Consider the following 144,179-nt stretch of genomic DNA (forward strand, 5'->3'; position numbering starts at 1 on the left):
TACTTTTCAGATATAGGAAAGTTACTTTTTTACTAACTCCCTGATTTTTGGAGTTGTACTCCGAAATGTAACTTTTCTAAGCTCTGCTCCTCCATCATAGCGCACCATGCTGTATAACAATTGTAATTGTGATCAAACTCATTATCTGTAAATATGCATTCCCCTCCATCTATAAACTGGGATGCCTTGATATTAATTTTGATGCTATTGCCCTTATTCTTATGATTCCTTCCCAAGTGATTTAAACTGGTACATTTTTATGTTTTAGCTATGCCTGAATATGCACCTGCCTGTTTATCCTAAATCGTTGAGACGTTGCTTTTGGTTGTTGCATTAGCTGGCAGTATTTAATTCCAAGCAAAACACTGAAATGCCAAAAAGGGACTTATCTAAAAGGGGAGTATCTAAAAAAAAAAAAAAAGGTGGAACTCACAGTAAAATAACAATTAAAGACTAAGAAACAGAAGCAGGCTCTCTGGCATACTCCTGCTAAGTTTTCTAAGCCAAGAGAAAAGGCAGGAAAAGAGGAGAAGGGGAAGATACTGGCAGTAAGATTCCTGAGGTGGAGTGAAGTGAAGAAATGCTTGAGGGGTCTCTGTGGATCCACTGGTAAGATTCCTGAGGTTAAAAGTTAGAAACAGCAGGGCCGGCCCCACTCATGCGGCAGCTGACGCCGCCGCCTCGGGCGCAGGCCCGGGGGGGCGCCGTCAGGCTGGGCGGGAGGCGGGGCACCGCCCTGACGGTGCCCCGCCTCCCGCCCAGTGCGCCCTGGCCCGTCTGGCCTGCTAGAAAAGGCCAGACGGGCGAGCGGGAGTAGCGTGGGAGGCGGGGCCAGCTCTGACGCCGCTCCCCCCCCCCCGCCCAGCGTGCCTTGGCCCTGCCTCCCACGCAGCGTGGGAGGCGGGGCCAAGGCACGCTGGGCGGGGGGGGGGGGGAGCGGCGTCAGAGCTGGCCCCGCCTCCCACGCTACTCCCGCTCGCCCGTCTGGCCTTTTGTAGCAGGCCAGACTCAGCGGAGGTTTCTCCAGGCCGCGATTGCGGCCTGGAGGAACCTCCGCTGAGTCTGGCCTGCTACACAAGGCCAGACGGGCGAGCGGGGGTAACGTGGGAGGCGGGGCCAGCTCTGACGCCGCCCCCCCGCCCAGCGTGCCCTGGCCCCGCCTCCCACGTTGCGTGGGAGGCAGGGCCAAGGCACGCTGGGCGGGGGGGGGGGGGAGCGGCGTCAGAGCTGGCCCCGCCTCCCACGTTACCCCCGCTCGCCCGTCTGGCCTTTTGTAGCAGGCCAGACTCAGCGGAGGTTCCTCCAGGCCGCAATCGCGGCCTGGAGAAACCTCCGCTGAGTCTGGCCTGCTACAAAAGGCCAGACGGGCGAGCGGGGGTAGCGTGGGAGGCGGGGCCAACTCTGGCCCCGCCCCCCCGCCCAGCGTGCCCTGGCCCCGCCTCCCACGCTGCGTGGGAGGCGGGGCCAGGGCACGGGGGCGGGGCCAACTCTGGCCCCGCCCCCTCACTATTCGCCCTGGCCCCGCCTCCCACGCAGCGTGGGAGGCGGGGCCAGGGCACGCTGGGCGGGGCCAGGGCGCCGGTGGCGGGGGCGCTTTTCAGCACCCCCGCTTTACATCAAAAAATATCTCCGGCCGGCCCTGAGAAACAGCTTGGGCAAACAGGAGACCCCATAAATAGATCTGGGCAGCACTAGACAGAGTTTGACTAGAAAAGAGGGATTTTTTTTCTCAGTCACTCATGCTAAGAATTCTGAAACAAGGATGAAAACTGGAGAGGCTTTATTCTAATATCATACAGTCCGAATTGTACTCTACTATCATGCAGCCAGATTGATAGTTGTTACTATTTTGCTCCTATTATTCTAGATATATTCAGCAACATCACAAGACATATGTGGTAAAAAAAAATCAATCCAACTTCACGTTTAAACTTGGTTTCTCTTTTGCCTACTTTATGTTCTCCACAGTTTTCTTTTAATTTCGTTTTCCAGTCCCTAGTTCCCCCACAGATGTGTGCTTGCAATACAATTTCTTTTTATGCACTGACACTGGGCTTCCCTGAGTGTTGCTTCCAAGCATTCACAAACCGGAAAAGTGCTTCCATGGAAGAGGTAAGAGGAAGTCACACAACCTCTTTCAAAAACTCTCTGCCTCCAGTTGTTAAGCACAAGCTGTGTGGCACGTTTACACACAGCCTTACACAGAGTCAGTACGTTTCCAGACAGCTCATGACTCAGCGCCTCCTCATCCTTTCTGGAGCAGTTGCAACCACAAAAGTAAGATCTAGAATGTGTCATTTTCACTTTGGGAAATAGCAGTGTGTCTAGCCAAGCCACGCAACACAGCATGACAAAACTGAAGGATTCGAAGAAGAAGAAAAACCCACAACCAATTCTCCAGAATTACTCGATTTGCCATACTCATTCTTTAAAAAAAAACATTGAACCAAAAGGTAAAGAATCTATCATAAGCTCCCACTTGCAAACATAAGAAAAGTCCTACTAGGTCAGAGGGTGGTCGATGTAGTCCAGCATTATGTCCAAGCACATTATCATGGGACACCCATACAAAAGATCTGAGTGCAATGGCACTTTCTTTGATAATGTTTCCCCAAAAAATGGTACACAGATATCTGCAGTTTCCATTACTCTTACATCAAGATCAATAGCCACCAATATCACCATCCCCAAGAACCTTTCCCCTTCCCTTTAGAAGCCATCCAAGTTGGTGGCGACCTGTATATCTCCAGATTAAAAATGCCACAGTTTAACCATATGCTGGGCTATTATTTACTCCCTTTAAAATTATATTATTATTATTATTATTATTATTATTATTATTATTATTATTATTATTTAATAATAATGATAATAATAATAAATGAGGATTTAAAGATTAAACTTCAAAGACTCTGGCACAAACCAGTAAAAACGGTCCCAGTGATGATCAGCACACTGGATGCAGTGCCTAAAGACCATGGCCAGCACTTAAACTCAATCAGTGCTCACAAAATTACCGTCTGTCAGCAGCAAAAAGACACTCTACTCGGCTCTGCTCCCATTATTTGGTGATACATTGCACAGTCCTAGACACTTGGGAAGTGTCTGACGTGTGATCCAATACAACATTCAGCATAGTTATCTTGTTTGCTGTATACTAATCTTGTTGTGTATCAAATAATAATAATTTTTATTTCTTACCCACTTCTGCTCACGGGCCGAAGCAGGTTACAACATTGTCTCTGTGTAAATTTATATTATGTGACTATGTATGTTAGGGTTATCTAGTTTTATTTTTTGGTTAATTTTTATTTGGTATTAAGATTACAGTTAGGCTGTTTTATATTGTTTAATGTGTCCTATTCTGATATAATTTGTTAATATGGTTCAAGTTTCATGACATTACAAAAGCTCACATGCCAATATTAATCCCAGATTAATGAGCCTTACAGCAGTGCAAGAGTTATTCCTTGCTGCCCCATCAAATTTGTATTCTCAAAATTGGTGCTTCTCCAAAATCATGCCTCTATTGTTTTTACTAAGGTGACCCAATAAACAATGTCACTTGAGTATTAAATAGTGTTTAGTTTCCATGCTCTTTTAAGTCCAACTAAAGTCCGACTAAAGAAAAAAGCGCAAACATTACTTTTCTAAGATCCTATCTTGACATTGTCTCTTTACATGAAAGCAACACAATGCAATTCTATGAGAAAAGTGAATTATGTATTGGCCACCTTAGACAAATGTGGTGCATTCAAATGAAACCAATGGTGAAATTTCCAGCTCACTTCTGTTTGAGAAATCTACTAAAAGCTGTGAAAAAGCATGTCCAGCCATAGATCCCTGGAGCCTCAGGCTGTTGTAGGGTGGACTTCAGAGGACAGGATTAAACACATGGTCAGGGCATTTCCTAGTTATCTGCATTAGAGAGAAATATGAGTTACATATTTGTTGTTTATTCATTCAGTCTCTTCCGACTTTTTGTGACTTCACTGACCAGCCCACGCCAGAGCTCCCTCTCGGCCATCCGCCACCTCCAGCTCCTTCAAGGTCAAGCCAGTCACTTCAAGGATGCCATCCATCCATCTTGCCCTTGGTCGACCCCTCTTCCTTTTTCCTTCCATTTTCCCCAGCATCATTCTTTTCTCTAAGCTTTCCTGACTTCTCATTATGTGACCAAAGTACTTTATCTTTGCCTCTAATATCCTTCCCTCCAGTGAGCAGTCGGGCATTATTTCCTGGATGATGGACTGGCTGGATCTTCTTGCGGTCCAAGGCACTCTCAGAATTTTCCCCCAACACCACAGTACAAAAGTGTCTTTCTTCCTTCGCTCAGCCTTCCTTATGGTTCAGCTATCACATCCATAGATTACTATGGGGAATACCATTGCTTTAACTATGTGGACCTTCGTTGCCAGTGTGAGTTATATATGAGTTATATATGAGTTACATATAAGTAAGTACCCATTTTATTTCAATACAGCACCTAGAAAAGGATTTCCAACTGACCGTAACCTTGCAATTTTTATTGGTGAAAATGAGATAGTCAACAGCACTGGTGTTTGTTTTTAAACCAACAAATTTGTGGAGTATATCAGTGCACATTTTAGCACCTAGAGAAAGAAACCTCTATCCCTTGAGGCAGCATGTTTCTGTGAACCAAATACCAAGGATATAACAGCAGGGGGCAGACTACTGTATTTTCATTATGTCTTGCTTGGCATCTCCCCAGCCCTATCTGCATTGCAGAGATTGGGGCTTATGTAAAAAAGGATTCACATCATTTATAAACCAGCGCTAGGCTTGAAAATCTAATCCATTTATGTGATGTTAGCCAAGTAGGCATTAAAAAAAGAGTTTTTTATGTACTTTAACACATAACTTTACCATTATGTTAATCTCGTCATTACTAAGAGAAACCATAGGACTAACAGAGAAAATAACATATACTTTGGTTAACACCACTGCCTACAAGCAACACAAATGCCGTTTTTGGAGTCTGGCATCTACTGGATTTATTCGAGTCTAATGGACCATCAAATCTAATGCACACCTCAATTTCCAAAACCCTGAAACCCTAATTTTGGGAAGGCAAATTAGTCAAAAAAAGATGAGCATTAGAATTGAGTAAATCCAGTCAATCCAGTTACCAGTCCAAACAGGGAACAAACCCATTTCCAAATGGAAAATCAACGTTTATGTAAATTTCACTGACTCAACAAATCTACTCTAATAGAGATTCGAATTCAAGTCTAAATTGTCTTGTCAGCATACTACATTCGATAGCATATGAAGCCCACTTTTTAACTGGTAATTGGGGCTGGTGGAGTTTGTCATTCAGCACATCTGGAAAGGGGTGGGTTAGGGAAGGTTGTCTTTTATGGATGGCATCTTAATAAAGCACACATGCTCTAAAATTTCACCCTTCTTGGTTCCCAGCAGGGGAACATCTTAGGGCTCTGTTTTATCTCCCATGCTATTAAACATCTACAAGAAGCAGTTTAAAGTTGTCTGGCAGCTTAAAGCTTGATGCCACTGCTATGTTGATAACATCCAACTCTATGCCACCAAACTCCAAGGAAAATTTTACAGCTCTAAGCCAGTGTCTGCATTGGTGATGTACTGGATGGGAGTGAACAAACTGAAGTTTAATCCAGTCAAGACACAAGTTTTCTTGGTCTCTAGAGAGATAAATCAGGAGACAGTGATTTAACCTGTGCCTGATGGGATTGCATACATATCTCAAATTGCTGGACCGTAGTTTGGTAGTATTCCTGGACTCAGCCTTCAGCCTAGAGGTGCAGGTTCTACAGTAGCCAGAAATAGTTTTGTACATTTTAAACAAGTGCATCAGTTATGCCTATTTCTGAAGATATCTGATTTGACCATGATGATGCATGCCTTAGTTATATTTCAGTTGGGTCACTGTAATACACTCTATGTGGGGATGCCTTTTAAGAGTGTTCAGAAACTTTTGCTGGTATGAAGAACCGCAGCTGCAGAATATTGTTTGTGAGTCCCCCTTTCAACATAACTATTAAATTAAATTAAGTTTCAATTAATTTAGTATATTTCACCCTTTCTGCTAATGTTTCCATCCATGTTGGGTGCTCATGCAACACATTTTGTACATAGCACCAGAACGATGGTCATTCTTCTGTTTTGTGCACATGGCATCATTTTAGTTATGGTAGGGGAGAAACAGATTGTAAGTTATGCTTAAGAGAATTGTAACAGATTACATTGACAACCTTGGTCTGATCTAAATTAGGAATGAGTTATTATAATGACTCATGACTCTGGTGATCATAGGATATGGAGAGTTCAAAACAATTACTATACATTTTCTTCCATATTTGGATCTGTATGCTAAAGCTCTCAAAAAGGACCAAAGATCTATAAGCAGTCAAGCATAAGCTATGTTTCTGTTGCATAGCCCTGAAGGAAGACCAGATGACAAGTATTGTTCCTTCTTTCTCAGTAGCAACAATATGCAGGGATAGATTCAAGGTCACATATAGCCCAAAATAATACATCCACCTAGCCCAAACATGGTCAAGACAGGTTGGATTTAATGCTGTGTCAAACACAACCTATGAAAGTCCATGGGTACGTTCATTGAATGCTATATACTATGTTAAATGCATATGGTATGTGAAATGCATGGAAAGCCAGCATGGCATAGGGATTTGAGTGCTACAACCCTGGAGACCTTGGTTCAATTCTCCACTTGCACTAGACGGCCTTGGATGAGTCACACACTCTCATTTCCAGAAAACCACATGATGAGCTTGTCTTGGGGTGAATTATAGGTTGGAAGTTTTTGTTTGTGTCAGAAGCAACTTGAGAAACTGCAAGTCGCTTCTGGTGTGAGAGAATTGGCTGTCTGCAAGGACGTTCCCAAGGGACCCCCCGGATGTTTTACCATCCTGTGAGAGGCTTCTCTCATGTCCCCGCATGGGAAGCTGGAGCTGACAGACAGGAGCTCACCCCACTCCCCTGATTCAAACCGCCAACCTTTCGGTTAGCAGTCCTGCTGGCACAAGGGTTTAACCCATTGCGCTACCAGGGGCTCCAGGTTGGAAATTAACTGAAGGCACACAATAATAATAAACAACAACAGTGTCAAATGCATAGAAGTTATCAAGAGGTTTTCTTTGTTTTTTACATTCAAGTAAGTCACAGTGGATGATCAATGAAGCACATTTGGACACACACACAACTATCTTGCTAATAAAATTCATTCCCCCATCCCACATGGTGATAAGAAAAATGTAAAAGTTCCATTGGCATTAATGGAATTCCTCCAGCAAGATTTAAGCCCCTGTTCAGAAGGGGTGGCCATTGTTTTTGTTGTTCGTAATGGCTTGGTTTAAACCTAATTTTTCCTGTGGGTTTGATAAGAATTGGGCCCTTCCATTGCATGTAGTTTAACACAGGTTTTTGGGGCTAGATATTTAAACCTAACTCAGGTCCCATCTACACTACCATATGCAGCTTCATTATGCCATTTAACTGCAATGAACTGCATTATACAGCAGTATGGGCTCATATGGCAGTGCTGATGGGGCCTAAGCATAGGTCCTTGAGTAGCATAGGACAGAGCTGGAAATGTTATCACTGACTACTTACAGTTCTCCAGAATGTCTAACATGTAAGACATCTGTGATGTAATCATCCCGTGTTGTCTTGTCTTATGTTTGGCAACAGCGACAATGCAGACAGCAGGCAGTCCAAGAACTTTAATCACTCTAGATACATCCTCTTTCCATTCAAGCTGCACAAGCAAGTCATCACATAAATGTTCATAGGCTTAGTAGGGCTTTCATGACTCTGTCTGCAGACCTTTCTAGAGCACTGATTGATTTAACATGACCATCAGACCTGATGTACTCATCCACGATTTCCCCTTGTGTGGCTGAAACAAAGACTCTACTGCAACTTTTATTCACAGCTTGGAAAAGTTTCCTTTCCAGAATTATATATTCAGAGTTTGGTTTTGGATGACAGAATCCCTGTTATCTACTGAAGCGCAAACATTCACCCCCCATTAAAAACTACCCTTACCTCAGCCACCCTGATCTTCTCCGATGTCACACTTACCTCTAGAGACACATTTCCTAACTGGCTACTCATCATATATCACCTTCCTAACCACGTATGTATAACAATCCAAGGAAAGAAGGGCCCTTCTTTGCACTCTTGATTCTCTGTTCATGGCTATTGCAGCCCTGTATGTACCAGTATAGACTGTAAGGCCCTCCCAGACATTACTAAATCCCAGGAGGAACTGCAATATTATATCCCAGTTCCTCCCAGGATTTAGTCCGTACACCCACCCCAAACCCTTTGCTTTCCCTGGTGGGTTGTGTTGCACCCCATGGCAGCACAAGCACTCGAAAACCAGACAACAGCCAATATAACACACTATATATTTATTAAAGCAATTACATATCCAAAGGAAATCAGGTATAAAGTCTGAGTAAGGAATAGTTCTTTTTAGAAAGTCAATGGTAGTTCCAAATGGGTAAAGGAAAAGGTCTGGTATTATAATCCACAATGAGAACTCGATAGCTCTCCAAAGAAATCAAAGTGTCCATGAGCTGAAACAGAGAAACAAGACTGGCAGAAACAGAGTTCAATCCACTGGAATAACTTCGTAGCAATCAAGGCAACAAGGTTGTCAAGTCTGAGGCAAACTTGAATCAGGAACAAGGAATCAACTGAAGTAAAGTCAAGGTCTACTCAAGAGCCGCGGCACGGCATGGCCTGACTGGAACTGGAAAACTTGGCTTGGAAACAAACAAGAGCTGGAGATGGAGAAAACCTCTCTCAAGGAAGAGCAACGTTGACACTGCAACAAATCTACTGATCAAAACACTTTTAACAGATTCCGGACTGTTCACAATTTAGGGAGTACGAACTCCCAAAACTTTCTCATGGGAACACTACCCGTTATCCCATCTATTTGCCAGTCTCTGGCTCCGGCGAACCCCTTGTTTTGCACTTCTCTCTCTGGTCACAAAATCTCTACAATTAAAAAACACATTCTCAGCAACATCTGGCTCTATCTGCGAGGGAGGAGTAGAAGAATCTTCCCCAATTAGTAAGTCTCTAATGTCAATATCTTCGGGCACCTGCAGCTGCAAAGGCCCCTCCGTGGAGGGTGAAATGTTAGTATAATCGTCAGCATTATCTGTGTCAAAGTGCATGTCCTGAAACACTGCAGGTCCTGGTGCTATGGGTGGCTGGGATCTAACAGGTTGACTTACATCCAAAAGGCTACCTATTAATAGTGACATCTGAGCTACCCACTTCCTACTAGCAACCAAAGCATGAAACCCTCTAGGGCAGCTTGAAAACAACTTCTGAGAGTGCCAAGAGCCAGATGCATGGAGCAAAGTTCTGTTTTGCATGCATATGGGGAGCCCCTTTGGATCACAAGCATGAAAAGCAATTTCCTGCCCGCCTACCAAACAGCTACCTGCCAACATACAGCTAAGTTGGAATGGCTGGATGGATAGGTAATTATTAAGCTGTAAGTACAGGTACTGTTGGAATCCTGGAGAGACAGAATGACTATCTGGGAAAGCTACAAAAAGCCCAGTTTGTGTTATCTGTTTCTAAAACAAGTGGGAGAGGAAAGTGGCTGTCTGGAGGAGAGGAGAGGCAGACAAGAAATAAAACTATTATTATTAAAACTATTATCTTTCTTTGATTGAGTGAAATACATTGGAATTTAGGGTCAAAATATCCCCTACTTTTCAATGTGTTAGCTTTTATTTTATCTGAATATGGCTGTTCAGTATTATGATGTCATAAACCAAATTTATGACGTTGTATTTATTATGTTGTCGAAGGCTTTCATGGCTGAAATCACAGGGTTGTTTTGAGTTTTCCAGGCTGCATGGCCATGTTCCGGAAGCATTCTCTCCTGACATTTCACCCACATCTATGGCAGGCATCCTCAGAGGTTGTGAGGTATATTGGGAAAAACTAAGTAAGGAAGGCTTATATATCTGTGGAAGGGTATATAAACCTTTCCATAGATATATAAACCTTCCTTGCTTAGTTTTTTCCCAATATAACACACAATCTCTCTCCCTAAATGTAAGGAGAGAATGCTTCTGGAACCTGGCCATACAGCCCAGAAAACTCAAAACAACGCTGTTGTATTTATTATTTACTCCTTATTTGGAGGCTTTTAAGCAGAGGCTGGATGGCCATCTGTCAGGGTGCTTTGAATGTGATTTTCCTGCTTCTTGGCAGGGGGTTGGACTGGATGGCCTGTGAGGTGTCTTCCAACTCTATGATTCTATGATTTTAGTCTACTAATTTATATCCCGCCCTTCTCACCCCAAAAGAGGGACTCAGAGTGGCCTTGCTGCCGTGAACATACATACAGTAAAAATAACATATACATTAAAACCAAAAAATCAAAATAACAATATTAAAGCAATTATTAAAATCACTGTTATTAAATTTATCTTTTTGAATTCATGTTTGCAGTCATTGCATCAGTGGACTGACCACAAATTCCCTCCAAAACCCACCTTAGAAGTCAGGCAGCACCAGCAACAGGGATTTCAGAGGCACTGGGATGCAGGTAGTGAATGAAGCTGCTCTCAGAAGCCTCTCGCTGCTGAAAGAAGGGCAGGTGGCCCTGCCTGGCTCCTAAGATGGGTTTGGGAGAAGGGGGGTCATCAGGAGATGTAGCTACAACAATGGATCTCCACCGTTATATCTTAATACAAGATCTCAGCCTGTATTTCATTTTTATTCCACCTTGTATTTCCATATTCTGGGTGTTTCACAATTTTAGCATAAAGCCATTTTCTCTGCCTATCGCATATTGTTTTGATGCTGGGTATTTCTTACCTCCTGGAATAGGGGAAGCAGGCCACAATTTCCTAGTCCTACAGACAAGGAAATCATTCTCAGCCTCGGTTATCCTCCCAAATCCGCTACCTGGCCAAATGCAAAGTGGCCAGATGCCAGCATGACTTAACCATGTTTCTCTCTCAGGGCTTCAGTTACACATGTTCTACTTTATCCTTACGCCAACAGCACAGCTGCCTTCTCCCTGCAGATGTGTGCACACCACTTGGCCTGTTTTTAAACCTTGTGGCTCTTCCTTTGCTCATTGAGGTTGTGTATAGCTGATCCAACTGTTTAGATGTTGAAAATTACAGAAAAGAGGCCCAGCTTCCCCACTGGCTATTACCACTATCCAGCCTCAGGAGAAGCACTTAAAAGCATTATCTTTGGAGACTACAACTCTCAGAATCCCTTAACCCAAATGGCACGGGAGCTATTGGACTAAGAGTATCTTCTTTCGTTTAAGGCAAGAATTAGAAATTGTAATAGGGGAAAGGGGCTAATTTTCACCTATGTACACCCTGGAACTGTTATCCAGGATGCACTGGAAGTGATCCGTTGTTACTTCTGGCTGCCATCTTTATTCATTTTGACAATTTTTTCAGCATTTGGAGGGGCTGAGGAATTCTAAGCAATGAGTGAGATAAACTGCCATGTTTATGGGTTTGACGCATTATAAGCTGTTTTCATGTGAACTCCCCCTCCCCAAAATTAGTTTCAAAACTTTAAAGGGAAGGTGGAGGTTCTAAGTGTCTCCAAGAAGTTTTCTGGGGGTCGCAAAAGTGCGGCTCGGGGCTTCTTGCATACCATAGGTTCCACTTTCCCCACCCATGATCTTAGATCTCCTAATAAAGCAACCATAAATCAAGTATCACCCTACCGTAGAAAGGATACAACCTATACATCGTAAGAGAAGCAGTGTGGTGTAGTGCTTAAGATATCAGATTGGGACTTCAGGACACTAGGATTCAAATCCTCACTCAACCATAAAAACCCCACTGAGTGACCACAGGCAGATCACACTCTCTTAGAAGGCAACGACAATGCTCCTCTGAATAAATCTTGTCAAGAAAACCTAGGATAGAGTCACCATAAATCAGAGTTGATCTGGGCATGAAAGAACAAAATATATAGGGTATATAACTAGAGGTGCATCTACAATGTAAAATTAATGTAGTTTGGCACTACTTTAACTGTCATGGCTCAATACATAAAAATGGTTCTTCTTCCTTCAGCATGAAAAATATTTAAGCATTCACACTCTGTGCAGCTCTTCTCTGTTCCTAGCTACCATCTTCAAATGTGGTTTCTCTGCTGTGTTATTAGATAACAACATTAGATAACAATTTAAAAGGCAGAGTAAAGTGTTAGTGGTTAACAACCTTTGTTAGTCCTGGCTCTTATAACAGACCAGTGGTTCTCAACCTGGGGTTCCCAGATGTTTTGGCCTACAACTCCCAGAAATCCCAGCCAGTTTACCAACTGTTAGGGTTTCTGGGAGTTAAATGCCAAAAACATCTGGGGACCCCAGGTTAAGAACCATTGTACCAGGCTGCAGAAGTCTTAATAGCATCAACATAGAATTGATGTTATGGCTTTGAACTTCCTTGATTTGCCTGATGTAGTCTGAAGCCCCATCTACACTGCCATATAAAATCTGGATTATTTACTTTGAACTAGATTATATGACAGTATAGACTAGTATAAACCAGTTCAAAGCAGATAATCTGGATTTCATATGACAGTGTAGATGGGGCCTGAGAGTTTTAATATTTGTTGATAGCTGTTCCAAGCTTTGGGATTCACAAGCCATATGTCTGGACCTGACAGCACTATAGCTGAAAACCAGAGTTCACAAAAGTTACTTTTTTAGACAATAAGAATCTCCCAGATGGCATGGCCATCAAAAAGTTACTTTTGCAATATGTACTAGAAAAACCATGGCTGCACATAAAGCTGTTTCATATGGTAAGCCACCAGTATGGAAGAATTGAACATTTTTCTAGGAAATGAAAGGATCGTGGTTATTGAAGTGCCTCATCCACCAAGCCTAGCCAATAGCTATGTTTTCCAGAAAGGAATGGACATGTTTTCAGTTCACACTAGGAAATCTGCCGGGACCATAGCAACCATTTCTGTTTCAGCTTGCTTCTGACTTCACTCCTAGCCCTACAGTCGTAAGAGTCTTTGGGAAGTGACACCATCCAGCTAAGGGGAAAGGCAAAAAAATATTTGGAGCACGTCCTACAGACTGAAAATATTAGTTGTGATAAGTAAGCCCACACAGAATCCAGTTCTTCTCAAATGTCTTCAGAATAAGCCAAACTGTTTTCCCAATGGACTGGCAAGATAAGTAAGTTTGTTCTAAATCAAGGCAATCCCTGCTCCAGCTCCAGCCTGCTACCCTGAAAACTGCCTTCTTTCTTTCACTCCACCCTGACTAGCAAATCTTCCAGCTCATGTACATAATTTCTTGTTTCTTCCGTCTGTTTACTTTCTTGCTTCTTAGCTTGAAACTTATATATGAAGCTGTGTCACATCTCTAAAAGCAATGTCACTTTCTAGCTGACATTAACTGAAATCAGAACTTAGAAATGTAACTTTTCTTTTGGACAATTTGTAGAAGCCCCCCACCATTCTAACCCATGGGGAGAAAAACAGAGTATAATTAAAGTTAATAAATAAGTAAGTAAGTAAGTAAGTAAAATAGACTTGGTGTTACTGCTGAACTTCTGACAGCTTGGGGAGCTGAAGAGGCTGAAACATTATACTCGAGATTTTTTTCCCCCAGTACTATTAATAAGTAATTGTCTTAACTTCGAAAGTAACTAGCTTAGACAAGTGAGGTACACTTCCTGCTCCTACTATGAGCATTGAGAGCCTACGTATGCACAGCCACACACACACACCCATATCCCAAGCAGTGACTCCAGAGCTTCTTGATCTTCATGGAATGGAACAAGAGTCAATTAACATGCAAATATAGGCCTACATCAAAAGGGGTGTGCGAGTTGCACACCATTTTTGTGGAATGATTCAAGGCCATGGTTAATTGGTGAGGTTAAAACATTCTTTTAGTATAGTAATGCTAAAATGCACGTTTCCAATGGGAAGCCTCAGCAAACATATGTCTTCTGCTGTGTGAGAGACAGAAGTGCAACAAATCATTCAAAGTAAATACATCAGTGTTGATTCATTTAGCATAACTGATGCTGAACATAGACCTGGTGTTTTCATGGTGCACCATCAACTTTAGAAGCGGAAGGATTTGATTCTCAGACAAAAGACTTCAGATTGCTTTCTTTAATGAGGAGTAAAAGCAGAGCCTTGCACAGCAGGAGTGATATGCTTTCCCAGCAACATATGTTTTTGAGCACACAGAGAGGCCTGTTCATTTTGTGTTTGGGCTTTATTCCAGCTATAATGAATTGCAATACACAAGCCTGGAGGAGACGATTTCACAGATTACACTTGGCAGATCTATGCCTGATTGGAGGTCAAAGTATGAGGCTTGAGGACACTCATCCCCAATGCATCTTGGAAAGATTGTCACCAAATTTGTCCTTGAAGCAAGTGTCCTTTAGACTTCGAGTGACCGACTGAGCTTGACATCATCATTATACATGCACAACTTGGCAGATAGCTTTTGGGTGAGTCTTGGAGCAGCTGTGGCCTTATGCAGTGTTTATCTCCTGGACCGATTCTCTGTTCCCTTATGTCATATGAGAAAACCACATATTTACAACAATCTATTCAGCAAGGTCAAGTCTACAGATGCATCAAGTGGTGTGCAGTAAGCAGTTATATTCTGTGGCAAAGGAAGTTGCTTCTTCCAAGACTTTAGGACAACCTGTTCGAAGCCCCATGACATTTTCCATTAAACAAGTATAATGATCTAGCACAGTGGTTCTCAACCTGTGGGTCCACAGGTGTTTTGGCCTACAGCTCCCAGAAATCCCAGCCAGTTTATCAGCTGTTAGGATTTCTGGGAGTTGAAGGTCAAAGCATCTGGGAACCCATAGGTTGAGAAACACTGATCTAGCATAACAATTCTTATGTCTTAACTGCTTTGTTGAACACTGGATTTGTTTCATTTTAGGAACCTCTGAATTGTCAACTTTCTCCAGCAAGCACATGGCTTTTCTGAATTGATTTGCCAGCATAGTGACATGATAGCATGCCAATCACGCACAAGCCAGACTAGATTGTTAATTGTGTTAGCTTTCACGTTGTTTGACCCTAAACCAAACACACTAACAAAGTTTGCAGAAACAACAACTGTTAAATGACAACCAACAGTTAAATGGTAGTAGTTAGCGTGATGCGTGGACAAACACAATATAGTCTAAGCAATAAGGAGAATTATAATGACCATATAACATGTGTCAACACCAGCTGCTTTCTTTAAACTATTCAGTATCCTTTAAAAACCATCCACTGAACCTTTAGTACTACTTGCCATTAGAATTCTTATGAGCAGAGTCAATTTCTCTTGATGATATTACGCATGGTGTGAGTATATTGTCAGTTTCATGGATTTTCCTATCTATAGCAATTTGTTTTACTATTACTGGTTAATTACTTGTTGCATTATGTCTTATATATAGATGTGAGTAATTACTCATATTTGCTGACCATTTTATCACCTGAAGAAGGGGAGTTTTCTTCCTGAAACAGGATAATAGAAAACCCGGGCGCCCCTGTAGCACCGACACTGTACTTGCAACTGGACTTTTTCGATCCTTGCTTTGGATGATATTCATCTTATTTGGACTTTTCCCACCGTCAAGTCTTTCACTCCTTGTTGGAGGACTCTTCTATCAAATTTGGACTCCTAAAGCTCTCATACATTGGAACTGATACCAGACTGAGACACTTTCTGTTTAAGAGCAGTTGCTCCTTTTTCATTGTATTTTCCATAGCATTGTATTGAGCTTTGTATTGAGGATTATGGTGTTGACACATGTTATATGATCATTATAATTCTCCTTATTATTTAGACTATATTGTGTTTTTCCACATGTTTTACAAGTATTCTGGGATATTACCTAGGAGCAGTTGCCTGATTGCAGTTACAGTTGGCCCTTGGTATTTGCTGCGGTTTGGTCCCTGGACCAAAATTTATGAACATTTCTGTCCCAATGGCAAAATCGAGGTTTGCTTTGTGAAATTTAAAAAAAAATAAGCTGTGGATGGTTGACTCTGTGAATACAGAATCTATAGTTACAGAGATCTGAGTGTACTTCTACTGTGGCCTGTTTCATTCCCATACAGGGGCGGTTCAACCATTAGGTGAGTTAGGCAGTTTCCGAAGGCGCCATCCCCTAGGGGGCGCCATTGAGGCAACTCCGCCCACGCTTGGCCTGGTTGGAGGACAGGGCAGGCCGCGGAGGCAGGAAGGCCTCTTACCTGCAGGGGCCTCTGGCGACCCGTCCCGAGACAGGCGGCGGGACCAAGCCATAAACCGGCACCGAGATGTGCGGCCGCTTGCGCCATGCGGACACTTGGCCCCACCCTGTATCCTTTGAGGATACGGGGTGGGGACAAATGGCCACATGGCACATGCACAGTGGTTGGAGAGGGCACCCCGCCCATCTTGCTGTTCGGACCACCTCTGACGGATGGGTGAGATGCGTGGGACACCCTCTCCAACTACTGTGCATGCGCCATGCAGCCACTTGGCCCTGCCCCATATCCTCGAAGGATATGGGGCGGGGCCAAGCAGCCGCATGGCGCAAGCGGCCACCCATCTCGGCACCGGTTTACGGCTCGGTCCCATCATCTGCCTCAGGACGGGTCACCAGAGGCCCCGGCAGGTAAGAGGCCTTCCTGCCTCCACGGCCACGGCCTGTTCTGGCCTTCACCCTCGAGGCCATGTCTCCGTGCTGCTTGGCCATGTTCTAGAAGCCTTCCCTCCTGATGTTTCACCCACATCTATGGCAGGCATCCTCAGAGGTTCTGAGGTCTGTTGGAAGCTAGGTAAGTGGGGTTTATATATCTGTAGAAAGTCCAGGGTGGGAGAAAAAGCTCTTGTCTGTTTGAGGCTAGTGTGAATGTTGCAATTGGCCAGCTTGACTTTGCAGCTTCAAAGCCTGGCTACTTCCTCCCTGGGAACATCCTTGGTTGAGAGGTGTTAGCTGGCCCTGATTGTTTCCTGTCTGGATTTCCCCTGTTTTCAGGGTGTTGTTATTTATTTAGGCTTTTCCTTAATCCCTCCTTATTATCCAACATTTTCACTCATCCAATGCTTTTATTTTTCAGTGATTGGTTTGGGGGGGGCACCAAAAGTCTGTTCGCCTACACTTGAAAATTACCTTGGGCCCATATTTGCTGCATCCCTCAGTGAATCAGATGTTTGAAGAAGTATCATCACATTTCCCTCTTGTTTGTAATTTAATGGAAAATTAGGTACTGTGAGACTTCCTTTCATTTCCACTGCAGTTGTTGCAGAACAATGTACCAGTTGAACATATGTTAATGTTGTTATCCAATTGCCTCATCATGCACAGTAGTGAGAACTGAGAAACCTGTGGAAATCATTTTTTTAAAATATATCAAGTATGCAGAAATCTGTTTAATCGTAACATAGAGCATGTGAACTTGCAAATTACTTGCAATTCTAATAGAAAATCAGGACATATAATGATATTGTTTATCGCCAGCCTTTCTTCTGAACAAAGCACCAGTGTGGCATAGTGATTTGAGTATTATAATAGAACTCTGGAGACCACAGTTTGAATCACTATTCAGTCATGAATATCCATTAGATAACACTCAGCCTCAGAGGAACGCAGTGACAAATCCACTTTGAACAAATCTTGCCAGGAAATTGCTATGTAGATCTGCTTAGGGTCACCACAAATCGAAAACAACTTGCAGACACATAATAATAATAATAATAATAATAATAATAATAATAATAATAATAATAATAATAATTTTATTTTTATACCCCACCCCATCTCCCCGAAGGGACTCGGGGCGGCTTACATGGGGCCTTGCCCAATAAAACAATCAAATATCAAAATACAACAATAAAACAATTATCCAATAAAAACATCAATATCAATAACAACATTTCCTCTATCACTAGACATTCAACTACATGGGACACAAACTCTGAAGTGGAGAAGAAGTTGATCCAGGGCATACACATGACATCCAGGGTCTTCTAGCCCTTAATACAGGGTAAAACTGGTTAATACAATTTTTTCGCACATTAGGAAAAGACAGAGAATGCAACCGGCTTTCTGTAAAAACTCAAGGCTTTTAAAAATTGGTTAAAAACCTTAAGAAATGTGTTACACACCAATAATCACAGATATCAAGTGTCAGAGCAAAGCCTCCATGTGGTGAGTATGAGTGTTTAGTCTGTGTAAGCAACTCCCGAGAGAAAAAGGACAGATCCAATGTCACTGAATTAAATGAAGATAAACCACGTAGATAACTGAAATTAAGGCAAGTCATTAAAAATAAAACTTTGGCCAGTTCCATATATGACTTTTGCCACTTTATAGAGTTTTATGATCAACCAACCTCTTGCCATGCACCCTTATTAGAAAATGGCACCTCCTGTACTTGAGCGCCCCCTCTCTTTTCATGTCATCCTGGATATATTCAGCAAGTGAAAGTACATACATTTTGCTGAATCATAAATGTCTTGTGCAACATGATATCTTACTTTCAAAATGATTCAGAAATAAAGCTTGGAAGTAATGTTCATGGAAACTACTACATCACTTTTTGTGACATCGTACTTTCCTTTCAACGTAATGGACCAAGAATCATCTCTTGTTTATTTTAGATTTTGTAATTTCTTAATGGAAAAAAAACAGGAATAATAATTATTATAGTTCTTCTGTAGTCTGAGTAACACATCATTCTTGGCGTTTCCAACCATACATTTATTTGGTTTGGAAATTCCAGTAATAATCATTTACAGGGGAACATTTTTCCAGGTCAAGACTGCACACTGGATTCATGTTAGTGAACTTTTACAACATCTTCTGTATATTTTAACACTAATCAAGATGCAGCAAAAATATCCACATCTATGTGTCTAAGAAATTGTATATTTGCTGTGAAAGTAGGATTTTTTTAGGCAAAGCCAAAAGTGAAAGAAGGGGACATCTATATTGTATTCCCTTCACTCTACATTTCTCTCTGTCTTCCCTTTTTTGCACTACACAGTTATGACAAGTGATTTCATCAAACCACAAGAGGTGGGTTTGAGCCTGGCGCACTCCTCTACTTCCTATGGGCCAGATTCAAGACACAAACCAGGTTTGAAGGCAATGAAAAGAAGATTATTCAATCTGGCCAGATAGGACGTTAGTACAGAGTTTGCATTCAAAAAGAACTGGCACGAAACTACAGATAAGTACAGAACAATTGACCCATTTTGACAGCCATTCAAAATACCTGCACCCTGTCCTGATTGGCTGAAAGCCAGTTCAGTTTTGATCCGGGCTCCTGTAGGTTGGGGAACCCTCCTGACGTTACCGGCTGAAGGAGGTTCCCCCTGTGGCGGGAAAAAGGAATGGTTGTGGTTGGTGGGTTTAATGCTCAAGTCTATTTAGAGATCAGCCCCCATGAGGCATGTGAGCCCAGGAGTTTGTGAATGAAATAGGCATATAGCTCTATGGTTGACTTAAATGTCCAGTCCCAATAAATAGAAAGAAAGGAGCTCAGGGAACACAATGGGGTTTTATGAAACAGTTCAATGGAAGGCATACAAAGGTTGGACCTTATCCCATGTTTGGGGGGTGTCATATGTCATATTACTATGGCATTTAGTACTGTGGCATTACAAAGCACATAGTTTCGTTATTTGTTCCTTATCACATCATCTAAAGTTGTCAGTTTTACTGTTGTTATTATTATTATTATTATTATTATTATTATTATTATCCCGCTTTTCTCCCATGGGTGGGATTCAAAGCGGCAGTTTTCATCCTTATCCCACGAGCGAGTGGATTCCCCGCCCACTACCCTTTTTAAAAAAAAATGGTGTCTAAGTTCAACATCACAAAGGATCAAACAAAAGAGATTTAAAGATGGCTTTAAAGCTAACCTAAATAATATGATATAAACACAGAGTATTGGGAAGCCCTGGCACCTGAGCATTGTAACTGAAGGTCAGCTGTTACCAAGAGGAAAACAACAAAACCCTTGTTGTGATCACTTTCTATCTGGACATCTATGTCCAAGATGTCAAAGACCATGTGGATTCAGATTAGGTGTTCACAGTAACTTACTGGCTCACCATCAAGATGATGATGATGATGATGATGACGATAACAATAATAATACACTTTATTTATATTCCGCCCTTCTACCCTAAGGGACTCAGAGCAGATTACAGCATTTTACATAAATAGGCAAACATTCAATGCCTTTACAGTCATATACAATGAAGACACACAAACAAAGGCAAAGGCCTCTCCTATCATTTCTGGCTTCTGGAGGCGGTGCTCATCTCTGGCTCTGGGGAGGTGCTTTTCTCCATTTTCAAACCAAGGAGCCTGTGTTGTCAACTTCTGGTTCTGTGCCTGGCAAGACTACTTGGAGCATCTCTTTGCCTTTTCCTGCCGAAGCGTTACCTATTTATCTACTCACATTTGCATGTTTTCGAACTGCTAGGTTAGCAGGGACTGGGGCTGACAAATGGGAGCTCACCCCATCTTGTGGATTCAAACTGCCAGCCTTCAGGTCAGCAGTTCAGCAGCACAAGGGTTTATCCATTGCACCACCTCTGGAACACAATCATACTCAGCTATGAGTGATCCCCCATGATAATATGGAATCCTGGAATTTGCCGTTTAGGAGGGATATTTAGAATTGTTAACCAGAGAGCTCCAAAGTCTCACCAAACTACAAACCACAGGATTCCAAGTGATACAACCATAGCGGCTGAAGCAAAATTAGAGTGGAATGATTGTGAAAAGATTCTGGTGTCCAGGCAATACGTACACAGGGTCTTCCAAATGAAATGTTCTGAAACTGATTACATGAGTACTAGTTACTTTCCAGTAGATTAGAGTCTTCCCACAAAGCTGTGCTCTGACCATTTTGAACCTCCCAGAGAGTAAGCGTGAATGGAGACAACATAAACCACACCACAGAAATTTAGTCTTTTCATGGCACAATAATATGAGGTCAACACACAGACCACATCCTGGCATTTTGGCTTTTTAATTACTCTGGTGGAATTTCTGCCTAGGCTGCCATGTATATCTTTCTGCTTCTGATTGGAAAGACAACTATAACAGTTCTGACATCAGGTCAATGTCAGCCTATTGAAGTATGTCAATGGCTGAAAGTACAAAGTGCTGATCTGACCTGAATTGTTTTATTTCATATCTCTCCGTAAGGCCCTGCACAAATGAAATGCAATATTTTAGCATATGCATATGTTTATCCACAGGTTTCCAAAATGTGCATTCCTCTCACTTGACTGTGCAGGTATCAATGTGCAAAATTCCCCACACATTAAAGCCACTGTTGTAATGGTAAATTTTGAAATGCAGGTACTCGTGTCAATCTTTACAGATACTTTTCAGTTCTACTGCTTTTTATTTCTGCAAGTAACATGGCCCTCTTACTTTTTTCTCCTTCCTTCCTTCCTTCCTTCCTTCCTTCCTTTTATTATTTAAACAAAGGGAACTTACTTGTTAGCCAAAAAACATGTGACTCAAAATATGTTATATTACAATTGGAATAGCTTAAAATAATGTAATTTTGCTGTACAGGGGCACTCACCTAAACCATAAATCATGTTTTGTTGGCCATCCCAAATCTCTAGAACCAGGTGATCGATCAATACTCATCCTGCCCGAATCTTTAATTAGGCACAGGGTGCTGCTAAGCTCACCAACCCAAACCACAAATTTATATTGAGATAGGAAAAAATAAGGAACTCCTTTTCTAGAACCCCCATACCAAATCATGCTGTCCTATAAGCAGCAGAAGATCTATAAATTGGTATCAACAGCTATCTACCCAAAGCTCTCTGTACACACAGCTCTGTGAAGCATCTCAAGCCAAGCTACTAATGCAAAAATAAGTGGGAAAGGATACAAAACTGCTTCTCTGCATTCCCCCAAAAGCTGTGGACTACCTCAAACCATACATCTAAGGCACATTCCACACAGCTGTATAAAATCCACATTGAACTGGATTATATGGCAGTGTGGATTATATGGCAGATATTCCAGTTCAAAGCAGGTATTGTGGATTATCTGCCTTGATATTCTGGGTTATATGGCTGTGTGAAAGGGCCCTAAAGAACCGGAAGACGCTCTTCTGTAAGACAGCATTGACACCTGCCTGGCTCACAACCCTGTGTTTATACAGGATACTTGCCAAGTGTGTAGAGATTTGCACTGGTATATTTGGCAGCATCCAATATGTAGCCAGAGCTTTGGGCCAGGTAAATATCTATGACAACTCATACAGTAGCCTTTCCTGGTTCTAGGAAATCATGATTTCTTGTGATTAACAGTTTTGGGAAGGCGGGTGGATGTAGGGAAGCATTTGGGTGTTTAAGCTTCATTACAAAGTTTCACGTAAAAAATAACCTGAGAATAAGGAATGAATGTCAGGCCCGTATTGGTCATGAAAATTCCAAAGAAACTCACAGAGGGCAGGGAAACTTGATGACAACGTCATCCTTACAAATCAAAAAGTCTCCATGTTTTGTCCTTATGTCCTAGCCTTACAACATCATTGCCCTTAACTTTTGTTTTTTTAATGACTTACCATTTTCCACAAAACAGACTATAGGACGCACATTCATTTCCACTTGGCACTGAACAGGTCTCTGTGGGAGCTTCTGTGGCCTCTTATGAATTTTACCATTTTAAAATGATACAAACAAATCAAAAAAGGACAAGCAACATGATACACAAGTTAGAGTGATATAAATATATGTACATGCACACGCATGTGCATTAAAGGAACAGTGAAAGCCATACAGGAGAAAAAAGATGGCAATAAACTTGTCAAAAAAAAAACAATGTGTAAAAAAACATAGATATGGCAAGACTGGAAAAGGAGCAAAATGGTAAGTTAAATGTTTAAAATTTAACTTTTAGTCACTAGGAGATTGACAACAGAAGGAAGATGAAGGATCTCTTTTACGGAAACATTTCCAGAAGAGTTAGAATGAGCTGGGCCTTTTTCAGTGCATGATATAGATATTAAAGGTACTTTCCCAATTTGAAAAGCCAGTTATTTTACCTTTAAAAGGGCAGAATTTCTCCCTTTGCTTAACAATCCATTCATCTCATACCAGGAAAAGCCCACCCTAGTGTTTTCCCTGTTTCTCAAACAGTCATGTTTATAACTCAAATTGAAAGAAAGAAGGTGTGATCGCTTAATTTTTTATTTTTTTTGAGGCAGCCTTTGCTCCATATTGTAGGGCTTTCCGGGTGACAAAACCCTGGTCTCATAGCTATTAAACTACAGGGTCCCCAGCCCCCCTTGATTTACAGAGGCCCAAAGGAAAAGGTTAGAAAGGCAAGCTGTCTACAGGGAGCTATTTTCACTCCATCTGCCCTTCTTGGGCAACCAGCTCAAATATGCCTCTGGCAAATTGCCCTCCAGCTCTAACAAAAAATCTTCCTCTGGGGTTGCTCCTAATTGGTGGTTTCCTCCCATCTTAACTAGATTGCTTCATCTTGTTCTTTCACTGTGTTTTATAGCCTTGGTTTTTATGGGTTCTTGTGAAGGTTGGCCTTATTCTGTATCTTCCATGCACTGTGAAATAGGCGCAAGTTTTGTTAATAGAGTGCAGCCTGCCAAAACATCATAAGCCCAACTGCAGAAAAGAGATCCAGAAAGAAACCAGTGTAACTGCCATAGCTCAGTGTTATGGATTAATGGAAGCTGTAGTTTTACAAGGTCTTCAACCGTCTCTCTCAAAAAGTGCTGCTCCCTCACTAAACTACAAATCCCAGGGTTCCATAGCACTGAGCCATAGCAGTTAAATTGCATTAATTCTACAATATAAATGCATCCTCAATTATCTCAAGTCTGTCCTGCGCAAATTGGTGGAAAATACTATTGAGGACAAGCTTATTACATGAAGGGAAGAATGAACTTGCTGGACATGAATCAGCATGGTTTCAGTCTACCTCAATCAGAACTTTAAAAAGTTAGCTTCTTGAATTACAAACATTTTGCACCTCAACTCTTATAATCCATGAGTTTATAATGATCTTTGTGTTGTTGAAGACTTTCATGGCTAGAATCACAGGGTTGTTGTGTGTTTTCCGGGCTGTATGTCCATGTTCCAGAAGCATTCTCTCCTGAAGTTTCACCCACATCTATGGCAGGCATCCTCAGATTATTATTATTATTGACACAACGGCATTGTATGACACAGCAAACAAGATAGATATGCTGGATTTCATATCACAAAATCACAAGTCGAACACTTCCCAAGTGTCTAGGACTGTGATGTATTTTCGGATGATGCGTGCAGATCCCAGTAGGGTGGCCTTTTGCAGTTGGCAGATCGTAATTTTGTCAATGTCTATTGTTTCCAAATGCCAGCTAAGATCTTTTGCCACGGCACCCAATGTGCCGATCACCACCGGGACCACCTGTACTGGTTTCTGCCAGAGTCTTTGAAGTTCAATCTTGAAGTCCTGATAGCGGCTGAGTTTTTCCTGTTGTTTTTCATCAATTCAACTGTCACCTGGGATGGCAACATCAATGATCCAAACCTTTTTCTTTTCCACAACTGTGAGGTGTTGTGTTCCAGAACTTTGTCAGTCTGGATTCGGAAGTCCCACAGTATCTTTGCGTGTTCATTTTCCATTACCTTTGCAGGTTTGTGATCCCACCAATTCTTTACTGCTGGGAGGTGGTACTTGAGACATAAGTTCCAGTGAATCATTTGGGCCACATAGTTGTGCCTCTGTTTGTAGTCTGTCTGTGCAATTTTCTTACAGCAGCTGAGGATATGATCAATGGTTTCATCAGTTTCCTTGCACAGTCTGCATTTTGGGTCACTGGCTGATTTTTCGATCTTGGCCTTAATTGCATTTGTTCTGATGGCTTGCTCCTGGGCTGCAAGAATCAGGCTTCTGTCTCCTTCTTCAGTGTCTATTTGTGAGCCATAGCCAGGTCTTCTCCTTGTCAGCTTTTCCTTCAATTTTGTCAAGGAACTTTCCATGCAATGTTTTGTTGTGTCAGCTGTCAGCTCTAGTTTGTAGTGTGGTTTTCTTGTACTGGTTTTTTGTCTGCTGTGCTTTGAATTGTTGTTGTTGTTGTTGTTGTTGTTGTTGTTGTTGTTGTTGTTGTTGTTATTATTATTATTATTATTATTATTATTATTATTATTGCTGTTGTCCGAAAAGTCAGGTTCTCCCAACATGTATAATTCCAAATTGGTCCAAAGAAGCATACATGAGTTGAAGACAGGAACAGAAATTGATTTACTCAGCACTGGCCAGAGCGACACTGGAAGAGAGCAATTCCCAAATCTAGCATGTTTTTCGAGCACAAACACGGGTATTATAGAGAATCTAGAAACATTTGGAAATGTGAAAAACTGAGACAATTGGTGCAGTTTGAGGATCTGCAGTTTCACTGGGCGAGGGGGCTCATCCATTCCTGGCCATTGACAGGCTGAAAGTTTAAAAGTCCATGGACCTTGGAAATTCAATGCAATGTCATAGATTGAATTTGAAATTCTCTGTTGCCTGAGTGTGTTTGCTTTTTTTTTTTTTTTTGTGGTGGTGGGGAATCTGGGACTGAAATGAGGGCAAGATTGGGAAATAATGGGTGCTTGATAGGTTTATTTCTCAGGGCACGGTTCCCAGGTTTGGGATAATTGAGTTTCGAAATATCTTGATGCGATCAGGGATCAGTGACAATATGTGCTTGGATGCCCCAATGGGTTTCACAGAGGTTAAAAAAGGGCAAAAAAGGTAGAATTATGGGTTTTAGGTTTCTGCTTATTTGGGGTCTTTTGTAAGGCAGGCAAACCGATCCCTGCATAGTGTGATAGTGCAAGTAAGCGGAAATGTATGGTGCTTGTGCAACTTGGAGCCAGACCCCAGTGGGAAGGCAGAATCAGGCAAAACAGGTCCATTCAGCTGGTGGCACAGGATGATGATCCCATTTAAACTGCCCAAGCAGCTTCCTATTGAATTCTGAAGCATATAGAAAACTTGTGATGTGTTTCTACATGTTTTATTAAGTTATGTATGCATGTATTTATTTGTTGGCATTGAATACTTGCCTTTTATAATGTTAGCTGCTCTGAGTCCCCTATGGGGTTATGGGGCAGGATACAAATAAAGGAGAAGGAGAAGGAGAAGGAGAAGGAGGAGGAGGAGGAGGAGGAGGAGGAGGAGGAGGAGGAGGAGGAGGAGGAGGATTATTATTATTATATGAGAAGACACAAAAGCAATCTTGCTAAGAATTCCAAATATTCTCCCTAAAGTACAAATCCCAGGATTCCATAAGATGAAGCCTTGACTGTTAACGTGGAACCATAGCACTATATTTGTGTGATACAAAATGGTCCCTAGGATGCCCGTACAGTACAGGCAGCTCCTGGGTTACAAACATCCAACTTACAAATGACCCATAGTTACAAATGGGAGTGAGACAACAGGAAGTGAGAGAAACCTACCCCTAGGAAAGGAAATTCACTCCTGAAAGAGTTATCATGGGGAAAAGGTGTCTCCACTGAAGCTTAATCACCCATTCTTGTTTCTACAACATGCCAATTTTTTCAAACCCAATTATCACAGGGACAGAAAGTGTGGATAAATACTCTGAATGGGAACAGACAGCAAAACAAACATGACAGGGGTGTTGACCCTTTCCTATGCTACCCAAAGCATGCATGCATGCATGCATGCATATGTATACATACAGTTATGACTGGAGTTACACTTGAAATGTACCTGTTCCAACTTACATAAAAATTCAACTTAAGAACACATCTACAGTAGCTATCTTGTTTGTAGTTTGGGGACTGTCTATATAGGAAAAGGACAAACAGTTAAAAAAAAAGGTGATTCATTTCCAGCCCTGCTTGTTGGCCTCTCAGAATATCTGACTGACCACTATTCAGAAAGACTGCCAGACACTTGTTCTGATCCAGTGTGAGTCAATGAGTCTTATATGTTATGCTTGCTTTTTATAGCTGAAAATTAAAACATGATAGCTGGAAAAGACGTGTCATTTGATGGTCACAGGAGCCATATTAAAAATGTCAAAGATTGATATTACGTTCCCATTTCCCCTTGGTCAGTTTAACCTACTGGAGAAGGAACCATTTCAAATCCCATTTTTCTTGGCAAGCTGGTTGTGCAGGCGTTTATTGTTGTTGTTTTTTAACAATATCAAGTTCTGTAGATTTTTCCCACATCTGAATTCTGCAAATGTTGATAAATTATGTCATTTTTAAAAGAACTAAAATGAAATTTTCCCCTACTCCAGGAGCAGTTCTATTAATTTCTCATTCTTCCATATTTAGAGAGGGAGGGGGAGGACTGAAGCTTGGTTAGTGTGGATCAAAAGAGAGGTGAAATCAAATTCTCACCCAAAGTGAGGGTTCAGAGTACCTGCACAAAATTCCTTTAAATATTGCTGCTCAAGTTCTTCCACTTGGGAACAGTTGATTTATTAGGGCCAGAAAGCTGATGATATCAAAACAGATACAGCAACTGCACATTGGTAAGGAAGTTATGGAGGAGACTGGGTCTTTGTAGGTTTCTATCCATTCCAAGGCTTTTCCAGGAAGATCCTCAGTCCTCATACACTTCCAGGGGGTCTGAAACAACTAATCAGCCCCTCAGCATGAGGCAAGCATGCAGACACAATGCCGCAGAGGCTAATCCAGATTCCTGGTTAACCAGAATTTGTTAGCAGCACTGAGTGAACTCTGCGGTCTCAAGTGCAGTGGCAGTCTCTGAAATTAATTTGTGGCATAAAGCAAGAGCTGCAGCTTCACACGTACACCAATCAGGACCCTTTTTATGGTCCACCCAGCCCCTGCTTTTCTAGGAACTGCACAGCAATGCTACCATCTCCTCTTTTTTTACTCATTGTTCCACCATCCCTTTGACTAAGAGTTTAGAAAAGATACATTTTGGACTATACCTTCCAAATGTTTTTAGCTAGATCCCAAGATTTCATAAGTGACTGTGATGGCAGTTAAAGTGGAATAAGAATATAGCATTATAAGCTCTTCAGTGATAATAAAGAGGCCACAGCAAATCAATAATATTTCCTTGTTTCTGATATGCACACATACACACGTCAGTTCTTGTGCTTTGTCTAAAGGTGTGTTGACACAGAAACACACATATACATATCCCTTCTGTGTGTGTGTGCCTGTGTTTCTGTTTCTAATAAGCTCTTTGTTTAACCAGAGGAGAGGAAGAGGAAATCCGCATGTAATTAATCTGTTTATTTTATGGTGCTCCCCTGGAGAGAGACAGGGGAGCAAGAGTTAAGCAAAGCTCTGGCGGTGTTGGCGGCTGCTGGGAAGGACGTGTCTGGTTTTCATTTCTGTTGGTAAGTGGAAGTGGCCACATAAGGCAAGACCTTGTAAACTCCCTGCTGGGAAAGTAGCCCACTTGTGTGGACCTGTCAGACTTCATTTGGGCCCTGAATCCTGAGCAAGTCTGTCTTCTTGTTTGGAGTAATCTTAGCCTTGCTCACTTGTGTGATTTGGATCTCTTCCTATTCAGGGCTGCTTTTGCCTCCCATCTGTTCTAACTGAAGAGGCTGTTAACAGTCAAGCCAAGGAAGTCAGAAAGATCCTTAAGAAATAGATCAGCTGTGTGTGAGCAAAGGAAGCCAAATACAGGGGCTAAAACATAGTCTAAATACATGCCTGGCTGCATGAGTGGTAAGAGCTATATTATCCCTAACAAACTCTTTTCAGATTGCAGGAGACAGTACCTACATTGCACAGAGCAGCCACCCAGCATGTTCCAAAGACAATTCTGCCCAGAAACATGAAAAATTGAAGCACAAAGTGTGATTTAAAGCAAGCATTGGCCAAATTTGTTCAGATGTTGCTTATTACCCAGCTGCATGAAAATCCTTTTTTCTACACAAACGTTAAACATACAGAAGTTTTCTCCCATTGTCACCCTGGCAACATTATGTGAGCTATATTCTGGAAAGTGAGGGAAGGGATAGATACAGATAGATGTGTTTTCTTAATATGTTATTTTACTTTTTTATGTCTCCTTAGGGCCCCTAGTGGCACAGTGGGTTAAACAGATGACCTGCTGAACTTGTTGACCAAAAGGCTGGCAGTTCGAATCTGGGGAGTAGAGTGAGCTCTTGCTGTTAGCCCCAGCTTCTGCCAACATAGCAGTTTGAAAACATGTAAATGTGAGTAGATCAATAGGTACCGCTCTGGCAGGAAGGTAATGATGCTCCATGCAGTCATGCCAACCACATGACCTTGGAGGTCTCTACAGACAATGTCAGCTCTTCGGCTTAGAAATAAAGATGAGCACCAGTGCCCAGAGTCAGACACAAGTAGACTTAATGTCAGGGGGAAACCTTTACTTTATACACTTTTATCCAGAAGGCTTTAGCCTTTGGGCAAATCCACCACATATGATAAAAGGTTCCAGTCATTTGTTTACATTTCTAGCATAGATTCTATTTTTTATTTATCTTCAAGAGTTTTTCTGGACTTTTTTTTTTTGGAGCTGATTTGATTCTGATTTTGCTTAAGTTACATGAACACACAAAATGAATGGACAAATGTCTAAATCTTACACATTTGTCCATGCCTTCATTTAATAAGCCATGCACAAGAACAAACAAACATATATATAATGCTAATAGACTATGACTCCAGTGACGTAAATATCAGCGTCATTCTGACAGTTCCCCAAGGAGGTTGTTTCTCTAACCTGTTAGCTTTTAAGAAAACTTTCCCAAGCATGTACCTCTCTGCTATGGTCAGTGAACATGCTTCTCCAATGTACTAGGGAACCGTATCTGCTATCCCTTCTTGCCTCTGATTTGTTGTTCATGCAGGCTCTTTAAGGAATTCTGGAAGCAGATACAGCTCATCTTGTAGGCATGCACACAATGGGATCAGTGAGAGTAAAATCCTGTTGTTTTCCAGTGTAAGCACTAGTGAAATTATTACTGCAGATTTATTGCAGAAATTCAATGCTCAGGCCCCATCTACACTGTCATATAATCTGGTTTAATGCAATTGATCTGGATTCTGAAACCACATTATATGGCATTGTATATCCAGCCTAAAACTCTGTGGTTTTTCCAGTATTCCCTCAGCATCTTCCCCATGCTGAGGTTGCTTAAAATATCCAAATAAACATGGGACTGATGCCCCTTTTACTGCCATATGATCCAGATTATCAAAGCAGATAACCCATATTATCTGCTTTGAACTGGACTATATGAGTCTACACTGCCATATAATCCAATTCTAAAATGATAACCTCAATTTATATGGCAGTGTAGAAGGGGCATAAAATTGGATCTATACTGCCATCCAGATTAAGAGACAACCCACATTTGCTTTGGCCTGGATTATATGAGGCCCCTTCTACACAGCTGTATAAAATCCAGATTATCTGCCTTGAACTGAATTATATGGCAGTGTAGACTCAGATAATCCAGTTTGGATTATCTGCCTTGATATTCTGGAATATATGGCAGTGTAAAAGGGCCCTGAGTCTACACTGCCATATAATCCAGTTCAAAGCAGATAATCTGAATTTTATATAGAAGTGTAGATCCAGCCTGAGAGGAAAGGACGGTCTGGGTGAATGTTGAAATACTTGTAGAAACAAGCTTCATAGCTAGATCTACACTCTCATATAATCCAGATATCAAATCAAATAATCTAGATTATCTGCTCTGAGCTGGATTATACAGCATGTAGACTCATATAATCCAGTTCAAAGAAGATAATGTGGATTATCTGCTCTGATAGTTTGTATTATATTGTAGTGTAGATCCAGCCTGGATTATATGAGAACCCTTCTACACTTAACTAAAACCCAGGAGGAAGTGGACTTAAAAAACCCACTTCCTCCTGGGTTTCAGTCCTCACCGTTTACACAACCCTGGACTTTCCTTTGGAGGAGGTGCCATTCTTACCCCTGCCCCCCCCCCATTCCCCCAGCCCCCAAAAACGTAACCAAGAAGCCTGCCGACAGCACAGAGTCTTCCTGATGCTTCAAAATGATGTGTCAGGAGGTGGGGGAGGAAGAACTGAAGTATATTTTAAGCATAACTGGATGTGGGAATGGGAACAACCATTACAAGGCATGAAATTCATAACAGAATATTCAACATTTATCAAAACGATTGGCCTATCTGGTGAAGCCCAGACATGACCAGTATTACTTTCACTACTGTTATTCCTTTCTCCATCCCTAATTATTTATGAGTCGTGCTCATGAAGGAAGTTTAAACCATTTTTCTTTTACTCACATGCATAAACACTATGTTTTCTCTTTGCATCCCCAATATCGAAATATGAAAAGCAGAATATCTTGAGAAAAGCCAGACAGTTTTTTTGTAAATGGTCTGGGGTAATTTAGCCTTGCTCTCACATCCTCAGTTACTAAAAATATTGAGAGATCTTTTTAAGGTTGGCTGCATTTAGAAGAGAAAATTATGTTTGTTTATAATAAATATATATATGAAGACACATAAATGAAAAGTACTTATGTGTACAAGTAGTGCAGACCTCACAAAAACATCATAATTTCCTGTCTGTGGGATTAATCCCACGATCTTTCTAGTGTCTGGGATACAGATTTATTTCGCTCCTTCTGCTTATGCTAAATCCCTCAAGTGATTGATCACTTAACGGTGAGCATAAGCTGTATCATAAGTAAAAATCTAGTTTGAGGCGTTCATGGGTCCAGAGACTACTAACAGTAACTCCACGTTTGCCCCTGTCAAGGACTTTCAGACCAGGAAAATGTGTCAGGAAGTATGGTAGTACAGTGGGCCCTCAGTATCCATTGGGGTTCAATTCCAGGATCTTCCATGGATACCAACATCCATGGATGTTGAAGTCCCATTCTATGTAATGGCATTGTGAAATTATGTTGAATCCATGGATGCAGAATCTGTGAATACAGAGAGCCTACTATATTTGTTATTGTGCTTCCTGCTTTCTCTTTAGAAGATTCAAAAATGGTTGAAGGTTGCACATGCCCCATTGACTACACCTTGTCCACCTTGGTATAATGATTTAAAAATTAACTCTAGAGTTACAGTGTTAAAGTGGTAAATTATAATGGTGTTATTCCTATTTTCTCCCTGGATCAATGCCACATTAATACACGCACATTCATTGTGTGAATTAAGGCATTAGAGAATACTGCCTAAGAAGGTGTTCATATGGCATGGAAGAGGAACAAACACAACCATAGCATTTTCAAACCTGCCCAAAGTATTGATCTTTAATGAGAATTGTTGCAGGGTCTATATGTATCGATATTAATAGTTCACCAGATCAAAGCGTACTGTGAACCCAACTGATGATGGATCTAAGCTAAACTTGGCACACATACCAATCATGACCAATGTTAACTACTGGTGCAGTTTGAGGGCAATGGCAGATGATGATGGGAGTTGCAGTTTACCTTATGTATTCTCTAATGGGACCATTCATAAAAAACAAAAGAAAACAATGACTATTTCTTACAAATAGCATCACAAAACCCCTAACCCAAACATCACTGGGTGCCTAAACTAGTACAAGGGACTGCTTTAGCATGGGTTAATCACCTGCTGCAGTAAATCTTGCTTGCCAACTGAAAGACTGACAGTTAAAGGTGGGTCAAGGTGAGCTCCTGACCTTCAGCACAGCCCTCTGCCCATCTAGTGGATCGAAAACAGCAATGTGAGTAGATGAATAGGAACCGCATTAAAGCAGAGAAGTATTTTAGACATGGCATTTCAATCAGAAAAAAAGAAAGGTTTAGAACAAAAGAATGCTCTTTGGCAAGGAAATGGTTCAACAGCACCCCCCTGTGGTCGGAACCAAGCACAGCTTCCAAAGATGCCAAAGAGATGGGGAAAAGTCTATATAATACCGCTGTCTGTTGTCTGTGTTGTCATTGTATAATCAGCATTGAATGTTTGCTGTATATGTGTTCTGTGGTCCTCCCTGAGTCCCTTTCGGGGTGAAAAGGGCGGAATATAAATACTGTAAATAAATAAATACAAAAAACAAAAAATAGAAGTACAGTAGAGTCTCACTTATCCAACGTTCTGGATTATCCAACACATTTTGTAGTCAATGTTTTCAATGCATTGTGATATTTTGGTGCTAAATTCGTAAATACAGTAATTACTACATAGCATTAATGTGTAATGAATTACTTTTTCTGTCAAATTTGTTGTATAACATGATGTTTTGGTGCTTAATTTGTAAAATCATAACCTATTTTGATGTTTAATAGGCGTTTTCTTAATCTCCCCTTATTATCCAACATATTCACTTATCCAACGTTCTGCCAGCCCGTTTATGTTGGATAAGTGAGACTCTACTGTAACTTGAAATATGGGGAATATGAATAAAGGAGGAAGAGTATATAGGAGAAGGTCTTGAGTTCATGGAATAGTTGAATATTGGAGGTCATACCAAAATCTACTACTGTACAATGTCAAGACACTATTCTGAGGAAAGACCAAATACAATCCTCAGTAGTCATTTGATCTACACTAGCAAAGGCAGGCATTAACATGGACATGCTGGTGCACCGGCGTGAAATTGCACAAAGGCTTTGCTACATAACCTGATTTTTTAGGAACACAATAAGACCCAGACTACAAACCAAAGCTTGTAAGGAAAATTCTGCCCCACTAAACAATAGACGGATGTCCTCTTCCCGCACTTACTGTTCTACCCCAGTTATGTCTAGAGAAAGCTTCAATGTATTGTCTTCAACACATTCTATGTTAGACTTGAATTCTGACATTTCCCCTAATGAAGCAGAAATTCAGTGTTGGAGAAATCAGGGAAAGCAGAAATTAGGAAGAACTGGGCCAATCAACATCTCCCTAAACTTTGAAGCCAATTACAAATGTTCTGGGTGGGGCAAGGATGTAACTAAGATCCGGAGCAAAAGACGTCTGTTCCCCTCTAACTATAGCAACAGTTCCTCAGTTGTTTTTGTATAAAAACATTTTCTTGGAGAATAACTCCTTCTCACTAAAAGTGGAAAAGAACCAAGGAGTGCTGTATTTCACAGCGCTTTCCACCTCTCATAGGCCACAGGTCTCTGAGTAATAGAAATGTCTTCATTTCAGTATCAACAAACATCCATTGGAAAATGTGTAAATGGGAGCAAAGGGTACACGCATTGATTAGAAATGAAGTAAACTGATTTGGATGACATAACAGTCAACATGAACCTTCACCTCAAAATCCTAGCCCAACCAGCCTGAATCTTTGCTGAAATCTCACGTCCACCCAGTAAGATTTTATGAGATTAAAAACATCAATATTTTCCTTCCCATTTTCTCTTTACTCAGTGCTTTACCCTTCCAGAGGTCACCAAAAAGTCGCCTGCTCTTGCCAATTTAGAAGGATCCAAATAACACTGGGAATTAACCTGGATCTTTTCCAAACTGGCAAGAACAAGGAACTGCCTCTAAAAAGTTTGATCAAACAGCTTACAACTGACAAAGGGGAAACTTCGAGAAAGCATCTGCAAAAGGACCTCTAATCAGGAAAGATATCAATTAATAGGGCAACTACTGTTGTACAGTGATTTCACAAAATTTCAGAAAAGTCTGGAGACTTAATTGGCATATTTTTGTTGCAATGCCAGTATCCTTTGCTTGACTCGTGCAAGGCCCACTACTGGGCTTGCCAAATAAAAAGAGTATTTTAAAATTATTGTTGTTGTTATTATTATTATTATTATTATTATTATTATTATTATTATTATTATTATTTCTAGAAACTTGAAAGGGAGGAGGAAAATGACATGAGTCAGCAAAGGACAAAAGAAAGCACATTGGGTTTTTTTTTGGGGGGGGGGGGGATAACCCTAGCACAAAGCATAAACAATTGAAGATTAAAGCCAAAGTAAGTCGTAAGAGGACTCTGCTGAAGATAATTATAGCTGCACTCCATTATTGTTGTGAAGTTTCCCACAGTTAGGTTCTGGATCTAAATGAAGAGGAGTGTACAAATCATTCTTTCTGAAGAGTCTTGCCATTCTGATGAAACTCCAAAAGACTTAAAATCATAGCAAACTACTCAGTTATAATGCTATATTCCACTTTTAATAAATGTCCTTTCCCTGTACAAACCTTTTAAGACCAAGTTGGGGGTGTTATATGGTGTTTTTTGCATTTAAATAGGTTTTTAATGGTTTTAAATATAACTTTTATATAATGGTCTAATTCTGTTTTTGGTGTATTATTATTATTATTATTATTATTATTATTATTATTATTATTAAACTGCCATGGCAACATCCTGTGGAACCCTGGGATTTGCAGAGAATTGGCCATCTGCAAGGACGTTGCTCGGGATGCCCAGATGTTTTGATGTTTTGCTATCCTAGTGGGAGGTTTCTCTCAGTTCCCTGCATGAAGAGCTGGAGCTGACAGAAGGAGCTCATCCATGCTCTCCCCAGGTTGGATTCGAACCTTCAAGTCAGCAATCCAACCTTCACGTCAGCAGTCCTGCCAGCACAATAATAATAATAATAATAATAATAATAATAATAATAGTAATAATAATAAACTTTATTTATACCCCGCCACCATCTCCCCAATGGGGACTCGGGGCGGCTATGGGGACTCGGAGCAGCTAAGGGTTTATCCCATTGCACCACCAGGAGCTCCATATTCCATTGGATATTACTGATAACCGAAACCCCGGCTTTTAAATTAATTTAAAAACGCAGCGGAGAGTTCCGCAGATCACTCACCAAAGGAACGGAGCGGGACCGCAGCAGACTATTATTAAAAGACTTTTTTTCTTTCTTCATTTTCCCCTTCCCTGAACTATGTAACAAATCCCCCCAATAAAAGTAGCATTTATTTTAACAGTAACACTCTCTATCTGGTTATTTTGTGTCATTCTCTGACTCCTTCCTTTGCATGCAATTTCTCTCTCTCACTAACCCGCCTGATCTTTAAAAACCCTGGCGGAGGCTTCTCCGCCATAGATTAATACGGCGGACGATACAAATTGGCTCATATCTTTATCAAAATTACCCCTAGAACGCTCCTCTTTTAGTCCTAACCCTTTCTAAGGCTCCTGACTCGAAGACCACCAACGGAACCGAAATCGGTCCAGTTTTCGGCACCTCAACAGCTGACTGTCAAACGGGACCGACTGCTCTTTTCAAGACGGGCTGCCCTCTTCCAGCCTTATCCCAGACTTTCCTCTCCCCGCGACTCGCGGAATGGTTTTGAGAGATCCCTAGCCCCTTTCTGTGAACTGGGGATGGGGGATCGCTCTCCCGCTGGGGAGACATAGATCTCCAAGTACCCTCACCCTCTCTGCCGCTGCCAGGGGGTGCCCGGACGGATGCCCTCCACGTTTCATTCATACCTTCATAATTTTATGAAGGAGAAGAACACTCCTCCCCAGACCTATCCCTGGACTTATGAAATCTTATACTTCCAAAGACTACAACCCACATGTGCCCCTTCCCCATGCCATCTTTATGAATTCCTTATGAACTCTTTTTCCTCATGTATCCGTGAATTTTCATATTCTATGTACTTGGACATTCTCATGACTCACTATTGTATGAACTTCTAATCGTTGGGCTAACTTCATGAATTGTGAAATCATGCTGCTAGAACTCCACTCCTATGACTTTCCATATTGGGTTCCCCAGATGTTGTAAACCTCGTTCTTATCAAATGTTTTCAATTGTTTATATCATCCATGATTCCCCTTTATGCAATGTAACCCCCTCTATGGATTCCCCCTTTTACTTCCTTGAAATCTGTCTATCTGCCTATATGTATTTGTACTCTTTGGGATCCCCGGAAATTATGTGTTTTTCCTAGCTGGGTTTACGCTCCAACTTTATTTTATTTTTCATTTTTATCTCATATAATTGTCAAAATCATGAAATCAAATGGGAAATATTTTGACCCCAACCTGAACCCTAGCCCCTATGACCCAGGCCTCCCTTCCCAAAAACAAAAGGATAATCTGCTACAGCTTAACCCAATCTAATTCAGATTGCATGGACAATATAAGGCTGAGTCACCAAATTCGGAGTATAGTCCTAAAGGTGATTCAGCCCCCAGGGCAAACATTGTCATATCTCAGGAAATTCCAGGACGCCCCACGTTGAGCGCCCTGTGGAGCCTATCCATTTTGGCTCATCAACACCCATCACCACTTCCCGTCTGACACCCCAAGGCATATCTAAAATCTGTGAATGTGACAGGACCCTGGACATCCTTGATGGGCGCCATTAATTCCTTTAGAAATCGGCCGGGCAAGGATTAATCTGATATTTCCTGTCCTGTCACTTCATTGTTTCAATAGCTCCCGCCTCCTCCTCTCTGATTGGCCCGAGTGGGGACAAAAAGCGGCTCCCCATTGGGCCAGCAGAGCGAGGCGGGAAACGAAAGCCCGCCTCGTTCAACCTCCCAGCCTATCCGCGATCAGATGGGCGGGGGAGCGGGGCGGGAAATTCAAAGGGCTGTCAGACCGAAACATTGTATAAATATGGCTTTATTTGAAACATATGATACGCTAGTAGATTGAATGATCGCTATTAGCGTCCTTTTCAGCTGAATCGCTCAATAAAGACTCCTTGGCGGACTTTCCTTCAACTTTGGCGGACCTTCTTCATTTCGGCTTCAGGTTGTATTGCGGCTTATATTCTCCTTTTGGCTTCGCCAAGGTCCGTTCCCTCCGGACCGGGTCGGGTCTCTCCTTAAGGGCCCGATCCCCTGAAACGCGGTCGACAAGATAACCATGACAGTTAAAGTGGAACATTGCACCATAAGAATGTAGCGTGACAGGAAAGTCAATGGAATTCAAGCCTCAAATCTTCCGTGCGTTGATGCTGAACCCTTGTGAGGAACCTATATTCTGAAACTGAGCCTGAAACAGGAACTTAACAGTAGAACTATAGAGTGATGTACATTTAAAACTGGGCAGGCTGGCATGACCTGAAGCAATGGTAGAATTGCCCTCTGATCCCCCTAAGTGCTACAGATAGTCTTCCAGAAAATATATCATATCCAAACAACATGGAGTCAAGCCAGTGTTTGTAACACAGTGTAGGAATATAATGGTTTACCATAAATTAAAATACATTAGCCTGGATGCATTGTTTGTTCACAGACTAATGTACCATCTACATGGATTATCCACTAGTGTAAATGGGCCCCATATAATGCAGTTTCAAACTGCATTATATGACAATATAGATCCAGCCTGTGACTAGGGGAAGACTGTGCCCTTCCCAGAACTTCTTATAAAACCAAAATTTATTTGGAGTATTATTTTAATAGATTTTGATAAGAGGAAGGATATTAAAGAGCTACATGTTTGTTTAGAAAGGGAAAGGCCAAAGAAGATAGTTTTTGATTTAGAAAGGCTATGACTGCTGCCAAATGAAGTAAATAGGGATATTAAGGCAGTTAGCAGACAATAAAAATGAGGGTGGTGTCAGGGATTAGTGTCTCTCTGGGCCCTTGCAGACAGGCCCTTTATCCCAGGATCTGTTCCCAGGTTTTCTGTTTATCCCAGATTATCTGGAAGTTCGGACTCATATAATCCCGTTTAAAGCAGAAAACCTAGGATTGGATCCCGGGATATAGGGCCTGTCTGGAAGGGTTCTGTGTGTGTGTGTGTGTGTGTTGTCTAGCATGTGCTGTGTTGCTTCTTCAAAAAAAATGGAAAGACCTACACAATTTAAATTTGGACTGTTAGTAATGAGAAGATGTGATCTTCTGTTGTCATGGAAAAACTGACACAACAGCTCACAACTCAAGAAATGAACTCCAAAATGAGGAGTTTATTATGGATTGATTTTATTTTATTTCTTTTATTAATGAACAAGAGGCAATCTAGATCCATCTGTTTCTCATGTTGCCCTTTGGAAGGACATGTTAATTTGAAGGCTAAACAAAAAGAAATATATGTATATGTGTTTATTGCATGTTTTGTCAAGGAATGTGACTATTTGTACATTTTGTTTTGTTCTGTTGAATTTTGTTCAGTTATACATCCTTCAATAAAAACAATTAAACTTCTTACAACTGTAGGAGATTCTCTTGAATATATGTTCTATTTAGAACCAACTATCTCATATTTAACTTAAACTTAAACTAGCTAAACTTGGTTTAGCTAGAAGATGGGTTCTTTAACCCATGGAAAAGTATGTTTAACCTTACTTCTCAGGGGAATAGGTCTACAGTTCTCAGCTGTTTCTCAAATGGATCCATATTGTGTTATCAAAAACACAATATTAAGGCAAAAATTCAGAACTAAATGCCAAAAACAGAACCATTGCTGTACCATTGCTATCATATAGTGCAACAAAAACGAGTCCATGCTTCCTTGAATATATTATTATATCTATGTAAATATGTACATGTACCTAAGATATGGAACTTGCACTCTGAGAAAATAGATTGCAATCCATAGAGGCTCACATTTAAGTGAATCTATTAGTCTACAAGGTCCCATAAGACTTCTTCTCTTTTTTCATATTGAAACATAACTTATTAGATCATCACTCTAAATATTGTGAACTAAGACATTGGTTTAAAACATTAGAAACATGGCCAAAGTAAAAAATCTGGAGGTGTATTTCATGAAATAATTAATTCATAAATTAATATTTTGCAGTTAGGTAAAGGTAAAGGTTTTCCCTGACATTAAGTCTAGTCTTGTCTGACGCTGGGGGTTGGTGCTCATCTCCATTTCTGAGCCAAAGAGCCGGCGTTGTCCATAGACACCTCCAAGGTCATGTGGCTGGCATAACTGCATGGAGCACCGTTAAATTCCCCCCAGAGCAGCACCTATTGATCTACTCACATTTGCATGTTTTTGAACTGCTAGGTTGGCAGAAGCTGGGGCTAACAACAGGAGCTCATCCCCACTCCTTGGATTCGGATCACCGATCTTTCAGTCAGCAAGTTCAGCAGCTCAGTGGTTTGACCCACTGCACCACCAAGAATTTAAATAACAACTCTTTATTTATTTAACCTTTCAGAGCTTCCGGAGTATACAGTCATATTGATGTATGGAATATATCCCTTTTAATTCTCCCAACACTATGTGAAGGGAAGGATGACATGCTTGCCACTGAGGAAAGAAAGAGCTTGATTTTCAATGTCATTGTTTTAAGTGTTTGCTTTTTAAACTTTATTCTTTCAATCTACACTTGCTTTTTTCTTTCTTGACCAAAAACTTGCTGCAGAAGAATAAATCATTTTAAAATCTAGTGTCCTTACAAAATACATTTTTGATTCATTTCCCCACTGGAGTTGACTTGTTTACACTTAGCTTGAAGGAAATCTAATAAAATTCTGACCTGTGAAAACTAACCACATCCACTGGGAGAATCAAGAAACATTAGAAACATAAACATGTTGTTTTCAAGTGAGTTGTCTATTTTTCCATTAAATAGACTCTTCTTTCAGTACCGGTCCATTATCTGGGTGGACTCCAAAAGGGGGCCTAGACAGAGGACAGTCCATTTTATGGGGGGAGGGGAGTTGAAGAAGGAAAACCATTTTCCCAATTTTCGCTGGTTATTCCCCCTCCTCCCTTCTCATATCATAAACAATTGTTGTTTCCACAAGGGTGACATGGGTGGGGAGGAATAATAGGAAAACAGGGGGGAATGGTTTAACTCCTTCAACCCCCTTCGCCCCTGTAAAATGGACTCTCCTTCTCTGCCTAGCACTCCCTTGTGGCCTCCGCCGGATAATAGAACAATATCATTCTTTTCTCTAACCAATGTACCACATTTCTCTATTTTTATTTTCTCACTTTTTCTCATTGCGGTCCTAAATCAAAATGGCAACTACACAATCATTTGCCTCAACCAGACAGAAAGAATATAGGAAAATATGATACTATTTGTGTAAAAGATTTAACTCCTTGAAAAATTGTGATTCTGTCTTTATCATTTCATCCTAGCAGGTGTTATTATAATGCATGGCATTTAAACCAGTGCATTGTTTAAGAACGGTGGTGAGCAGACATAATATCCCAGCAATTTAACCACTTTTAAAAACTAGGACTATCAGCCACTTCTCCTTTTGTTTAATTGCCTATTTATTTATTTACCATATTTCCCGCTTTTCTCCCATGGGTGGGATTCACGTCTTTGGCATTCTATACAGCCTCCAGAGGGTTCCAAAGCAGAAAACTGATCACTGGGTCCACTGAAATTGCCCATCCCAGTGTATATTCATAGACTATCCCAGTGTTTTTGAGATGTGTTGTACATCCCAGCCAGTGGTTCCAGTGGCCTACTGCTGGGATGTGATGGAACGGCACCAAGTTGGGAGGCTGACCTACTGGAAAGTTTATAGATAAAATTGTAATGTTTTCCCCTGAAGGCATCTAACAGTCCCATAATAAATTCATAGCTATGATGTCAACATTTTATAATACAGTACGTTGGCAGCAAACGTACTGCTGATTTCCAAAGGTTTTTGAATTCTAGAAGAATTGCTCAATAATACTAGCAGAAAGTACTTTCCTGGGAAGGAAAAGAAAATGTTCAATAGTGCTTGCTGACCTGACCTAGGCATTACTATATGCAGGCACTGGATGACCTAATAGGTTTTTTTTCCAGCTCTGTTCTTTAACTAGGAACTATCTGAAATGCTACTAGTTTGCCAATCTCCAGCCTGATGAAGAGATCTGCAAGACATGAAGATGTCATTCACTTTCACTGGAAAACCATGAGAAAGAGTGTGTATGAGAAGCTCTGTAATTGGAAGTAAACAACCATAATATGAAACACAAGACAAGTCAGTTTAAATGTCCAAAATGATCATGGCACAACTTTCCATTTCACTGTGCCAGACTTTATTATTTTTGTTGACTGTGTTGGGATTCTCAAAATAAATCTATGTAAACATAGATAAGTAATACTTAAGCTTTTAAAAGGTGTGTTTGTGGAATATTACCTAGTTGGAACAACATAATTGTTTCCTTGATAATAACATAAAGCAGATATTTCCTCAGCTCTGTACAGTTTGCCTGGAACTATTGCCTAAGGACCCATCAAAACACAAAGGTCACAAAAATAAATTTAAATAGTGCACTTGATTATTATTTCTCTTGCTTAATCAATGTTGCATTTCTCTAATAACTGTTGCATTATCTTTTCTCCTGTGCTTGAAAGTAACAAGTTACTGTAAGTGGTTAGTTTTTGGAACAATATAACAAATGAGAGCAAAGTTGTTTTACTAGTATAATGAGTGGCAATTTCTAGTTATTTTTAAAGTTATTTTAAATGGCATTTTGATTCAACCATTTTAATCATGCTTTTAATCACTGTTATTTCATTATTTCTAACGTTTGTAAAATAATAGCTCAGTTTAATCTTCTTTTAAATTATAGTAAGCCACCTTGGATCCCATCCCAGAGGAAAGGTGGGAGTATAGATTCTACAGATGGACAAACAGAATAAGAAGCATTTTGGTTGGATGTTTTCAGTGTTTATGCCATTCTAACAATGTTTTCCCTCGGAAAGCAACAACTCATTGCTCTTTTAATAAGCACCCTTCTAAAGCACTTCAAAAGTAAGGACATTTCTTGCATGTTGAACTGGAGACCAAACTTTATATATACTTTCTCCAGAATTATGGCAACAGAGAAGTTCCTTCAGTAATGTCTTCCAAAATTCCAATATTAAAAATGTAAACACTTTTTCTTCTTCTAGATGTGTTGTATTTCCTTTTAAACAGACAAATATCCAAGTTTTGGTTTGGCTTTGTTTTTAGCTTGATTCTTTTTGAGATTTCACATAAACATGATTATAATAGCACCTTGTTCACAAATACTCAGAAATTATATGGTTAGCAATTGCAGCCATAAATGCATCCTTTTTTATTTCTTGCGATACACAAATCTTATGTAAAATAACCTTCAGTCCCTTTCATTTGGAATAAAAATGCTTGAGAAACTTTTTTTTTAAAAAAAAAGTTTATTTCCGAATTCAGAACTATTAAAAAGAAATAAAAACTATAATAAGCTCACAAAACATGTAAAAGGCTTCTGCTCAAGTTGGCATTTAGCTTGTAGCCTTAAGCCTGGATTATTTACACTTGATAGCCATGGCAGAAAATGTTCCCTGATCAGATAACAAAAGTAAAAATGAGAAATAAATGTTAATGTCAACCTCTGGTTCTAATTTGCTATGAGAACAGTAAATGTGCATTAAATTAGGTGGAATAATCCATATTTAGGAGTAAAATGTGACAAAAACCCAAAGCAGATATGCTGCAAAACTAGATTAAGAAGTAGCCACTTCTGTATGATTGCCACAAGATACCATGAAATCAAACCAGTGAGGACTATATACTGGATCAAATCATAGTTACCTACTCCAAAATAATTGGCGCAGTATATTTCACAGATAGCATACCTGATTGCTTAAGCATATGATCTCTATATATAATATACTGAAACCGATTAAGGGACAGACTCTCTGACACTCCTCATATGTGCATTGGGGCATGAGGCTTTGAGAAATAGCCCCAAATATTCTGTGGTTGTGAAGCTGCAGCTATGATAGACCCTGGAATCAGGCTGAAGCCAACCTCTGAGGTACATATAAGTATGTACATCCAGACCTTAAATGCGGGGCTTCCCATGTAATCATTCCCTCATTGAAAATCACTTTCTCCTCTGCTGGTTTCATACTAGACTAGGACTTGGAGTAATGGATTCAAATTAAAGGAAAGGAGATTCCACCTGAACACTGGGAAGCAGTTCTGTGAGAGCTTTTTAACAGTGGAACTCTCTGCCTCGAGTGTGGTTGAAGCTCCTTCTTTGGAGGCTTTTAAATAGAGACTGGGTGGCCATCTGTTGGTGTTGCTTTGATAGTGCTTTTCCTGCATGGCAGGGGGTTGGACTAGATGACCCATATGGTCTCTTCCAACTCTATAATTCTATGGTGACTCCAAGGCATGTATCAGCATGGCCAGAGCTCAAGGAATGGCATAGTCCAGTGGTTCTCAACCTGTGGGTCCCCAGGTGTTTTGGCCTACAACTCCCAAAAGATCCCAGCTAGTTTACCAGCTGTTAAAATTTCTGAGAGTTGACGGCCAAAACATCTGGGGACCCACAGGTTGAGAACTACTTGCATAGCCAGTGCACAAGCTTTAACTATGCAAATAACACCACTGAAACCTGAATTTCCATGTAAAATAACATGGGAAAGGTGAGTCAGGGGAGAAAAAGTAGAAGCTTTCAGGAGAAAGTAGATATAGGCCCCTTCTACACTGCCATATAATTCAAATTATCAAAGCAGATAATCCACATTATCTGCTTTGAACTGGAATATATGAGTCTACACTGCTATATAATCCAATTCAAAGCAGATGATTTAGATTTTATATGGCAGTGTAGAAGGGGCCATAGACACAAATGAAGTCTGGGTACAGAGATTGAAGGGGAGAGATGATGCATGGATAAGAAGGAGTTAACAGAGATGGTTTAGCTGTAGTCATTTAAGCTTTTCAGGGGTGAGAAGTGGGAGGCATAGTCTGTAGAAATGGGTCCAATCAGTTGTACTTTCCCTACCCCTGGTATAGATATTGGTCTCTGTTGCACAAAAAGACACTGGCCTCTCTTTCAGGGCTTCTTAACCCTTTTCCACTTGTAACCCCTTTCCACTCAAGAAATTTTTACATGACTCTAGGTATGTAAAATAGATATAAAAATCAAACATGTACTGATAATAAATCAGCATTCGCAGGGCTTGCTAAACAGGCTCTTCCCCCTAAAAAGTACAGCTGAAGCATCTTCTGCAGCGTTCATGGTAAAAAAAAAAACACTGCTCAGTAGATTCATGTAAATGTCTAAAACAGTCACTAGGTTGTCTTTGGAAAACTTTTCACTGCTGTCCAATTTTTCATGATGTCAGCATTGACCTCTATTCAATTCTCTTTGCCTGTAAAAAAAAACCCCACATGATGCCGGTAGCTTCCCCTTCCTTACACAGACCAAACTCACTTGCCAACATCTTTTCTTAAAAGCACCACAATATAAAAGAACAAGAATAACTACAACAAACAAAAACAAAAAAACAAATCCAACCTACTTTATTTACAGAGACCATGGTGTCCCTTTAATCAATTGTCTCCAAGGGCCATCCAGCCAACACACCACACTAGGAGCCTCCGATGGCCTAGGGGATAAAAGCCTCATGACTTGAAGGTTAGGTTGCTGACCTGAAGGCTGCCAGGTTCGAATCCCACCCGGGGAGAGCGTGGATGAGCTCCCTCTATCAGCTCCATGCAGGGACATGAGAGAAGCCTCCCACAAGGATGGTAAAACATCCAAAAAAAAAAAAAAAAACATCCGGGCGTCCCCTGGGCAACATCCTTCCAGACGGCCAATTCTCTCACTCCAGAAGCAACTCCGGTTGCTCCTGACACGAAAAAAACCCCACACTACAAATCTCATTAGCATTGACCCATGGCAGTTAAAGCATTAGCTAACATTAATATTAGTGTAGATTCGCTCATAGAAATGGAAAAGACTCCAAGGGCCATCCAGCCAACAGAAGAATAAAATACAGTAGAGTCTCGCTTATCCAACGTAAACGGGCCGGCAGAACGTTGGATAAGCAAATATGTTGGATAATGAGAGATTAAGGAAAAGCCTATTAAACATTAAATCAGGATGATTTTACAAATTAAGCACCAAAACATCATGGTATACAACAAATTTGACAGAAAAAGTAGTTCAATACGCAGTAATGTTATGTTGTAATTACTGTATTTACAAATTTAGCACCAAAATATCACGATGTATTGAAAACATTGACTACAAAAATGCGTTGGATAATCCAAAACGTTTGATAAGTGAGACTTTACTGTAAATAAAAAGGTTTGTAAACACTAGGGCATGTGTATGATTCCACTTGCTATATAACGGCATTTTTCATTTTATTTTTGGTGTTGTAGTAGAACTACTTACTGACTACTGTGCTAAAAATTAAAAACCCTGTATCTCAGGTTGCATCTATAGGGCAGAGCTTAACAACACTTTTTAACCGTCATGGCTCATTGCTATGAAATCCTGGGATTGTTAGATTGGTGAGGCGCCAGCTTTCTTTGGCAGAGGGGGCTAAACACCTTGTAAAATCACAACTCCCAGTATTCCATAACACTGAGCCATGTTAAAGTCAAAATGGGGTCAAAGTGGATTAATTCTACAGTGTAGCCTGGCTGTTAGGAATTGTGGGCGTTGGAGTCCAAAACACCTCGAGGGCCGGAGTTTGCCCAGGCCTGGTATAGCTGCTCCTTCTGGTTCAAGCCCTTGTTGTCATGCTCCAACCCACTCCTGGAGGGCAAAATGGCAAGAAACGCCCTCCGTGCTCTTCTGCCAATGAGAGGCAGTCTGGAGTTCGCCGCCAACCAATAGGCGTTGAGACCGGCGGCAGCAGAGGAAGGCAAAGATGGCGGCTGCCGTGGCGCTGCTCTCCGGTTGCCGAGGCCTGGTTTCCGGGTTGCTATGGGGCGGCTGGGCCAGGGTCTCGTCCCGGGGGCTCCGGCAAGGTGAGTGACTGGTCTTCTCTGCTTTATCGGACTGAGGGCGAGCGGGGAAGGACAGCCGGGGGCCTTCACATTGACGCAAGGGCAGTGATTGTCAGGCTCTAGAGCAGGCCTGGGCAAACTTGGGGCCTGCAGGTGTTTTGGACTCCAGCTCTCACAATTCCTAACAGCCGGTTAGTTAATTGTGTGAGTTGGAGTCCAAAACACCTGCAGGCCCCAAGTTTGCTCAGGCCTGCTCTAGAAGGCCGGTTAGAAGGAACGGAACAGCCCTGCCGTGTGTTTGTATCTCCTTCGCCTCGCTCAGGTTGAGGGAAAAAGCTGGGAAAACTGCTTCTCTTGGCTCAAGGCAGGATACAACACGTGGTTAAAACCGACGGATATAATATAATTAGTGGGTTGTTGTGTGTTTTCCGAGCTGTATGGCCATGTTTTAGAAGCATTCTCGCCTGACGTTTCGCCCACATCTGTGGCAGGCATCCTCAGAGGTTGTGAGGTGTTGGAAACTCAGCAAGTGGGGTTATATATCTGTGGAATGTCCAGGGTGGGAGAAAGAACTCTTATTTGCCGGAGGTAAATATGAATGTTGCAATTGGCCAGCTTAATTAGCATTGTATAGCTTGTCAACTTCAAAGCCTGGCTGTTTCCTGCCTGGGGGAATCCTTTGTTTGTTAGCAGAGCACTCAGTGAACCAACCTGGACACAGCATATTATTTGAGAACACAGAAATGCTGGACCACTCTAACAACCACCATGTCAGACTACACAATGAAGCCACTGAAATCCACAAGCATGTGGACAATTTCAACAGAACGGAAGAAACCATGAAAACTAACACAATCTGGCTACCAGTTTTTTTTTAAAAAAAACCTAAAATCAGGACAGTAAATAAAGAACAACACTCAGAAGATGAGAATTCTAAACAAGAAACAATCAGGGCTAGTTAACACCTCCCAACAAAGGATTCCCCCAGGCAGGAAGGGCTCTCAGGCCTGTTTTATACCCTCCCTCCAGTCATGCATGCAAGAATAGTTTGCTGTGACCTATTACACCTAAGCAGAAGTGGTTAATGTGATAAGTAAAATATTGTGGGGAAAGTGACATCTTTGACTATTGTGAAGCTATCAAGAACATCAACGCCATTCCAGTGGTGGTGAAGTGGTACAAAACTTAAGATTAGGTTACAGAAGTGTGACGAGGTTTTTACATATTACAACATTTGAGGAGTCATGGACTAGAAAGGAAGGAAGAAGCATCAAATTTTTGCATCCAGAACATTTCTTAGTTACTACCCTGTTTCCCCTAAAATAAGACATCCCCAAAAAATAAGACCTAGTAGAGGTTTTGCTGAATTACTAAATATAAGGCCTCCCCTGAAAGTAAGACCTAGCCCTGTTTGTGTTTGGAAGCATGCCTGCCGAACAGAACACCAGAGCATGCAGGTTTGGTAAATGTATGTACCATAGATTGTTGTACATGGAAATAATGGTAGTAACAAGAAATTCTTGATAGGATTCACAGTTTGTCTGGTTATGCCGGTTTGTGATGACAACTACTGTACAGGATATAATCAATGTTCATTTTTTTGTTCGTCAATAAATGTGAATTCTTCTTCATGGAAAAGTAAGACATCCCCTGAAAATAAGACCTAGAGCATCTTTGGGAGCAAAAATTAATATAATACACTGTCTTATTTTCGGGGAAACACGGTATATTCAACCCTTCATGGTCTGTCTAGGAATCCCTAGGTCCTCTAGTGAGACTTTAGTGCAGTAATTTCCAACCTTTGGTCCTCCAGTTTTAGACTTCAACTCCCAGAAATCTCAGCCAAATTACTAGCGTTAGGAATTGTGGGAGCTGAGGTCCAAAACACCTGGAGGACCAAAAAAAAAAAAAAGGTGGGAACCACTGTTTTAGTGAAACCAGTATTGGAAATTGAACATTGTTCTGAAATTCTAGAGATTCCTAGAGAAAACACTCTTCAGCAAAACTCTAGTCAGTGTCTGGCAGAAACTGAACATAGAGTCACATTTGAGGACCTAAAGATTTCTGAATGGATGCAAGGATGCTGTTTCAGAATGTGTAACACATGACAACTTTTCCCCTTTTTCCAAAGTGAATATTCTAACTTGCTGTTCTTTTCTCTTTATCTGCAGTTGTAGAAAGGACAGAAGGAAACACAACTGTTGTAAGTAGGCCTGTCATCCTTTTTGAATGACAAATCCTTGTGCTTGTAAAACAACATTTTTCCATGGGAAATGTGATTTAATAATCTCTAGTAAAAGAGCAGTGTAAGTTCAGGTCTCTTATTTTGAGCTACAGTGATTTTCTTGAAGAAACTGTAAAGGTAAGCTTTTCATTCCCCTTCTGGAGCGCATCTGATATTTCCCAATTGCTACCATTTCAGGTCCTTGCCACTGTAGTGAAGGAAATGTTTGACAGTGTAGGATGTGTACTGTTTTTGTAGATTTGCACATACTTGAAGGAAGTATTTCAGAAGTGTGGAAACTGATGTGGGAGAGAGCCATATCTTAGTGGCAACCATTCCATGAAGTGTTATGAGCTGGGCTTTTAGAATATATTAATTTGTTGATAGGTTGGAAGCTTTTTTTGGCGGGGGGGGGGGGGGGGGCGGGGGGCATGCAGGCTGGAAATAAGTAGCTTCCTGCATAAATATTCAGTTCTTTCAGAAAGGGATAAGGCAACAACTTCATACTTGAGTATTAACCAGATATACATAGCCTTGAGTAGATATTCCATCTCTCGTGGCATTTTTATTGTGATGTTTTACAATCTGGAAATTAAATTGATGTTATTGGCATTGTTACCATTTGATTTACAGAAGATACTCAACACTGGAAGTGCAAAATGAACTGGCATTTATGTTGAACACATTGAAAGCACTATAACATTGAAACAGGCTAATAAATAAAAGCAAAGTGAGCTGGGTAATAAATTCAGTATTATTATTATTATTATTATTATTATTATTATTATTATTATGAAGAAGAGGAGGAGGCATGGAAGTCTAAATTCTCATTATTCAAAGCAGCAGTGACATTTTGCAAAGATATAATTTCTAAAGATAAACGTAATAGTTATGGGAACAGCTTTATAGTAGTTCTTATTTTAAAACATGTTAGCCCCCTAGCTGTATCTCCTATTTTCCTCTTACATTCTTGCTCTTCCACTGCTCTCTTTGCAGCTCTCTTTTTACATAGCCATACATTATCCCTACTGCATGGGTGTCTGTATAGTGTCAGTACTTTGCTCCTTCACTCATAAACATTTATTAACTGATTGATATTTAGAGAATTCCTTCAGTAAAAAGCAATGTTTGGTTGTTTTTAATTCAAAATTGTCATGAGTTTATGAAGAGACTATATTTTCACTGTAAATAATTATGTGAGCATTATTGGGACAAGGTGTAGAAGTTCAACAAACCTTCGTCTCAAGTAAACTATAAAATGGGATTTAATGTTGCAAAGTTCTATTTCATTGTTTTCTTGGGATTAAATTATATTTTCACGACTTCATCATATTAAATATAAAATATATAAGGATTTAGTTTTGGCGTTTTTGCAAAAACAAGGTGATTATGAAAATTATAAAACATGAGAGTGTTCTTCAACTGTCGCATCTTATTTATTGAACTCTCTCCCTGGGGTGACCTGCCAAATACATATCTTTTAGGCATCACTTTTATTTTCCCAGCTATATAGTAGATTCTAGTGTCCTGTTTGTCATTAGTGATGGTATGAGATTTTTTGGGGAGGGACCTTATAAATTCCCTAAATATATGCATACATTAATTTACAGAAAATTTTAACTGAATATGAAAATTAATCCTAGGCCATGCAGTTTTCTAAAGCAATGAATGCAGAGGGAAAGATTTTAAATAGAGTATGATAATAAAAAGTGGTAATGAATAAAAATTTAATTTCTAGTATTTTGATATCATATCAGGGGAAAATTCATTGCATCCACCATCCCCAAATTTGGACATATTGGACAAGGATGATGGAAATTATACTCGAGTGCATCTAGTAGGCACTAGACTGAGGAACTCTTGTATAGAATTTCCCTGTTTAAAGAAAAGGGAAATGGAAAATATTTTTAATTATTGTGTTAATATTAATTAAAATACTGACATCATTCTTGTATATAGGATGGCCCTCTGAATAAAGAGTGTTCTCTGGTTTAAAAAAATAGGCCAGAGCGCTATACAATCAAAACTCTTAAAATGCAATGTATTGTAGTCAGAATTCTTCCTGCTTAAACTGCCAGAGTCTGCAGTGATGGGTTGTTTGAGAGAAGGCAAGCCAGAGCACTTCAGATATAAAATTACCCAGATGCGTTTACTATATTTCAATTGTTTTTTATTTTATTTTGGGGCAATTCCAAAGACTACCATAGTACAGTACAGTAAATAATAAATGCTTGCATTTCAGTATTACACAGTTAAGACACTAATGATATCTACAAAAGCAATACAGTATGAGGATAGTTCCCTGAAAATTCCCATCTGTGCTTTGGTGGATAAATGTAATCACAGGAAAAAGAATATTCTGTGATGTTGAGGATGCAGCACAGATGAAATCAAATATGTTCTATAAGTAAGGTCAGTCACTTTCATTTTATTGTTCATCTGATTTATAAATGTAATTTGAACATGCTTTCCGGAACAGTTTGCTTTTCTCATTGGCATCATAAATGTCTGGTGGAAAAAAAAATCAATAAAGCCGAAATCTTGTGAGGAAGGTGTATTTGCTTACTTGGAGTGCTGTGAAGAAACTTGTGGTGGGGACATGGACATTAGCTTTGATCTGCTGGTCTTTTCCAAAGTAACTCATGTTACATTTTGGGTAGTGCAATGAAACATCTTGCTATCCAAATTGTTTACTGTTTTGGAGCCAGGTGGCATTAATATTCATTTTAATAGAGTCCTTGTGAACTAATAACCATGTTAAATCAATGTGGAATCCAACTGTATTAATTTCAAAATAATAATTTATAAAAGGTACAGGTTTTAGCATCTCCAAAATAGAGGGTTTTTTTACTTAACCTTTTAAGTTAATCGTTTCAAGATGGCTGTCCCGCTACATAAATTTAGATTTTAAAAAATTGTTCCTCTACTTTGTACCCTTTGCTTGAAAAGTAGAGGCAAAAGAGTTAATGGCTGTGGGTACTTATGTGGGGGAATGGACACATCCAGGCATGCTGTGTTTTGAGCTATTCAGTTGCCTTTTGGTCTGTAAACAAGTCTTCTACTGTTATGTAAAGCAAATTTGTTCTCAGATACTTCTAAATGCTAACATGAACTGATCGGCTGTGAAATGGACTCTAATTGGTTGTTGTTCACTAAATGTATATAGCAGCATCTGAACAATCATTTTTTGAGAGATAATGAATTGGTAATGAATTGGACTAGACAACTTCCAAGATATCTTTCAACCTCATTATTTAAAAGAAAAATGACAAGGGAATAGTTCTCTTTCTGGGAAATGTTGCAAAAAAAACTACTTTTGGAAAACAGTTGGGTACTTTAAAAATGGATATCATTTTGCCATAAGTTAGTATAACTGTCTAATCATTGGTTCCCAACCTTTGGTCCTCCAGTTGTTTGGGACTTCAACTCCCAGAAAATTTAGCCACCTTACCAGCTGTTAGGTATTGTGGGAGCTAAAGTCCAAAACACGTGGAGGACCAAAGGTTGACCACTGGTCTAGGTAGTTATACAAAATGAACCTGCTATCCTTTGAGTATAAAAAAATTGCAAGTGTAATGATATGAAACTCATACTAATTAAGTGTTAAAACATGTTTTCCTGAAGTAGAAATGGCATACCTATGAAAATATGCAAAGAGAAAAGAGTGTGTATTGTTTTGGTCTTTTACTAGTAAGAAATAGTAAGAGTGCTATTGGTAAGAACATGGCACTTATTGTATAAGAATATCACAGACCAAGAGCATAAATTTAATACAGTATCATCAAACCAGTAATACAGTCCTCACTATTTGACAAGTGAAAGCTCCTGTTCATTTTTACATCCCTGTTAACTGAAACCCCTTTGATAAAAGTAAGGTGTAAAGCATGTGCCATACAGCTTTTTATATCTTGATAAAACACAAGTAGGTAAGTAGTGCAAGAACTAGCAGTTGGACTATAGATATCCTCTCAGTTTGCTAGTATGCTCTCTAATCTCTATTTCAGAACATGCAGTCCTCTGCAAACAACAGGTTCTGAACTCCTCAAACATGAACACACTATTCATCAAGTCATTGTAAACAATCCTGTCGTTGGTACCCAACATGTCCCTTCTTGCTGTTATATGTAGATTTAGCACTTTAGTGGCTATCCCCATTTTTGTAGTTAATTTCCCCCCGAGTCTTTTGCCTCCAGTGTAACAGTGGAAAAAGCTGTTGATGGTCATATTCTAAAGATTAAAATTCTTGACTGGAGTTGCCTGTGCAGCATTGACTGAATGTGGCAAAAAAAACAAACATATGTCTGAGTCCCCTCGGGGAGATAGGGCAGAAAATAAAGTTTTATTATATATTATTATGTTGAGAGGGTGCTTAGGTTCAGCCCTTCATCTTTCTGATGTGCCTACTGCTTACCAATCTCTGTAACTTTCAGATTTTACACAGGGCAAACTTTTTAAAGTTGGAATCTTGTGGTGCTGCATTATCATAAAAACCAGGAGGGTGACTGTGCTTGCTTAGGAGTTGCATAAATACAACCCCGGCGCATTCTGGGTTCTTTGACCAAAGTTTAGTTCAGATTTATGTGACTGGAAGACCTTAGTCCCCATCACTTTGAGATCTGTTATAACAGTGCTGACATATAGTTACGTTTGGCTAAATAGTGTTTGAAATTTCACAAAGTAGTAACGTGAAGTACTTCTGTTTCTTTCTCCCATGGTTACTGGTTAATGTAAATGGGAGTGAGGCAGCATGGTGTAGTGGTATGAGCATTCAGCTGTGGCTTTCTTCCAGGGTTCAAATCCCCATTTATCCATGGAAGTCCACTGGGTGATCTTGGACAAATCACATTCTCTTCGCCTCAGAGAACGGCAAAGGCACCCCCTCCCCTGAAAAATCTTCCCAAAAACACCTTGTAATAGGGTGACTGCAAGTTGGAAACAATTTGAAAACACAATAACATCATGTAAACATCAAGAGCACAAGTTTAAGATTTACAAAAGTAGTCATAACTCGCCCAAGTTTGTGGCTGTCAAGCCCTTTGCTTATAGCATTGCTTATGTCTAGGTTTAAATTTTTCCCAATTTCCATGAACAATTTATGGCCCCTCAAGATTGTATTGGGCTGCAATTTCCACCAGTGTTGACCATTAGGTATTCTGGCTAGAACTGATGGTTTACCCAACAAGTTGACCACATCTGGTTCTTATCTGTGTTGAATATTGTGATTATTATGTTACTAGGATGGCTTCAAGTATAAGAGAACAGGAGTTTTTATAAAATATTGTTTGCTGATCTACTTAAAGAGTAGAAACATAAAGCCTGAATGGCAGGAAAGGCTTCAACTTGTCAGATATACTAGCATATTGAAATATGTTTCCCAAGGGAAATGCTAAGAACTCCATTGCTTTAAACAGTTTAAAGACAAATTTGAACTAGGCTTTGAGAAAATATGTTTCAGACAACATCTCATTATAGACATTGCTGCAGTTATAACAAATTGAATCGTAGAATCATAGAATAATAGAGTTAGAAGAGACCTCATGGGCCATCCCGTCCAACCTCCTCCCAAGAAGCAGGAAATCACATTCAAAGCACCCCTGCTTAAAAGCCTCCAAAGAAGGAGCCTCCACCACAGTCCGGGGGATAGAGTTCCACTGCTAAACAGCTCTCACGGTGAGGAAGTTCTTCCTGATGTTCAGGTGAAATGTCCTTTCCTGTAGTTTAAAGCTATTGTTCCGCGTTCTAGTCTCCAGGGCAGCAGAAAACAAGCTTGCCCCCTCCTCCCTATGACTTCCCTTCACATGTCTCCTCTCAGCCTTCTCTTCTGCAGGCTAAACATGCCCAGCTCTTTAAGCCGCTCCGCATAGTGCTTGTTCTCCATACCCTTGATCATTTTAGTTGCCATCTTCTGGACACATTCCAGCTTGTCAACATCTCCCTTAAATTGCAGTGCCCAGAATTAGACACAGTATTCCAGCTGTGGTCTGACCAAGGCAGAATAGAGGGGTAGCATGACTTCCCTGGATCTAGACACTATATCCTATTGATGCCAGCCAAAATCCCACTGGCTTTTTTAGCTGCCGCATCACAATGTAGGCTCATGTTTAACTTGTTGCCCACGAGGACTCCAAGGTCTTTTTCACACGTACTGCTGTCCAGCCAGGTGTCCCCCATTCTGTATCTTTGCATTCCATTTTTTCTGCCTAAGTGGAGTATCTTGCATTTGTCCCTGTTGAACTTCATTTTGTTAGTTTCAGACCATCTCTCTAGTCTGTTAAGATCTGTGTTGTCGAAGGCTTTCATGGCCGGGATCACAGGGTTGTTGCATGTCTTTCGGGCTGTGTGGCCATGTTCCAGAAGTATTCTCTCCTGACGTTTCGCCCACATCTATGGCAGGTATCCTCAGAGGTTGTACCTCACAACCTCTGAGGATGCCTGCCATAGATGTGGGCGAAACGTCAGGAGAGAATACTTCTGGAACATGGCCACACAGACCGAAAGACATACAACAACTCTGTTAAGATCATTTTGAATGCAGCTCCTGTCTTCTGGAGTATTAGCTATCCCTCCCAGTTTGGTGTCGCCTGCAAACTTGATGATCGTACCTTCTAACTCTTCATCTAAATCATTAATAAAGATGTTGAACAGAACCGGGACCAGGACAGAACCCTGCGGCACTCCACTTGTCACTTCTTTAGGTTTGTTCACTTAGCCAATTACAGATCCACCTAACTGTAGTTTTGTCTAGCCCACATTTTACTAGTTTTTTTGCCAGAAGGTCATGGGGGACCTTGTCGAAGGCCTTACTGAAATCCAGGTACGCTACATCCATGGTGTTCCCTGTATCGACCCAACTTGTAACTCTATTGAAAAAAGAGATCAGATTAGTCTGGCATGACTTGTTTTTGGTAAATCCGTGTTGACTATTAGCAATGACCGCATTTGTTTCTAAGTGTTCGCAAACTACTTCCTTAATGATCTTTTCCAGAATCTTGCCTGGTATCGGCATGAGGCTGACCGGACTGTAATTGTTTGGGTTGTCCTTTTTTCCCTTCTTGAAGATAGGGACCACATTCGCCCGCCTCCAATCACCTGGGACTTCTCCCATTCTCCAAGAACTCTCAGAGTTGTTTGCTAATGGTTCCGAAATAACCTCCGCTAGTTCCTTCAATACTCTTGGATGTAGTTGATCTGGCACTGGGGACTTGAATTCGTTTAGAGTGGCCAGGTATTGCTGAATGTCTTGTTTCCCTATTTGGGGTTGGATTTCCCCTAATCCTTCTTCCGCTCCATGTTGCTGAGGTTGAGGCTGGCTTTCTTTTTGTGAGAAGATAGAGGCAAAGAAGGCATTAAGTAGTTCTGCCTTTTCCCTGTCCCCTGTAACCAACACCCCATCTTCTCCTTGCAGGTGCCCTATTGCCTCTTTGTTCTTTTTCTACCAACGTAAGCAAAAAAGCTTTGTTGTTGTTGTTGTTGTTGTTGTTTTTAATGACCCTGGCAAGCCTGAGCTCATTTTGCGCTTTAGCCATGCGAACCTTCTCCCTACAGGATGTAGCAATTCATTTGAATTCTTCTTTTGTGATTTCCCCCCCATTTCCACTTCTTGTGCATGTCTCTTTTGAGTCTTAGCCTGGTTAGAAGTTCTGGCTTCTTCGCACTTGCATTTTTTTTTTGTTGGCACTGTTTGCATTTGCGCCTTGAGTATTTCACTTTAAAAAAACTCCCATCCATCCTTAACTCCCTTACTTTTAATATTGGCATCCATGGAACGCCGCTCAGTATTTCCTTCATTTTTTGGAAGTCAGCTCTCCTGAAGTCCAGAATGCGGGTTTGACTTGACCTAGTTTCAGCTATCCTTTGTATGGTGAACTGCAGGAGCACATGTTCGCTTGCCCCTAAGGATCTGACCACTTCAACTGCATTGATCGTAAGTGTGGTGTTGTGCTAAAAGTTGGAGTTCGTCTTACTTATTTCCTATGCTCTGTGCATTAGTGTAAAGACATGTAAGCCCCTGGGATCTTCCACCGAGCTGTTTATTTGGGATTATTGTGCTTTCAGTACTTGGTCCTTGTTGTGTTTGTGCAACTCTCAATTTAGCCTTTTGGCGGTTCCCCGTAGTCATGGGTAAAATACTGTTCGCAAGGCTGTTGTTCCCCTCCCCCAGTGGATCTAGTTTAAAGTGTGTCTGATGAGGTTTGTGAGTCTGTGCGCAAAAAGGTGTTTTCCTACTTGTGTGAGATGCACCCCTCATCCCTTGCGAGTAGGCCATCCTCCTGAAAAAGGAATCCAAAATGCTCCTCTTGACACCATTTTCTGAGCCTGTGCTATATTTCTGGCCCTTGTAGAGCCATGTCCTATAACGAGGAGGAGGGATGAAAAGATCACATGTACATTACATAATTTTAGCATTGTTCCGAGAGCTTGAAAATCGTTTGTGATCTTTTGAAAAGTATGCCTAGTGGTATCATTGGTTCCTATATTAATCAACATAAGGGGGGGGGGGAATGATGGGGCTTTAGGAGCCTGGTGAGCCTCTGAGTGATATGGTGTATTTTTGCCCCCGGGAGGCTGCATATTTCTCGAGTCATCCCATCCAGTCTGGAAATATGGCTTCCATTCCTCTAAGGAGGGAGTCGCCTACTACTAAGACCTGTTTGCTTTGAGGATTGACAGGGTCCCTTTTGTGCAAGATAGTGTGTAGGTCCTCCGAAAAGTGTTCCTGCTGAAGTGAATCATGTAGGTGTAAAGTGTTGTCCCCCTCCTCGACATTCCCAGTGCATTCGTCAATGACAATCCATTGAGATGCGTCCAAGAGCCCATCACTCTCTCAAAGGTGTTCCTGTTGTGCCTGGACGTGATGATGTTTCATTGAGATCTGACTGATTATGTGTGGGCCCTGCACTGCTAACAACCCCAGAACCACCTGCAACCTACAATTTGAATTTGTGGTGCATTGCTGGATTGTAAACCAGATTATTTAAAGCATGACTTATGGTGCCATCTGAACGTACCACCATGGCCAATCTCTCGCTTGTTTGCCCAAGTGCTCATCCTAGACTGGAGAGATACAAAAAAGATATAGTGATGAGAGACCATGCTTCGTTTAATTATTTGCGTCCAGTTCATGGCTCAAGCAACATAATATTTAACAAAAGTCTTGGTTCATACTGTTATGAAAATATTTCCATATTCATGAACTTGATGATCCACACAAACATTTTAATGCTATTTGAAACTGAGGTGTGATTTATTTATTTTTTAAATGTACCTCAAGTACATTCCCAGGTGTATTTTAGATTACTGGCAGGGGAGGCCAGGTATCCTCTGCCTGAGGTTTGTAGATTTCACCTTCCATGTTGGAAATTCAGCAGTAATCTGAAGTATATCTAAAGTACGAATTCTAGATCTCCAGATCTAATCAGATTGTCCTCTCTTTTCTAGATTGAAGGCAAGATTCTTGAAGTTGTAGAAGCTCCAACTCCTCCAAATCCCTCTGGGCAGTGTCCTATCTGTCGCTGGAATCTGAAGCACAAATACAATTTTGAAGTGAGTTTTTTTCCCAGAGGTATAATCATCATCATCAGCAGCAGCAGCATCATGATCTTGTTTGTTGTTTACTAATCTTGTTGTGTATCAAATTATAATAATTTTATTTATTGCCTCCTCCCCTCTTAGCTAGATGCGGGTTACAACATTCTAAAACACACTTTCACCTAAAACATTCTTTAAAATAAACATTACAACATATTTCCACAGGATACATATTAAAATACACAAAACAGAGATTAAACATAATATGCAAGTTTAATATTTGTCATTAAAACTGTCTGGTTAGACCTGCTGGAAGAGATAGATCTACCCTTCCTTCTCTTAAAAAATGCCAAATTCAAAGGTTAGCAATATTGAACATTTGGAACATGAACCCAAGTGGTATGTACCACATTTGAAGGCAGCCTAGGTAAAGGTATCTATCATTATTCATTTATCCTTATTTTCTGCAGCTGGATTCAAGATATAATCTTCAATTAAAAGGCATATGTTACAAAAGGAAATGAAAAATAAAATTAGCAAATCAAGATATCAGTTCTTATACATGACCACCAGTGCTGTAACCGTTCTGGTTGAGAAAGACTCAAATGGTAGCTCATCCTAATCAGACCAATTTGTAGGCTTTATATGCTTTCTAAAATTTTAGTGTACAGGAACCATAGATTTACTATATGTCTACACCGCAGGTGAGATTATTTTTTTAAAAAATCCAATAAGCAAGAAGAGGAAGAAGAAAGTTTAGAGGAGCTGACATAATAAGTGACAGCGGAACCCTTGAAAAGTGTATTTTAAGGAAAATGCTTCAAATTAGCAATTCTTCTGAAAATAGGAGGATTGAACTCTTTTTTAGCTCTTTCAACAAAGGTTATTCAAAGTCTGGGATAGAAGCAGTAAAAAAAAAATCCTGCTAGAAATGGAAAGGAAGAGATCCAGACAAGGACATATTAAAGATAAGAAATCAAAGCTGCACAATAAGTTAATGTCAATGGGATTAATAGGATACAGATACAAATGCATCTGGTGGGAAAGAAATAGCTTGTAATATGGCAGACTTATAAATGAAGAGAAAGGGCGGAACTAGGAAAATAAGCTGAAAAGGAGCTTTAAAATAATTTAGTAATGATGATTGTGTAAATGAGCTTTCCGAAAAGCAGGTAAGGAAATACTTGAGGAATTAGTATGCCTAGATCACATGTATCCAAGTAGGTTTGCTAAGATACTGCCTCACTCATTTGTTTTTAAGAGCATTTGAAATAAATATGCTTCTCTTAAAATTCCAAATGTTTTGGAAGTCATGATGATGTTCTACATAGTTCATGTTCAGGCCAAACTGCATATGACATGACTTAAACTCATTTGTATAATTTTTAAAAACTGCAAATATAAACTGCTTGGAGATTAATTGCAGAGCACCGTTTTTGTCAAGTCCGTGGCAGTAAATGAGAATACAACTTTTTATTACAGTACTCCCAGTTGTAGAACAGCATTAAAGCCATAATTTTATTTCATTTTAGTTAATAGATGTTCATGTCAATGATGGTGTGGCACAGTGAATATTATATGATCAAAAAGATGATGATAGTATTTTAGTGATATTAAAGGTGTATCCGTCACTCCATTTGTGGAACCTTTGGTAGCAAGCTATCATTGCATATAATTGTAATGGAAAATGTGTGGGATCCTCCGAATAAAGTTGGATTGCAACTTCCAGCAGCCACACACAATCTGGTCAATGAAGAGAGATGGGAGTGTTGCAGTCCAATAATTTCAGAGGCCACTTGTTTGCTTGGATACAGGAAATAAATCTATGGCTGTTTCTTAGGCGGGATATAAATGTATGAAATAAATAATAAATGATTCTATGCCAGCATTAAAATGTAGTTCCAAGCCATCTCAATAGCAGGGTATCCAAAAAAAAAAAAAACCACTCCCATACGCATCCAGCCAGAAACTATGCATTAAAAAAACTCACTGGAAATGCTGAAATAAGCCATAAAATCAGCTTAAGCCAGTCATTATATATCCCATGCAGAGCTGGACTCAAGACAGAGAAATGCACAGAGCTTGTCAGGACAGGCTTAGCGTTGATACATTTTAAAAACTTGGAAGCAAAGCTAGATCTCCCATTAGACATGTTGCTGCCCATCAGTGCTGATTATGGCGATATCCATCAACGCATCCCGCCTGACCAGATGTGGAAAAAAATATGCATAGGTTCAATCAATCTTCATTTAGCAGATCTTTGTGGCCACCATCCAAACCTCCAAACAGTTCCTGAGGTGTCTGTGTGGGCACTCCGCAGCAAACTGACTTGCTTTAATCCATATCCTGACTCAGTTTAAGTGGCTATGTAGAACCACCCTGTATCTTTTGATGCATTATCACTAACTTTATCTAATCTAGAAGAACATAATGTTAAGTAGACAGATAATTCAGAGCAATTACAAGGTTGAGTATATAAACATCGTTTCTAAAGTAGATGCCCTGCTATTGTGAGCCACATTGAATTCCAGAGAAATTATTTACCTTCCACTGCAATTGACAGGGTAGTGTGGTAAAAATAAGGGACATTTTCTAAGGAAAACTATTATTTTTTATGAAGTAAAGACCACTTTTGAAGAATAACAGGCCATTTCTTTAAAGCAAGAGACATCTGACATCTTTGCTGTTTCCCCCAACAATTGTAGAATCACAACTTTTTAAGGTTTTTGGTACCAGTTTCTGCATTTGCAAACAGATTAACCCTTAAGCTTATTGAATTAGACAGATGCATTCCAGCCTAAGTGCTTGACAAGCAAAGTGCATAAATTAGGAAGTCCTTGGCTTGGATCTTGCCTCTGTCATAAATTAATTGAGTGACCTTTACAAAACCACTCTTTCAACTTCAGCTGATTCTGGTTCATAATACTAGCATATAAATTTACAGAATTGTTATAAAGATTATAAGAAGATAAATATGCTTTGAAGAGCTGTATAAATTCCATTTGTTTTTTTTAAAATCCTTTTAGGTTGTTGCTGGTTTCAGTTACTTGATCACTGTCACAAATAAAAATGATTCTCTGATTGCTTCTTTGGAAAATTAGTTCCGTATATAGAATCTTTGAACACCACGGGCCCTTCGATCTAATAGGTTGATGACCCAAAAACTTCCTGATAAAACGACAAATCTTTTTTAAACTCAAGCAATAATATGTGATAGGATAAAAGTGCACTGACTGTATGAACAGATACTGACTTAAACTTGGATAGCTTTTCACTCAAATTGTTAGCAGTTGTCAGTTTTCCAGATAGCCTTAGATTGATTCTGCCAGCAATTCCAATTCTCCTCTAACTCCAGTGAGTCTTGTGTTCACAATGGGCTTTCTTTACTCAGCAGAAGAAGTCAAATACAATTTGGAAATGAAGGCAAAACATGTTTCCTCTTCTCTTACTTGGAACTTGATTAGTCTGATCAGGCAGTAAATGTCTTCTCACTTTGGCAGCAAAAAGCAGAGACATGACTGTAACCTTTGCATATTAGCCCTGAATTAATTCAATCCAAGTTGTTTTCATCAGATCCTTCAGATTACAGGGGTGGGAATCTGGGTTCAGCCTCTCCCAGGAGCTGTCCAGTGATTAAAGCAAATCTGTGGTTGTAGTCTTGGCTGCACATTAGCACACAATGTTAATTTCATGGAACATGACGGCAGTATGCAAATCTGCCAGATTATTCCCTCTCCTTTAACCCTTCTAGATTCTTTTTTTCTCCAGTGTCCTAAAACTAGACTGTTTCTCTGAACTAACCCTTTGACTTACACCAGTTTGCACAGGATATTGGGAGAGTCCTGCTCCTCTTGCCCTTGGGATCTTTCTGAAGTTGCTGTAATCTTTTGTGAGCAAGCAATACTCGTAAGCCAAATGCCTCAGAGCATATAACTTGCAGTGCTGAAACAGATAGGACTTAATAGGGCTGAGATGACATTTACAAACTAGGAGTAAATTGGTTGATGCCCGTATCTGATTGAATAGAATTTGGTTTTATTTTTTTTAATCTCTGTCATCTTCTGCTCCCCCTCTATATTCAAAAGGCCTTACCAATTATGTGGCCGTTTGGAATATGGCAAACAATTAGATCAGGAACAGGATTTTCCAGAGTATTTCCAGAATACACGTACATAAGTCTTGAAGCATTTGCGTCCAAGATACTACATACTAAGGTAAATGTAAAGGTTTTCCCCTGACGTTAAGTCCAGTCATGTCCGACTCTGGGGTTGGTGCTCATCTCCATTTCTAAGCCAAAGAGCCGGCATTGTCCGTAGACACCTCCAAGGTCACATGGCCGGCATGACTGCATGAAATGCTATTACCTTCCCACGGAGTGGTACCTATTGATCTACTCACATTTACATGTTTTCAAACTGCTAGATTGGCAGAAGCTGGAGCTGGAGAAGCGGGTGCTCACTCCGCTCCCTGAATTCGAACCGTCAACCTTTCTGTGAGAAAATTCAGCAGCTCAGCACTTTAACACACTGTGCCACCAGGAGCTCACTTCACACTAAATTGCTCCTTTATTTCTCTTCATGGAAGTGAATGAACATTACATACAGGTGTCACAAAGATACTGTATTCATACTGCCCTCCAAACAAAATAGTAATCATATAGTCAGATAGTAATTAATTGGCTGAATCTCTTAGGAGATATTCATTACTGAACCTTAGAAATGTATCTCTGATGTTAGATTCTTCATTTTAGGTTTGGTGCTGAAATGTGTTCATTGTATGAACTTCTTTGTGGATCTTATATTGCTTTCAATAAACATTGCTTTGTCAATGAGCTATCAAAACTTTTGTGTTGAAATAATGGTTTTCAAACAGACAGTAAGTTTGGTGTTAAAGAAGGGGGTGAGGACAGCGAGCAGTACTGTATATCCAAATGAGAAATGCAGTTTGCCTGTGGAGCTTATCCTTCATTTTAAGAGGTAGTGTGTACCAAAGGTTTAGAAGACACATGATATCTTGAGAGGGGCTTCCCACTCAAACAACATTAATCTATCCTTGACCGTTACTATTTCTACCCAACACCAAAACCCTGTTCTCATTTTTTCTTCCTTTGACCCACATCCAAATTTCCCCTCTTAAGCTACACTGGGCTTAAAGTAAAACAGGTATTGCCTAGTGAATAATAAGAGATACTCTTGATTGGAGGAAGAAAAGGTGATGAGAAAGAAGCCTTCTAGTTGACATATGAACCACAGGAGGAAACAGAAATCCAATTTCTGTCACATCTAGTGATCTGGAAAAAAACTTGTTACTGCATTCAGAGTTTCATCTTCCTATGCTGCAGAAATGTCGCTGTTTACATAAATCATGGAATAAATTTAAAGTGAGCACTGCACTGGCTACTGATCCATTCTGAGCAAAAAGTGCTGATTTTGCTCATTCAGCCTACACTTCAGGCCCCAACCTACCATACATATGGCCTTTTCCCATGCAAGTCTGCCTTTCAGCTATTTCTTCATATTCCACATCAGGACAACCAAAGATTATGGTATATCAATTTCTTGAAGAGCAGCCCATAGTCTTTTTTGTTATCTGCCTTACTGTAATCTATACAGCACAGGTTGATTTTCTTCTGACATTCTTTGGCACACTCCATTATCCAACATGCCTGCAGTATGATCCCCCAGTGCCTCTTTCTCACCTAAATTCACCTTGGACATCTAGCATTTCTCGCTCTGTAGAAGATACATTTCTGTGCTATAGGATTTTGGGAAATCAGTGCAATGGTTCTATAGTTACTGCAATCCCTGGTTTCCCCTTTCTTGAGAATTGGAGTGCATATTGAACATTTTCAGTCTGAGCCAATGTTTGGTTTCCCATATTTGTTGACAAATTTGTGTTAAACCTAATGTAGATCCTGTCCCTGTTCCAGGTGGTTTATTTATCCCAAGTACCCTGAGTGAGGCTTCCACTTTATTTTCTAAAATTATAGGTTTATCTTCAAATAGTTCCTCTTTCAATGAATCTGTCATCCTTTCATATCTTTTATCAGATATAGTCCTTCAGTGTACATTCCCTTTTTATTTGTACTCAGTTATGTAATATGTTCCCCTGTGTGTCATATAGCATCCTCACTCTTAGTTTAGATTTCCCTCAGATTTTTCAGATCTTGTGGAAGAGGTCTCTTGTTCTTATTTGTTAACATCTATTTCTTTGCATTGCTGTTATCATAAGTCTCGTTGCCCTGTGCAAGTATCATCTGTCATCCATTGAGATTTTTTTTTGGCTCCAGATAATGCCTTTTTGCATTTCTCACTAACAGTGTCCCTGGCTTCAATGCAGAGCTCTTCTCAGACCTTTGGGTCATTTCAAAGATTTTCATTCTGCTGTATACTACATGTTTGGCTCATTCTTATTCAATTGTTTTGGTTTTACATTATGTTTTTAAATCTAAATTACACATAATTTTTGGATTAAAGAATAGGGTCAAAATAAATATTGAATCGGTTAGATTTGGGTAATATGAAGTCACCCAATCTTGGATACTGTTTTTGAGCCAGATGCTGCACCTCATGGTTATAAAAAATCAACATAAAATAATGTGCATATTAAGGTAGTTATTTCTTCATTAAATTTAACTTGGAAAAGGAATTCTAAATCAAGGAGCAACTTGTTGAATTTCAGGTCATTTGGTGGGTTCAAAAAAGAGAGAAATCAGATATCAACTCTGTATTACATATAGTGCTTTTCTTGTCCAGATACACTAGTGTCTCACAATTATTGAAAATAGACAGGACACAGTGCCGAGGAAGGTTAACTTAGTGATCATTTTACAAACCACACTCTAGACAGAATTAATTGTGGTTCACATCACAAGATAGTATGATTCAAGCATAATACATATAAAGTGTGTGTTGTAATCCAAGATGCCCAAATGCCAGTTCATTTGAGGTACTTCAGGACATTTTCATGTTGCCCAGGTCAGCTTCCCAATTATCACTACACTGACTTATATAGATATTTTCAATTCAAAATTAATTGCTTATGTGAGTGGTCTTTACACGGTTGGAATTGACTGTGTTTCACTCCAGTGCAGTTCAGTGATGAGTTAGATTGAACAGTATCTACATTTGCATCTACCATGTTCATACTTTATGTATTTATGTGCCATATGGGGAAACATACAGCTGCAGTGATGCTTACATTGATGATGATGTTATATTTCGTCTTACATCAGCATAACATTTTAGATAGTGTTCAGTTGATTCCATTCTACAGTAGTAGTTATAACTGTGATCATCTAGACATACAGTGATTTGTAACATAGAGGATGGCCTTCCATTGTTGTTGGATCCGGAAATGCCAATTAGCATGACCATAAAAGAGGATACCTGGATTTTTAAGCCCTTTAATATCCTGAGCTTCCCAAATTAAAAATCAGTGATCTAGAGCAGTGGTTCTCAAACTTTAGTTCTCCAGATATTCTGAATTCCAACTCGAAGAAATCCAGAGAGAGCAGGTTATACAAACCTGGGCTTCTTGGAAATGACCGAAGGTTGAGAACCATTGGTGTAGAGCAGTACTGCACAACTTTGCCCTTGTAAAGGGCCAATATATAAAAAAAATCTGCAAACCATTCCTCTTCCCTACCTTTCTGCCACCTACCCTGCCTGCCAAAGGGAAAGCTCTGCCCTTTCCCCAGCATCACATTGTTCCCATGGGAAGGCCATGAGAGTGGGGAAGGGCCTGGGCTTTGCTGATGTCAGAGCCCTTGCCATGCCTGCCTGATCAGGCATGCCAAGGGCCAAGTGGCAAGGGGAAAGCCCAACCTCGGAGCAGCCCGCGGACCGTATGCTGTGCAGGCTTTCTCTAGAGCAATGGTCTATATACACCATTTTTCCCTGATAATCACATAGTCTCTTCTGACATAAGATATAGAATTATAAAGCTGGAAGAGACTACATCCAGACCAACCCCCTGCCATGCAGGAAAACACAATCGAAATATCCCTGACAGAGGGCTTCTACTCAAAAACATCCAGAGAAAGTGTATCCGGCATGCTCCAAGGCAGCATATTTCACTGACAAACAGCTGTTACCATTGGGAAGTTCTTCCTAATGTTTAAGTGGAATTTTTTTCCCTGTAATTTGAATCCATAGTTCAATTTCTAGAGTGGCACTAACCAAGCTTGCTCCCTTTTCAATGTGACATCCTTTCAAATATTTAAACATGGCTATCATGTCCTCTCCCAGCCTTCTTTTTTCCAAGCTAAACATTCCCAGCTATCTCAGCTATTCCTCATAGAGCTTGCTTTTCAATACTTTAATAATTTTGATTGCCCTTCTCTGGAAACGTTCCAGCTTGTCAATACCATTTTTGAATTGTGGTGCCCAGAATTGAACACAGTACTGCAGATGCAGTCCGACCAAAGTAAGATAGAGTGAGATTATGATTTATCTCGAGCTAGACACTATACTCTGATTCATTATACTCCTATTGATGCAACTTAGTATCGCACTGCACCTCTTACTCTCTTTGAAGAAATTATTCTGCCCTTCTCCATCAGTGTTCTAAAGCTTAAGATTTACAGCCACATTTAATTAAAAATGGAAGGCAAGAATACATGTGTCAAGTGTACAAGAAAATCACTACAGAGAGGAGGGAGGGTCTCGGGAATTCGGGTTGTAATTTTCTTCTTTTTGATAGGTACCAGGGTTTCTTTTTCTTTCTTTTTTTTTGTTTTTTTTTTTCTTTCCTTTCTTTTTTTTTTTCCGTTGGACTATATATGCCCTCCTCTTTTAATTTTAATGTACTGCAATAATTACAAATAAAATGATTTAGAAAATCAAAACATTCATGTTTCAGGATGGAAGCCAATCTGTCCCTAATATGCAAGTATCCTCAAAATCAATTTATTTCATTTCATTATTAATTATTGCCTTGCTTTATTTAAAAAACAGATTGAAGATTGGCGATCTTGCTCTTGGCAAGATATTGACACTTTTACCTTCTGAAGTGACTGTTTCCTTTTCCCATGTGTCATCTGCATTCCTAGGCAGGCTAGAGGGGAGTGGTTTTACATCCAGAAGGTGGAGTAAATGAATCTTAAAGCACCTTGATAACACCTGGGAGTGTTGTAGGAGCTGTTTGTGCTAGCAGTCTTAAATAGTGCTGCTTCTAAAGCATTTCAGAAGCTTTGACATGGACATCCATTGCAATATTACTGGCCTGGCCATTATTTGATTTTTCACATTTGTCTTTCTCTTTGCTTGCTTAGGACGTCTTGTTGCTTAGTCAGTTCATACGCTCTGATGGAGGGATGCTGCCTCGGAGGGTCACGGGCCTTTGTACAGTAGAGCATAAGAAGATTGCAATATGTGTCCAAATGGCTCATCGAGCAGGTAACTACTTTAATTTGGGAGCCAACCCTTCTCTATTTAATTTGAATTCTTTGGGTATAAATTCACTGGATGCAAGAGGTGAGATGCAACTTTTTAATGACATGATCTAAAGGATATGCCTTTTCTGCTCTCTCTGCTTCTGAAATATGCAATTATCATTTCTCCACTATTTGTGCTATAGCAACGTTTCAGTTTTATAGCAAGAAAGTGTTAAGCTTCAGGAAATAAGATCTTCTAACAATTTAACTGCTCTACATTACTAGTTAATTATCTCCGTCCGTTGTTACATATAAACAATTCATGCATTAGGTTCAGGTGGATGCTAACCAATGCAGAATTTTACCAGAGATCCCATTAGTGTCCCAGAAATAACAAAGCAAGTCAGTGACAGAAGTATATCTTTCGTTTCTCTCAGCATGTTTTTTGTTGCTCTTATTAAAGGCAATTCATTATCTTGTCTCTGAGGTATACAATTCAGAAGGCGATTGAGAAATAAAGCTAGATTTCTATATGGAACTATAGTTGGGAATTGGCTGTATGTCTAAATGTGTTGCTAGGGATATGTCATCATTAACATTTTGATATATACAAAGAGCGTGATAAATCTTTTGGGTTAATTCTGTGATATTTTGAACAAGTTTCTCACCACATGATTTTAGAGAAATGTTTAAATAAGTGTGGTTAGTTTCTATGATGTGTCTTGAGGATGTATGGGATCTGATTGAGGGTTTCTTAGTTGCAGATAACTAACATCACCTGGCATAGGATTGTGCTATTCCATTTTGATATAAGTGTGTGTGTGTGTGTATACACGAATGCGTACCTTAAGTCACTTCTCTACTTATGGTGGCCCCATGAATTTCATAGGATTTTCTTAAGCAAGGAATACCTTCCTCTAGAATAGAACGTGTTGCGTCTGGTATTCTTTGCAGTCTCCCATCCAAATACTAACCAGTGTTGACCAAAATCAAACAAGATCTGATGCTTTTATGATATTTTTATATGTGCATGACTGTTGTTCATTTTATTTTGAATTCATAACCTTATTTACATGCTTAGGCTGCTGTCATATTCATGCTTTGAATCTGTATTCATGTTTGTTCCTTACTAATATTTGAAAGTCTTCTCTTATTTAGGTTTGCTGCCAAATCATAGGCCTAAACTTCCAGAAGGTTTTGTTCCAAAAAATAAGAAGCTACCTCTCAACAGGTCAGTAGCTACCGTATCTATTTTAAGAGAAAATATTCCCCTGCATCTAAAATGGAGTGGATGAGCTGAATTCAATAGACTTATCCATGAGGACAGTCTTGTAATATTGTATTTCTCAAATGATGCGACAGGCCCCTCTAGAATAGAAGTGCTGAGTTACAAGCAATTTTTATGTCTTATCAATAAACACCCTATATGTAATCAGTATGATTTACAATTCTGTTGAGTTTGCTATAAAGAAAGAGTGGGATTGCCAGTTCTGGCAATTGCAAGCTTAAATGAGATGAACTAGGATTGGAAAATGAGGTGTCTAAGAACTAGGGAGGACAGAGATTAAGAAATGGACAAGGAATATATTTAAGATAGACTGCATAGAAGTTGTTATCTCCAGTCTTCATTTATTTCACACAAACCGTATTTTACAGAAAGGATCTGGCTTATGTTGACTTTGTGTGTGAAAAGTTATCTTCTTTTTCTTGTTGCACTCTTTGCCGTTCCACTTGCATCACTCCTTAACTTTACCATGCAGTGTGAACTTTGAGGAGGGTGAGTGCCATTTCAGAAAAAGTGGCACAGTAGCAAATAGCCACAGCAGCATTTATGCTGATGTGATGCAAGTGACAAAATAGACAGGCTGGCTAGGTATTACCAGTGGGTGGTGGATGGGACAGGAAGGAGGAGCTCATTAGATTTGTTGCCCTCTTTGTCCTGTGGCTGTTTCCCTTTTGTCTACAGTTTGTAGTTCACCCGCGATTTGCCCTTCCTCTGTGGCACTCTCTCTTCTCCATCCTTCCTTCCCTCGTTGCTGAGCAGCCCCTTGGCCCTTAATGGGGGAAATGTAAGCCCCCTGTTGCCTCTTTTGCTTTGCTCTGTGTTAAGAGGTGCTAATCCTCTATTTATGACCTCGCCTTCTGTTTCCATGGGGATGTCAAAGCAGTTTATGAAGTTCATATTAGCAAGCTGTGGGGTTACTAAAGGCCGCAGACACTTTGCCTGGGAAAGCAGAGACTCCAGGTTTCAGCCTAAGATTCCCTTTTTAGTAATGGGTTTGGGCCTCCATAGGCCAATTCTCAAGCACATTGTCCTAGTCCATTGCCTTTCACTGATGACCATCTCATGGGCAGAAGTTGGGTTCTGCCTGTAAAAATAAACTAAATTTGGCACAAGTTTGAAACTTGGATATAAGGATTCCTATTATTATCATATAGGACCCAGCAATAGTGAAATTGTCTCTTATATACACTCTAGAGAAATTTTGCAAACTATGTTGAGATAAGTATAATTGACTAGTTATTTTAAAGAGTATCTTTTACTGCTGTATCCATTGGCATTACATATGTATACAGATTTTACATCCAGAACCTGAGCATATTCACATACAAAACAATCCAAATAGAATCCTTGATTTTGCCATTTTGTGTCAGGGTCACTCATTTTACTATGTCACTATATTTAGTGGGACTTGAGCATCCATGGATTTTTATTTTCCTGGTGGGTCTAGAGCCAAGCCCCAGCAAATATCAATGGTCCACTTTATTTTGGTATTCACAAAATAAAACTTTTTAAATAAATAAAAGGAGTCCTACCATTCTACAGTTTTGATATCACAAGCTTAGTTTGATATCACAAGACAGTTTTGCTATCACAAAACTGAAATCCTGTATAATTTCGCATGGTATAAGAGATTGGCATTCACTAGGCTGAGCTATATACCACCACCACCCAAACTTACTGAACAGCTTTTGAAGCATCTCTGCATGGCCATTCCTTGTTTCATGGGGAGTGGGCAGGATCACAGAAGAGTCTGTAACCTCTTTATATCCAGATGTCAATTTATCACCACAACATTGAGACCTCTGGAAAGCCCCAGTGGATCTCATAATTAATGCTATAATTTCACATCTTGCTGTGGGAAGACGCTTCAGCTTCCCACAAAACAAGGAATGGCCATCCAGGAGCCTTCAGAAGCTGTCCAGTATGTTTGGTGGGGGGTGGCTTTGGGGGGTGCAAAGGAAGGAAGGGTGGGAAGGGATGTCAAGAATTGAGAAAGCAAGGAACCCATGGAGGGAGCAGAAAAGAACAACTTATATTTTCATCTAGTGAAGGCATTCATAATGGGAAGGTTTAGGGAAGGTAAGTATGGGGAGGGGGTCTTAGAAGAGAGCTTGTTAAAGCATTATTAGTAATGCAGCTCCAGTTTATCAGGGTATTGTCTCTGTCAGCTGGAGGTAGAAAGCTGCATTTTTGGAGTTGTGCCATGTTCAATCGCTAAAGCAGCACGGAGGGTTTTGGCTATCTGCCTACCCCCACCTGTGCCTCCCACGTAGATTTCTGAAACAGTTAATGATGTTGGGAGAGAAAACTTTTAACCACTTCCTCTCTGTAGCCCTAGGAGGTTAGGTCATGACATTCTGTCCGAGCTGCCATGTCTCATACTCTTCAGAGCAGCATCAAAAGAGGAGATTGTGTTGAACACACAGGGTGGCCCCAAGTATGAACATTCTGATTTCCACCTCTGTCATGGTTTTTGTTCAAGTATGTCTTCTTTGTTCACTATTTACCACTTTCACCTGTAAGGTTGTAATGCTGCCTTTAGCATCATAAACACCAAAGGTTATAGAGCCCTATGACAATCTGAGTGATCTGAATAATTTTGAGTAAGTACTACATGTGGGCTCTGACATGAAATTAATACATTATTTCCATTATAGTGGAACAAAAATAGTTGGCTTTTAATGTATAATGTTAATGTCAAGATTTCTCTTATCCTCCCATCATCAGACATTGCTGTCATTTCACAGCTGGATTTTGAAATGCCATTTTTCTAGTTGTTTGTGATTAGAATAGATTAAGTGATGAGAAACAAGCTAATAGCTTCTTCCTTTCAAAAAAGCGTCACTCTATAGCAGTAGGGTGCTGATTTTGCTGATAGGCAAAGAGTCTTTGCAACCATTATAAAAGCTTTTTAAATACTTTTTTTCATTTTTTTCATTTTCACAAAAAGATAAAAGAAGAAACATGAATTCATTTTACAAGGGTCTTGATTTGCATTTGTGCTACTTCTCTGCTATTCCATAGATAGGTGGTTTTCTCTTGTATGCTCTTCTTGATAGTACTGTATATCATCTCTGGAAGTCCAGCAGACTCCATGAGCTTGCTGGAATTAGCAGGCAAGTTCTATGTGTGCAGTGCCATGTTTAGGCTCCAAGAAAAATATCAGAAAAGTGATCCAACACTTTTGTAATACAGTGTAGGCAGCTGAGAGACCTGCTGGTTAAAGCTCGTTTAGACTGCCTTTGTACAAAAGGAGTCGGCCTTTGCTACTCATGTTTAACATGCAAGAAGTGTATTCCTTAAAGTGATACAAAGTTTAGTAAGGTTGGAGACTGGATGTGTGTATGCCTTTAAATGATCTGTCAACTGTGACCACACCATGTATTGAATCAAGCTCTCCTAAGAACTGGCTTTTCAAAGAAAAGCATGATTTTGTCTCTTATGGACAAATGCCCAACAAAGGGGATTCAGGGGTCCTTTTCTGGACATAAATTTAATGCATTATTATTTTTGTATTTATATACCATGTTGTCTTGGTGACCTCATGTTATTTAGAGAGATAATGCATTCCTTCTCTCATTCTTTTAACAATGAATGTAGGCAACATCAAGATCTTGCTCGGTTGAAATAAGTTTTCAGGAAATGACTCTGAAAAATATTTGATATTTAATTCATATACTTTTGCAAAAGAAACTTGCAGTGCCACTTGGAAAAATGTCAAACTGAGAATTTTCTCAATCAGTGTTGTATGCCCTGAATAGACGTAAACATTCAAAATGTCAAATTGTTCCACTTCTTGATGAGGTGGGAACAAGGCTTCTGCCCTGTTGCTCTCATAGAATGAAATGACAGATCAGGCAAGAAATATGTGACTTCATGGGAAATTCTGATTTCACCTGTAACTGTTAAAAGTTTTGTGTTAACCTGAAGGACACTCTCTGTGCCTGTTCCCTATCAGAATTCCTCTCATTGTTCTGCTAAGCAGAGAGATAAGTAACCAATTGGGCTATCTTTGGCCTGGTGCCCTGACTTGGCACAGGTTTTAGAATTCTGTCCCCTGTGTGCTTCTTAATACGAAGAAGTCTAAATTTTAATAATTGGGACATATTATGCAAACAACATCAGCTAACAAGCTCAGATGTTGAAAAATGCTCATAGAAGAGAAGTGATAGATTACTTTCTTAACCATTTGTTGGAGTTTCTTGTGCCTTTTGAGGCAATAAAATGTATCTTGGAAAATTTTGAAAGAGCAAAAATGGAGCAGCATTAATTTCCTTGAAGCAGCGAATAAATATTGGGATCCTGCTAATCATTGGGATAGTAAACGTTGCCTTGCAGCGTTTTAATTTTTGTATACTTTTTATCATGTTTTAATTGTTTTGTTTCATAGTATACTTGTTACTAGCATAACAACTAGTAAAGAAGGGGCTGCAAAGCTTTCTAGGATATTTATGAAACATCAGTTTTTACATTAAGAGGAAAGGTCATATAATTCTTTAAAATACAGTAGAGTCTCACTTATCCAAGCCTCGCTTATCCAAGCCTCTGGATAATCCAAGCCATTTTTGTAGTCAATGTTTTCAATCTATCATGATATTTTGGTGCTAAAGTCGTAAATACAGTAATTACAATATAACATTACTGCATATTGAACTACTTTTTCTGTCAAATGTGTTGTATAACATGATGTTTTGGTGCTTAATTTGTAAAATCATAACCTAATTTGATGTTTAATAGGTTTTTCCTTAATCCCTCCTTATTATCCAAGATATTCGCTTATCCAAGCTTCTGTCGGCCCGTTTAACTTGGATAAGTGAGACTCTACTGTAAATATCAATACATTACAAGATTTTAAAAAATAAATCTCTAAGCAATTGAAAGAACTTTCCATGTGGTCTGTATTGCTTTGAATAAACTAGTTTTAAATCACATGAATATTCAAAGTATCATTGAACCATTCAAAAGTGTCTTGGCTGCTCTCCTCTTCCCATGCACACTTATATCAGAATCAATTTAGCAAACATTAGTGAACCTCAGAGATATATCATGGTTTAAAGTTTCGACATTATGTCTGCACAGTCCTATCAGTAGTACAGCCAGATCGTAACTTAAATTCCTGTTGCTCAGCTTACTTATTGGGTGCATTAATATTCCTCCTTTCCTTTAAGGAGGTCACAATGAATGTATATTATTTTCTTTTGTCCTTGTAATAATCTTGGGCTCTTGGCCAAGCTGAGACCCACTGACTGGTCCAAAGTGAACTATAAGCAACATAATGATTTGGAGTTCCTCAGTACTTAATTCAACCTTCTGACCAAACTTTAATCATCTGTGTTTTCACATATAAATTAAAAGTGAGTCCTGTTGCTATTTGATGGTACGATGATAAATAGAACATGCATGAAGCCAGTAGAGGTGTATATTATTCAGATGTATGTATATCTTAACCCTGCTGCCTTACTGAAAGAGTAGGAAGCAGGATGCATAAGTGCAAGTGACTGCCAGAGAAGAAAATCTTCAATATTGTATCCACAAAGGGAACTAACCCATTGTTTTGTTTATAATATTTAGACTTCAGAATAAACTTCCTAATGTCCTTCATTTGTCTTAATTTATTATTAAACTTTGTTCTTAACATTCTGTTTTGATGTAATTTTAGTTGGGAAATTTGTTATATATATTTGTTACACCTGCCATCTGCTCTAAGGGTATTTGCCGTTGAGAGGCATCTCTCTTAAATAAATGAATAATGAATGATATATCACACCAAGATAATCATTTTTTCTTTTCTTTTTTGTCTTAATTGATACTCAGCAAAATCTCAACAATCAAACCTCAGCCATTGGTCACATCTTTCCTGCAATTGGTAGAGGAAAGCTTCATTATGGAAACTGAAACAAAGTATTTGGCCTTAAATCCCCCCAATTTTGAACAAGTTCTACATTGGCACTGTATTGTATTTCAGAAATGAAGACATATGAAAGAAGAGTATGTTACAACATAAATCAGGTGTGCTAATGACATTATAGGACAAGGAACTATCTTTACACATAAGGACATGGGAAAACCCTGCCCTTCACAAAAAGTGGTTTTCCCTAAAAGGGAGACAAAAGTTAGGCAGGGAAGGAAGGGGTGTTCAGCACAAGAAGCACTGTTCCAACGGCCCTCCAGGCAATGGCTTGTTTTCTCCCCTGCCAAACCATCAAAGTTAAAAAGCAGTAAATAGTGGTTATTGTTATTTAGTTTTGGACAAAGCAAGTATTAGAAGTAGTAAAAGTAAAGTATTCTCCAAATAGGGCAAGTGTCCAAATGTCTGTTTCAGCTAACAGTGAAAAGCCCCACCTTGTTTGCTGGGCACAAAGAAAGCCAAAAGAATGGAGAGTTGGATTAACCTTCTTAAGACAAATAATGAAAAATTTAAGACCTGGCATTTGCTAAATCCCCTTTCTTCCTCAGAACTGGAGCATTTGCCTTCCAAGACTAATTGAAAATAGCAGAACTTCTTATGCCACTATCTGCTAAACATATATATTTGTTACCCTACTGTCCCTTTTAGAGATTCTTTGTTAGCACAGGACCTTTTCTCAGTCTTCCCCCTCCCCACTTAATACCTTTAAATTTATTTGGCTTGTTGTGATGCACTGTAGTAGTTCTTTTCCAGTGTTGCTGTAAACAGGGGAGTTTCTCCATTGAATTTGATTTATAAATGGCTTTTCATCTTCCAAATCTATCCTCTGTAATGACTTGCCAAGACCATTTCTGGATTGTATGTGTACCGATATCAACCACTCTTCCTAAAGTAACCTCCTCACCACTCTACCATTTTTCTTCTCAAAAATGAAATGGGTTTATTCCTGTTATTAGTTTGAGCAATAAACAAATATGTAGGGAGCATTTCAGGAAATGCCTGTATGCAAGTCTATTTAACCTGTACCTAAAGTGGCTTGCTGCATGCAAGTGAGCCATTGTATCCCTGCTGTTGTGGAGTGAGGATAGAGAACACTTGCTGAGCTTTACTTGGGTGGTGGCTTTATTTCTGCAGCCTTGAAAGCAGTCTGGTTTTTCACTTAATTCAAAAGGCTCTCTGGAATACACCATTGTGAAAAGTGCTGGATTAATGTGAGCTTTTCATATGTTCCATAAGAGTTTGGTGGTGCTGAGATTTCATTACCATTTTACAGGCCCCAAATGTGCAGTAGGCACTTCACTGACCAAATAAATATGCAAGGCTCTGCCCAAAGCACTTAACATCTAAATTTGCACATGGTGCAACAAAGATGGGCTGATCAAAACACAGGGATGGAAAGAGCATATTGGGGTCATAAGATCATGTTATTGCTCACCAGAGAGGCATGTAGTAGGCCTTGCTGAGCGTTTTTTTTAAAAAGAAAAGGAAGCAGCCCCATTTGTTCTAAACATGGAATAAGCCAAGAATTAGTGGTCTTGTTTTGAGAGCATCTGTTTTCCTTAGAGCTTGGACAGAAACTTAGCCTTCCCCTCTTCTTCATTTTCTTGCATTGTGGTTTTCTAGTACTTGCCTTTTCTATCCATCAACATGGTGATAAATTGTCATCCTCAGACATTAACAAATTTGAATGTTTACATCTATAATAATCCTGTGGTTACTAATAAATTGTATTTTATTGCAAAGATCCAATAAAATACAATTTATTGGTAAACATGGGATTAATGCAGATTTAAACATCAAAAATGTAGTTATTTGCTATTGAAGTACTTCATCAATACAATTTTAAGTCATGCAGAACCATGTTAAAGCCAAATTTCCTAGAAACAATTTTTTGCATCACTTATTGCTGCGCTTTTCACAAAGGCGACGGATCCAATTCCCAATAATCTATTTGAAGTTTGTATTTTGATAGCAAGCTTCAGTATTATTTCCTTGTTTGATTATCCTACTGCTGTTTTGGTAATCTTTAGAACATTGTTAAACATATATTGAAAAATTCCACTGGATGTGAAATATTAGGACAGCATTGGAATCTAACATGGGTTGTAAAAAAAAGTCAAATTATTATTTCAAGACATAATTTTCAGGGAGCATGCCACACCAGGCCTGTTTGAGTGCTTTCTTTCAGACATTGAAAAGTATGTTGCCTGTCTTTTTTTTTAAAGAACTATTTGCCAAATGATCTATCTTTTTTTTTTCCTGATAACATGATCCGAAAAGTGATAGGTTTCTTTCATCTCTCCAATACAAAAGCTTCATACTCTCAATCCTTATTCAAGAGCTTTCAAATGCGTTCATTGCTACAAAGTGCAAAGTCTGGGTTGGATTTTTATGGGATGAGAACCTTATTTTTAAAAAGTTTATTGAACTCTTCACTCTAGACACATGCCACTCAATTACATGAAGATCGCTGTTCCTTTCTCAAGTGAACAAATTCCTTAAAGCACAACATCGATCCTTGCAATTAAGCCATGAATTAAAGGGTTTCCTAAAGTTTAGAATTAACCTAGAAAGTTTAGATTTCTGATCCTACCGTGTTTCCCCGAAAATAAGACAGTGTCTTATATTAATTTTTGCTCCCAAAGATGCACTAGGTCTTATTTTCAGGGGATGTCTTATTTTTCCATGAAGAATTCATATTTATTGTTGAACAAAAAAATGAACATTGATTATATACTGTACAGTAGTTGTCATCACAAACCAGCATAACCAGACAAACTGTGAATCCTATCAATAATTTCTTGTTACTACCGTTATTTCTATGTACAACCATCTATGGTACGTATGTTTACTGATCCTGCATGCTGTAATGTTCTGTTGGCAGGCATGCTTCCAAACAAAAACTTTGCTAGGTCTTACTTTTGGGGGAGGCCTTATATTTAGGAATTCAGCAAAACCTCTGCTAGGTTTTATTTTCTGGGGATGTCTTATTTTAGGGGAAACAGGGTAGGAAAACTGACATGGCATCAAGAAGCAGCGTTTTTCTCCTTACAACAAAGGCTATATTATTCTAACTATTGGTAGAACCACGCAGTATCAAATAAGCTTCATATAGAAGTCTAATATAGCTCATTTTGCAAGCAAATCAATTTGGACACCACCGAGAGTCCTGATCATGGATTCACATATGGTCACTCCTTAAGCTCCTGAATAACTCTGGTGTCCAAATTAATTCTGTTAATAATTAAGGATTTTGTTGAATCAACAATTATGAAATCCCAGCTGCCAGAACCTCTGTTTTGAAGATTCTGTTTCCAACACCACGAAATCCAAACAGAATCCTAGAACATCACTGCAGTTACAGGTCTGTGTGAAAATAAATGTCACTGCCAAATTCTTATTCCAAAGTAGAACAAAAATGTAACCTTTTAAAAAAAAAGAAAAATAGACTCAATTTCTTTGGAGACTCTCAAACAAATCTGTCCTTTGTGTAATTGTCTCACGCCTGCAATTTAAAACTCATGTGTCTTGGTATGTTCCCAAAAAGATGAAATACATTTGAAGCTGGCCTCGTGATATAGAAAAAATAACCTGATACTCCAGTATATCCAGTCAGAATCGGAACCTGCCAAAACCTTAGGTCTGTGCCTGATGTGAAATACTGAAATGGAGAAGAGAATGAGCGGGTGTGATTCAAAAAGACTAGACGCTTCAAATGTTCCTTTCACAACAGAACCTAGTAGGGAAATAGAATGAGCCCTAAAAATTTTCCTGCCGTAAGTTATACTGAGCCTTTCCAAGTACTGATAACTAAAGAAGCACTGACTACATACAGATTCAGTGAGTAACCCCTGCTTTTGTAGCTGAAGAAGAGCAATCCACTTGTTCCAAATTTCTTTTCATTGTCACTAATTGGCTATTTTAAAAAAAAGATCATCATACAAAGAGCCTAAGTCCTTAGTTATAAACAAAAACCTCTTGTATGTTGTTCAGGCCTGCTTCTTGTGCCTCAGCTCTTTTCTCAATTGCCTATTTCACTAATGCCTTGCCTTTCTGCTTTTCTTCACAGGTATCTTACCCGATATTCTATCAAATCTATGAAGCCCATCTACAACAAGGGCCGAAAGTGGTGCAAGGTTCCTATGCCGATATCACATCCCATCCTCAGAGATAATGTTAATTATGGATCAAAGCCTCTTCGGTTTAACCACTAAAGTAAATTAAGGAGCTGTACTGGCAGTACGTTGCAACAATTCAATCAGTACAACATTTCAATAATTTCTATCTCTCTTACATTCTAGAAGAGAAAGGGGGTGTTTCATTCTGGCTAGAAGCATGCAGAAATTAGATAAAAGGCAATTTACTGATAGCTTCACAATAACTTTTTTGTATTTAAATCTTAAACTCTTCAAGTAAACTCCTGTGTAAAATGCCATTTTAGTTCTTATTATTTTTCACCCTAACAAGTACAAGAATATTTTAATCACTAGTTAATGTCTTAATTCACAGTAATGTTTGCTTAGATGGTGGCAGCCAATGCTTTTTGCAGTTTTGCTAGTGTGTGTTGGCACTTAAATAGAAAGCAAATGTGATTTTCTAGGAGAAACATGGTCATGTATGTTCTACAAGAGGAATTGCACAGACAAGTAGTACTCCACCAGGTACAATATATGCAATATGCATCTTGTTGGAGTAATAATAATGTAAAAAGAACACTTCCTGATCAGACGAAAGATCTATCAAATCAACATTCTCAAACTGCTCCTGGGAGCCCTTGGGGCTCTGCGAGAGGTGCTCAGGATCTCTGCAGGCACAGCACCTCCTCTGGGGTTTCTGCTATTAGTAGTTTTAGTATTATTATTACAAAGGCTGGATGGCTATCTGTTGGGGTGCTTTGTGTTTTTCCTGCATGGCAGAAGGGGATTGGACTGGATGGCCCCAGGGGTCTTCCAGTTAAATAGTTAAATTTATGTTGGTTAAAATTGTTCTTCATTTTAAATATTATTATTTTTTGCATTTTTGTGAATTAGTTCACATAAACACTCACCTGGCCCATGCCTGACACACATAAAATATATAAACATTTCTTGGGGCTCAACGAGAAACCTTTGCTTCAAAAAGGGCTCCACAGCGGAAAAAGTTTGAAAACCCCTGGTATAAAGAAATAGTCCACTGCTCCTCTGTGTACTGCTCCTCTGTGTATCCAAGAACGGCTGTTCAGAATAACCAACCAATGTCTATGGAAAGCCTACAAGTAGGATTTCTAAATGCATGAGAGAGTGTCCTCCTGCCTGTATCCCTCAGCAAGAAATACACAAAGTCATACTGCAAGGTAAATGATGGGCAGAAGTGAGGGAAAGGTGTGAAATGTTTATGAAATTGTTGAAAATATCAGTTATATGCTTAAGTCTACTGAGATTTAGGGTCCTTTAAAACCATAAAGAGAGCTGGACTATAAGGAAGGCTGAACAAAGGAAGATAGACACATTTTAACGGTGGTGTTAGAGGAAAATTCTGAGAGTGCCTTGGACTGCAAGAAGATAAAACCAGTCCATACTCTAAGAAATAATGCCGACTGCTCACTGGAGGGAAGGATATTAGAGGCAAAGATGAAGTACTTTGGCTACATAATGAAGTCAGGAAAGCTTGGAGAAGATAATGATGCTGGGGAAAATGGAAGGAAAAGGGAAGAGGGGCCAACCAAAGGCAAGATGGATGGATGTTATCCTTGAAGTGACTGGCTTGACCTTGAAGGAGCTGGGGGTGGCCACGGCTGACAGTGAGTTCTGGGGTGTGGGCTGGTCCATGAGGTCACAAAAAGTCCGAAGTGACTGAATGAATAAACAACCAGAAAACCTTCATAATTCTTATAACTAACCACTGTTTGAGGCAGTTGCCAAGAGTCTTCAAACCTTTGTATTTGAGGTTGTCAGCACAATTGACAATTGCCATGTCCAGAACCCCTGAGGAATAGCCAAAGCAGACATTCAGTAAGAGTATTTTATTTGCTGTATTTTTAACCCCATATTTGACAGTTATATCTCAAGGTGACTAATATCAACAAAAGTGAAACAACCAATACCATAAGATTTATAAACTACAACGCGCGCACACACACACAAGAGGAAGATTAGAACAGAGTAGCGAGCTATATAAGCAAGTATATGTAGTATGGGCCAGGGTGCTGTTTTTGTGTTGATGATCTGACTTGAATAAAAGCAATTGGTGGACTCTTGGTACCTTTGGGTTTTAGACAAGGCCAGAACAGCCGTTCTGCTGCAATTCTAGGATGACAGGAAGTTACAGCTGCACATTCTTTCTAGCAGGGATGTGGATAAGAGATTCCCTTTCCCATTACAGGGTTTAAACTATAACATACCTCATAAGTGTTCATGTCACTGAAACTCTGCAAATGGAAGGAAGGAAAATATTTTCCTCGGTTACTTTTTAGACCACAATTTCCCCTGAGTTTCAGAAATACCTTGTCTAGTAATGAGAACAATAAGATACTTCTGCATAGATAGGATTCAGTTACCTTGAAACAACAATCTGGAAGAGGAATATGTGTTTTGTTTTTATATATAAATGATCATGGCATAGTTAGAATTGTGCAATAAGCTCAATAACTCACACTTTTAAAGCACAACATAGCTGTGAAGTGGTTGAATGTATGGAACAATTCACTCAGAAAATTAACAAACTTGGGTCACTTATCAGAGGTGTTCTCTAAATGTAAAATATTTTAAATGTGCTTTCACTTAGATTTGGAATGGTTTCACATTGAATCACTAAACAAAAAAACATATATGCAGAATTAAGTACAAAATTAATATATAACATTAACATTCCTAAAAATTTCCAGTCTGCGTGATCCTCATAGCATGAAAGGCAAATCTATGTTCTTCTCTCCATTGCCAAAGTAGATATAACCATGCTGTTTTGTATTGGGAACATGGTAGAATGTAAGCCCAAGCCATAGGAGACTTCGTAGTATTAGCACTCTGCCTCCTCTCTCCACTTGGATACTCCAGGACCCTGCAAAAGAAGTGACTTTTATTACATACAACTGAAAGTTTTTTGCTGTAAGACAAAGTGAGATCAGATGCTTTGACAGATCAATGGAACTCGAAAAAAAATAATTCATGTCACCTTGAGTCTTTTCCCCATTCTAATACTGCCACAGAATAAAGTGAAAAAGCTACATAATACTTCTGTTTTGCTGTACATGAGAGAGTTGATCTGTATCTTATACTAATTCACATTGGCAGTTTTATGTAGCTTGCCACTGTCTACAGCAAATGGTAATACTTCTGCAAGATTTCAGAATCTCCCAGCATTACGTGTCATTGCTTGGAATTAAACCTGGGATCTCCTGCACACAACACATGCACTCTATTGCTGTGCTATAGCCACTTCTAAAATAATAGTATCCCATTCAGAGAGTGCTCTGGGATATTTTGGAGTCCCAAGTGAACCATGTGAGTATACCACCTAATACCAAATCAATGCGCTCTGTACAGAGCCATGGAGTATGTAGTACAACTATGCAAATGAATCTACACTGGTTGCCAAAATAATGCACTGTTTATGTGTCAAACACACCAAAACATTACTTACCACTAGAGCCTTTATCTGACTTTTTAAAAACCCACTAACTTCTAGCAGTGTTCCTTTCAGGCAACAGCATTTTTTCCATTTTGTGCTTTGTTTGCTTTAGTTCTATGAACTATATCCTCCACTGATGGAAGCCACCTCTACTTCGGTTTGTAATGAAGTGAGACTGAGAGTTATTTTCCTTTCCCTGAAAACAAAGCAGTATTTGAGCTGGATGTCCTGCTTTTGTGTTTTGAACTGGGGCCTGAATGACTTTTATACTGATGCTAAAATGTACTCAGGGAGCACAATGACTAATCATTTGTATAGCTTCCCAGAAGGGAATCTGGACAACAGACATGCTTAAGAAAAGGAAAGCAGAAATACAAATGACAGAGAAAGTTACCAGAGCTTCTACCACAGAAATCATTTATAGAATTAATTTTCCTTAGAGTCTAATTTGACTTCACCTTTAGAGGAAGTATGCATTGGAGCAGTAAAGATTAGTTTCAATGTTAATTATACTTTGGTGCTGCTGAGGTTGGGGAGGCAATGTGAAAGTGAACTTTCTACAAGAGTAAGCTGCTCAATGGGCTATTGAGTATTTTTTATTCTTGAACAGGCAGCCTGGGAAACATGGTAATGAAGAAAGCAGAAATATTAACATGATTCACCTTACCTAAGAAAAGTTCAGAGAAGACTTAACATATCAATTTAAGGAAAGGCTCACAGATGAAATTCCTCACATCTGAAGGTTTTTATAGACATCAGAGTTAATTCTAAATGCTTCCTAAAGCTGCTAGTCTCCTGCTAAACGCTTAATCCTATGTGCATTTCATATCAAAACAAATGTCCAGGAAGTTAAATCGAAATGTTTACATGCAGTGTATAGTTACATAAATTATACCAAAAGCTAAAACCTGGCTTTTCGATAATTATGTGAGATGTTTAAATAGCAGCTGCAGGCAATGATTATGTCCTTTTTTTGCTGAGGGCGAAGGTGCTGTGTCCTCTCCAACATGGCCCCATCCAGCAATCTGTTTCACGCACCCTTGAAACTGATTTAGGGACTGCCATTAAGAGCTATTCAAAAATTGCAGCTGGTGCATGCAGCAACTGTCTGTTTTGCAACTGCAAGATAGTATAAGGGAACATGCTCCCATAATCCTTTAACTGCCTTACAAATTTCAGGCCTACCACGATGTCTGCTTTCTCCTCTTTAAGCAACAATCTTAAGGCAACATGTATTCCATTCTCCCTACACTCCATCATTTCAATTTTTATCAACTAACATTTCACCATAGTAGAGACAGCAGCTGAATTTAGGAAAATTTAGGCCACTTTTCCTACATTTCTATCATATTTAGCTCTCAAACAGATTAAATTTGACTAAGGCTTGTATTATTCACAAAGCATCATTATTATTATTATTTATTCATATCCCGATATTTCTTTAAAAGACTCAAAGCTGCTAAAGCAAAGAAACCTTGCTCTCCACAGGACTTTCTGAAAAATTGGCTTTCCTGGTTGCCTATGACAAGAGTTCCCATGTCCTGCTCACTTCAAAGGATCAGTCTGAACGCAGATTAGAGATAACTGCTCTCAAATCCAATCTTTATTGAAGAACACATGACTTTGGAAAAGTCAAGAATGACTCAATGTTTACATACAACTATTTTTATAACTTTTGATGCTACGTAACACCACACGTAAATATCATCATCAAGTCCCACCTCCAATATCACATTACTACCATTTTCACACACTAAACCAATTATAATTGTTTATACTTTCGGTCCCAAGTTCCCAGGCGTATTCTATCTTCTTCTGCCAGGTGCTTCTGGGATTGTTTATGTTATGACTCCCAGTTACAGGGCTGAATTACCAAAGCCCTGTAACTGGGTTCCATGACATGGTGCCCTCCTTTTCTTCGTCCTCCTCTTCGGTTCTTCCTTCATCACAAACCTGAAACAAAACAATAACTCTATGTGTCCATTTTGTCCAAAGTACCCATATATTTTTTCAGTAAGCTACGATGGAATACAGGGTGTATTTTCCCTAAACTTTTTGGCAATGCCAACTGGAAAGTCACTTCGTTGATAACACCCTGTATTCTAAATGGTCCAATATATTTAGGGCCCAATTTTTTCGAAGGTAGCCCCAGTTTGATGTTTTGGGTACTTAACCACACTAAATCTCCTTTCTCCAATTTATCACCTTCCACCCTCTTTCTATCTGCGAACACTTTATACTTTTTATGTGCTTCCTTTAAGGATGCAGTCACTTGACTCCAGCATTCCATCATTTGTGTTTTCCATTTCCCCGCCTCTGTTCCCTCATTCTCTGTCCATCTTGGCAGCTGGGGCAGAGGCTGTATTTCATACCCGTAAACTACTTCAAAGGGGGTTTTATTTGTTGCTGAATGTATAGTCGAATTAAAAGCTAGTTCTGCAAAAGCCAACCACCGAGACCAGTCATTTTGTCTCATGTTAGAGTACATTCGAAGGAACTGCCCAAGTGTCTGCTGAGTACGTTCTACCGCCCCATTTGTCATGGGGTGAAAAGCAGAACTTAAACTCCTTTCTGCTCCTAGCATTTCCAAGAATTTTTCCCAAAATTTTGCTGTGAATTGTACTCCTCTGTCACTGACCACTCTACTGGGACATCCATGCAGTTTGTAAATGTGGTTTATGTACAATTCAGCTAGTTTCTCGGCTGATGGTAGTTTTGGCAGTGCTATAAAGTGGGCCTGTTTAGAAAACAGGTCTAATACTGTCCAAATATAACGATGTCCTTTGCTAACCGGTAGTTCCCCCACAAAGTCCATAGCTACACATTCCCAAGGTCTGGTAGGTTCTGCTACTGTTTGTAATAATCCCATTGGTTTCCCTCCTCTCGATTTATTTCTGGCACAATCATCACATTGAACCACATGGTTCTTTATGTCCTTCCTCATCCCTGGCCACCAGCAATGTTTTGCTATTGCTTTTGTTGTTTTTGTAATTCCTGTATGACCAGCGCTCTGGTTATTGTGAAAACGATGCAAAATCTTGATCCTTAATGTTGCTGGGATATACAGTTTCTTGTTCACAAACCAAAATCCCCCCTTCTGCTCCCCCTGTTCCGCATTGGATGCGATCCATTGGTCTCCTTCATAAGACTGTTTCAGTTCGTTTCCCCAATTATCTTCCCCGCCGAGTTCAACCATAGCAGTGTTCTCTTTTTGGGTTTGTGCTCTTGTCCTGACAGCTAAGCCCCATTGTTTATCAGAGAATATTGTTCCCTCTTTTGCTGTGGTTATTCCTTCGTGTTGAGGCATGCGTGAAAGGGCATCTGCCAAGACATTCTGCTTCCCTTGAAAGAACTTTAATTGGAAATCGAACCTGCTGAAGTATTGTGCCCATCTAATCTGTTTGGGGGACAGTTTTCGAGGAGACTTTAAATACTGGAGGTTCTTATGGTCAGACCAAATTTCAAATGGGATTCCGCTTCCTTCGAGAAAGTGCCGCCAGCATTCTAAGGCCTTTAATATGGCTAGTGCCTCTTTTTCCCATATCGGCCAACATTTTTCAGTTTCGCTGAACTTCCGGGACAAATATCCACAGGGTTTTAAGTTCCCATTTTGATCTTTTTGCAATAGTACTGCTCCGTATGCACAGTCTGAGGCATCGCAATGGATTATGAAAGGACTCCTGATATCGGGGTGTTTTAGGATGGGTCCTTCTGTGAAGCATTCTTTTAGGGTTTCGAATGCCTTTTGGCATTCTGGCGTCCAACTTAGCCTGGCGCCAGGAGCTTTTACTTTTGCTGTCTCCCCTTTCCCTTTTGTTTTTAAAAGTTCAGTAAGGGGTGCGGTTATTTGCGCGAAGCCTTTTATGAAGGGTCTGTAAAAATTTGCAAACCCCAGGAATGATTGCAATTGCCTCCTTGTTTGAGGCACTCCCCATTCTTTCACATCTGATACTTTAGCTGGATCCATAGCTAACCCTTCTGGAGATATCCGATACCCCAGAAAGTCAATTTGAGTTTTATTAAATTCACATTTGGACAGTTTTGCGTACAGCTTTGCTTCCCTTAGTCTCTGCAAAACTTCCCGGACCAATTTTACGTGTTTTTCCTTATCTTCACTCACGATCAAGATATCATCAAGGAATATGAATACCCCTCTGTACAACAATGGGTGTAGTATTTCATTTATAAGCTGCATAAAGCAACCGCCTCCGTTTTTTAAACCGAAAGGCAAAATTTTATATTCAAAATGGCCGAATGCGCAGGAAAATGCAGTTTTCCAAGTATCCTCCGGTTTTATTCTTAATTTATGATACGCTTCAATTAAATCAAGTTTAGTAAATATGCTCCCTTTCTTCAATACGGTAATTAAATCCTTTACTAAGGGCATAGGGTATTTATTGTCCTTAGTAATTGCGTTTAAATTTCGATAATCAATGCACAATCGTAGGGAGTTGTCTTTCTTTCTCCTAAATAACACTGGGGCCCCGAGAGGAGAGTTGGATGGCTTAATGAAGCCTCGCGCCAGGTTTTTATCAATATATTTCCTCAATTCCTCCTTCTCCTGCACAGACATGGGATACACTTTTGGTTTTGGTAAGTCTGCTCCTGGGGTTATTTCAATTTCTACTTCTATATTCCTTTTGGGAGGCAATTTACTGGCCTCTTTCTGATTGAAAACATCCACAAAGTCTCTGTATTCAGGTGGCAATAGCTGTGGGTTTATCTCACCTGCTTCATCTTCCTCGTCCTCCTCTTCTGCAATTTTGCTTATCTCCCATTGCGTCTGCTGTTCTTTGAATGCTAAGCTCTTTCCTCTCCAATCTACTTCAGGATTTGCCTGTTCGAGCCATGGTATCCCTAATATTACGTGGTATGTGGCAATAGGGGCTATTACAAAGGATATTCTTCCTTCCCATTTGCCTATTTTACATGGGACCTCCCGTATTTCCTTTGTAGATACTTCCCCAGCAGCGACTGATCCATCTAGCTGCGAAAATGCAATTGGGGAGTCAAGCGCCATCTGCTGGCATTTCAGCGCTCCTGCTAATTCCGGAGTTATAATATTTCTAGAACAACCACAATCCACAAATGCCTTGCAGGTGGCCTGATTCTCTAGTCCCGAGAGGCAGATTGGCACTACTATCATGCGTTTGTCCCGACTCACCAATTTTTCTGAAGATTCTGGGGCCTGCACCTCCTCTTCCGCGCGCCTCCCGGTTGCTGGCTTGGGCTTTGGGGGTTTTGGCGGCTCCCCCTTCCGGGCCCAGCATTCTGCTGCTCGATGGCCCGTCTTCCCACATACAAAGCATTCCGGTTTAGGTTTGTTGTAGTCTCCTCTGGAGGGAATCCCCGGCCTCCCTCCGGGTCTTTCCTGCTTCCTCGTTTCTCCTCGACCTCTCGCCACCGGTCTTTGCTGGCCGCTGCTGCTTCTGAAGCGCTTTACTTGGGCCAGGGTGGATTCGACGCGCCCCGCTAGTTGAATCCATCCCTGGAGCGTTTCGGGGTCATCTCTGTGCGCTGCCCAGCTGAAAATCTCGGGGCGTAGTCCCTCTTTAAATAACTCCACTTTGGTCACTTCAGACCACTCTGGTACCCTTTCCGCGAGGTGGAGGAATTCCTCTGCGTACTCGGGCACTGTTTTGTCCCTCTGCTTTATTCCTTTCAGCTGGTCTCGAGCCCTCAATTGCTCTAGCCGGTCTCTGAACCGGTTTTCCAGTGCGGCGAGGAAGCGGGGCACTGACCTCAGACATGGGTCGTGTCTGGCATGGAGTTGCACGTACCAGCTGGCTGCTCCTCGCTTTAGTGTGTTGCCGATGGCTCGAACCCTGCTTGCTTCGGAGGGGAATGTGTGTGCATTGTCTTCCATGTATCCTCTGATGCTAATTAGAAAAAAGTTCAGTTCATCTGATTCCCCTCCGTATTCCAGTTTGAGATCTTCCCTTCTCGGCATCCATTCTGCGGCCCGTTGATGCTGTCTGGGAGGCATGGGGAAGGGTTGCATCAGGTTTCCTCGGGCGGCTCCTTGGAACACGCCGCGCCCCACTCCGGTGGTCATTCTGCGCAGCTCCCGAAAGTCTGCCGCCGCTGTCGGCCCTTCCGCCCATCCGCATACTGGCCTCGCTGTAGCTCCCTCATCTCGCCTTTCCTCGTCGTACGGCACATCCTCCTCCTCTTCCTGGATCCCCCGCTCCTCTCCGCCTTCGTCTGCAAATCCACTGGACCCGATCCCTGGCCCCAGTGGCCTTTCCACCCCGACGCCCATTCGGGGGGTTGGGAGCTCTGTTGGAGATGGCGGCCTCAGAGTTCCCAGAGCTCGCTGGCGCTCCACTTCGCGCGCCATTCTGTCTCGGAACTCCAGTTCCTGCCAGTATTCCTCATCCCCCTCGTCCCTTGCCGCCACGGGACTCTGCGTTGACGCTCGCTGGCCCCTCTGGCTCCAATCTCCTTCTTTACTTGGCTCTCTCTCGGCGCCATATCGGATGGGCTCCTTTTGGAGATTCTCTTCCAATAGTGGCACCAACCTCCCCACGGTTTCCGACAGCCTGGATAAATTTGTTTCCAGGATGGATAACCGCAGGGCCACGGTCTCCGGCATGCTTCCTCCAGATCCCCAACTGGTTTCTGCCGCCGCCGGAACGCCTCTTCCCCCTCTGGGAATCCTCTGAGTCACGCCGTCCGGCTTGGGGTACCCCGTAGAGGAAGCTATGGCTTGCAATGTCTCTTCCGCCAACGGCCGAGCTCCCAGCGAAGGCCCCTTTGCTCCGTCATGGCTTTGATCTCCTTCCCTGCTCATTATCACTTCACTGCAAATTTGCAGGAGGGTGAGAACTGGATTCTTGACTTAATTGTCCTGCTCACTTCAAAGGATCAGTCTGAACGCAGATTAGAGATAACTGCTCTCAAATCCAATCTTTATTGAAGAACACATGACTTTGGAAAAGTCAAGAATGACTCAATGTTTACATACAACTATTTTTATAACTTTTGATGCTACGTAACACCACACGTAAATATCATCATCAAGTCCCACCTCCAATATCACATTACTACCATTTTCACACACTAAACCAATTATAATTGTTTATACTTTCGGTCCCAAGTTCCCAGGCGTATTCTATCTTCTTCTGCCAGGTGCTTCTGGGATTGTTTATGTTATGACTCCCAGTTACAGGGCTGAATTACCAAAGCCCTGTAACTGGGTTCCATGACATTCCCATATTAGTGGCATCCCATTTCCTGAGATGTCAATGTCAAAATCTGTGAGCTGGGATTGGATCCTTTTGATGACACAGAGGTGGGATAGGAAAAGAGTGTGAGATGGATCAGAACTACTATCAACTTCACTGGTTGTGAAAATGAACAAAAATGAATGTATTTTAGCCATAAACCGCCACAATTGGGGAAAAAGGAAGAGGGTCTGACCAAGGGCAAGATGGATAGATGATATCCTTGAAGTGACTGGTTTAACCTTGAAGGAGCTGGGAGTGGCCACGGCTGACAGGGAGATCTGGCATGGGCTGATCCATGAGGTTACAAAGAGTCAGATGCGACTGAACAAATAAACAACACCACCACAACTGTGTCACCACCACAATTGTGGAAATTGATATGATAGCTATCTAGTTAAATGGGCCTTGAATTTGGACAAAACCCCAACCTAACAAAGTAACATGGCACTCAAGGATTTTTGGCAACTGAGCAGGTGGCAAAATATGTCGAGTAGCTGCAAGGGCTGCAACCATTCCGGCCAATGTTTGCATTCTCTGTGGCCTTGGCACATGTCATAAGTGAACTTTTTTTTTCCCAGGTTCCCAGTGCTGGTCTTGGGATTTGTGGAAAGTTCACTACCACTCCTTGAACCTTTTTTTTCCCCAGGGTCACTACTATCAGAGGTTGTATAACAAGAAAACCCAAGAGTCATGTTGCTCACACTTCCCTATCTGCCTTACTCAAAATGTCACAATCAGCTTAAGTCCATGCACTCACCATGAGATTCTTCAATCTGATACCCTCACTTCTTGGTTTTTAGTGTAGCGACACTGCACAAGTACAACACATATACTAACAACTTTACACTAAGCCAAAGAATCTTAGTGCTAGTCGGGGAAAGGTGGAGTGCTCCAGCCACCTCAAATACACATTTTCTGCCCCTGAGATTCATCCCTTTCCCTGAAGATCTGAAAAAGAACACCAATTTGCTGTTACTTCAGCTAGTTCTCTTATTTAGAACTGAGCAACTACAAAAAGAAAATAAGAATTGGCCTGCTAAGAAAATGAAATATATCAGTCAATCACAATGCTGTATTTTGTTGCTGAACACATTGTAATTTGGACTGCTGTCTGTTCTTTTATTGTTTTAAGATAGTTTTATAACAGATAATTTGTGAACTTCTCTAAAGCCTCTATTTAACAGATTATTATTAAAAATGCAGCTCTTTACAGTAATTTGAAATTCTCAGAAAAATAAAATGTTCAATTAAAATCAAAATGCAACAGTTTTTATTGGAATCAAGTAACAACAAACTCATATTCTGAAATACAAACAGCTTTTCTAATTAATACTCTATAATTTGCCTTGTTTATACATTAACTAGCTGTGCCCGGCCACGCGTTGCTGTGGCATTGTCTGGTGGTATTGGCGAGAAATTGTTGAGGTAGTGGTGGTATTGAATGTCTGTTGTATGGTTGTCTTTATGTTTAGTATGCATTTGGTTGTTTGTGTACTGTGAAAATGGTGAGGATAGAGGGGTCTATGTCCCTGTGTAGTATTGTATAGTATTTATACGTTGTCCATGTGTTGTGAATGCTTGGATTGTGTCCTGCTGCATAGTTGAAAGGGTTGGGCTAGATGGCCCTTAGGGGTCTCTCCAAACTCTTGGATTCTATGCTTCTATTATTATTATTATTATTATTAATAATAATAATAATATATAGCTGATGCATCCTTTTTTGGTAGCCACGCTTTTCAGGTTCAGAGTTGTAATAGCATTTCATAACTCTGCGGTTTTCTGGCATTGTATATTTCTGCTGCTTCTGTGACTGTTCATTTGGGTTTTGATGATTCCGTAGCCCACTTGTCGATGGATGTCCAGAATCAGCGGCATCCAACGCGGTCCTTTTTATCCTGGGCGACGACCGAGCCAGTATAGACTTCATTTTGGTTTGATTCTCCATAGTGCTAATGGGTTAGGTGCTCTTGGTTCCATTCCTCGGCTGAGGCCTCTCTGGCATGGTTGGACCTGCCGCCAGCAGGTTTCACTACCGCCAGCACAACCCTCAGCGTCCTCGGAATGGTTAAGCCCCCCCACCATGTCAAGGTGGCACCTGCGGGGGGGGGGGGGGGGTATTATTATTAAGAGGCTGGGTGGCCATCTGTTGGGCATGCTTGGATTGTGTCCTCCATGGGAGAATTGGGTTGGATTGGATTACCACAGTAATTATTTCATATTACAGTAGAATCTCACTTATCCAACATTCCTTATCCAGTGTTCTGGATTATCCAACGCAGCCTGCCTTTTAGTAGTCAATGTCTTTGTAGTCAATGTTTTAAATTAATTGTGATATTTTGGTGCTAAATTTGTAAATACAGTAATTACAACATAGCATTACTGAGCATTGAACTACTTTTTCTGTCAAATTTGTTGTATAACATGATGTTTGGTGCTTAATTTGTCTAATCATTACCTAATTTGATGTTTAATAGGCTTTTTCTGAATCCCTTCTTATTATCCAACATATTCACTTATCCAACGTTCTGCCGGCCTGTTTATGTTGGATAAGTGAGACTCTACTGTATATTTATAATCTTATATTATCTGCTTAGAACTGGATTATATGAGGCCCCTTCTACACAGGTGTATAAAATGCACACTGAAGTGAATTATCTGGCAGTGTGGACTCAAGATAATCCAGTTCAAAGCAGATAATATAAGATTATAAATGGGTAATATAGCTGTGTGGAAGGGCCTTGAGTCTACACTGCCATATAATCCAGTTAAAATCAGATAATCTGTATCTTATAGGCAGTGTGGAAGAGGCCTGAGGCCGAACTGTGCCTGTCCCCTGGGCTGAGTAGGTTCCTAGGAGACCAAGTGGGCAGAGCTTAGCCTTCTAACTGGCAGCAATTAGATAAAAACAATTATTCATCTCCCTCTAATTAGGACTTTATTTTTCTTTTCTTTTTGTTGTATGAACGTAGAGGCATGGATGAGGGGTTGTGTTGCCAAGTTTAGTGGTTCTGGAATGTGTAGTTTTGTTGTTTTGTCCTAGGCCAATTTTTTTTATCTTTATATATATATAGATTAATTGCCAAAGGGCCCTGGTGCAGATAAGTTTAGCCATGATTGGCTCATTCCAAACTAAATTAAATGGGTTTTAAGACCAAGATTTCAATCCTGATTTCTTATTTAAAGATAATTTCCAATCGTGGCACTTGCTTTCACAACCACAGGCTCTATACCAAACATCTGACTAAAATCAATATGGCAAATAAATTACAGTGAACTGAAGTCCTATAGCTTTTGAAGCCTTTGAAACAGATTACTTTAGCTGGTCTAGAGTCAATGTTAATGTCTCCTAAAAAAAACTTTTAACCACAGAGCTTCTATTTAAAAGGGCACGTCCAATATTCCCAATAGCCAAAATAGAGTCAGCACTCTTTTAGCCTCTGGCATTCCTATCCTAGTCAGTACAAAGAGCAATAAGCACTTCCCATCTACCCGCTAAACCCAAAACTGGATAATCCACCTGGTGGTACAATAACCAACTGTGGAATGCCCTTGTCTTGGAGGCCCAATTGGCGCCAACAGTCGTTTCATTTAGATAGTGAATTAAAACTTGCAATTTCATTAGGGCCTCAATACCAAATACTGTTATATGTGGTTTTTATTTTTTAAAATCCTTTTTTAAGTCATGATCCTTAACATGTTTTTAGCATCTAAAATTACATTACTGTTTTAAACTGTTCAACTTGTCTCAGTGCTACGTATTTGTAAGCCACCCTGTCTTTTTTGATATAAGGTGGGGTTAAAATATTTTAATAACAATAACAAATACATCATCATCATATACTGTTTTTTAGCAACAGTAAAGAGGACGTGTTGTCGAAGGCTTTAATGGCCGGGATCACAGGGTTGTTGTATGTCTTTCGGGCTGTGTGGCCATGTTCCAGAAGTATTCTCTCCTGACGTTTCGGCCACATCTATGGCAGGCATCCTCAGAGGTTGTGAGGTATGGATAAACTAAGTAAGGAAAGGAAAGAATATATATCTGTGGAGAGTCCAGGGTGTGGCAAGAGTCTTTTGTCACTGGGAGCCAGCATTAATGTTTCAGTTAATCACCCTAATTAGCATTGGAAATGTTTTGTCTCATGCCTGGGGGCATCCTTTGTTCAGTCAAGCCCTCAGAGTTTTGGTTCCCATCTACTGTTTTGATTTTGGAGTTTTGTAATACTGGTAGCCAGATTTTGTTCATTTTCATGGTTTCTTCCTTTCTGTTGAAATTGTCCATATGCTTGTGGATTTCAATGGCTTCTTTGTGTAGTCTGACATGATAGTTGTTGGAATGGTCCAGCATTTTTGTGTTCTCAAATAATATCCTGTGTCCAGGCTGGTTCATCAAATGCTCTGCTATGGCTGATTTCTCTGGTTGAATTAGTCTGCAATGCCTTTCATGTTCTTTGACTCTTGTTTGGGCGCTGCATTTGGTGGTCCCTATGTAGACTTGTCCACAGCTGCATGGTATCCGGTAGATTCCTGCAGAAGAGAGAGGATCCCTCTTGTCCTTCGCTGACCGTAGCATTTGTTGGATTTTCTTTGTGGGTCTGTAGATAGTTTGTAGATTGTGCTTCTTCATCAGTTTGCCTATGCGGTCAGTGGTTCCCTTGATGTATGGTAGGAACACCTTTCCTCTGGGTGGATCTTTGTCTTGACTCTCATGGCTTGTTCTTGGCCTTGCAGCTCTTCTGATGTCTGTGGTGGAGTATCCATTGGCCTGTAGAGCCCAGTTTAGGTGGTTGAGTTCACCTTGGAGGAGATGAGGTTCGCAGATTCTTTGTGCACGGTCTGTCAGGGCTTTGATTGTGCTCCTTTTTTGACTTGGGTGATGGTTGGAGTTTTTATGAAGGTATCTATCTGTGTGTGTAGGTTTTCTGTAAACTGTGTGGCCCAATTGTTGATTGGGTTTGCAGATGACCAGAACATCTAGAAATGGCAGTTTTCCTTCCTTTTCTTTTTCCATGGTGAATTGGATGTTTGGGTGGATGCTGTTAAGATGGTCCAGGAACTTGCCGAGTTCTTCCTCTCCATGGCTCCAAATTGTGAAGGTGTCATCTACGTATCTGAACCAAACAGTTGGCTTTTTTGGTGCTGTTTCTAGGGCCTGTTTTTCAAAGTATTCCATATAGAAATTTGCTACTACTGGGCTGAGAGGGCTCCCCATGACCACTCCATCCTTCTGTTCATAGAATCCAGGGTCCCACTAAAAGTAGCTAGTGGTGAGGCAATGGTGAAACAGGGCTGTGATGTCTTCTGGGAAGTAAAGAGGACATTCATAAATGATCGGAGACTGCACATAAAATAATAACTAAAATGATAATTTGCATTATAAGATGCAGTCGTCAGAGCTTGCTAAGCCAAATATTGTCTGGGCTGAAGGATATAAAAAAAATAAGTCTGTCAGGACTCCAGGAAAGGAAGGAGGGAGTTGCTATGTGGGAGGAAAGAGCCTGGGAAAAGTATCCTTTGGAAGATGATCTAGAGCTTCCCATTCTCCCTCCGGAGCCACTGCAACCTCCACCCTGCCAGAGACGGGTGGGAATGTTGCAGACAAGATACTGCTCTGCTCCATCATCCACTCACTCTGGGATGGCCTCAGTCAGCTGCTAGAAACCTAGGTCTGCATATTAAAAGTGTCTGTAAAATCCGCTACCAAACCTATACCTTTTAATTCCCCATGTGTGCCTGAGCTCTGGCCTGAAGCCTCTACTACAGATAGGCAACAGAGATTCTTGAACTACTACTGTAAAATGAGAGGTTCTTGAAAAAACAGGCCCCTGATCAACTTAAAACCCACTGTTCCATAACCCTAATGCTTTGGACAGATTTCAATTTTATTTTTATTTTTTTGCAGGGTGGAAGGGTAGCTTTGAAAAAAACATGCAGTTTAGTACTTGGGGCTTGTCCCAAAAGGTCTTATGGTAATAAGAACAATGGACTTATGTTAGAAAGACCTACAACCTAGAGAGATAGCAGAATTATACCTGGTGCCAATCACAATGCACAGAAAATCTAGGACTTTTTCTGCTCTCCATTCTACTGCTGTAGGAAGTACAACAGAACTAATTACTTCATTTCTATGGCCATGTGAATACAGCTACACAAATATTTCAACTGTCTCTATTTTTCCCCAGATCATTAAACACTGCCACTGTTCCACGACCCTTGCCAGCTATTTCTGAAGTAGTAACCTTATATCAATGCTTTCCCCATAATTCTATGTACCTTAAGCAGGACTGAAACTCCTGGCGGATCTTAAAACAATGATTAATTTTACATTACTGGTGAAATGCAAAGTTTACTAGTGGCTGGGCATTTTCAGTGATAAATATAGAAGCAGATTAACAACCCGCAGCATCCACATTGTTGAAATCCTTTTGAGGAGGAATGAGCAGAAAATGCACAATCTATACATTTCTCCACTCTAGAGCAATATGTGCTTTACCTACAAAAAGCCTGGCTCTACAGCTACACAGATCTCTTAGTATTTCATATCTATATACTCAACATACACCAACGTTCTACCAGCCACCACAAATTGCAAAATATATCCAATTCAGACATTGCAGCGTTTCTGTACTTGCTAGGAAAGCACCAAATGCTGCTTCTTTTGCTACTACAAATATATGTCATACAGTATGCCACCACCTTACTTACCAAGAAGATATACTAATTGTCTTCAGCAGTAAAGTGACAAAGTGCAGTGCTGCCCTTGCAGTCATGTAGCGGGGAGTTTAGAAGAAACTTTAGAAGAGAATTCCATGTGTTTTCTGTTTGTTTGGGTAACTGAAGTTGAGAAATGCTTTCCAACCAAGACAGCATCCCCCTATTGTCTATCATGAAAGCTAAAAGCCAGGAAAACCACAAAGCAGCCACAATATACCGTACTATGTATTAATCAATGAAAACTGGCAGCTGAGACATGCCAAATGTACAGCATTACCTAAAATCACATATACAAGCAGTGTCAGAGAGAAAGCATATTTTTTTATATTGATAACTAGGATTTTACCCCTAAACATTGGTTCCAAAAATATATGAGGTCTGGAGTATAACTTGATAAGTGGTGCCCACTGGACAATAAGCTGAACCTAATTTTATCTAATTATGCTGGGGAAAATGGAAGAAAAAAGGAAGAGGGGCCGACCATGGGCAAGATGGATGGACGTTATCCTTGAAGTGACTGGCTTGACCTTGAAAGAGCTGGGGGTGGCGATGGCCGACAGGGAGCTCTGGCGTGGGCTGGTCCATGAGGTTGCGAAGAGTCGGAAGTGACTGAACAAATAAACAACAACAATTTTATCTCTTCCATAAACCACAAACGTTTTAATGCCATAGTTTACACTCACAATGAAATATAAGGTTTCAAACTCAGCTACTCTTTGGCACAAAACAACTTTTGAACAATTTAGAGGTCATGATGATCTGTACCTGAAAATTTCCTAGAATAATATTTCTTGGGTTCATGAAACCCAACTGGTTGCATAGAACAAATGAAAGGAGTTGTGTTGCTGCATTCCTTATTTTGCATGAAGTTGGTTTTACTTTAAACATTACTGCAAATTTTCAACTTATGTAACTTCCCCCCAATTTTGTCACCAAATAAATGTGCCTCATTTAAGTCATCAAAAAAGGAGAAACTGCTTTCTTCCTCTTTCAAATTTCAGATCTTCCCTTCACTTTCACAATAGCAGATGTTCTAGAAAAAAGAAACATTAACCCCACTGGCATTTTAGTCTTTTTTTTCTCCTAATAAAGTTAGAATATATGAAGAATATATTGAAGTCATCTCATTAACCAAAACAAGCACCGTTCTTCCTTAAAAAGAAATAGCAACTTGGAATTGTATTCACATTTGAGAAAAAAGTTCTAACAGCCTTCCCTCAATTTCTAACCCTGCAATCCACTGGAGATATTTCCAGAAAAAAAAGGAATATCATAAACACATTAGTACATAGATTGCCATTAGGATTCACTTCATTTAATTTAAAGGTCTAAACTATGTACAACTGCTTTGGCCTACATCCCACTTCATCCCTCCTCCTGGCCACTATCCAGCCCTACTCCACCAGAGAAACATTTCTTTTCCCTTCGTATAAGCATGAATCTGCAATATCCCGCCCTTTCCTTACAAATCTTGAAGATATTTGCTACTTTTATTCCCCACACACTTTTTCGGCACACTATGGCTCCATTTAGAAATAATGGAGAACCACAATCTGCAAGAAACCTTGGGCTTATGTACCTCTCTGTCCCCTCCTCTTTTCTGTATGAACATGATAAATAAATGCTGTTCCTTCTCAACATTAAACAATTTATGGAGCTGGTGTATATAACCTATGATTGCAGTGAATATACCAACATCAAGCCATACTTTCAGACTCTTCCTTATTCCCCAAAGCACAGTTTGAGCACATCAGTTTCCCAAGTTTTTTATCGTGTCAGAAGCGAATTGAGGCAAGTTGCTTCTGGTGTGAGATAATCGGCCGTCTTCAAAGACGTTACCCAGGAGATGCCTGGATGTGTTACCATCTTGCTTCTCCCATGTCCTCACATGGGAAGCTAGAGCTGACAGACAGGAGCTCACCCCATCTTGCGGATTCGAACTGCTGACTTTCAAGTCAGCAGTTCACTGGTTAATGTAAAATCAGAAGAAAAGCTGCTCTTTGGTGCCCAAGAGTGCAGAGAAAGAAGAATACAAACTCACAAAGCTTGCTGAAGCTCATTCAGGCAAAAACTATGTTTTCATATTACACATGTCTATTTTTTGGAAAGGTTATGGATGCAAGTGAACGAATTCAGCATTTATTGGGGGGATAGTTTTTAAAGATAACAGCAGTTCTAGTGAGAACAAGTATCCACAGATGAGAAACAAACAGATTAATTCCAAAATTACAAAGACCAACAGTTGAGATGTGATGTGATATGACAAGAGTGCTGGGGCAGAAGCAACTTAATTGGCCATACTCCAGAAAAACCTGTGGGGTACAAAACTACAAAAGGGCAATTACTCCCCCCAACGAATAATCCAATGTACCCAGCAGGAGGGAAGGATGCGGACTGAAAACTTTATTCTACAACAAGAGAACAGAGATGCCCTAGGTCAAAGTGGGTGGGTATTTAATGGGAATTTAATTGTAGCTTATCCGGTTTGTATGATGTACATAAACTTGACTTCAACCTCTCCTTTCTCACCATCAAAAGTCTAAAATGGAAGGACAGAGTAGTCTGACAGCCCCTCTTCTTCCAAACCTTCTAGAACTGTGCCACTAACTTGTCTCCTCCTTTCATTTCCTTTGAGTTGTATCACAACACACTATGATTATTTTTCATTATTTCAGTTCTATGGATGTGTGCTCATGGAACATTTAGCCTTACAACAATCCTGCTAAACATATTATTCTCCCTTGGTTTTGGGTAGAGGATTGGAATTAAGGCCATTCATGGCCATAATAACCATAGCTTAAGTGGGATGTAAAACAACACACTTATGGCCAAACATAACTGCATTATTTTTTCTACTTTCCAGTTTATTGACACTAATTAATCAACTACAGTAAAAATGTTAAGAGCAAATAATAAATTTTCTCCCAAATGTTGTCAATACGATCACTGCAGAATATAGTGGGACGTTTACTTTCCTTGTGCTGGAAACTACAATTCTAATAATGCATGCAATTCTAATAATGCATGCTAAAACAAGAAGAAAAACTGTCTTCTTTGTTACAGCATCACACTGCAGGGTCAAGATTAATTTATGATCAACAATAATCCTAAGGTCCTTTTCACACAAACTGCTGCTTAGCCAAGTATTCCCTATCCCATAAGTATGCATTTAATTTTGTAGCCTAAATGGAGAAGTTTGCATTTTCCTCTGTTGAATTTCATTCTGTTACTCGTAGTTTATTAAGTTATTTTTGCATTATCATCCAATTTTCCAACATGTCACCTACCCTTCCCAATTTTGTATCATTTGCAGACTTAATAAGGATTCCCCCTATTGATAAAAACACTGAAATTTAGACCGAAAAGTTTACTTATAGCATCATGCTCCATCTGAGCCAGTCAGATATTTTCACAATTTACATAAATTGTGAAGTGTCAGACTTTGAATCTCGGCATAATTTTTTTTAAAAAAACTGTTTGATACAAAGCATGGGGCTATTGGAGAATGTAATTTGGTCTCCATGTGTAAAACTTGACCTATTCCACACTTTTTGGACTAATGTGTGGAAGGAGACACTTCTATCCTTCAGACAGTGCATTTCTCCAAACTTTGTGATGTAGTTCTCCATTCAAAAAAGGCATATGTTATGCAGAAATAAACATTCATGCATACAATGTACATGAGAACATCAGTTTCTCCATATACCTCACAATCTCTGAGGATGCCTGCCATAGATGTGGGCGAAATGTCAGGAAGAATACTTTTGGAACATGGGCATACAGCCTGGAAAACACACAACAACCCTGTGATTCTGGCCATGAAAGCCTTTGAGAATATATGAGAATGTTCATAAATGTTTTTAAAAATCAGACAAAATGGGATAAAATTACTCTTCAACTATGTTTGCAGAATCAAACAAATGTTGTATAACAAAACTGGCAGGATTGGGGGGGTTGGCACATGAACTATGAGCTAACTTGTATACTGGGTGAAGAAATGTTTTCATGCTTTTATCTTTTAGGAGAAAAACTCTGTAAATAAAATTTCTGACATGATGCTGTAAAAACCCATGTCCCTGACCTCATTTGTTCTGATTAGTAACTCCAAGAGCAAAACATTCTGCTGCTTCAGAAGTGATGAATGGTTTCCTTCAGGAAGACCAGCCAAAATTTCAGAATATGTATGGCCCCTGAAGTCCTTCAGTGTTTGAACCCCCACCCCAAAATAATATAATTGTCTATTATATTCAGAAGGAAATTCATGAAATATAAGTGCTGGGTACTGTGGGTGGTCAGAAAATCAAAAGCAATCATTCTAATTGGCACTGTTGCCGTGTCCCAAAAGGATCAGTTCCAGAGAAAACGTCACACCTTGAGGGAACACCCGATGAAGTAGCAGCCCCAGAACCTAGTGTCAATAGAGACACATATTCTTGGCACGAGCAGGCCGAGTGTGTGGCCTTTGATAAGTCAAATCACAGGGGACCTTAATTTGAACACAACTGGAATGGTGGTATTAAAAAATCTTCTGAAAGACCAACCTGCCTTCCTGAAAATTGTGTGAACTCTAGCAGGGCTGACAGTCTCCTCTCCATATCCACAGTTCAAGAGGTCACCATATACCACACACAGTCTGATTTCTCTGTCCTCACCTTATTGAAGAGTCCAAATCTTTCTCATATTACTTCTCTGTTCCTCCTTCTCAGTTAAAAAGGCTGATACCACAGTGTCCCCTACTGGAAGATGGCTAGCACAGCCCTCCAAGGTTTTGGGTTTAAGTACAAGCTACAAGGCACAGGCAAAACCAAGTCCAATTACTTGTTACTTTGGCCACGGACCAGATCAATTTATCCACAGTCAAAGAAATAGTTTGTCCTCCAGAAATGAGCAGCCACTTCAGCAACTAGTTTTATTATGTTACTAACACTGCTTATTAGAATTTTATTCTTCATTCAGTAACACCAAGGGCTGCACGCACTATTTCTACATTTTGAATACACAGCTTTTTCCATTGCGAAAGAAACTAGAGAAATATCACTAGACTCTCTCCTCCACCTCTTAACAGCATCATTTTCTCTCAAACACCCCTATTTCCCCCTTATCCATTATAAGCTTTTTAGTTTAGTAAAGCAGCTTTGAAAGGTCTTGTCCCCATGTGGCTCTTGGCAGGCGGAGAAGTAGAGTGCTCTGGCTCACAGCTTTCACAGAGCCGTGGAGGTGCTGCTTAGTGTTAAGCTATGAAAGGAAAGGGCTCGGGTCACATCTGTGAAACGTTAGCAGAAAAGGGAGGCTGGGTGAAAGTAGGTGGCCTGCACAGCGCAGCACTTTGTTGGGTTTTGCAAGGCCACTTGGGAGATGGGTAGCCATTTGTCTTAGAACCACCTCCACTCCAATGATAACAGACTGCCTTCCAGTCTGCATACATTGGCTAAGAGCTGTAAATACTTCTGCAGACTCAGGCCTCTTGAATATCTGGAGACATAGGCCAATAGAGGATTAATAACTTGGGGAGATGGCTTTAAAAGGGAATTAATTAACTGTGCTAATGCTTGGAGATAAAGTAGGTTCATGTCTCTTAGCCTCAATCCTCCCAGCACTCAGGACTTGTACATTGATCATGAAAGCATTACTAGTAGGCTTTATGTGACTATTCAAAAAGCCTTTTCAAAGTACTACTAAATACTGCACAGAGAATTTGGTTTTATAAAATGAATTCAGTATTGGGCATCTTCAGTTTGGTTAATTCTCAGGATCATTGAGGGAAGAATGAAAAGGCAACTCCTGGGAATATGATACAATGAGCATAATCCTCATTGATTTTGGGACAATTGGGAACTTTTTTTGCAAGAAATGTTGCAACATATAGAAGAGGCACTTTGCACCTGTATTTCAGTATAGTTGCAATTTATATTTGCACTATATATTTAAATTACCCATAAATGTGCAAGGATATTAGGTAAAATATTACTATTAATTTAATGTTGAAACTAATGAAACATTAATCTTAGCAAGACGCATGCCTTGAGACTAACTCTAAAATAAACAAATCTGATGACAAACCCCATGTCAGCATTTTGTATGTAATAAAAACAATACCATATAGTGAAGAATGATGTCATCCTTGCATCTGTGACATCTGAAAAATAGTAAGTTCCATAATAAACCTAAATTAACTGAAGTTGTTTCTAGTATTTCATCATTCACAGCTTGCATTTGCAAAGGCATGGAAGTAACTATCTTGTTGTCAATTGTTCCTATTTTTTTCTACATCTGCTTCCAATGGCCTTCTTATACTTCTGAATTAGCGGCAGCCGAAATATTGTACTGTTTTACAATTGGCCTTATGAATTATTTTTTATATGTATATACATTCTTAATTGGCATTTGTTATTTTATTACTGGACCTTGATTGCGATCTGCTTTGCATCATTTTAAAAAAGGAAAATTATATCAGCATCAATAACAATATTTGCCTCGAGAGAATAGCTACAAATCTGGATTCTACTACATTGCCAAAATACTCTCATTTCCCACTTCAGCATTCCACTCTCAAAATCTGTATATCCCTCAAATACACTTTATGACAGAAGCCCCTTGGAAACTCTATCAGATTTATAGCACTCCACGAAAGCCAAACTGCTCCAGGTGCTACTGCTACTTCCTGGCACAGAACCTAGAAAGTTCATGCACAGCTTTCAGACTCTGTTCTTTAGACTAGTTGGCTATTGCTACTCTTTGAGACTTTACTGGCTTCTGCAGCTTCCATGTAGGTGGCCCATGTAATAGCACTACCGTATTTGATGCTCTGCTTCTGACAAAGATGACAAATGAATGACTGAAAAACACATGAACTGCGGTACAATCCCTAACATTGTCCAGAAAAGCCAACTGAGGAAAAACTTAATGGCTTAGCCCTTTTTGTTTGTTTTGGTGCCTCTTTACAATAACAGATGAGAGTAGATAATGTTAGCACTAATACTATTTTATGAAACAAAATAAATTAGGGTTCCCAGCTGTGATTGGTTACTGATTCGGCTCATGAAAGATAATCAAGAATGAAAAAGGTTACTTCACCAAGTTTTAAGAATGCTTATAAAGTTCCCAAATTCAATGTAAGAAAGAATTGTTTATTGCTGAATATATGAAAGCTACAAAAATGGTTTAACCAACAAATCAGAACCTAGCCTAAGCTTCACAGATTTGTCATTCCAAACTCTTAATTTTTGTATAACATTAATCTTCTCAAATATGTTTTAAGGGAAAAGAAAAAAGAACAGTATCAATGATAAAAACAATGACTTTTGATTGCACTTCAGATCTAAGAATGCCATGTTTCATGACAAATATTCCTCCATTCTGGAAGCTGTTACATTCTACCCTGCCAAAGTAACAAATTGCTGGCTATGCATCCTAGTGCAATAGTTTATCCCACCAAAAAGTTTAACCTAACCTCTCAGGACATAAGGTTACAGTTAACAAGACCCCATTTAGATAAGAAAAAGCAATATTGAGGATGGAAAAGGGCAACAAAATACTTCAAACACTATAAAAATTCTTCTATCATCAGCAGTCTTATCTCACCCAGTAGGGCATTGGCTGCATCAACCCCCTTCTAATTAGGAGGAAACAGTGAGTTCAAACAGACAAGGGTGATGACACAAGAAGCAGACAAAGCTGTCCCATGAAAGGATGTGACAGCTCCAGTATAGTCTTTGTTTACCTTAACATTCTCACCACTGGAAAGCTCATATTTTAAAACTTGGGATTACTATGAAAACTGGTCTAGCTTTTGCACACACATATACTGTTTGAGACACTCAGTTTGATTTTACTGAATGTTATTTATTTCCTTTGTGTAAGGAAGAAGAATTACATTCTAGTATTTAGTCATTAACATGCTGCCTTCTCCCCAAAGCTGGGGTTCAAGGCAGTTGGTTTTATTTTTGCTACATAAATTTGTTCCAATTCTTCCCTGTCTGATAATTGTAATAAAAGTTGGGTTGTACATCTTCTAAATAAGTGAACATGTGCAGATAAACAAATAAGAGAAAGAAATACAAGCAAGAAGTCAAAATTCGTTTCCTTCACAAATAGATCAGGTTGCCTCAGGCATATTACAGTCATCCTCAGCTCCTCCTCCCCCTCAAACAAAATGCAAAGAAAAGGAAATAACATGGAGCCCATCTTTGGGGGTTGTTGCAAGAACTCTGATACTGAAATAATCCTGTTAATCCTCTGAGCCAATATAATTATGCTATGGTGGCAGGAGGGACAAGACCACAGATGTAAAGCAAGAAAAGCCAATATCCTGAATGAGCTCTACAGGGTGAGTATCCCTTCTGGAATTCTGAAATGGAAAATATTCCAAAATTGTTCCCATGGTTAACTAAGATAGTTACACTTTTGATTTTGAGTAGGTCAATGTACACAAACATTTTTATGCACAAATTTTTTTTAAACGTTGTGTATAAAGTTATCCTCAAGCTATGTCTATGAACCATATATGAAATGTCAGTGGTTCCCATTTCCAAGGTAGCTCATTATATATATGCAAGTATTCCAAAATACCAAATACAGAACATTTTTGGTTCCAAACATTTCAGATGAGGGATACTAAACCTGTTTTTTATATGAGTAGCAATCATAAATGGAACATCCATCCACATTCCACCTTCAAAATCCACATTTTCTATGCTGTGTCCCATTAGCACAGCCACCTCCTGACTAGTAGAAAATGTGAAAAGTGGCAGAGATGCATCCCACCATAGTGGAACACACAGCAATGACATCACCCCCAAGTCTCAGAGGATGTCTGTCAATATTCATTCACCAATAAAAAATAGGATATTTTTCTGCCAGGTCCCCAGCCCCACTCTCCACCAGCCAGAAAATAATTGTGATGGGGAGCTGCAGCAGAGAGAAATTGTGTATGGGATTTTGGTTGCTATGCAGTCCACAGCAATTCCAACCTCCACAATAACAATATGTAAGTTAGACCTATGGAGAAATAAGTTGCTCATGCTATGTGAGCCTTCCCTGGCTTCTACTGCGCAATCCTGGAAAAAACACATATTGAACAGGATTTTGACCAGTATATATAATGTTAAATGTTTTTGTTACTACAACAACAACACAGAAGAGAGCAATGTATCTTCTAACTAAGGCATGCAAAATCTAAAATATTAATTTTTCTATGCAGGACTCCACTGCTTACCTACCTTTTGGAATATCATGTTCAAGAGAATCCAAGAAATCAATGGCTGGATCTAAGTCAGCTTTCTCCAAGAGAGTTTTATTCTTCAGATTTTCAGGCTCAGTGAAATGGAAATAAGAGCTTAACTTTTTGCCCTCTGTCAATGACAAACCTGTTCCATAAATAATGAAAATGGCATTACTTAAGACCCTCTTTTTAAAAAGAACATGGCCACTTTCCAGTTTACAATAAGCACACTATCGAATGGAGCTATCAAGTATTTGTGTACTGATGGCACTAAAAGAGCTCATACAGCTAGAAAGAACTCAAGAAACTGAAAGTGCTGTTTGGGAAAGTTATAAGCAATTCCACTTAAGCATCCCAATTTGAATTGGCAGTTGGGTAAAGGTAATCTTTTAATCTTTTGATGATTGTTGCAATCTTGCTTAGGTTTACAACAAAAGAAGCATCCTTCAAGCTAATACTGCAAGGATCACGAGAAAGCCAAACGTTACTCCAAACCAAAGTCATTCGAAATAAAAAGTCATGTGAATATTCTTTTCTTTTTGCTCCACACAGTAGCGCCTCTGCCAATGGAATATGAGAAGCTTTCTTCCATATCTCTTATTATTCAGTATGGATAATAACAATGGCTACTGAGGTTGTAGAAAAGATTAAACAAATTGGACTGTTGCAAACTTGTTTTCTCCTACTCTAGAGACTAGTGGATGAAGCAATGGATTGCAGGAAAATAGATTCTACTTAAACATTAGGAAGAACTTCCTGATGGGTAGAGCTGTTGAGCAGACAAATATGCTGCCTCCGGGTATGGTAGAGTCTTGTTCTTTGACGCTTAAAAAACCCTGTATTGACATCTGTTGCAAATACTTTGATTGATTGTTCCTGCATGACAGAATGGGGTTGGACTGGATGGCCCTTTTGGTCTCTTCCAACTTTATGATTCTATGTATAAAGAATGAAGCAATCTGCACTCCTTTCAGGTACAAGGATCAGTTAAGATGTTGATTGCTACCTAAAATCAGATGCAGGAGGAATCTAATGTTGGCTTCCCTGTATCCCCATGAGGTCTCTGAACAAACAGCAGAATGCCAATTCTTTGAAACAAGGATTCAAAACTGATCATCTGGCAGCATGGGCCAGGCACAGACTGCTAACATATGAAGCTAAAGTCTAAAATAGTTTAGCAGATTTAATGCTTAACACATTCATACTTTGCCCTGAGTGGGATAAATCAGAAGGAAATGAAGAACCCTTAAATACTGGCAATTCTGTTTGCTTTGTGGCAATATTCAATTAGTATAAACACATCCTACCCCCAATTTCCAAGGGGGCACAGGTGAGAACGTTTTGCTTGGGTGCTTTTCATAAATCCTATATTCTTAGATAGAGAATACACCATTTTATATATGTCATGTGTAAAGGGAAGACAGGTTGCATGGGCTGCATGTGAACGTTGGATGTCCCAGATGCATAGAAACCCACATATGTGTTGGTTTTAACAAGCCAGATGTGAATGAAATGACTGGGCATGGCCACTTATGTACTGGAAAACCAAAATTGTCTATGAACTCATATCAATTACCTTCAAAGCTCCTGTTTTCATGCACAGGTCCAAGTGGTGACTTTACATATGCACCTCGTGGAACGATACCCACTGCTTTATCTATCTGATGTATTGTAGCTACAAGACGGGTCTCCTCTTTGATCAAGGCCTTTATTTTACAAATAAAAAATAGTAAGAGATAAATGCCTTAGATATTTAAACTTAAGTAATCTGCAATTTGATAGATATAAGAATGCATGTCTGTTACCAATCATTCAGCAATAAGTAAGACAATAACAATGCCAACTCCATTTGAAACAATATTTTTCTTTGGAAAATTACAATCAAATGTTTAACTCTCAGGAAAAAATGGTGGTGTGGTTTATTTCTTACATAAAATATAAGTATCTTGCTTTCATCTATTAAAAAGAAAGCTGAAAAACTATATGGTTCCATTAACCAGGTGGAGGACACTAGGAGGCGCTAGAGAGAGAAGGATATTTCATTTTATGGGAGGGTGAAGGAAGAAAACAATTTTCCCTGGTTATTCCTCCCCTCTCTCCTTCCCATATCATAAAGGAGGGTTGTTTCCGTGGTTGGGGACATGGTTGGGTGGAATAACAAGAAAACGGGGAAATGGTTTTACTCCTTCAACCCACCACCCACACTCACTAAATGAAGTATACTTCTCTCTCTAGTGCCACCTAGTGACCTCTGCCCGGATAATGGAATAGTACCAAATAGATTAAACAAATTCACTCTGAAAAAAGTGCTAAGAAATCATGGGATTATTATGCCAGTCAAACCCCTGATTAAAGATTAGTGAATATTACTGATGTTTCACAGAGTACTTATGCAACTAGGCTCTATCTGTTGCCGTGCTTTCTGATAATATGTCCCCCTTATTACCGTGGTATATATACTATATACTCCCTTATCACTATGACCTGGGGCCTCACTTTTTTGTGAAAATTAGAAGACATAATTTGCTATTATACAAACATGTGAAACCATTTTTATTCACCACTGTTATTCTCAAGTTCTCCATATGCTCAAACTTTTGTGGGATTTTATTCATTTTAAAATGCAATGAAGACGTATGAGCCAGCTTTAATCCTGTTTTAAAAAATCAAATTGGGGTGAGAGGGAGAGAGAATTGTTCAGTTTGATCCAGTAAATCTAGGGCTGAAGCTGAGATTTAAATTCCAGGAAATATCTATTCATCAGTGCATAGGGATTCTCAAAACCTAAATATTTAGTTGTAGTTAATACCATGACATATGAACAGAATTATTATTGAAACCATAAGAAGCTGGGTCCAGAAAAGTCCAATTTCCTTTTCTTCTTTACATCTTCCATCTCGCTTATTCTGTGCTGCTTGGGAAGAGCTGACATTTCTCATCTCATATCTTAGCTATGTTTTGATCAAATCATCTCTTCAATATTGCTCTGTTCATATTATTTAACTATATGGTTCATTCTCATTAGACTTAAAATTTGAGTTTTAATTAATAAACCCAATGAACTGAGACCTTATCATTTCCAACTAGGTATGCAGTACCTAGAATACTGCTGTCATTGATATGATGTGTTCACAAATTCCAGTCCATTGGGAATATTAATTTCTTAGCATATTATATAAGATGTACTATCACAGTTGATATGCAACAGAATAATTATCACAAAAATCTCTTAGGTCAATGAAGCTACCTTTCACGTAAACTGAATGTATTAGTTTGACAGCTTAAGACAAACTGGATAGCTGTTTCACAGACATATGGGCCAATTACACACCCCTTAGAAAGCTTATGGTCAGTTGAAGAATTTGCATCTTTCTGTATTCAGCTACACTCTGATTCCACCCCCAAAACTTATGTGCAGGTTGAGTATCCCTTATCTGAAATGCTTGGGATTAGAAAGGTCTTGAATTTTGGATCTTTCACATTTTGGAATATCTGTATTTGCACTGATGTACAAAATGAAATATCTTAGAAATAAGACCCAAGTCTAAACCCAAAATTCATTTATGTTTCATGTATACACACAGCTTGCAAATATTTAATGCAATATTAAAATAATGTGCATGAAACAAATTTTAGGTGATGGAACAACTCAAAAGCAAAGACATCACTATCTTCAACTATCAGTATGGACAATTTTGGATTGTGAAGTATTTTGGATTTTGGATTTGAGATAATGGATGTTCAATCTCTAATGTGTTTAAACATCAGGGCTTTAAATGTTATATTCCATCAATGCATCTGAAAAAGTGAGCTAAAATGTCTGCAATAATAAACCAGCTTATCATAAAGATGTCAAAAGATCCTTTCTTTCCTCTACCCTTTTCTTTTTTTTTATGCTGATTGCTAAGTATTAAACAAGCCTGTAGTATTATTTAACAGTCTAAGGTAAAGGTAAAAGTTTCCCCTGACGTTAAGTCCAGTCGTGACCAACTCTGGGGGTTGGTGCTCATCTCCATTTCTAAGCCGAAGAGCCGGCGTTGTCCGTAGACCCCACCAAGGTCATGTTGCCGGCATGGCTGCATGGAGCGCCGTTACCTTCCGGCCGGAGCAGTACCTATTGGTCTACTCACATTGGCATGTTTTCGAACTGCTAGGTTGGCAGAAGCTGGAGCTAAGAGCGGTTGCTCACGCTGCTCCCGGGGTTTGAACCTGGGACCTTTCAGTCTCCAGCTCAGTGCTTTAACGCACTTCGCCACCGGGGCCCCTATATTTAACAGTCTAGATGAAACCTAATTACAATAAAATTGGTCAAATGTATATTGTTCAAAGGATGTCTAGTTTCTATTATTAATTACTTCAATAATGCTCTTTCAATTAGCTTAGTGATTTTTTAGAAAACCCTCTAAGGAATAAAATATTTGCAATTTATTTATCCATTTCCTATGCTTAAAAAGATAATGGAGCCCATTGGTCTGTATGTCAGTTGGAAACAGAAATTTTAACCCTTTTGGAGAGCTACTGGTATCCAATTCTTTTCATTATATAATGAAAAGGAAAATGAAACTGTAAACTACAGAAGAGCACAGAGTCGATCCTCCTATAATTTCCACAAGTGATTATGGTGACTTAATGCTATACAAATATGTTGCATTTACAGTCTTTATGTACAAATTCGTCCCGACCAATTAGAACAAAATCTCTGGAATCTCAGATGTAAATTCATGGTTTCATCGCTTTGAAACAAACAACACATCTGAATTATCTTAACAAAACAGCTGCCAGTGTAATAAGCCATCAGAAGCACTTGTGGCACTCATCCCAAGTTAAGAAATAATAAACTTTCAGCCATAGCAAATTAAACATAGTGAATCAACTGATATTATCCAAAGCAGTTCATGCATGGGGCAAGTGAAATCTGTCAGGTACCTAGCAAAAATACCACCTGGAAATCCGATGCACTCTTAAAAATCTGGACAGATGTAAGTATAATGTAAAATCATTTTTTATAAACAGTGAAAGAAAGCAATATAAAAAAGTTAAAAAGTGATGGTTTCTTTTTAAACATGTGAACATATATGATTGCAAGTTGTGAATAAATACATTGTGAGCAATAAAGTGAAGGGATGATGGAGTCGCCCAATATACTCACTGCAACTTCCTCTTCATATGGTCTTTCAGGGTCTTCTTTCTTCTCAGGCTGTTCATATTCATAAGATGGATCCCCTTGGAAGCGTCCTTTTAGCCCTGCAGTCAGTGTAACCATTTCCTCAGTAGGAGGGGGCAGAAGGCTCCAGTCAACACAGTTTAAGCTATGATCAACACATACAACAAAGGGCAACAATCAAGGATTTTTTTTATTGAAGGGAAAGAACAAGACATTCTTAAGCATTATGAAGATCTATTTGATCAACAAAGTGGGCGACAAGACGACACATTCCATGGCATGTAAAGCTGAAAAATAACCAATTCATCATGACACCACAATGCATGGAAGGGGGTGGAGCAGGATAGTACTGTGCCTTCCTAAGTCTGAAAGCCAAACTATAAAAGTGACCGCAGCAAATGGACATACAAAATCAGGTCTAAATTTCTACAAAGCAAGAGGAGTGTGATTTAAAAGACAATGCAAGCACACAAGAAAGGGAAGGGGAGCTTTCCCTCTTGTGCTCCCCTGTTAAGAAGTAAAAAATAAAAACCTTTCTTTTTTCTTGTGGAGGCTCTATGATGAGCCAGAAGAAAATTTATTTTTGAAACTTTTTTTAAAAAAATGGAGGAAAGATGTGAAGCCAGAAAACAGCTGACTTAGCACACTGACTGGGAGGCTATCCTACTAATGAAAACAAATCCCTGGTTCAAATTTCTTCTGCCATGAATGCATCAATTTGCTCGATGACTAGGTGATCTGTTCTCTCAGCTTCAACACCACTCCCACCACAATACGAATTAGAACAGTGCTAATTTTTCTTAGAGCAGGGATGAAGATCATGCAATCTTCCAGATGTTGGACACCAGTTCCCAATACTGCTCATCACTGGATAGCCTATTTAGGCCTGCTTGAAGTTGGAGCCCTACTGTACTTCATGGGCCACATGATTCTCACTATGACCCTTAAGATTACTGTAAGGAGTAAACTAGAGGATGAGGGGGAAGTGCTTCAAAAAGTCCTATTAAAACAGTAGCTTTTACTATGAATTGCTCATAATGCTGGTATTGCAAATTAAATTATTTCAAGACACCTACTGATTCATGTACATGTTTTGGTGCAAAACATAACATGCCCAGTAAACAACAAAGAATGTTTTTTTTTTCAGCTCAGTGGTTCTGATACTTTCTGGGTTAAGGACCCCTTTGCTGACAGGGGTCTTTTGGAAACCAAAGGCTTCCGTGAAAGTGTTTCAGAAACTGATGAAAGCTATCAACTTCCTTTTTAGAAAGATACTTAAAAATTAATTAAAATGAAATAAATTGGATTAAAATGTATGTTAATGAATGTATGTGCACAAATCTGATTAATGGCAGTCCAGAAAACCATTTCTTTATCTCTATAGGTTTTTCCCCCTCCCACTATAAAAATGTATGTACTGTACTTATGAGTAGTCTTATGATTGCTGTATTTTAAAGCCGGCCAATAGTTATTCTCCTTTAATTTGCCATTTGCCCAAAAGGTAACAGATATTGGATCCATGGAAGGCTCCCAAAATCCTATTTCAGCTGTTTTTACCAGGGGCCTCATCACACTTGAGCATTTTCCACTTCAATCCACTTTAAATGCTGTTGACTGCTTCCTGCAGAATTCTGGGGCTTCTCTGGATGAGCAGTTTAAAGCCTCCAACCTAATCTACGAACTCCAGAATTTTTTAGGAGGCAGTCATAACACAGGGTTGCTGTGGTTTTCCGAGCTGTATGGCCACGTTCCAGAAGCATTATTTCCTGACTTTTTGCCTGCATCTATGGCAGGCATCCTCAGAGGTAATGAGGTATGTTGGAAACTAGTCAAGTGGGGTTTATATATCTGTAGAATGTTCAAGATGGGAGAAAGAACTCTTATCTGTTTGAGGCAGGTGTTAATGTTTCCATTGGCCATCTTGATTAGCATTGAATAGCCTTTCAGTTTCAAGGTCCGGCTGCTTACTGCCTGGGGGAATCCTTTGTTGAGGGGTGTTAACCGGCCCTGATGAATTCATGTCTGGAATTCCTCTGTTTTCTGACTGATGTTCCTTATTTACTGTCCTGATTTTAGAGGCTTTTTTAGAGTATAGCTCTCATCCTCAGTGCATCCATATGCGAGAAAATAATACAGTGGCCAAATGTTTCACTATTAGGCAGCTAGCTGTTCAAGGTGGTAAGGATGGGCAAGATACTTGCTCTGTTTGAAGCTGCAGCTACACTGTAGCTGCAGTTTGACACCACTTTAATTGCCATGGCTCAAAGCAGTGGAACTCTGGGATATTGTGGGATTTTCTGCCTTGATATTCTGGGATATAGGGCTGTGTGGAAGGGCCCTGAGTCCACACTGCCATATGTACCTGTTCAAAGCAGATAATCTTGGATTTTATTCAGCTGTGTGGAAAGAGCTTAAAACTGTTATGATTCCATAGCATGGGGCCATGGCAGTTAGCTATGTCAAGCTGCAGAATTCTGGGAAATGTTGTCTAGGAAGGTGAGACTCTCTCCAGTTGAGAATTCCAAAGGCCTCGCCCAAAACTACATTTCCCAGAATTCTGCAGGAAGCCGAAGACACTAAAACTACAAGGGTGCCGGCTTTGAAACGCTAGCCAGATTGTGGACTTCAATTCCCAGAAGCCTCGGCGGTTTTGGCTAATGAAGAGGAATTCTGGGAGCTGAAGTCCTAAACCCTTGAAGGCGCTGAGTGTGAGAGCGTACATACACAGAGCACAGAGAAAGAGAAAGAGACCTGTAGAGGCGGCTTCGAGCCCCGGCTCTGTCCGGGCCCAATCCCTCGGCGATGTAGTAGGCCCCGCGGATGCCTTGGATGCGGCCCCACAGGCGGACTTGCTCGAAGCGGTAGTCGCGGCGTACCAGCAGGAGCGAGTTCCGCAGGGCCGCCCGCTTCTCCGGGCTGAGGCACACGCCGCTGCTCGCCACAAGGTCCAGCGCGTAAGGCAGCGCCTCCGCGTCCATGGCGCCCCAGTGTTGGGCCGGACCCGCCGCGCGCGCGTCCCGTTGCCAGGCGACCGTCTCCAAGGCGACCCGTTGCCAGGCGACCGGTTCAAACCTCTCTATTCCTCTGTATCGCCGTTAGAAAGTGAAGACGTCGGTTTATAACTTAAAGCAGGCATGGGCAAGCTTGGGCCCTCCCTCCAAGTGTTTTGGACTTCAACTCCCACCATTCCTAGCAGCCTCAGGCCCTTTTCTTTTCTCCCTCCGCCGCTTAGGGGGGAAAGGAAGGGGCCTGAGGCTGTTAGGAATGGTGGGAGTTGAAGTCCAAAACATCTGAAGGGAGGGCCCAAGCTTGCCCATGCCTGCCATAGATTGCGAGTTATGGGTTTGTTGTTGCTATTGTATGCCTTCAAGTCTTTTCTGGCTTAGAGCACTCCTAAAGCGAGGTCTGTCACAGGAGTTTTGAGGCAACGTTTGTTCAGAAGAGGTGTGCCCTTGCCTTCCTCTGAGTATGAGAGAGTGATTTGCCCAAGGTTTCTGGAAACCATGGTTCCCAATCTTGCTTGGCCACAAGGTTTCTGTGACCAAGCATGAATGGGAACTGTTCTGCCTCCCTGCTTAACTAAATGAACTGGAAGGCACCATAGCACAAGGGACAGATCGGAGACTGTATTTGGTAAATCAAAATATTTTATTAATAGACAAAATGGACCTCTTTTCCTCTTGTTGCCACTATAAAGTCTCTGTGAGGAAAGGAAATTCTTTATGTCTATGCAGTTCTGGATGGATATTGCCACACAGTATAAAGTCTTGACATGACTGGATTCTTTGTATCTTTGATGTGACTTTAATACGATGTTAACATGACTTTCTCTATCACTGTATTCTATGGCTTTTTGATCTAATCTGAATACAGTTCCGACGTAACGTGAATTTCTGTGCTCCTTTTAGTTTCCTCCACTTCCTTCCAACTGATCTAACTGAAAATAACTGCCATTTCAAGGCTAGCAGAAGCCCGGCTAAGCTCCGCCCCCTTAGAACCTTAAAGGGACAGGGGCAGCAGGTGATGTTCTGCCTTCTCGTGGCATGACAGGAACCATGGCCTCCAGAACCATCCAACGCTCAGACCACTGCTCCAGAGCTTTCATGTTGGTGACACACTTTGTTGACAGGCATCCTTTCATGACACTGTAATCCAGTTTCACTAGCAACCCAGAGCAATGTTATAAAGCAATGTTTTATAAGAGATACAGGCACATAAAGAAATTTTAATAATGGAATGTATGAGGATACAACATGGAAAAATTTTCATTTATATTTTTTAATTATATATGATTTGTAGGATAACAATATAACATTTCCCAAGATTTTTGTCATTTATGAACAAGTGTGTTACTAACCACCTAGTCACAAAGGTCTAAAATCGGAGGCATGCACGGATTTTAGCCAGGTCACCCACGAAGCAGACAGCTCCCATCACATGACTCCACGCTGGCTCCGAGGGTGGAGCCTCCAGCAGGGCAACACGGGAGAGCTCCCATGTTGCCATAGAATTGTTGGAGATAGCAGCCTTCTCAAGCCTCCTCTATTGAATGTTTTGTCTGTTTATTTCCTAAAGTGTATCTCTTCTTTAGTTTGCAGTTTTCTTAGCTCTATATACTTAAAGTAGTGGGAGGGGCTGCAGACCATGTGACTGGTTCAGTGACGGTTTAGAACAGGGGTCCCCAAACTACGGCCCGGGGGCCACATGCGGCCCATCAAAGCAATTTATCCGGCCCGCACAGCGGTGGCTCCCTCCTCCTCCACCGAGTGCCTGCCTTCCAAAGCTTTGCTTGTTTATAATGGTATTTTAATTATTATTTAATTAATAATTAATTATTAAGGGGTGCTTTGCTAGTCCTTTTGGTGTACAAAGGCAGAAGGGAGTTGGACTGGATGTCCCAAGGGGTCGCTCCCAACCCTCTTTGTTGTTATTATTATTATTATTATTATTATTGACACAAAGACACAGTATAACACAGCAAACGAGATATATAAGCTGTATATTGTATCACAAAATCTCAATTCAAATACTTCCAAAGCATTTAGGACTGTGTGATGTATTATTATTATTATTATTATTATTATTATTATTATTATTAACAACAACAGTGAGGCTGTGTGGCCATCTGTCAGGGGTGCTTTGCTTGTGCTTTTGGTGCACAAAGGCAGAAGGGGGTTGGACTAAATGGCCCAAGGAGTTTCTTCCAACCTTCTTTATTATTTTATTATGATTATGATTAACATTGAGACTGCATTTGTTCCAGTTTTGTTTTGTTTTTTTACTCAAAATAAGATATGTACAGTGTGAATAGGATAGGTTAAAAAAAACTATAGTACGGCCCTCCAACAGTCTGAGGGACCATGATCTGGCCCCCTGTTTAAAAAGTTTGGGGACCCCTGGTTTAGAATGTTCAGTTTTAAAAGGATGACAGTTAGAAGTCAGTTGAGGCCTTGAGTCTGTTTAAGTACAGAAGCCAGTATTAGGAGTTAGAAGACAGTTGAAGCTTGAGTTTCTTTGGAAGTAGACTTTTATAAAGAGAGTTATACAAACCAATATAGTTTTGAACAGACTGTTAAAGATTATAAGTTAAAGGTACAAACAGAAACATTTTTAACATTCCTAACAATGAATGTACCTGTGTATTTAAAAACATGAAGTTATGAGTAAAACAAACATGTTACCTTAAAAGAAATCTGCTTGAATCTTTGTCTGCTGAAAGCATCAAATAGAAACAATATATCTACATTCCCAGTGATCATCCATCTATATATATAAAAGAGTGATGGCATCACGGCAATTCACAAAACAACAAAAGTACAGGCCCCCCAACCTCAAAATTTGGCAACACAACCCATCATCCACACCTCAAGGTTGATACAACAAAAAGAAAAGAAAAATAAAGTCCTAATTAGAGGGAGAGCAATAATTTTTTTTATCCAATTGCTGCCAGTTTAGAGGGCTAATCTCTGCCCACTTGGTTGCCTAGCAACCAAGGGACAGCCAGGTTTCAGTTAGGGGACAGGCTGATTGAGGCCTCACTTAGACTTCTTCCACAGATTATCAGATTTGCACTGGATTATATGGCAGTGTAGACTCAAGGCCCTTCCACACAGCTATATAACCCATTTATAATCTTATATTATCTGCTTTGCACTGGATTATCTTGACTCCACACTACCATATAATCCACTTCAGTGGGCATTTTATACAGCTGTGAAGAAGGAGCCTCATATAATCCAGTTCTGAGCAGATAATATAAGATTAGAAATATACAGTAGAGTCTCACTTATCCAACGTAAACAGGCCGGCAGGATAAGTGAATATGTTGGATAATAAGAAGGGATTCAGGAAAAGCCAATTAAACATCAAATTAGGTAATCGTTATACAAATTAAGCACCAAAACATATTATACAACAAATTTGACAGAAAAAGTAGTTCCATGCGCAGTAATGCTATGTAGTATTTACAGTAGAGTCTCACTTATCCAACACTCGCTTATCCAACAGTCTGGATTATCCAACACATTTTTGTAGTCAATGCTTTCAATATATCGTGATATTTTGGTGCTAAATTCATAAATACGGTAATTACTATATAGCATTACTGTGTACTGAACTACTTTTTCTGACAAATTTGTTGTCTAACATGATGTTTTGGTGCTTAATTTGTAAAATCATAACTTAATTTGATGTTTAATAGGGTTATCCTTAATTCCTCATTATCCAACATATTCGCTTATCCAACGTTCTGCTGGCCCGTTTATGTTGGATAAGTGAGACTCTACTGTACTGTATTTACAAATTTACCACTAAAATATCACAATGAATTTAAAACACTGACTACAAAAACATTGATTATGAAAAGGCAGACTGCGTTGGATAATCCAGAACATTGTATAAGCGAATGTTGGATAAGTGAGATTCTTCTTTAATATGAAATAATTACTGGGATAGAATAATGCAGAACAATATAATCTCTAAAACCAGGACAGTAAATAAACAGGGGAATTCCACACAGGAAACAATCAGGGCCAGCTAACACCTCCCAACAAAGTATTCCCATCATCAAAGTCTGGCAAATCCTGTTTTCTCAGGGCCACAGACAGTAGAAGCACATAAAATATCACAAACAACACTCTGAAAACAAGGGAATTCCAGACAGGAAACAATCAGGGCCAGCTAACACCTCCCAACAAAAAATTCACTCAGGGAGGAAACAGCCAGGCTTTAAAGCTGCAAGGCCATTACATTCTAATCATTTTTCCTAATTGCAGCATTCATACTTGCCTCCAACAAACAAACAAAAAAAAAACCAAACAGAAATATTGTATATTCACAACCTTTAGGAAATAATATCCCCTGATGGCGCAGCGTGTTAAAGTGCTGAGCTGCTGAACTTCTGGACCGAAAGGCCACAGGTTTGAATTGGGGGAGCGGAGAGAGCCCCCACTGTTAGCCCCAGCTTCTGCCAACATGCAAATGTGAGGTACTGCTCCGGCGGGAAGGTAACGCCGCTCCATGTAGTCATCCCACATGACCTTGGAGGAGTCTACGGACAACGCCGGCTCTTCAGCTTAGAAATGGAGATGAGCACCAACCTCCAGAGTAAGACACGACTGGACTTAATGTCTGGGGAAAACCTTTACCCTTGACCTTAACTACCACCAATTCCTCAATACTTTATTTCCCATACCACCAGACTTCGCCACAGCAAAGCGTGGCCGGGCACAGCTAGTTACCCAATAAACTAAAGGAACACTTCTGAAACTCTGCTACCCAATAGGTTATGATTCTAACAGATCATAATCCCAATTAGGTTGTGATACCAACAGGTCATAATCCAATAGAATGCATCAGCTTTTGTGCTTTTCCTGCATGGCAGAAAGGGGTATGAGTGGATGCCCCCTGAGGTTTCTGCTATTATTATTACTACTACCATTATTATTATTATTATTATTATTATTATTATTATTATTATTACTACTACTACTACCACCATTATTATTTTATTTTATGACACAGCAAACGAGATAGATATGCTGGATTTCGTATCACAAAATCAGAAGTCGAACACTTCCCAAGCATTTAGGACTGTGTGATGTATTTTCAGATGATGTCCGCAGATCCCAGTAGGGTGGCCTTTTGCAGTTGGCAGATCGTAATTTTGTCAATGTCTATTGTTTCCAAATGCCGGCTGAGATCTTTTTGTTGGGATTCATCCTGGACTACTCAAGTCTAAATGTCGTCACATAGATGATAGAGTTAGATTGAGGGAATCCTTTCCCCGTTTCCAAAGCATGCCTAGATAGGATTCACCATTGTTTCCTGCTTCCCATCCTATTTAGGTCACCCCATCTTTTGATGTTTTTAGAAATGTGATCTCTCCTAGGGCTTTGACGTAACTTCCCCAATTTGGTCCTTAGGAATGTTTATAGCCCTAGAGAAGAGGCGACCCACAAGGCTGGTCGCCATTCCAGCTTCCTGCTTTGTTCCAGAGAGGACGCACCTCTGTCCTCTATTAGTCAAGATGTAGCTTATCTAGAGCTTTGTTATTTTAATCCGGCTATGTGTATTAGAACAGGATAGATTAGATAGTTAGGTCCAAACCTTTTCTATCCATCAATGGATTTCTTTTTTACCTCAATAAATGCTTTTAAACTTTAAATCTAATTTTGCATCCCTTTGCCTTCCTGAATACACAGAGGCCTTCCAAACTCACACTGTAAGTCTCACACTGCTGCAATTCTTTGCTATTTTAATGGGAATTTACCTCATAAAAGAGGGTGATTAGATCTTAATGGCTCATCCATTCCCAACACTTTTGGCATGGCACCCAGTGTGCCCATCACCACGGGACCACCTGCACTGGTTTCTGCCAGAGTCTTTGAAGTTCAATCTTGAGGTCCTGATAGCAGCTGAGTTTTTCCTGTTGTTTTTTGTCAATGTGACTGTCACCTGGGATGGCAACATCAATGATCCAAACCTTTTTCTTTTCCACAACTGTGATGTCTGGTGTGTTGTGTTCCAGAACTTTGTCAGTCTGGATTCGGAAGTCCCACAGTATCCTTGCGAGTTCATTTTCCAATACTTTTGCAGGTTTGTGATCCCACCAGTTCTTTACTGCTGGGAGGTGGTACTTGAGGCATAAGTTCCAATGAATCATTTGGGCCACATATTTGTGCCTCTGTTTGTAGTCTGTCTGTGCAGTTTTCTTATAGCAGCTGAGGAGATGATCAATGGTTTCATCAGCTTCCTTGCACAGTCTGCATTTTGGTTCATTAGCTGATTTTTCCATCTTGGCCTTAATTGCATTTGTTCTGATGGCTTGCTCCTGGGCTGCAAGGATCAGGCCTTCTTTCTCCTTCTTCAGTGTCCCATTCGTGAGACATAGCCAGGTCTTCTCCTTATCAGCTTTTCCTTCAATTTTGTCAAGGAACTTTCCATGCAATGTTTTGTTGTGCTAGCGGTCAGCTCTAGTTTGTAGTGCGGTTTTCTTGTACTGTTTTTTTGTCTGCTGTGCTTTGAGGAGTTTCTGATTTTTGACTTCAATCAAAGCAGGTTCTTCACTTTGCTTGACATATTCTGCCAGGGCATGTTCTTCTTCTTTGACTGCTTGTTTTACTTATTAGAGTCCTCTGCCACCTGATTTTCTAGGCAGATATAGCCAGTCAACATCGCTGCGAGGGTGCAGTGAATGATGATTGCTCATGAGTTTTCTTGTTTTTCTGTCCAAATTGTCCAGTTCCACCTGTGTCCAGTTTATTATGCCAGCAGTATATCTTATCACAGATATGGCCCAGGTGTGTATGGCCTTGATGGTGTTGCCTCCATTGAGCTTGCTTTCGATAATTTTTCTGACCCTTTGAGTGTATTCTTTGCTGACCACAGTTTTCACATGTTCATGCTTGATGTTGTCCAGCTGTAATATGCCCATATATTTATAGGCCTCTAGCTGGTGACACTTTATCGTTTGGCCATTAGGCATATTTATGCCCTCACTTTCAATTATTTTTCCCTTCTTCAATGCCACTGTCGAACATTTATCCAAACCAAACTCCATGCTGATATCTGCTAAAAATTCGGACAGTGTTAGTCAGAGACTGGATTTCAGTTTCCGTTTTCCCATACAGCTTCAGATCATCCATGTACATCAGATGCGAAATTTTGTGAGATTTCTTAGATCTTTGATGATATTATTATTATTATTATTATTATTATTATTATTATTATTATTACAAAGGCTGGGTGACCATCTGTTGGGAGTATTTGATTGTGCTTTTCCTGCATGGCAGAAGGGATTGGACTGGATGGCCCCTGGGGTCTTCTACTTAAATACTGTTTAGTTTATGTTGGTTTAAAATTGTTCTTCATTTTAAACATTGTATTTTTTCTTTCTTTCTTTCTTTGCACTAAAATCAAGATATGTGCAATGTGCATAGGAATTTGTTCATTTTTTTTTCAATTAGTTCACACAAGCATTCTCCATCCATCTGCCACTGGCCCTGCCCATCTGTCAAAATGTAAAATGCAATGCCGCCCCTGTATCTAAAAGTTTCTTGGGGTTCCACAAGAAACTTTTCCTTCAGAAAGGGCTCCACGGCTTTAAATGTTTGAGAACTTCTGCTCTAGAGGCATAGGAGGTAGGAAAAAAATGGATAGTGATAGCAGTGGGAGTTGAAGATGAAAAAAAGCCCACATCTCCTCTGTTTTTGCATCCTTGTTTTAAGCCTGCAACAAAGCTGCTCCTTCTGCATCAGACCGGTAAAGAAATCAGATGGGGAGATAAGCACAAGGTTTTAAAGCACCTTACAAAATAATGCCAGACATTTTTAATCCTCCAGACTGCCTAAAAAGATGAAGAAAGCATAGCAATTCTCTGGAAATCCAGCTGGCACCCTGGAGCCTGGCAGCCCTATAGGTTAAAAAAAAACATTGCCCAAAATCAAGTAGTTTCTACATGGAGAAAATGGTTTGCAGAGGATCAGGCAGCCTCTCCTTTAATTTAAACCAATTGTATTTTCTACTTAGCTAACCATATCCAAGAGAAATATTGCTGTACCCTTATAAAACCTCCATATATTATAGCTTTTTAAGGTTTTTGCCAAAAACAACTTTTCTGTTAACTTTAATTCTATTTTGTGGCCTCTAGTACACACATCTTAGATGCACAATGCATGGACATTTCTAGATTTGATTTCTCCTGCTGCAAGGAATTAGACTATACTGTTTCCATACACTGTATGCTTTGCTCAGTAGTAGTGGCAGGTTGTTGTTATTATTGTCTTTATTTATACCCCCCTTTCTCCTCGTAGGGACTCAAGGCAGCTAACACTCCACACTAGACAAGTTTAAAAGGTGCAGTACAAATGTTTAAAAGCAAGTAAATAATAAAAACAAAATTAAAATGCAGTAAATACACTAAATGGCTTTAAAACTCACATTCCCCTCCAATTCCACCCACAGCACCCCTCATAAGTTTGATCATGATGAGTAAGAGATTAGAGCCATTGACATCAAAATGTAAATAATAATTATATTATTATTACTTCATTCATTTGTTACCTGCCTCTCCTTGTGGCTTGATGCAGGGCACAGCACAGTTAAAACACATCACAATTAAATGCATACCATAAATATATGCATTAAAACACACCATCAAAAATAAATATATTAAAATACATAGTGCAAGGATTAAAATACAATACAAATACATATATTAAAAATATAATATAAATAGCCTTTTAAGATTATAGATGATCCTCTGAATATGAAATTTGCTTACAGGGATAAATTCTGTGTTTTCTGAAGACATATATACATGGGTTTAAGAAATGGCTTTCAGTGTTTCATCACATAAAGATACTTGGAGCTGATTTCCTGGTCGATGCAGAAGGAGCAGCTTCTGCTGCATGCTTAAAAGAACAATGCAAAAACACAGGGTATGTGGACTATTTTCCACCCTCAGCCTCTCCCGGGACTCACTTTGGTGCTTCAAAAACAACTAGAAGAGATTTCATATCATTCTGTGATGTATTTTTAGCCTATTTGAAGGAGTGGGGATAGCTGGAGAACTGGGATGCCAAAGGAACAAATCCATAGTATTTGGTAATTGTTTTTAGCCATTTTTGTGTAGTTTGAGCCAAAAATGTCATAAGGGGTCTGCAGGTTTTGAAGGGCTTCAGATGAGTGAAACAGACATGATTCCCCACCCCTTTCTCTTAAGGCAGAGAGACTAAGGGTCTGTTGCCATTTGTGAGCTAATCTGTACTCTGTCTGGGATTCCTATATCACCATTTTTTTTATGGTGGTGAAATCCAGACAGCATTAACCTCAGCACTCCACTTAAGCATTCTTAAATATTGAAATCTCAGGACTCTTTGTTTACCTTTTAAGCTGTTTATTATACTAGGTTAGGTACTAGACGATGCCCAGGTGGGATAATTTGTAACGCTAGTTATTAGAACAAGTCACTGTTTTTGGAATTTATGAATAGTCCCATTACAAAATGTGTAAGGATATGAGTCAACTGCCACTCCCATCATCCCAGCCCCCCCCCCCCAACTCCACCAGGACTTAAACTTGGTCATGATGGGTATGTATGCCAAGTTTGTTTCAGATTCACCATTGGTGGTGTTCACAGTGCCCTTTGATTGTGGGAGCCATCTTGGAAAATATATACATACATAGATACATACATGCATACAAACATATTTTCATTATATAGAGAGATAGATAGTCATAGACATGCAAATATATACATCAAATACAGATAAGTTAACATCTGCACTTTCTGCTTGCTTTACATTATATTGCATTTCATATAAGGAATCATATGTTTATTACATTCACGTTTATAGCAGATAAGATGTTTGTCTTTCATAAGGATTTAACCTTCATTTCTGCATTCTCTAGCAGGCTTTGCTATAGTTAACATAAAGAGGAAGACTACCATCTAAACATTGTAACTCATTTATCCACTAAGAAATACTATCTCATCTGTTGATGAACTATACATTTCTGAAAAAGGCATCCATAAATACAGGCTTCCAAGGTTTAATATTCTTGAGAATTGCTATATCTATCAGCACAGCTATCCCCAGACAGCTAGATTTCTTTATACTTTAGACAAGATCTTTCTATACTGTGGGTCATGACATGTTAGTGTGTCGGCTGCAGTGTGTAGGTGTGCTACACAAACGTAATGAGAAATCTCTGAGTCTATGTAAGGAATAAATCATATGCCCCATTTCTCCCATCTAATGCGCCATTGGATCAAATGCACACCTCAATTTTCAAATTTTCAAAACCCTAAAAGCTAAAAAAGTATTTGCTGCCGATTCTAATGTTCAAAAAGCAGCAAAAAGTGCACCAAATTTTCCAGCAATTGAAAAGAGAATCTTGGGATGCATCTATGTTGTAGAATTAATCTAATTGCCTTGGTTCAATTCTATGGAGTCATGAGAGTTGTAGTTTTACAAGGTCTTTGAGCCCATCTGCCAAAGGATGCTGATGCCTCAGCAAACTACAAATCCCGGGATTGCATAGCACTGACCCATGGCAATTAAATGAGAGATGACGCCCCTCAAATAGGAGCTTCAGGTGCAGTTCCTGAAACAGTCCCCCCCCCTTGTTGTGGTTTAGCATTATGATTACTGCATTACACAAATGTAATTACCACCTTAATTTTGGAGAGGTAATTTAACAAAGAAAGATTAGCATTAGATTTGAGTACATAGGATATTTTTTAAGATATAAATGAAAGTTTTCTTTGAGATATGTTGTGTCCCCATACATTTCATTATTACAATTTATGTTTGTGTCTGTCTTTCTTGTAAGGGGTTGCTTTAACATCTGGTTTGCTAGTAAAACTGAATTACTGTGTCATGAAATGATGCATATTTAAAAAGTGTGCCACCAACATGAAATATTTGCAAATCTCTATGGTAGACCTTTATCTCCTCTGGGCTCTCTCCAGCACCCCATCCCCTCCCCGCCTATCAACTGTCTTGTTTGATCCAATGAGATAACAGATGTCTATTGAACATCATTTATTTCAATCATAACAATTGTTTTTCCTCCAAATCAGCTTCTCAGAGATAAGATTTAAAAAACCTGGGTATAGTTAGATCTTAGTTTTGAATGCCTTCTATCAGATTATATCAGACTTTTGATTGCATCAGCCATCACGGCACCTGCTATGAATTTATTATCAGTCAAGAGTGTTCATATCTTTGTTTACAATTGAACAGGCATTCTGCCAGGGACTAGGCTGTCACTAGGATATCAGTGAAATACACACATTCTGCATTACACAAAGCTTTCTATTTGGTGTATAAAACATTCTTTTTGTCTGGGGAGTTTATATTTGTCAAATTGAACCCAAATCAGCCTGTATCAGAGCTGTGCAGGGCATACGCAAACCACAGTTTTTCTATCCCAAATCTACTTAACTAATTGGTCCTGGGGGATAATAAAGCCCACAAAACCAATGCAGTTCACTTCCCAGTCTTGTAATCTGGTCCTTGCTGTTTTATGTTCTGAATAAAGCAGATATTATAAAGACACAGTAAGCTTCCATGCTCTCAAAGGAAACTAAACTTGGTATAGATATCTTGGGAACATCTAATAGTTTGGAAGTAGGAGGTGTACAACAACTTTTAATATGTGTGTTTGTAATTCAGTAACACGAAGGAGATGGATTTTTAATGGAAACTGCCAAATGGAAATACTGTAGCTGTCATAGAGTATGTTACCCTTTTGTCTGACGATTACTTAAGAGGCTGATAAAAATGAGTATTTGGGGCTACTAGGTTTTGCTTATTTTAAAAAATTGTGGTGTTCTTGCATACTATTCTGATTTAATAAACGAGTATCTGAATTTTACATAGTTTTACAGGGCAGCTAACACAGATGGGGAGAGATGCACAACTTCTGAGTGTCACTCAAATGACAGTGCTGTGAGTCCCAAAGGTAGTGCAGAGATCACTCTGAAGTGCAGTCAAACAACGGAGCCCAGGAAACAGCTCTGCAGAACACAGTTACGCTCCCCCCAGTTGATATAGAGCTTTTGGTGTTCTGGCCTGGGGGGTGCCAATTAGAATAAATTGAGGCTGTAAATTTTATTAGATGAACACCTATCCAGTATGAACTGGCCAGGGACCCCAGATTATATGAGCAGGGTCAGCTAATCAATCTCAGGTGCTAATGAGTTTTCCACTCTTGAGCACAAGCAGAATTCAAAGCAGATGTCAGAGTTGAAAGCTCATTATTTCATAAGCAGTTTATAAGCCACTCAAGCTCTGCTTCCCACCCATTTTGGCTGGACATTATTAAAACAAAACAAAAAGAAAGGGGGTAAAAAAGGAAATCGGTGGCTGAAGACAAATTCTTCCAGGTTCAATAAAGCTGAGTGAGGTAAATGAACTCTGCTGGCTTTTTCCTGACCCCCAATTACTAAATACTGATAATGATCAGAAAGTAAGTGGCTGGTATTATTTAACAAACGGAAGGTCAGAAGCCCTGCCTTTCATCAAGGTCAAAGGTTACCATCACTGTCATTAAACAGTATGAAAGTGATCTTTCCTTGGATCAGGCTCCTCTATTAGGGTGTGCCTCCCCACATCACATACAAAAAATGGTTTTGGAGAAAGGCTTCAGGGGCTTTGCCTCCTCCCACTATCACAATACCCTCCTTTTCTACAGTAACACATACATCACATCTCTGGCTGGATCTACACTGCCATATAGTCCAGTTTCTGCATCCAGATTATCTCCTTTGAACTGCATTATATCAGTGTATGTTGCCATATAATCCAGTTCAAAGCAGATAATCTGAATTCAGAAACTGGATTATGTGACAGTGTGGATGGGTGCTCCTTCAAAATTGATGTCCTTTGGCTCTTAGAAGGCAAAGAAAGATGGGAATGCTGAGTACTGCGGAATGCAAAACTCTGCCAAACTGAAAAGGGACATTCAAAACAGCCTCTCTACAGAAGGCTATCCATAATAAGGAATAATGTTTTTCTCATTATGTGTGCTTGTCCCAGTATTTGCAACAGAATGAGAGATTGGGCAAAATACTCTTTTTCACCATGTCTTCCCTGGCCCTCTAACTAGGCAGTATGTTGACTGTGTGAACTCAGCATCTTCCAAGAATATAATTTTTCCAATCTCTGGAAGACCCCTAGCCATGTTGCAATCTGAACGAATTCATCTTCAATCAACGAATTAGATACACTGCACAAATGATATCTTATGTTACTTGGACATGTTAAAACTGGCAAGCTAGAAATACATTCTCTAGAAATTAAGGGATGACCTTGTACCAAGGGAGCAGATTCAAACACTGCAAGTTCCAATACTCCCTTGTTTTCTCAAACTGCTGCCTCTCTTTCTTTCCTGGTTTGATATGATTGAACAAACTATGGCTGTACTGTAGCTTTAAAAAACCTCATCCACACCAGTCACTTCATCTGGACCAGTTTGAATTGGCCTCAGATTGACCATGTTGGTGACCATGCACACCAGGCCAAACCATCAATAGCACCACATTGGTGTACAGATGAGTCAAAACTTCGTTAGCCCCTCTGGGCCATTCCTTTATCATCCGTCTCATCATTGCTGCTCCCTGCCAGCCGCAGAGCTCCCTGCAAGCACTTTGCTGTCACAATCATGTTGCTGAGGTCATAACAGAATGCCCTCCTGATCAGCAAGGAGGGGCTAGAGTGACCCTGTCCACATCATCATCAAGGAGGGGGTAGAGTGACCCTGTTGATGATCTCACAGGTGCCCCGTTCTGAAGTCAAAGGCCAAGTGCTCCCAACAACCTGACGGGGAGCAACAACTAGTGACACAGGGATGACCCATCCCTTTCCCTGTGACCATTGCAGGGAAAGGGTGATGGCACCAATGAGCGTGTGGACAACTGATTGGGCAAAAACAGATCAGATATGTCAACCAAGCCAAAGGATATTCTGGAGTTTCCTGCAAACACAAGTATCCAGGACTTGACTTAATGTGTAGCAAAGTCAGGTTAAGTGCTAAAACTCTGGATTCGTACTGAAAGTCATGAAGACTGCCAAGGTAAGTATGATTTTGCTTTTATATAGACACAGCTAGAGTTGTCTCAGAGCCATAGTTTACAAAGCAGCTTCAAAGAATGACATAGTAGCAGCCAAAATTAGCTTGAACAATAGCTGGTGTGATTGAGACATAATTAGGCAAACTTTGAGAAGGAGAGGTAATCAGTATACAAGAAAGGAAGAGTGCATGCTGCCATTACAGTTGAAGTTGCTGCTAACTGTAGTCAGAATTCAGCCAGTATTTCTAATATATACAGCAGCGTTTCTAAACCTGGGGGTCAGGACCCCTGGGAAGTCACGAGGGGGTTTCAGAGGGGTCGCCAAAGACCATCAGAAAACATATTTCTGATGGTCTTAGGAACCCAGATCCCTCCAGTATTTTCTGTTGGTCATGGGGGTTCTTTGTGGGAAGTTTGGCCCAATTCTATCATTGTTGGGGTTCAAGGGGCTTCTTGATTGTAGGTGAACTATAAATCCCAGCAACTACAACTCCAAAATGTCAAGGTCTATTTTCCCCAAATTCCACCAGTATTCAAATTTGGGCATATTGAATATTCGTGCCAAGTTTGGTCCAGATCCATCATTGTTTGGAGCCCACTATGCTCACTGGATATAGGTGAACTACAACTCCAAAACTCAAGATCAATGACCACAAGACCCTTCCAGTATTTTCTGTTGGTCATGGGAGTTCTGTGTGCCAAGTTTGGTTCAATTCCATCATTGTACAGAATGCTCTTTGACTGTAGCTTAAGTATAAAGCAAAACAGTTATGAAGTAGCAATGAGAATTTTTTTATGGCTGGGGGTCACCACAACATGAGGAACTGTATTAAGGGGTTGCGGCATTAGGAAGGTTGAGAACCACTCATATACAGACTAGCGTACATAGTAGTATTTCAGAAGCATTCGCTACTTTGGATTTTTTTTGATGCTAATTCTCTTCCCTAACTCACATACATATAACACATGCATAAATCTTTTTGACTGCAAGTACAAAATTACTGCAGAACATGACTTTCAGAGATACTTGCTATTTCTCTTCTCTCGACAATGAAGCCCAATGTTTCAACACACTTTTATGCTTTTGGTTTGTGGCGCTTTGTTCTTTGGCTACCTGACCAGTATAAAGTAGAACTCAAAAGTAGTCCACAAAAGTAATTTTTCTGAATTCTGTTTCTTCCACATACTCTTAACCATTGATTTTTTTCACACCTTAGACATTTCAAACAAGAAAGTATTAAATGAAAAATACAAATATCTCTATAATATCTGTATAAGTAACAAGTGTAAGATGTATTGCAGACTATGACATATTTCTCTCTTCTAGAAAGGAAACATAAAATTCTCTTTTGTCATTTCTTTCCATTCATTTGCTTTCTGGCCTTTTTCAGTTACCCCCAGTGTACTTCTTGGTTTGTTGTACAGCTTCAAGTTTCTGCTCCATTTTCAAATTCCATAATCAGGCTTCCCATCCGTACGTCATCACTTACATCATGGCTTGCTCTGCTACTTTCCTTTTCAAAGAAAGAGCAATTGTATACTTAAACTCTTGGGTTCAATCTCCCAAAGTGCTCAGTCCTCACATGATACTTCTGCTGATTTCATTCCACTTAGTCAGAGCTGTTAGCTCAATTCCTGAACACTCCCCATTTATTTTTCATTCTGTATTTTTAAGGTTTATTTAGGCACTTGAATTTTCCATACTGTTTGAAACATTTTTTTAAATATCCGGTTGTTTATCTGAATGTAGTGTTTCATTTAATTTTTTCCATTTTATTCATTTGGAGTACCATCTGGTTTTATGTCTTTTAGCACTCAGCTGCGTAGTTGTTGATTTTAGATGCTAGGCCAAATGTTTCCCTTTTTAAAAATTCTAGCATGTTTGGATTATGAGTAACTACAAAGTAAACCATGGCAAAAAATGGTAACTCTGATGAGCAAATCTTTGCAAACTTACTTTTTTTTTTAAAGACAACTCTAAACATCTAAATAGGCATCTTTCAAGAATGCTTAAACTGTGGTAAAGAATTGGACTATATGGCCCTTGAAGCATCTTCCTCCTCCAAGATTTTATGATTCTATGAATCCTCCAGCCACTATGGGAGATTCTAGTTTATATAGGTTCTAGGATATAAAATTACATTTCCAAGTTATCATGGTGTACCAGCTCCTTCTGAATGGAATAGCCATAGTAGTTCAGACCACAGTCAAGCCCTTCACAGTTGTTGTGTCTGTTTATACCCCACTTTTTTCTCCACAACGGAGATTCAAAGCGGCTTCCATTAAAAACATTATACAATTGAAAAACCATAAATATACAAACATTAAATAGAATTAAACATCAGTGGTATTCATTAAAAATTAGCAGTTTAAATTCTTATAACAATTAAAAACTTATTCAAAGTTAACATTTGTGAGTTTAACTTTGGCAGGTTTGACTATTCATAGATTTGCTTAATATGTTTTTTCTAGTTATCTTTAGGACCTTCAGCACAACTGTATGGTCACCATCCGCTGGAAGACCTGGAAATTACTATAGCGCTGTTTTCGTGAGTAAAAAGGGAACTTTTTGTTCCCAGCTGTTCCATTTTCGCCATAGTCTACTGTATAATCCTCTACACATTTAGCTAAGAGTAAACTCCGTTGAGTTCAATGTGGTTTAAATATGAGCAGTCTGGAAACTGGGATTGCATATCCTCCAACTGTCCCAATTTAGCAGCTTCCTGACACTTTTAACTACTTAACGTAAAATGTGTTTAAATGAAAAGAGATTGCCACTGGTGACCTATATTGTTAAATTGAAAATGTACACCTCCCAATAATACTAAAAATAGTAATAATACCCACCTCTCCCTGTGGCTCTCCAATTGTCATTGGTCACTCTTTGTCGCTGCTACTTTCACATCGCGCCTACTTCCTACATTGCCTTTTTCTTTCCCCCCAACTACTTCAAACTTCATACAATTTTTACTATTCATCTGAGAAAACCAGTACAGAGTAATTTTTAAAGTGCTGCACTGGGAATGGGGAGACCCAGCTTCAAATTGCTATATGGTCCTGGAATTTGCCATGTGACTTCAGTCACCACTAGCAAAGCTCAGTAAAACCTTATGGCAAGGACGTGCCAGAAGAGATTCAACAGCTGAATCAGCTGTCAGAATTTAAAACACAATGGAAGATGTATCTCTTCTGGCAGGCCTTCACTGTCAATTTTAACTGGTGAGATTTAGCCTGCATTTTACATGTGTGTGTTTGTTAAATGTATTTTAATAGTATTACTGTATATACTCGAGTATAAGCCTAGTTTTTCAGCCCTTTTTTAGGACTGAAAAAGCCCCTCTCGGCTTATACTCGAGTGAGGGTCCTGGCTGGCTTATACTCGAGTATATATGGTATATATGGTACATTTATGATTTTTCTCTATTTTTATTGGTATTATTACATTTATTATTTTACTCTATTATTATTGTTAGTATTACATTTATTTTACTATATTTTTATTATTAATAATACATTTATTATTTTACTCTGGTTTTTTATTGTTGTATATATTATACAACAATATTCGGCTTATATTCGGGTCGGCTTATACTCGAGTATTTACGGTATCTTTTATCTCCCTGTTTTAACCATGCTGTACCCCATATAAAGCTGCAAAAAGAGACAGGTATTATTATTTTATTATGACACAGCAAACAAGATAGATATGCTGGATTTCGTATCACAAAATCACAAGTCAAACACTTCCCAAGTGTCTAGGACTGTGTGATGTATTTTCGGATGATGCACGCAGATCCCAGTAGGGTGGCCTTTTGCAGTTGGCAGATCGTGATTTTGTCAATGTCTATTGTTTTATTATTATTATTATTATTATTATTATTATTATTATTATTATTATTATTATTGGATACTTGCTTTTTGTACTTGCCATACAAGTCATCTCCAATAATAATAATAATAATAATCTTTATTTATACCCCACCACCATCTCCCCGTGGGGACTCGGGGCGGCTCACAATGTTACAAAAGTAACAGCGCAAATACATTAAACAATATACACAGTTTGAAACACGAGAAGATGATAAAACAGAAGTTAAAACAAAGGTTTATACAACAGTAATAATATCAAACAACCACCAATGCAATTCCATCAACTTCAAAGGTGGGGGGGGGGACTATAGCAGCAATATAAGATAAAATCATTAGATTAAAATACCCCGATGAAAGGAACCTAAAAACATTCAGAATAGAATTATAATGAGGCTGGTCATCCAATAGCTGTCTCTCCAAAGGCCAGCCCAAACATCCAGGTTTTCAATTGTTTCTTAAAGGATGGCGCCAACCTAATCTCCCTGGGAAGGGAGTTCCAGAGCCGAGGGGCCACGGCCGAGAAGGCCCTCTCTCTCGTCCCCACCAAACATAACTGTGAGGAAGGCGGAAGCGAGAGGAGGGCCTCCCTGGAAGATCTCAGAGAGCGCATAGGTTCATAGGGGATGACGCAGTCACGAAGATAGGCAGGTCCAACCTATGGCAACCTTACAGTGAATGTGACGTGAGGGCACCTCCATTGGGAGTTCATGGGGCTCTGTTTCCTGAGTGCATTGAAATGGAGCCCAAAGCCCATCTTCAGGTGTCAAGTGTTACTCTGCGCCTGAGTGAAGAATGCAGGGAAAGGCAGGGGAAAGACACGTATGTGGAATGACTGGCCATCACTCAAGACAGGGAAAGACAGGAGGGAACGGGTTAAGATGATTCCCTCCACTTTCCCCCACTTTCTCCTCGCTCCATCTGATGAAGTCCTAACGTACTGTTCAGTCCTGCTTCCCTTCCTCTCCTTTCCCTCATTCTCCTTCCCTCAACATCACCCTTAAATTTAACCTCTTGCCACTAGCATTGGTCACTTTTCATCCCTCCTACTTCTTCCATTGCCTCATGCCCTTCCAATGCACCTTTCCCTTGCTTTGTAGTTTCTGCAGCTTCCACTCCTCATTCTCAATATCTTCTTTTTCCATCACCTCATCTCATGCTCTCACAATGCATACTTCTCTTGCTTCTTGCACTTCATCTTCCCTTTCCTTGTGCCTGAAAGACAGAGGAGGACTTGCTTTTCATGGAACCATTCCACATAAGAGGAGTTCCAAATTTCCGCTGATATCTTAACTCTTACCTGAGAAAACCTTTTTAAAAAATGAAAGCTTAAAATCTCAACCAGGTGATGGTCTAAAATCCAAGTAAAACTCAGCTAGACAAGGAGTATGACTACTCTGAAAGATACTTTTTAAATAACAAATATGGTCTGGAGACATATATGGTCACTTATGGATGTAGCACTATATATACTCTTCTTAAGAGTAACTGTACTGTTGCTGAATTTACAAAGTTATGGCATACATTTTTTTACTGACCATTTAACACTACAGCTCACTAGAGGCAATCTCTTTTCATTTAAACAGGTGTTATATTAAATTGTTAATCTGCCAGGAAAGTGGCAAGCAATAACTGTCAATCTATTAAAAAGCAGAAAGCATAGAACTCAAGTGTTCCTCATACGACTGAAAGCAGTTGCAGCACAAGTTGTTCCAGAGCAAACATGTACAGAATTGAGCCTATGGGGATTTGGCCAAGATGATATAAATTATGTCTGGCCCTACCCACTTAGTTTTGCCTCTGCCTCCTTTGTCCTTGGCCTTGAGTCTGTCCCCATTTGAAATATGCCCCTTCCACTAATAGCCACTGTAGCAAAATATTGCTATAGGGAGTGTTCCTGTTTAATGTTCCTGTAAACTTGCCATGGCCTCTCCCATAATATTGCATTACACACACACAAAGACATACCTCTGCATTTAATTTTGAGGGAAAGACTCTCTCCAATAGTCAATTTGCATTCCATGGGAATTGACCATACCCAGTTCTAGGGATGTTGCAAAATTCCTTCTCTCACCCCTAAAAACTTTTAATATTTCTTCTGCCCTTGGTTTTCCCTCAGACCCAGTGACATGTGTGTGCGTGTGTGTATCTTCAAGTTACTTGTCAATTTATAGTGACCCCATTAATGTAATTGGATTTTTTTAAGGAATATTCAGAGGTGGTTTGATATTGCCTTCCTCTGAAACAGAACCTAAGGTTCATTGGCAGCCTCCCATCCAACCACTAAGCAGCTCTGACCCTGCTTAATTTCCCAGATCAGACAGGATCTGGAGCCTTCAGAGTATTTGGGCTTTTTCAAAGCTAATGATACATAAAAAGCTAGGGATAATGGTGTTGCTGGCTACCCAAATGATTCAAATTCAGACATCTGAAAACAAAGGCAGTGATACAGTGTCCTCCATTAATTTGTGTATACCTGATTTTTCCTGGGCTTTCCTACCTCTGATTCAATGTTCTAGTTCTACCTAAGGCCCTCTTCCACACAGTTGTATAAAATCCACATTGAACTGGATTATATGGCAGTGTGAACTCAGATAACCCAGTTCAAAGCAGATATTGTGGATTATTTACCTTGATATTCTGGGTTATATGGCTGTGTGGAAGGGCCCTAAGAGGACAGCATTGTTTCCATTAGACATTGACAAACAATTTCTTCAATCTTTTTTAAAGTAACACTGATAAGGAAATAAACACTTGGTCCTGGTTTTTGGACACCCCATGGAGAGAAATGGGCATATACAATTTAAGCAGCAGACACTGTTTCAGTGTCCTCAGTACTGAAGGTATTTATTAACTCTATCTGTATTGCAATCTCGAATCAGTTGTGGTTTCTTAGATATTTTTCTACGTTTTGATAAGGGTTATAGGGAGGGGTTTTTTTCCTCCCCCTCCCCCCCCCCCCCCCCACCGTATTTCCTCACATAGTAGTTGCCACCGCATAATAGTTACATCCCCATTTTTGGGGTGGCGTAATTGGTATTTTTGCTGTTCCTCACAGAATAGTCACCGTTAACTCATTCACTGGTGGTGGATTTTTTTTCCCCGGGGACGATGGCGCCACAGGCAGATGCTTCCCTCGCCTGGCGGTTGGACCACCTCTGAATGTATCCTTCCCCTTTATTCAGCACATGAGCTACTGTGATTCTAAAACATGTTCAGAAAAGGATTCAAAAGGCAGATGTGGTGAGAGAATTTATATAGTTCAAGGAATCTTAGTTACAAAAATAGGCCTTCTAAAAATGTGGTCTTAGCGACATGCCCAGAAGAACGTGATATTTTTCTTGACCTCCTTCCCAAAACATGTCCTGATTGGCTCAAGAATCAAAGTGGCAAACGATGTCTCAATTGCAAAGCAATTTGTAATGGCCTTGCAATTGAGGGAAAGATGGGAAAATCATTATGACCCACAAATTCCATGTAATCCTATTCTCTCTACAGATGGCTTGTGGATTGACAACAGGGAGCAACTCCTGCTAGCATCTTGTGGGCAGATACCCCTCAGTTTGATCCACAAATTATACTGCAGAGAATTGCATCTGCTTACAATGCCTGTAACTCAAGATAAGACAGCTGTGCCTGAGAGTTTGACATTTAAGGTGCTTGGACAACCATTTCTTGACCGGGAAAGTAGAGAAATTGCATGAGCTGGCAGTGCAACATGGAAAAAACAACTTTATTTGGGGTTTGGCCGCAAGATAGCTACAACACAATTGCAGATTTAAAAGAGGAGAGGCTGTTGAAACCTATATAGTTCAATTCCTCATAAATTATTTTAGCCCATGGGTGGGCAACTTGGTGTCTTCCAGATGTTGGACTGCACCTCCCTGCAGCCTTAGCCACCACAGTTGATGATGAAGGATGTTGGGATGGCAGCCCAACATCTGGAGGGCCACACATTTCTCAACCCGTCTTTACAACAAGAACAAAGCTGTTTCTCTGGTAACACTGGATGAATATGAGGGATTGCTTGGAACAGAACATCTGCGACATGCCAAAGACTGCTCAAAATTGTCACTGCTATGTATTCCAGAGTGAGTGAACTGCTCTGAAAAGTTTTTTTTTTCATGGTCTACAATTCCAAAGGTACCTTTACCAGGTTCTCCAAATGTATTGTGCCCTTAAAGAATAAACACCACTTGACTTTAGTCAAGAAATGTGTTCTCTATATTAGTTACTCATGAGTTTTTTTTAAAGTGTTGCTTAGGAAAAACACAAAACAAAACACACAAACGGATACTTTCAATATCTGTGTCGATATCAAGACTACACAGATACATTCTATACACCACTGCTTTTTAAACTGTGTGTCCCAACCCCAAATGGGTCCCCTTACCTCAATATGTTTGGGGGGGGGGGGGGGGTTCTGAAAAGTTTGACAACAGTAAACACTTTCTGAACCTACTGACTGTTTTATACGAATGAATCTGTTGTGCAGAGTTTACAGTGGATTCTGCAAAAGATGCTTCAGCTGTCCTTCATAAGCAAAACCAGCCTGTTTAGCAAGTCTTTCAAATGCGGATTCATTATCGGTAAATGTTTGGGTTTTATATCTGTTTTATATACCTATATACCTGGGCTCACATAGCAATTTTTAAGAAGCCCTGCTGTACACTGGATCTAAACAACTATAACAATTATTTATGTATTTATCGTGTGAGAAGCAAATTGAAGATACAGTTATAATGTATTTAACAAAGTTAAAAACTTGGCATTATACTAGTTTTCCTTTGACCAGAAACTTAGAGTGCCTCAGGTGTCACTGTGAGAAGGTCCTCCATTGTGCTTGTGGCAGGGCTGAGACGGCATTGTAGTAGGTGATCTGTGGTTTGCTTTTCTCCACACTCGCATGTCGTGGACTCCACTTTATAGCCTCATTTCTGAAGATTGGTTATGCACCTTGAGGTGCCAGAGCGCAGTCTGTTCAGCGCCTTCCAAGTCTGGGAATTATCATTTGAAAACAAGTCTCTCATCTGATCTCAGCCATTGATTGAGGTTCCAGGTTTTAACTGGCCACTTTTGAACTCTCGCTTGGTGAAGTGTTCCTGCGAGTATCTCTGTGGATCTTAGGAAGCTCTTTCTTGATTTAGGGTGTAGGCTTGCTAGCTGATATCTGAACAGAGGATGGGCCGGAGATTGGTCCTTACATTACAGGCTGCTTCTTCCCAATACCAACTAAACAGTAGGGCGGTGTAGGGCGTAGACATCCTGTGATAATGCAGCATGTCTCATTAAGGGCCAAATCTACTGTTTTAACAAAGTGAGATGTATTCCACACTGAGCATGCATATTCAGCAGCAGAGTAGCAAAGCTCAAGGGTGTCTTTGTAGATGGCTAATTCTCTCACACGAGAAGCAACTTGCAGTCTGCAACTATAAAAACTACAGACCCTTCATTCAATTTCTGTTTACAAATAATGCAGTCACACTTCTACTTAAAATAACACTTTACTAATTCATGAATACCAAAATTAATAAATGGGCCGAAAAAGGGTTAACCAAGGGCAAGATGGATAGATGTTATCTTTGAAGTGACTGGCTTGACCTTGAAGGAGTTGGGAGTGGCGGTGGCCAACAGGGTGCTCTGGCGTGGGTTAGAGTCGGAAGCAACTGAACGAATAAACAACCAAAATTAATAATAGTACTTATTGTTGTGAAAAAGCAATACACAGATCTCAAACTTCCTTAGTTAGTCAAAGGCTAGATCTACACTGCCATATAATCCAGTTCAAAGCAGATAATCTGGATTCAGAAACTGGGTTATATGCCAATGTAGATGGGGCCAAAAATTTCTCTTTAACGAGTATTTGTCCATTTCTACTATTTCACTGATCTTCATCAGCTGTTCTTCTGTTACTTCAGTTCCGTGGCCTAGCACCAGCCCACAAGACATTGGCTGCCAATCCACAATAAAGTTTCTAGTGATTATACTAATAGATATGGCATAAATGTGATACTGATCCCTGGCGGCTCACTACTTCAGAGATCTTAAGAAGCAGTTGCCTACTTTGTGCCTTCTTGCAGCAGGGGTACTCATATAGTTTCTCAGGGTAACAGACGTTCTTGTGATAGACCACACCAATCAAGAATAGGTATCTACAGTCATTTATGGACCCATCGCCAATACTCTACTTCTGGAAAACTTGGCCTTGAGGGATTGCTTATGATGAAACTTTCTCAGGGAGACATTTCTGTTGATATAATTGCAATTGCTTAACTGTATTCAAATTCACTAAGCTGATGATTGCTCAAATCAGTGATAACCTTGACAGATGTCTAGCTGCCGGTAACCTATTAATCCTGCCATGTAAACATTCCTAGATTCCTGTATCCTTCGTTCTCATAAAAATGCAAAGCAGATCATATTTTTCATGCAAAATTCAGGCATTCACATTGAAAAGAGGCTCCAAAAGTTAGTTTTTGTTTACACAACAACTTCCAGAAGCCCAACCTCAGACGTATAGCTCCCAGTTTGTGGTCATGTGACCTAAAGGATTCTGGGAATTATAATTTGAAAACAAGCTCTGCTTCTAAAAGGAAAAGAGATATCCATTTGTGATTTTTTTAAAAAACATTTCCCTTTGGGGATGAAACAAATCATTGACATAATGATGACATTGCTTCTTTTCTCTTCTTTTTCCATTGTTCCAATTAAACAATGATTTAATTCATCAGGATCCTGGGGGAGGACAGCAGGAGTGAGGTGGTTTTCTCTTTTATATCCGAAAAATAGATCATTTTATATTATATATATATCTGCTCGATCTTCATAGTTCTCTATTACTCCAGGTCATTAACCTTATAAAACATCTGGGCTGGCCAGACGGGAGCCATCTCTTATTCCCTATGTACGGTGAACAGATGTGCAACGTGTTAAACAGACGATTTATATGGACTGAATGTTTCATTGTGGTGATGGGGAGATAGTAAATTAAAAGGTTTAGAAAGAGTGGCCGCGACAGCAGCAGTTAGGAAATTCAGAGAAGGACAGAATGTCTTAGGAATGATCTCAATGTGGATGGGAAAACTAAGTAAATACTGCCCTCTTGCACCTGAAATGGAATTACAGCAAATACATTGTTCACTCAGCATTCGGAAAATAAGAATAGTTCGGCAAATCTCATATCCCAAAACATTTAAATTACAGAATAAATTTGCAAATCTTTACAGAATTTGCAGGAATTATTTTTGAAGGGGTTTCTTTCAATCCATCAAAAATGTGTGAATAGGCATGGGAGGATGCAAGAAAAAGTACATTCCTAGGAGGCAGAGGATAGAGCGGACTTGAATCTGACATATTTTTAAGAGTAAAAAAGAAAGCTAAAAATAAAAATCTTGCCTATGTACAAGTAGGAAGGGAAAGATAAGCAACAGTAATGCATTTTTTTAGACCTGAAGCCCGACAACACAAAACCACGAGTTTCCTAGCACGATTTGGAAGAAGACTGGTAGTAATTATAAGTGGGCAAGACTAGTATTCTATGTACCCTTAACTGTAAAAAGTACAAATCAAGCTTAATTTCAAAAGTTACTTTTTGGGAGGTGAAACTCGCACAATTGCCCAGTAGATAAGGAATTCTGGGAGCCATAATGTTTCCAAGCTCTGCTTAAATCCGAGTAAACATGTATACGATTGCATTGTGAAACTTTATAGGTCAGTTGAAGTCTGGATGGAGAGAGCTCTGAGTGGAGTGGAGCAGAGCGGAGCCAAGGAGAATGAGGAATAACAGTTTTTATCTCTTGGTTACACATACACTGTTTTCAGTTGACAAAGCTTTTAGCTTTTTAAAACTATCATTCTATCTGTGTTTAAATTTTGGCATGTCTAATTTATTGTTTTCAATGGCATTTGCTTTTTTAAATGATGTTGGAAGTCACAATGGATCCCAGTCCGGCAGAAAGATGGGATATAAAGCTAATAAATTTCTTTAAAATACCATTGAGAATAGAACTGTGCACTGACACTGTTTTTCAAAACTGGTTTGAGGCTGTTTCCCAGGCAAACAGTAGGAAGAGCAGGTTTTTGTTTTTTTAGTGTGGTGAGAATTGTCTAATCCCTTGACAAAGCCACAGATCTCTAGGTTTCTTGGAAGGGAAGGAATCAGTCCAACTAACTTTGGTCTAGAATATAGACCCACCTCTTAGAAAAAGTATTGCTTTCTGTGCTTTATAGGAAGAGAGGTTAGAAAAACTACTTTTTATACTATAACCCGCAGAAAGGCCATACAGACTTTATTACACAAACCTGTTATTATACTTGAATGCTACTACTATTGATAGTGGATACATATCAAGATGAGCTGAGCCTCTGATGGTGCAGTGGGTCAAACCCTTGTGCCAGCAAGACTGCTGAACAAAAGGTTGGCTGTTCAAATCTGGGGAGTGAGGTGAGCTCCCATCTGTCAGCTCCAGCTCCCCGTGCACAGACATGAGAGAAGCCTCCCACAGGATGGCAAAACACCCAGGCATCCCCATGGCAACGTTCTTGCAGATGGCCAATTCTCTCACACCAGAAGTCACTTGTACTTTCTCAAGTCGCTCCTGACACACACAAAAAACTAAGATACACACATTCAATATTGTACCTCTGCTCATTTGTGCATTTGTGCCAATTCAGAGATGTATGGTTCCATGGACATAATTCCACATACACTTGTGATCCTACCTTCCCACATTTCTGTCCCATGATTTTTCATTTTATTTTTTTTAACAGCAATTTTGGCTTTAAGGAGGAAAGCAAATATAATTGTTAAAAAGAAAATAAACAGAAAACAGCCAGCATAGGAATAATTAAGGGAAGGGAAGAGAGTGAGACAGGAGAAGAATCCCACCCCAATATCACTTTACTGCTGGCTTTCCAGCACACATCGCATCAAGGTAGGTGACAGGAACATTGCAAGATTGGAAGTTATTGACTGGTTTTCCTCGTTAATAAGAAAGGCCGGGATAATCACAGGGAGAAGGCAGACTGGCAGGGGGAGGCATGTGGCATCGTGCAATAGGGACGGTCACCAAAGCTTCAATGCCTATTAACATGCCTTGTAGTCAGAAAAGCAACTTTTTCAAGCTTTGCGCAGGAATAAAACAATTCTCAGACTGGAGTTAGCTAAGGAACCAGGTTCAAGAGAAGGATCTGGAAGAGTCGCAGTCTTGAATGAGGGAATCCAGCAGCCAAAGGTCACACAGCTGCTATGTCTGGCTCATGCACGCAGGTACTTCAGAGGTCAAGGGACCATCTCCGTTCCAGGAACAAGCATCAGCACCAAGACAAGGGACAATCTGTGCTGAAGTTCTGCTTGTCTTCACAGCAGTACCTTTTAATAGTGATCTCCTAATCATCTCTAGAAATCTCATGCTGGCCTATAAACTGTTAAGGGCCAAAAATCTGATCCCCAGAGGAATTGTGTTTATTGTTTCACCCCATTGACTGTCTTCTGTGAAAATATTCCTCTATTTCTCTCCAAAATACACAGATATTTCAGCCAAGTAATTTTATTCCGAAATGACTCTGATCCCATCTGCCTGAACTAAAAAAAAAAAAAAGCTCTGAAAAAAATCTCTCAAGACATTTCTTTTGGATCGTATCAAATGTAAGTGCAGCACCGAACATAAGCTGAACAGCCACCTTACAGAAATGGTTACAGAAAAACAAAGTAATATTCTACGTGTTTCACTGACTCAGATGGCAGAATTATACTGTGTCATCGCCTGTGGCTGCATATGTCAATTCTCTTTTGGATGCTTATCAACAAAGCAGCTGGATCTATGTGGAAATCCAAATTGATGTCATTTTCACAATCTGTTTCACTTGTATTTGAAAATCATTTTCTCCTCATTATCTGTTATACTTCAAATCTCTTGTGGTGTCTACTGGAAATGCTTTTAATGCCCTTGTAATCATGTGAGTCCCAATAAATGTTTGTTGAGAAATAGTACTTTTCCTAAACAAATGCCTCCCTTTTCTTGCCTCATGAGCTCTTGTGACTTTTGGGAGGCCTCTTTAGTTTTTCAACCAGTGGGAAAATACAATAAACAAAGGCACAACATCAAAGGTAAAGTGGGTAATATGGTAAAACAAATTACAAAATGCCACACATTAAACTTTCAAACATAGTAGCTTACAGATGGAAGCAGTCATGTCTGGGAGATCTGTCTTGGAGAAAAGTGGGAGAGCACCATGCTGGCATGGCAAAGATTTGGGGCTGAAATTATGAAGTGCTCAGAAGCTATGGCAATCTGGTTAATTTTCATGCTGCTGTAATTAAAGAGACTTGCCCCTTTCCCAAAGGGAAAAAGGACAGTGAGACCACTTGGCCAATGCATATATAGGCCCTTTATAGTTAAGTATAGAATGTAAAGGAGATAAAATCCAAATAGTGGTGATAGGAAACCATATGAAGAACTAGGTGAGAACCCTGAAAAGTGTACAGGGGAGAAAGGACTGCATTTCATATTACTAAACACAGCCATTCATTCAGCAGCAGAGGATGCTACAGTTGGAGAGAAACCAAGGATCAAAAAGGCGAGGAGAGCGAGGGAAGAGAAGAGAGATCCACCCACAATCAAATGGTCATTATCCACATTACCCATCACATTTGCATGCACACACATGCGCCAAGAGCACAACATGTGGTGAATACCTGAAAAAACGGATCGGACTGTTCTGTAACAAATTCCCTGCTGGATTATTTATAATGTGGAAAACAAAAACCAGAAGAGAACAAGAAACACCCCAAGCCACTATAGGATATCATGTGCGTCATCTGGAATGCCAAACACACTGTGACAATAGTCCCAGAGGAGAAAAAAATAACAACACTCATCTGAATTTCTCCTATGCCAAATCTTCCTGCACAGTATCCTCATCTAGTGGGATAGCCCACAATTATTGTGGTTGTTGCTGTGCCCCTTCAACTTATGTCCAACTTCTGGTGCCCCTAAAGTGAAGCTACCACAGGATTTTCTTGGCAAGATTTGTTCAGAGGGTGGGTTATCATTTCCTTCCTCTGAGGCTCAGAAAGTGTGACTTGCCCAAAACTACCCAGTGGGTTTTGATGGCTAAGTTGTTCGGAGTCATAGTCCAATGCTCAAACCATTATACCATGCTAATTGCTATTTCTGTGTTTTGAATATGGAAAATAGCCTTTGGAGAACTTTTTTCTGTCACATAGCTTTCACAGCCAAAATAATGAGATTCTCTTATGTTCTTAGTATTGCAAAAAAGCATATAACAGGCCAAAAACATCATTCCTTTACTACAATTTGCTTTCCATGTGAGATTTCATTGCTGAATTATTTTTGGTTCAGCTTTTACACTAATATTACATACAGCAGAGTCTCTCTTATCCAACCTTTTCTCATCCAACATTGTGTATTATCCAATGCATTCTGCCTCCCGCCTGGATCCACAGCTGTTTCTCTAAGCAGCAATGCACAGCGGGCCAACTTGCCCAACAACACAAGTGCAGCCACGCTCCCAAACAAGTGGCAGTCTTGTTGTAAAACATGATGTTTTGGTGCTTAATTTGTAAAATCATAATGTAATTTGACATTTAATAGGCTTTTCCTTAATCCCTCATTATCCAACATTTTGACATTCTGCCGGTGAGACTCTACTGTAGTATATTTAAAAGTATGAACTGTTCATCTACCAAGGTGCAGTAAATCATTAATTGAACTAAAAGAAGCAAAATTAACTAATGGAAAAACATTTATATTAGGAATTCAGGTAGCGCTCACCATAGGCAGGACAGCTTCCCAGATTCAGATGTTAAGATATTTGAATACTCCTTCCAATCTCACATCCCTATGCACATGATTAAAAACAGACTGATTTATTCCACATTTAGTTACTTCTGAAGTGAACTTATCAGGTGACAGCAAAAGCTATGTCAGATATCTGTAAGATGTTGATATACCTCCCAGTATTATTATTATTATTATTACTATTCACTAAAATGTAGAGGAGAAATATGTCATGGTTCAAGTGTGGGTTTACTCTGAATCTTTTGCTCTTTGTGAATTCTAAGGTGATGAGATGGATGACTAGACAATGCCCCAAATCTGTTAATTTTTTACTGACATAACCCCCAGTTATGCCTATGTAAGTTCTTTTGGAGCATTTCTCAATTACTATGATTTTATATGTTTTGATCTGTTGAATATGTTTATTTTTATGAATGTTTTGTCTACATGTTGTTAGCTGCTTTGAGTCCCATGGGTTCCTTGAGCCATTGCCATAGTCATGCTGGCAGAGCTTTATACATTGCCATCCATCCAAAGTGTCTGACCTAATTTGTTTCGAACTACAGCTTGTAG

General features: G+C 39.9%; 3 protein-coding genes across 7 annotated transcripts; 1 reads left to right on the forward strand and 2 right to left on the reverse strand.

Moving 5' to 3' along the window:
- The first annotated feature begins 46,470 nt into the window (after positions 1-46,470).
- mrps18a (mitochondrial ribosomal protein S18A) lies at positions 46,471-80,106 on the forward strand. Of its 3 annotated transcripts, XM_062974023.1 has the most exons (8): positions 46,471-46,629; positions 48,780-48,811; positions 56,238-56,272; positions 58,271-58,375; positions 67,635-67,758; positions 68,895-68,967; positions 74,836-75,030; positions 78,999-79,162. In XM_062974023.1, the coding sequence occupies exons 1-7, from the start codon at positions 46,586-46,588 to the stop codon at positions 74,990-74,992; spliced, it is 570 nt and encodes a 189-aa protein (XP_062830093.1). In that variant the 5' UTR covers positions 46,471-46,585; the 3' UTR covers positions 74,993-75,030; positions 78,999-79,162. The 3 variants fall into 3 exon arrangements, with proteins under 3 accessions (XP_062830093.1, XP_008121427.1, XP_003229291.1); XM_008123220.3 differs by lacking the exon at positions 56,238-56,272; XM_003229243.4 differs by lacking the exons at positions 56,238-56,272; positions 74,836-75,030 and having other exon boundaries at positions 46,472-46,629; positions 78,999-80,106.
- Positions 80,107-80,915: 809 nt separating this feature from the next.
- Positions 80,916-114,031, reverse strand: rsph9 (radial spoke head component 9). Of its 3 annotated transcripts, none has more exons than XM_003229242.4 (5): positions 113,610-114,025; positions 110,844-111,003; positions 107,271-107,400; positions 105,693-105,839; positions 80,916-81,964 (listed from the first exon to the last, which is right to left on the reverse strand). In XM_003229242.4, exons 1-5 carry the CDS (start codon positions 113,834-113,836, stop codon positions 81,804-81,806), a joined length of 825 nt encoding a protein of 274 aa, XP_003229290.1. In that variant the 5' UTR covers positions 113,837-114,025; the 3' UTR covers positions 80,916-81,803. The 3 variants fall into 3 exon arrangements, with proteins under 3 accessions (XP_003229290.1, XP_062830072.1, XP_062830064.1); XM_062973994.1 differs by lacking the exon at positions 80,916-81,964 and adding an exon at positions 91,011-95,061 and having other exon boundaries at positions 113,610-114,031; XM_062974002.1 differs by lacking the exon at positions 105,693-105,839 and having other exon boundaries at positions 113,610-114,031.
- Positions 84,109-89,742, reverse strand: LOC134297121 (uncharacterized). The gene is made up of 2 exons (XM_062973983.1): positions 87,699-89,742; positions 84,109-84,487 (listed from the first exon to the last, which is right to left on the reverse strand). The coding sequence occupies exons 1-2, from the start codon at positions 89,325-89,327 to the stop codon at positions 84,404-84,406; spliced, it is 1,713 nt and encodes a 570-aa protein (XP_062830053.1). The 5' UTR covers positions 89,328-89,742; the 3' UTR covers positions 84,109-84,403.
- Positions 114,032-144,179: the final 30,148 nt, after the last annotated feature.

This window comes from Anolis carolinensis, chromosome 1 (assembly GCF_035594765.1).
Source record: "Anolis carolinensis isolate JA03-04 chromosome 1, rAnoCar3.1.pri, whole genome shotgun sequence".
Classification (NCBI taxonomy): Eukaryota; Metazoa; Chordata; class Lepidosauria; order Squamata; family Dactyloidae; genus Anolis; species Anolis carolinensis.

What these genes read in the sequence shown, in the direction of transcription:
- mrps18a (XM_008123220.3), top strand. Translation starts at nt 46,530, where the DNA reads ATGGCGGCTGCCGTGGCGCTGCTCTCCGGTTGCCGAGGCCTGGTTTCC. An exon ending in GTCCCGGGGGCTCCGGCAAG is followed by an intron (nt 46,630 to 48,779) that starts GTGAGTGACTGG and finishes CTTTATCTGCAG; the next exon opens with TTGTAGAAAGGACAGAAGGA. An exon ending in CCAAATGGCTCATCGAGCAG is followed by an intron (nt 67,759 to 68,894) that starts GTAACTACTTTA and finishes TCTCTTATTTAG; the next exon opens with GTTTGCTGCCAAATCATAGG.
- LOC134297121 (XM_062973983.1), bottom strand. Translation starts at nt 89,327, where the DNA reads ATGAGCAGGGAAGGAGATCAAAGCCATGACGGAGCAAAGGGGCCTTCG. An exon ending in CAGAATCTTCAGAAAAATTG is followed by an intron (nt 84,488 to 87,698) that starts GTGAGTCGGGAC and finishes GTTTTGTTTCAG; the next exon opens with GTTTGTGATGAAGGAAGAAC.
- rsph9 (XM_003229242.4), bottom strand. Translation starts at nt 113,836, where the DNA reads ATGGACGCGGAGGCGCTGCCTTACGCGCTGGACCTTGTGGCGAGCAGC. An exon ending in CATATGAAGAGGAAGTTGCA is followed by an intron (nt 107,401 to 110,843) that starts GTGAGTATATTG and finishes TGTAAAATAAAG; the next exon opens with GCCTTGATCAAAGAGGAGAC. An exon ending in TGAAAACAGGAGCTTTGAAG is followed by an intron (nt 105,840 to 107,270) that starts GTAATTGATATG and finishes TTTATGGAACAG; the next exon opens with GTTTGTCATTGACAGAGGGC.